This window comes from Mchenga conophoros, linkage group LG9 (genome assembly GCF_057382185.1).
Source record: "Mchenga conophoros isolate Kocher_MC1m ecotype Shallow Benthic linkage group LG9, M_conophoros_male_GT1.1, whole genome shotgun sequence".
Classification (NCBI taxonomy): domain Eukaryota; kingdom Metazoa; phylum Chordata; class Actinopteri; order Cichliformes; family Cichlidae; genus Mchenga; species Mchenga conophoros.
Genome location: NC_140534.1, coordinates 15,285,359 through 15,417,181, shown reverse-complemented (window position 1 = coordinate 15,417,181; position 131,823 = coordinate 15,285,359). Strand labels below are relative to the sequence as shown.

Here is a 131,823-nt window from a genome sequence, read left to right as displayed (position 1 = left end):
ACCAGAAACTCTGGCTGCATGCAGAGGTCAAGTCTCTGCTGAAAGTCAGGGATGCCACATTCTGCAGACTGCAGCCGTTAGGATGTGTGGATAAAGGCATGCCTTGAGAGACAAAACGTCTTGGCTTCATACTGTCTGGACTTCTATTTTTTAACTAAAATAACCAAGTGAATTAACAAAAAACAACTGTGCTCCACATGTTGTGTCAGCAGGATTTAATTTAGGGCAAAGGCTCCACTGCTGATTTCACTGATTAGCACACCCTCAATTAGAAATCTTCTTCAGAGGAATCACCTGCTGAGGTGACGCGCTGAAAACCTACAGACCAAAATGAAAAACAAGTTATTTTTCTGGGTGCTCTCAAGTAAAATGATCATAATTCCATTTTTGCTGAATTAATATTATATATAGTAAATCATGAAGATGGCAAAACCAACAGAAGATTATGTGTATGGGCATTAATTGCATCACAGACTAGGTCATCAGTGATACATACCCTCACACACCTTGAGACTAAGGACTTGTATGCATGCCTGCTCTTCCTAAATTTCATTTCTGCCTTCAATACAATTATTGCACAGACTGGTGCAAAAACTAGCAATGCTTGGCCTGAACTCCTCACTCTGCTATTGGGTCCTGGTCTTCTTAACCAACAGGGTACAGCCTGTCAAAATTAAGACCAGCTCCTCCTCCCCCATCATCTTCAGCACCGGAGCTCCCCAGGGGGCTGTGCCGAGTCTCCTCCTGTTCATTCTGCTGACATGTGACTGCTCAGCAAAACATCAAAGCTGCCATATTGTGAAGTTTGCAGATGTGGTGGGATGCATCATCAGCAATGATGAGTGTGACTGCAGGCAGGAGGTAGAAAGACTGGAGAGCCGTTGCAGGGACAAGAGTCTCTGCATTAATGGTCCACCATCAAGAAAACAAACTATCTTTTCACCTCATATAACTATCCAGAAATATCAATAAAAAAAAACCCCTTGAATCCTTGTACTGCCTGGCTGTGCTATGATAGAAGACTAGCTATCTTTTACAACATCTCTGGAGCTTTGACAGGCTAATATAGTCTATATATGAGAAAATCAGAACTTAAATTATTTACTTTACATAAAATGTGAAGTACATGCCTACATTTTTCTTTGAGCACTTGTATCCTGGGGGGTGACTGGCTCAGAAGAGGTCTATCCTGAGATGCTTTTGGCTACTGGGCACTTATTTTGTTCTGTCACTAGTGGTGGTATTGGACCTTGGTACGCCCCTCTACAACCTCTGGTGCAAGAATCTGTAGTTGCTGCCAAGGCTTGTTCCCAATTGTGTACACCTGACAATGTGTGGATACAGGCATACCCTGGGAGAGACCAGTTCTTGGCTTCATGCTGTCTGGGTTTCTTTTTTTTTAAACTGAGATAACCAAGTGAATTAAAAAAAACCCTCTGGTCTCAGTCTCCACTCTATGGAGTGTGAACTTCTCTCTGTGGAGAATTGTGCTTCCTGTGTAAACACATTTGTACTATTAGACCAGATTTAGAAGAACAATAAATTTACTAAATAAAATGAGGTGTAAAAAGTTGACATTATGTGTAGGTGAGTACATTTCAATGCTGCAGAGACGTGGCCTATATAGATCCGCTACACTGGAACTCATGACCACATGGATGACATTTCATACTTTCTGTCCAATTAGTGCTCAGCAGGGACCTGATGAGAAAATAACTCAATTGCCAGATGCACAGCTCTTCTAAGAATCCTATATATCCTTGGCATTTTGAAAAATCTATTACTGAATCTTGTCAGGAAGTGCCCAGCAGCTGTTTCACGCACACGGATTACACAGGCAAGGTTAACTTTCGCCAGGTCTGGCTTTTTCAAGGAACCTTGAGGGTAAGAAGTTGAGCAGCCATTCCCCCTTGGTGCAGAGTTTCAGAGGTCAGTCATGACAAGCGCTGACACCCTCAGGTGCGGGGAGGAGCTGGCAGGGAAGGGCACGCTTCGGGCTACATCTTCAGAGGAGACAGGTGGAGCGTGAGGGCTGTCATCAGTCCAGGATTACTCGATACATCACAGGAGCTGCCAGCTGTATGTCAGTCACTGACACACTTTCATGGAGATCCAGCCACGTGAGTGAAGAGCAGCTGCCTCAGTCTGCACCCACCTGCAGGCGAGTTTATCTACTGAAAACCATCTGTTGAATTCAAGTCTGGACCTCGATCTAACACACAGACTCAACAATGATGTGTTTTAAATAAATATCAAATGTTATAAGGCGTATCTCATATCTGATATTAAACAAGAAAAATGCTCTTAGATATAGTTTTTCTTAAATAATAGAGATGCAACCGTTTGTCATCAGAGTTTTTCATTATTTAAAACATATTTCTAGCTTAGCCTCCTAGGACCCTGCGTCCACATATTTTGGGTTATTTAGACCAAAATACTCAATTTTGCTCTACAGGGGCCTGATATCCACTTACGAGGACATTATACTGCTACTGTTCTATCAAAATTTTAAACAAATACCCTCATATGTGGCTCTCATTTTTCTTAGAAACAAAAATCAGGTAAAAAAAAAAATCTTTTCAACGGGTCCCAATATGTCCAAATATCAAAGAGAAGTAAAAAATGCATGCACGTGGAAGAATCTTGGGAGGTTAATATGGAGAGGACCCAAATGCATGATACTGCTGTCATGGTTTGGGCAGGCTCTGGGTTTTTGCTCTTACGTACTCGTGGTTATCAAGCCCTCTTTGTTTGCTGCTGTGTTTTGGGTTTCCATTGACTAACTTTGTTTCACCATCAGTCTTGTAGTTTGTTCCAACTCTGTTCCAACCCTGCTGCACTGAGTAAAAATCTGTGTTTACCACCATCACTTTAGGAATCTCCTACCCGTAAGGAGAAGGACTTACTTGAACCTTGCCTACCCATTCTCTGTCGTTGCACCACTCACCTTTCCGGAAGCTCACCTATCCTCCACAAACCCCTCCTGAGCCTCAGTCACTCACACTTACAAATAAGGGTTATACTTGATGTCTACGCTTTACTTTTCCTGCCTTGAGACCTAGATCTCGAGTTTCACACTTGCTCAATATTGAGAACTGGTTGCCTTTCAACAAATCCTTTAAATCTGACTTTGGCACCCTGTGTCTGAATCCAGAGTCCTACTTCAGCCCAAAAACAACAACTGCAAATTGAATTCCAAACAAAAAGCCAGGAAAGATGAAAAACGAGGGACGAGGAAGAACAGACAAGGAGCGGTTGTGGCTCAGGTGGTAGAGTTGCAAGTCTGCAGACTGCAAACCCAGGAAGTGCCCAGGAGGGATGCTACTAAGGTTGGTGGACCATATGTGAAAGTATCGATGGGCAACCCCAAGTTGCCTCCAATCCATTCATGTGTAATTTTGTGAATAAGACTTGTATTTTTTTTCCTAAATTTTAGGAAAAAAAAAAAAAAAAAAAAAAAAAGAATAAGACTTGTAATAGAAAGTGCTTTGCATGCTTAAGGATCATGGCGCCTTGAGAGTTAAACCAATTGCCCAGATGCCTTAATAAATATCTTTAAAGAAACTGCAAAAATCAGAAGGTGTACCACCTGTACCTGAGGTACTGAGCTACTTGTGCCTAGCCTGGCTGCAGTGACTCAACAGGATTGTAGCCTAACCAGCTGTCCGCGTAACAGCTGATGACATTCCACCAGCTGTTCATTTCATAGATAAGGATACACTCTCAGAAAATAAGGTAACTTACTGTAACTTGGGCAATGCTGTTGTGTACTTATTTATACCCATGTGGATGATACCTCATGGAGACTAGTCTTGAATTTCTGGTAATGGTATTATGTGCAGAAATGGACCTGAAATGGTGAAAAATCAACACACCCAGAGAAACATTCAAATCTACTCAATATCTAACCTATTTTACTTTTGTTTTGGCAAATATCTTCTAATACTGTATCTTAACAGTGTCAATAAACATTTGTCAATGGTTTCCTTTACACTGGAAAAAAATATTTACCTTTTCTTTTCATATTATTATTAAAGACATTAAGGTCTGATAAGTAGCTCTAGGGGGTATACATTGTTTTGACTTTCCACACACTGAGAGAGACTCTGTGTAACACACTGGACCTAAAGTTGCTCTTTATTGCAGGCTGGAGCCTTGCATTACATCTCCAGATCCCCTGGGCCGAATGTGAGCGAGGTAAATAAAGCAAAAACGCTGCAAAGTGCATTGTGACAGCTATGGTAACCAAAAAAAAAGAAGCTATATACAGTGGAGTCAATTTACAAATTTAGCCCAAATTGTTAAGTACTCTGAACGGCTTTTTCTTAGATGTTCTCTTTCCTTTTTCTAACAGTACCCTTCATACTGGCTTGTGCCCTCTTTCTGTCTCCCTCAGTGTAACTACAGTCACACAGACAGACTCTCGCCCTCTTACTGACCTTCTGAGACTCCTTTCTCCCAGTGAGAAACATGAAGTAAAGCTTTTCTCCTCACCTCTGACTCTACACCTCTCCAAGAGCAGCCACGCTAAGTCTCCAAAGAAAAATGTGAGGACAGAGGAGCTGGTGCAGACTTCTCTACAAATACTACACTGAAGTTTTCCATTTCAAAGGAGCAATTTTTGACCTTTATTTTTTGTCATAACACAGACTGAACTCTGCTGCCATTAAGGATCTTGCTCAAGGGCAACACAGCGATTTATATGCCTGGATAACTTTGAAAAGTCCAGTCTGAAGCAGGTCTCTATCCGGTTGGTATGTGTCAAGCTGATGTCAGGATGAAGGTGGATTTAGGCGGATGGGAATCTGCAACGTGAGCAAGCATCTTGTCAGGGCACGGTGCATACAGAGCAGCATGATGCATATTCCCAGGATTGCACACATTTGTTTTGAGTTGAGTATGACCTCCTTTAATCCGTCATGCCGCCTCTGCAGCCTCCCCGGTGCATTCATTAAGGCCGAGAAGCATAAACAGATCGATAGCTAAAGAACAGGTAGAAATGGAACCTCAAATCAGGTCAAATGCAGTCACTGCTCACATGTAATTTACACTGGAGATAATCACAAATGTCAAAAACTGAAACTGGATCATCCAGACCAAATAAGATATAGGATAAATATGAATTAGTAAATTAAATGTAAAATTGAGCAGGTTCTTAAGCAGTATACCATAGACGGTATAAAAGATGGATATAGGCATTGTGAAGTCCTCTTATGAAGTCTCAAGATGAATTTTTTCTGCTGTCGCCATCTTGGCTTTTTGAAAGCTGATATGATGGGTGGAACTAATGACTTATTAAATCAGAAATCATTAACACCTCAGGCCCTCCAAGGTTTGGAGGCCTATCTCCACCCACCACCACTTCCCCTGCCGGTGGCGGACTCCCTCAGGTGTCGGTGTGTTGGTGGTTCTTTGTGTCTGGGGGTGGGCGTCCGGGTACACACCGGCTCACTCCTTGGCGGCCGCTTGTCGGGGCCTGGGGCCTGGGGCTCGCTCGGGCCCCTTTGGAGGTGGGGTGCCCCCGGCCTCTCGGCCTGGGGCTCGGTCACTCAGGCACAGCTGGGGGCCGGCGGAGCTCACGGGCGCGTCACTGCAACTCCCCCTGACTTCTGCTCCGCGGCTGCTGGGCGAGCCCTCATCTGGGACTCTCCTCAGCTCTTACTGGAACAGTGGCGCGGCTGCCCCTCTGTTGGTCTTCCTTGGTCTCTTGTGTTCTGGGGGCCTCTGGATGTCTGGAGTTTTGATCTCCTCCATACCCGCTTCACACCCTGGAGGACGGGGCTGTGGCCCCCCCACACTCCCTAGCAGATCATTACATGGAGAAACCTTTGGAATGCAAGCATGCTGATCCACACAGGTATGCACACATGGGTATTCACAGACGCGGACTAAAGCTTTCTTGGCTTTAAGACATGCATGCGCTCAAAGCACACTGTGCGCTGTCTATCTTGCGTGCTGCACAATATCGTTTATTATTTAGTAAATATTGATATCTATGACTAGCTAGTTTATTGTGATGGTGCTTTGTTTTCTCTATTATTATGTTGCTCTTTGTTGTTTGCTGTCTCCTCTGTTTGTTTGTTTTGTTTGTTTTTTTTTTTTTCTCCATACAGGTGACCCAGGAGTTCTTTTTTTTTTTCTCTCTCTCTCTCTTCCCCCCCCTTCTCACCGTCTCTTCTCCCCTTTGGTTTTCTTTCTTTCTCTCCCCCTCTTTCTCTCATTCATTCCCCCTGTCCTATTTATTAAAAAAAAAAAAAAAAAAAAAAAGACAAAGGATGAACTGAAGCTCTGCCATCACGTAATGTCGCATACTGCTGTTTCTGATGTCATTTTAAAAAAAAAAGAAAAAAAAAAAAAAAAAAAAAAAGAAATCATTAGCTAATAGAGAATTCCCTGCATAATCCTCCTTTCTGCCAACAAACTAAATTTATACAATTGACTTCCTGTTTTATCCAATGACCAAAGTGAGTGAGCCCATAAACAAATACTTACACAGGTAAGGACTAAGGGTTGTTTTTACATCGACTACTTTGATTGCTTTGCTGGCCTGTAGTTTTTCCATGTTTGCCTGCGAATACTTGTCAATTTCTAATCCAGCTCTGGTGAAACATGAATAAATGTGACACAAGAGAGAAATTCCAAAGGTTCACCTTTAAAGTTTGTTTCAACATGTGCAATTTTTACTTTGAAGGCAAACCTTCTTGACTTCCAGTTTGTCTCATACTTTTTCAAGTTTTACTAGAGCTTAGAGAGCAGCAAGCAACAAGTCCAACACTTCCATACAAAATGCAACCAGAAATATGCTAGAGGCCAGACCAAGGAGGGAATAAATTTTTTACCTAGTGATAGGTGACTGTCAGATGATTACTGACCTGGTCTTACATTATCCTCATGATTGTCACATGTCCAAAATGGCAGACAAGTTTACTACAATCTTGCAATCTGGTGGCCATTTAAAAGAATGGCGGTTCACTTTTCAAACCATATTTTACACATAATGGTTCAGCTGATCTAAACCGAATACATCCATCATCAATATGTTTCATGACGCCTATACATTAGAAATTTTTAAACCTGATATTAAAAAAAGAACCAACACTGTTTGTTGCTCTACTTTGTTCCACTTAATAGCTTTAAACGTTTAAGCGAACCTTTTTTTGGATAAAAATTGTTATATATATATTTTTAAAGATATTCTTTATAAATCTCTATCAGCCTTTCATCTGATGATGTGTAAACGGTGGTTAAGAAAGAACCACCATCATGACACCAGCTTGTCAAGCCAGCTATTACAACAAAACCTGGCTATGTTAAACTTGCCTCAACATTCATGCACCTTTTATATTTAATTCAGTTCAATTGTATTTATATAGTGCCAAATCACAACAGTTGCCTCAGGACGCTTTATATTAAGTTCAGGGTCCTTCATTAACTGGTGCAAATGTTAACTTGGACTGTTTATCTCCCATCCATCTGTCTTATTAAATGCACATCCAACAGAGGGTTGTGGGGAGGGGCTGGAGAGACAGGGTACACTCTGGACAGATCAGTCTGTCACTGGTTAATTAGCATGCCATTGCTACAAGTCAAAGAATCCCTGATGTTTCATGGCCTCTGATCTCACAGCTAGTGTTTTTTTCCCCGTGTTAAGGCCCCAGTAGGCAGGCTTGAACTAAATGTTTCAGATTAAATAAGTTGAGTGTCTTTGTAGAGGAAGTAGAACACCTGACAGCTAAATCAATGGCAACTAAACCTGATTGGGTGAATATTAAGCACATTCAGCAGGACCAATATATGTGGCTAGTATTTGCTCTACTGGTCCTAAATCCTTCTAATGCTGCTTTAAAGTTTGCAGCCCTGCTTATAACTCAGCATGCTGAAGTGTGTGATAGTGCTAATATCGTCTAGCTAATTTAGCTTTTTTTTAAATCTGCTATACCGTATGCTAATTTAACTTAACATCTGTGTTTTAGCACTTTTCATTTTTGCTTCAGTTATTTTTCCAATGCCTTTTCCAGCTGCACTAAAGCTTTTGCTTTTCTGAGCCAGTTATTTTCAGAACCACTTGGTCCTTTATCTTTAAAGCAATGCATGCCCGCTATTAGTTGTATCTGCTCTCTCCTGTTGTGCCATCAGATCTAAGGATAATTACAGGCTTGTTTCACAGTCTTGAAATTCTTGCCTGTGCTCTGATGTGTCTTTTTAAATGCGGAAACTCGTAAATGCACATTTCCTGCATTCCAGTGGAAAGAGCAGCTCATTTTTGCCCCATTAGGAGAGAAACACAAACACAGATTACAGGTTTTCTATGTTTTACTTTTCCATCTTAAGTATTTATAAAAATGTATCATTTTAGCTGTTTCGTTCTGATGATTCTAGTTATTTTATTAATCCTTTATTTATCCAGGTAAAAAATCTCATTGAGATTAAAAATCTCATTTCCAAGAGAGACCTGGCATCACGGCAACAAAAGTCACATACCACATAGGTATATAACATTTAAAACAAATACAATATCCCATACAAAGATGTGTAAAATATACAATAACAGATCAAATTAAGAATACATTAAAAACAATCACACTGAGTAAAAGAGCTGTTCTCTCGTTCCTTTAAGACAGACTTAAACTCTCCCAAGGTAACCAATTCTGATCATTTCAGTTCCTTCTGCAGATTATTCCAGGAAGCAGGGGCAGCGTATTTAAAAGCCCTTTTCCCCAATTCTGTTCTGATTTTTGGGACAATCAATTGTATGATTTTGTTCGAACGAAGGTTGTATTGGTTGCGGTTTTTACACATATAAACACATAAATAAGATGGAACCAGCCCAAGGAGAGATTTATAGATAAAGATCAACCAATGGGAGAGTCTGCGAATATGCAAAGATGGACATTTAGCAGCAGCATACAAAGAACAATGATGTACACGATTTCCATAGCCAGTAATAAAACATAAAGCACAATGGTACACAGTATCCAACCTCTTTAGGTAGTGGGCAGGTGCATTCATAAAAAGCAGGTCACCATAATCCAATAAAGGTAAAAAGGTTGCACGAATCAAATGTTTTCTCACTTGGAGGGAGAAACAGGATTGGTTTCTAAAAAAGTAACCTAGTTTTAGTTTTAACTTCGACACAAGCCTTTGAATGTGAGTCTTAAATGACAAATTCTGATCTATAATGATCCCTAGATACTTGTAAGATGTGACCATTTCAATTTCAGATCCTTGAATTGTTTTAATCTTAGGAGACGTAGCTAACAACTCTTTGCCATTTGAGAATAACATGAACTTGGATTTCTCTGGATTTAACACCAACTTAAGTTGAGTTAAATGGAACTGAACGACATCAAAGGCAGACTGCCGAAATTGCAGGGTTTGTGCTACTGAAGGGGATGAACAATAAATAATTGTATCATCTGCATAAAGATGAAATGCTGCATTTGACAAATTATCACAAAGGTTGTTTATGTAAAGAGAAAATAGCAATGGTCCTAATATGGAGCCCTGCGGAACTCCTTTGGATACTGGGAGAAAAGAGGAAGAAGACCCAGCAGCACGGACACACTGTTTTCTTGCTAACAAGTAATTTGAAAACCAACTTACAGCATTTACAGATAGACCAATATTGTATCTGCAATGTATTTTTTACATCTGTGCTCCATAACATATAAATGTTAAAGTACTGAGGTTAGTGGCTTATATTAAGCACTTATATTAGACACGTGCTATTTAATGTATGAGCACAAAGTTTATTTTTGTCCATAATAATGTAGGACATTGAATATAAAATAGTTTCTAAACTCATACGTTTTGTAGCAGATTTACTTGAATTTACACAATCCTTCTTATTACACAGTCCTTTTTGGTTAATAAGCATGTTTTCCACATGTAAGCAAACTAAAGACGCTTGTATCCAAACAGCAGGGGCCCTGCAGAAAGAAGTTACCTTCAACTTGTGCTTTTGGATTCGACTCTAAATCTAAAACATGGGCAGGAAGTTATTTTCAGACCGCGGTTTAGTGACGTCAGAGTCGAGGTATTCGATTCCCCACTGGACCTACTTAAGAGAGAAATACACACACATGCACACACCCAAGACTGGGAGCCATTTTGAATAAAAGCTTTCAATAAATTGCATTTTTAAGGACACACACACAGAGGAAGACTGACAGTTGGTAGCGCTGTGGTCAGGTGGTGTAAATGTCAGAGCGGCCCATTCTCAGGCAGTCGGGTCTGATTAGATCAGAGCTGACAGCATGGGCTGACTGTGGGAGCAGGTGTGTCTTTAAAAATACAGTATCTGTGTATGATTGTGTCTCTCAGGAAATGTATGAGGAGAGTGTGTCCACACTGTAATGCTGTGGGGTCTCATACGTATGGAGTAAAATGATTTTAGAGTGTGTATAAAAAACGATGAGGCAGAGACCTGGACGGATGGGCAGATGCAGTTATTTGGTGTGAATGGATTAAATATAAAGGTAAACGTTTCACATCATAATTATCATAAATTTTAAAAAGTCGTTTTATCTTTTGCAACTTAGTATCATATGAAATCAATATCTGGGTTATAAAACCTGCAGGAATAGGCTGGCTAAACCCACTTAAAGTTTGGCAACTTTTCATGCTGAATGTATTTATTTATTTACAAATGTAAGGCAAAGTTTGCGGACGACACAACGGTGGTGGGTCTCATTAGCAACAGGGATGAGACCGACTACAGAAGTGAGGTGAGACGCCTGGCCACGTGGTGTGTTGACAACAATCTCTCTCTGAATGTGGAGAAGACGAAGGAGATTGTTGTGGACTTCAGGAGAATGCACACCCAACATGCTCCTCTGACCATTGGAGAGAGTGAGCAGCACCAAGTTCTTGGGTGTGCACATCACAGAGGATCTCTCCTGGACGTACAACACCACAGCACTGGCCAAGAAATCACAGCAGCGTCTCTTCTTTCTCCGCAAACTAAGAAGAGCAGGAGCACCAGCCCCCATCATGTACACTTTCTACAGAGGCACCATCGAGAGCATCCTGTCGAGCTGCATCACTGTGTGGTTTGGAGCCTGCAATGCGTCCTGTCATAGAACCCTCCAACGCATAGTGAGAGCTGCAGAGAGGATCATTGGTGTCTCTCTCCCCTCCCTCCAGGACATTTACAGCACCCGTCTCACTAAAAAAGCCCTTTGCATAGCGGCTGATCCCACGCACCCAATGCAAAGCTTCTTCAAGCTGCTGCCGTCAGGGAGGAGACTGCGGAGTCTCCAGGCCAGGACCAGCAGACTGAAGGACAGCTTCATCCATCAGGCTGTCAGGAAGCTTAACTCCCTCCCGATTCTGCCCCCTCTCCCCTCTTCTCCTCCATGGTCTCACTGAACTCTGTCACACACACACACACACACATACACACACACACACACACACACACACACACACACACACTCACTGGCCTGCACCAGTTACCAGTCACTTTGTGGAGCATTGGACTGCCACTACCTCATAAGACTTTGTTGTTATGCTATCTCTTATGTACATTACTTAATCTCCATTTGCACTATTTGCCTATTTGCACTACTCTGCCTGGTTTACACTCAATATCATTTACCCTTACCTGAATACTGTATATTGTATATTGTATAGCTTTCTTGTTAATTTGTATTGTATTTATTTAAATTTTTACTTTTTAATTATTTTATTTGCATTTTTTAATCACTCTCTTATATTTAAATGTTCATTGCTATTTCATCTAGGGTTTGAGAGTAACGAAATTTCTATTCTCTGTATGTCCTGTACATGTGGCAGAATTGACAAATAAAGTTGACTTTGACTTTGAAAAAAAAAAAAAAAAAAAAAAGACCCTACAATATTTGAGAAAGAACCCCAACAATCAGTGGATCCCTAATGAGCAGCAAGTGGTGATGGCGGGGAGGAAGAACTCCAGCATAACCAGGCTCAGGGAGGGACGGCTTTCTGCTGCGAGTGTTTGGGCGGTGAGGGGAAGTGCATGGAGCAGATCCTCATGTACAAATGAGAAATATGAGAAATAAGAAACCGGGAAGGAAGCTGGGGCATGAAACTGAGAATAAACTGGAAGAGGTTTGTCATATTCAGATAAATGTCAGATAAATTATCTCCAATGTAAAGTGAAAGTTAACATGTACTTTGAATTAATATCTATAAAGATACTTATTTAAGTTTAAATCAAGGATCTTATTATGGAGAAAATACATGGATGTGCTGCAGATACATCAATCCATCCATATTCATTCATTTTCTGACACTCATCTGTGACCTGGTCCCTTTAAGCAGCAGATGCCCAGACTTCCCTCTCGCCAGCCACCAGCTCTTCTGGGGACACATCAATGTGTTCCCAAGTGAGCTAAGGTACATAATCTTTCCAGTATGTCCTGGGTCTGCCCCTGGGGCTCCTCCCAGTTGAACCTGCTTGAAATACTAACCCAGGAAGTGCCCAGGAGGGATGCTAGTCAGCTCCACTGGCTCCTTTTGATGAGGAACAGTGGTTCAAATGACCAGTCACCTCACCCTCTCTCTAAGGCTGACCTCAGACACCCCTCAGAGGAAACAAAACATAATTCCTGTTGAAATTAACTGCAAACTTGTGGGGGTTTGCTATGAAACTGGTCTGAAGGGAACACTGATAATTACTTTACACATGCTAGTAAATACCAGCAGACACAACTGTGGCTGAGCGATTTTTGGAGGCAAGTTTGAGTAAACTAACCCTTTAAAGTCTGGAACAAGTTGAGAATATTTATGGAGCAGTGTTAAGATCTTTCGAGGGGCCTGAAGTGAGGACAAGCAGACAGACAGGCGGGCTGATGACTCTGACAGTGAGGGATTTAGTGAATATGGCTGGCACAGCGTTTTCCCCACAGCTGATGGATTAGACGAGCCAGAATGGGGCCCGTCTCTTAGCGAGCATGCTTCATTTCAGCAAGGAATGAAAGAAACAAGTTTGGTGTGCGTGTCTGTGTATGTTGTGTGAGGGTGGAGCGATGCAGGTGTTTGCCTGAGTGTACGTGCGAGTGTGTGTTTGCATAATTTTGCTTGTCTGCTTTTATGATTGTGAGCATAAAAAATGCACGGCTTGCAGAAATTGGCTCGCAGGCCTGTGTGATGATGGCACAACAAAAGGTTTCTACAGTCAATACTCCAGTGTAGTCCAATAATTCGCACGGGGCCATGCATCGCTGGGAACTATCTGAATCAATAGGAGCGTCAATAAATTAAAGCGGCGATGGGACAGTTGAGGAAATACATCGCCAAGTGGCAAAAATGTCAGTGAAATGGAGAGAGCGAGTGCTTTGCTCCTCCGCTGGCGCAGACAGAATTAATTTCAGTTTATGCCTCTTTGAACTATCTAAACACACACGAGCATGTGGGTAGGGGGGAGAGCAGACAAATCCAGAAGCATATTCCTGATGTAAAAATATGCTAATGAACATCTCTGCCACCTGCAGCTGAGGTCATCTCCGAACAGCATCGATCCCGCCAGCCTGTTTCACAGCCTGTCTCGAGTGACGGCAAATAATCTGCACTGCAAATCTAATTAAGAAATAATCTAATGGAGGGTGAAGTGTTTCACCAGCGGAAGGATTCACCCTCTTGGGACCGGTCAGGATCGATGTTGTCTTTATTGGGTTTTGCTGAATTCAGGAGATTGATATTGCACCTTTTTTGTTTTGGTACGACGTGGGGAGAAAAATCTATAAAGGATGTCTGGTAAAGATATTAGCCAGATGGCTGTGCCTTTCTATCAGTAGATAATCAACACAGGCTCACACGAGATGGGAAACAAAACCCAGTGGGACATCAGGATGAAGACACTGAAAAAGACAAGAGGCTCCATCTGTGGGCCATTTAGGGCAGAGTGGAAGAGCAGTGATTCTAGCCATTACGGGCACAGTGGGAGTTTACCACTCTGAGTGGAGAAAAAGCTGGACAGTACGTCACGTCAGGAGAGGTTACCTGCAGTTTGATGGACTGAGAGTTGAAGAAGAACATCCAGAAAGAAATAAGTAAGTCCCTGCTGGTGTTCAGTGTATTCAGCCACCGTCCAGTCTGCCATGGTGACTGATTATAGGTTTCCAGCCTGCAAAGAAGAAGGCAACACCTCCCCTGGAAGGGGACATGTTGCCACTAGAGCATCATAGAACTTTTAAGAAGCAAAGTCCACTCTCCAGTGTAGTGAATCAGTGAATGTTTCCACGATGAGCCAAAAATAAAGTGTCACAAAGCAAAATATATGATGTAAAGGACAGGCTGGATGAACCCAAGCTGGAGAAGCAGTTAAGAGGATGGATGGATGGATGGATGCATGGATGGATGGATGCATGGATGGATGGATGCATGGATGGATGGATGGATGCATGGATGGATGGATGCATGGATGGATGGATGCATGGATGGATGGATGGATGCATGGATGGATGGATGCATGGATGGGCAGCGTGACAGGATTTTCAGGATTGTCATTTAAAATAAAGCTTTAACTTAAGCTTTCTGCTCCATTAAACAAGCAAACTTTAAACTTTAAGTAGGGGAAGGGGATGAAAACTATACATGATTTAAGATAAAAACATTAAGAGTACAAACATTAGAATAAATAAAACTAGAGTATAAACTGAAGAGAACGTGAGACTTACATAAACATAACAATTAGGTAGAAACAGTAGGATTATAATTGGTAAATTATTGGCAAATTATCAAACTCCTGCAGGAACGACTCTATCCGAGGATACTGACATCTGTTGTCTTGTTGCTGTCTTCCAAACAGAAGCCTTTTAAATATAAGAAAACAAATTCACATCATCCCTCAAGGTCTGCCTTTGTTTACTTTTTATCTACTGGGTTTCACTGACTGACAATAAACCCGGTGGAAACACTGCTAGTCGGCAGCTAACGAGATTTTCAAAATAGTCCCCACTGATGTTTGCATAACCTTGAAACAATGCCATTACAATGTATAAAAACAAAGGCTTTGTTTTCCAGTCTTTATTTTTCTCATAGCTCTGTTTTTAATCTTGTATCATAGAAAATAGGCATCACTGACTGAATTTGCCAAATCATTTCGTCTATTTTATTATCCCCTGTCGTCATCTAAAGGCAGAGAGGATTGAAAAGATAAAGTATGAACGGTGTGCCACAAAGACCTGAAGCCAGTCGTCGGTTTATACTCCAAACCACAGAGGTCACACTGACACAAGCTATTCAGCTTTTCTGTGGTTTGCAGTAGTGTGTGCGTGCGTGCATGTGCGCGTGCATGTGTGTGTTGCTGGGTTTTTATGCTGGGTTTTTCTTCTGTTCTGACTGAAATATCATCAACTACATCACCAAATGTAACAAGGGCAAGAGAAAATGTAAGAGCTTCAATTAAGAGGTTGCAATAGTCAGTCTGGGCCATGTTCATGAGTTCACAACAGGACTCTATGAAGTCATGTGAAGAACTAAGTACACCCCATGATTCAGTTGCTTGTAGAGCCACCTTTAGCGGCAATAAGTTCAATAACCTGAAGTAATTATTTTCTGTATGACTTCATCAGTCTCTCACATTGCTGTGCAGCAACTTTAGCCTTTACTGGTGTTGGCCAGAGGGGCCGATGGCGCGATATGGCAGCCTCGCTTCTGTCAGTCTGCCCCAGGGCAGCTGTGGCTACAACTGTAGCTGCCTCCACCAGTGTGTGAATGTGAGAGTGAATGAATAGTGGCATTGTAAAGCGCTTTGAGGGCCCAGAAAAGCGCTATGTAAATGCAATCCATTATTATTATTTACCTTGGTATTTACAGTGATGATTTAGTTCATTTCATCCTTTTCTTTCTCAGCCATTCAGTTCTAGATTTGCTGCTGTGCATCCTGCTGCATGATCAGATTTTGGCCAGCCTTCAGCTGTTGGGCAAATGGCCTCACGTTTGACTCTAGAATATTTTTGTATAGAGCCACTCTTTAGCAATTTAACAAAATAATCTGGACCAAATTAAAACACTGATGCCCACTTTCCTCGCTGAAGAACTGTAAAAACTATTAAAAATACTGGAAAAAATGTTTGAGCTTAATTGTTTTGCATTTCAGAAGAATAAAAGATGTTATTGAGTGTCCTTCGTTCACAAGTTTAACTTGCGATTTAAAGTTTGTTGTTTTACTTTTTAATTCAGTATTGATCTTTTCATTCTCAGTATCAAGTTCCTGAGTTGTCATGTACAGACTTCTTGCATTATCTGCTCCAACTTGAAAAATAAATGGCACGGTTACTCTTCTATTTAAACAATGCACCTTTTCTAAGTTTGTTTGAAGAAAGGTGTAAATGTCAGAGACAACTCTGCTTAAATTAGGATTGGTTTTTTACTCCGTGTATGATTCTCTTAACCTTTAACTGAATGTGTTCAGGGGGAGGAAGATTTCCAGCTACATGCATAATTATCACGGCAGAAAAAGGAACGAACTTATTTTAGATCGTCACCCGATACAGTTTACAATTACTGCCAAGTATCCACTTTCTGATCATCTAAGACAGGTAAATTAAAAACTAAAAAACTAACTCCTTGCCATCATCAGCGGCCTCTTCCTGAGGGAAAAAAAATTAATATGTGTAAATGAACCTTTTTCACTCCACTGGTCAGCAACCACAGATCACGTCTACATAGATGACAGATTGCTTTCTCTATTACTTCTCTTTGGGACAGTTTATAAGTGGTGGCAGCAAAAACCAATGTCTTCCCATCAACTGTAACAAAAAAATAATAATAATAACAAAAACATTTGACTGTGTTTTAGTAGATAAAGGTGAATGGCTTGGACGTGAGCTGCGATTTGGGGAAGGTCTTGAAGGGGACTGGTGGCAGCTCCCGGGCCTGGCAGATCCCCGTGCACTAAATAGAAGTGAAGAAGTTAAAGAATTGAAAAGGGTGGCAGGGTGGGGCACGTAAACAAGAACAGCTTGTTGAACATATTTAGATAAGAACTGTAAGGAGCGTGTTTGAAGCCGTGGTCACGCTCCTGAAATTCTGATACTTTATCAATTATTTTTACAGTTTCACACCTATATGAACGTTTTGCATGCTGCCACCAGGATCTGTGGATCCTCCCTCCTTTAACCCATTACACTGCACCTTTCATGCTGTGTTTTTTCTTTATCTTTGATTCATTTATTACTGTATATTGTTTGTGCTTCTCACTTTCTTCCCTGGTTCGGTCCACTTGTCAACCAATCAACATTCGACCGACACTGGAAATAGGTCATTTGCGTCCAGCAATGCACCACTGAGATATTGGAGTACTGCAAGGCAGCACGTTCACAGTTGGTGGAAACCCCTCTGGATACACAGACCAAGCAAAAACCCATATTCCAACAGAATATTATACTAGCACTGAGTGCACGGCTACTCACTGTGGTATTCTTCCAAAAAATAGGTACCTCCACTCAGACAAAATCTCTGCATTGGTGCTTATATAGGAGGATAATAATAATAATAATAATAATAATAATAATAATACACTTAAAAACAAAGAAATCTGAGAGCTTTTTCCAAACTTTTGTCCTGAAGTTTCATCAGTTTTCAGTTTTTAAAAGTGTAGAAACATCTCATCATGATTAATCTGTGAATCTCTGAGCTTCTGTACTGATACGGTACAGAAGGATCGGATCCTGGGAATACTACGGGCTCAGATGGGCTCTCATAATAGGGCCAGCACGGAAAGATCCTAAAGCCTTTCAATAATTAGAGATTAGATATCAAGAAGCTTCACAGCTGTAACTTAAAAATATTTTGTATTTTCAAATGCATTAATTGAATATTAAAAAACGCTGTTGAATAACTTTCTGCACTACTTGAGACCTAACCCGTACATTCTGTGGTAAGAGGGGGTTTTAAATGTTGCATGAGGAATCCGAGTATTTTAAAGAAGCTAAAGTAGTGGGCTGAGTGAAAGCTTTAAACCCATGGCGACCATCTTGTTCTCTTCCCATCTTCATCCCCAATGATGCTGCCAAGATTTACAGAACTTTCCAACTAAAGGGCCACTTAGGCAAGCAGTGCTCTCGGCTGTCTAAACTCCTTAATTAAGCCTTTAGTCTCTTAACAGGCTTCTCTGCGATCCTTGACACCCCTTCTTAATGATAAAAAGACGCTGATGTGTACACAGGCAGACTAGGAAGGAAAAAGAAACACTGTCTTTCAAACCGGTAATTAAGTCAAAGCTGGGAAGTCAACTGGAGAAGTAAAATCGAGGAGAATCGAGCAAGAATCCCGGAGCAATAAAAGAGGAGAGTGTGAAACGGTGTGATTAAGTCCTTGAAGTGTAATTGCTCGGGGGAATCGGGGCATTGTCAGCGTCAGAGAGGGATTTCCAGGAGTGAAGCAGCAGGGAGGGGACAGAGCTCAGGGAGGAAGGAAGTCAATTTGGGCTTCACTTGAAGTGAACAATACTCGTGTTCAAAGAAAAGCATGAGAGCTGAGTGCTCGCCGGTGATAAAACATGCCATCTGTTCATACCCCATCCTTACCTCGTGGGCATCCTCTGAAGAAAATGAGACAAACACACAGGAGCTGGTATTTCCATTAAAACTTGAATCCCTTTTTTTCTTTTTATGGTCCCCCGATGAGCCCTTTGTTAGCCCTCAAACTTTCAGACACGGTTCTGAATTCTGTTCTAAAGTTAGCAGAAGCTCCAAATAACATCATCTCAACTTGTTTTTCAAGGCAGAAGTGCAAAGCTGCTGAGAGTATGCCATCTCTTCAAAGAATGAAAATTGGAAGCAATCCATGGTGTGTTTGGCCATCTGCCCTGATTGTGGGAAAGGTCACAGCGAGAGTATGTCTGAGCAAAAGATTTGCTGTAGACCGCAACATGTCGTTCCCAGAACATTCCGAGGAAACAAAGAAGCAGGAATGACGTGGTGATGGTCATTTCCTGAACAGGAAGCTAAATTAAACTAGATAAACATCGGGGTATTGTGGTTTCTATCTAGATCCATAAGTAATACCGTTTTAGTTCAATGCACAAAATACAACAAAGAGATACCAACTTGAGAAATGCAAGTGCAAAGAAGCTGAAGCGAATGCAGCTTCACTGTGGTTCTTGGTTTTCTTTGGGTTTATATTGACCCCTGGATTTGTGTATTATCTTTTCCTTCGAGTTCAGTGATGTTTTCTTGTTTGGTTATCTCCTGTTTTATTTTGGTAACTTGTATCTTGCATGTTTGGTATGTAGTTCACTTCCCTAGCCTGGTCTTTCCTGATTAGTTTCAGCTGTGTTTCCTCTCTCCTCATTACCTCTTGTGTTTATTATCACAAGTTTCCCTTCACTGACTTCATAGTTTGACTTTGGAAGTCAAAAAAGAAGCGACAGAAAACCAACTAATACCCCAAACATGGCTGTCCACAGGCAAAGAGACCTTATCTTACAGTTTATTGGCACTGGTTTGTTCAATCTTTCTAGCTGCAGATTACGATCCATTCAACAATCAAACAAAGTTTTTATCTTTGTAATGACCCTGAACGCGAGCTCTGTCAGTGCCATCTTAAAATGCATTTTTAAATGTCACCCTAAAAGCCAGATATGACACAGAAATGTTTCTGTAAGTACACAGCTCATCTTTTCAGGGATCACAGTGTCAAGTAGCTCCCAATGAATAATGAAGTCATCTAAAGTGATTCCAAAAAAGAAAAATCTGCAGACCCCAAATCCAGTGTGATTTTTAAAAAGCCTTGGTGTCACGGGTCAGTATATAAAACATTAAAATCATTGAGAAATTATGCAAGCAAAGGTCTTCAGCTGACTCATTTCTTTGCTGGCATTCAAGTAAAAACACTTTGGCTTGATGTTCAATCATTTCCTGAGAGTGGGTGTCATTTTTAATTGAATTTGGAAGGAAATCTGTTCATTACTTTCCCCCCTTCTCTTCCCACTTAAATTACCATATAACTAAACTCTGTCCTGATGGTGGGAGTTAAATTCAGCAGGATAAAGTGACCTCGGGGTCTGCCTCTTCAAAGTTAGCTTTAAAAATAAATATTATTAAATTCAAAGCCCAAAGAAATCTAAAACTGCTCCATTAAGAGCCCTCAATCAAGCCTTCAGTTGGCCAGAAAAAGATGAATTTCATGAGATTGATTGATTCATGAGGCTCTCCTGCATTGTGGATGCTGTCAAAATGCAAATGAGGGGCCATTGTACCCTGAAAAACCCACCAGCCATCAGTTTCTGCTACTACCCCACACAGGCAGACTAATTAACCTGTCATTACCCACACCTGCGCGTGCCAAAGCAACGATCTCATCAGCAACAGAATTGATTTTCTCTCGTCTGTATTTGCCAGCGAAGTGAGGGTCATTTTTCTGAGCCTGTCATTTTTCAATTTGTTTGATCGTCCTCGGCTGGGTCGGGTCAGGTCGGCTGCAGCTTCTCCCGGGTAAAGAAGGAAAGAAAGATCAGATCTGAACTCGCCACAAGACTCTTTTATCAGCAACCAATAAAGAGGAATTCAGCAGAAAAGCCTGCACAGAAATGACCATTAACAGCATTACAATATGTTAAAGTAATTTATAAATGTTGACACAATCGAAATGAACAAATCATATTTAACACACCCAGGATTTCTATTCTATTCTATTCTTATTCTTATTCTAAGAACTGGTCATGCAAAGGTGGTTATCAAATCAGCTAGTCAACCTAGGATTTCCCCATTGAGCTGAGCAGTATCTGACTAATCAGAAGCATGGATGGTTATATCGGCACCAGAGCAGCTGATGTCATGGATTAAGATCAAATTATAATATTAGAAAGTTTTCCACACCATTGTGTGAATGTTTATGAGAAAGAGATGAAAAGTGGTGTACAGGATGGCCAACCACAACGTAGTTAAACCTCATCTGAACTGAGTAAGAGAACCCAGAAGTCAGAACACCAGAAACGATCTGATACCAAAATTCTGTTTGTTTTTCTTTGATATTGTATGTCCCGAGGCGGCAATCATAGCAGGCAGCTTAAAAGTGTTCTAGTGTATCCTAAAGAAGAAAATTGCTTACAAGCTCAGGAAAAACTGCAAACGGTAAAAGTATTTTGGGGTCATGATTTTTATCATTATAAAAAAAAAGACTAAATGAGCAGCAAGGCTTTCACTTAGCCCACCTTCTCCCAAATGTAACAATTAAGTTTAACATCTTTTATGTAATATCTAAAAAATGAAATGTACAGCTCTGGTATGACTTTGGATGTTGTTCTCAACTAAGAGAACAACACGAGGTTAATATGTTGCTGCATGGTTTGGATTACTTGCCTTGAAAAACTCCTGATCCTAAGATGAAATCCTAGTGACTGAAATCCTAGTCAACCGGAGAGCGATCCTTTTCTGAAGTGGCTCAATATTTGGTGTCCAGGACACCACAAGCCAATCCAACTGCTGTTTCTATTAGATAAACTTCCATCACGTAAAAACAACGACAGCCTCAATTAATGCAATAGATGCAAGGCTAGTAATAGGCAGATATACCAATATTATAGCCTATATTATACTATATAATATACTATAGTAATGCCTACAACAATTTCTATTTCTTGCAGCCAGTACAAACAGACCGAGGAATAAAGTAAAAATGGACTTTTATAAACAACACTTAAAATCTCCTCACTGAGGGATTTTCTTCCAGGAATGTGATCTGTTATCTGGGGTTACCATGAAAATGTATCCCATCAAAAACACCTTCATAATCTTGAAAACCTAGGATTAAAACTCAGTCTACTGCGATAACCACAAATCCTTCTTTGTATTGTCAACACTGGATGGTATTTGCAGTTAAATCATCACAAGTAACCCTAAAAGAGCCCCCAAAAGGCTTTGTCTGACAGCCAGGTTAATGTCATGGAACAAGGCGCTGTTTAGCACTTAACATCTATGTGACATATACATGAAATTAAAAAGTATCCCTTACTTGAATAATGAAAATTAATTAGATGTTCACTAGGAGTGTTTAAAGCAGAGTTTCTGCTGGTGCATGCTAACCATCATGCATTGTATTTTGCACTTCAGTCACTCAAAAGTTCACCCGTTATCCTCTGCATGTCTTTTAAAACAAACTTCCAGGCCTAAAACATGCACATGATGTACACCTCTGCTTGGGTAACGCAGAACTTTGTCCCTTAATCCTTTCAAATATTTAAGTTTCCAGTTGCCTGACATACTGTAAGAGTGTTCGCTGAAAAATTGATATTGCTTTTATTCACTCTGTTGCACACTGTCACCCAACACTGCCTCCTATAAATGGGAACCATAACTTTTTTTTCTCTTTCCCCAGTGTGAGGAAGAGAAGTCTCATCTTCTGCCAGGCTTAAACGGATGACAGTCTCGCAAGCTTATGCCAAGAATCCATGATACATCCTCGAGAGCGCTCACATAATACAGTGATACAGGAAAGTAGTCCCTGTGACAGACCTTTAACGCTGTGTGCCAGAGATATGACGAAGCTAGAATTTCTCACTTCTGACTCAGAAAAAATGTAAATGAGCAGCCATCCAGGTGAGGATTAGCAAACTTTACCAAGTTACATTTGGATTTCATCTTCAGTTTAATCCTGGTATGCAGCTTATAGCTGTGTAAAATTGCATTCAGTTTCTGTGTTTACATTTAGGATAAGTTGATTTTTGGCTGAAAAAGCATAAAATCATGTATTCCATTACATAAATGCAGAATTTATTTTTTAAAAACAAGTTTAGGAAGGTAGTTGGACCCTTTAAAAATAACATATTTAGTTGTCACAATGGATGTCTTGTAAGATACTATTTAACAGTCCACTTCAGTTCAGTTTTATATGGCACCAAATCACAGCAATTGGTTCAACACACTTTATAATGTAACTTAAAGACCATACAACCATATAGAGAAAACCCAAACAGTCAATGAAACCCTATGAGCTACAGTTTAACCAAAATGTAACCAAATTTCCCCTTGTGGGTCAATTAAAGGATTGTTCAATTCTATTCTATTCTATTCTATTCTATTCTATCCTAGTTTACCGACAGTGGGAAGGAAAAACCTCAATTTAACAGCAAGAAACCTCCAGCAAAGCCAGGCTCAGGTGCAGGTTTGAGGTGAGCAGCGAAAGTAGTGTAAACAAGCTGGTTTAAAATACAGTATTGTACCATGCTGGGTATGGGGGGTAATTGGTCACAAATTGAGACTACTGGAGCGGGACAAAAATGAGAGGTGGGAAACTGGTTTTCTGTGTTTCTTGTTTCTCTTTTCAAAGGAAGGCACAGTGGTCAAGGGGAGAAAATAAAAGAAACTATTATAAAGGGACAACTTTGGGCCTCAAAAGTCCAAATAAAACAATCTCAGAAAGAACGTCTAAGGTCAGGCCCTTAATTTTACTATTTTAGAGACAGCAATCCAGAAACTAAACTAAATGGATACGTCTTTTGCATTATTTCACAACTCTACTAAGCCATGAAATTTGGCTTGTTCATTCTGCGTAATCTTGCTCAGACAGATCCATACAGTCAGATTTCATTTTGTTCGTGAGTTTGTGGGAAAATGACCTTCCTCCTCTTTTGATCCATGACCACAGTAAAGACTTTTCTGCTGAGTTTATGTTCAAAAGTATAAAATAGTTTTGAGTCTTACTGAATACAACATAATGTTCATTTTGTGAATTGTAGTTTGAATTAAAGGGAGGATAATTCTGAATAAGCTTTAGGGAGAGACATAGCATCCTACTTCTTTATTATATTTTAACTGCTGTAACAGAGTCTTGGCATAAATAAAGTATCTTTCTATGTATTTGGTGTAATAGAAGCAGCTGTATAATCCACTTTGCTTAAAATAGTTCCAGATCCATTTTTATGAAGGCTGCGCAGAGCAGATGTGGAGGGCAAGACATTAAACCCTGGACTCTGGTTGATGTTCAATATTAAAGATGCTGCCCAGTCACTGCTAGCTGAGCTGGCAGCTCATGTACTGAAGATCCTGCACTGGCCTGGGTCTGAGACTGCCCGAGACCATTTCCAAATCTTTCTTCTTCTTTTGGCTGCTTTCTTTAGGGGTCATCACAGCGGATCACCCTGTCTCTAGCACCCTCCTCTGTCACACAATCCTCCTTCACTATATCCATTAATATTCTTTTCTGTGGTCTGTCCCTTTTCCTCATGCCTGGCAGCTCTATCTTCAACATTTTTGTCCAATATATCCATTATCCCTCCTGCACATGTCTGAACCATCTTAGTGCTTCCCTAACTTTGTCCTATCAAATAAAGGCTAAAAAAAATAATAAAAGACCCAGATACTAAACATTTCACCTTTGAAACTCCAGGCGATTTTTATGTTGCATGAAGGGTGAACACAGTCATCTTGGAGATGTTTACACAAAACAAACTGTGTAATACCCTAAATGAGACTCCTGTTGTGATAAATCGTATCTGCCTGGCATTCATCTCAAAAGTTTTTGTTTAATATTGAATTTGGCAGCATTCCTATAAGTGCAAATCCAAGCACCAGTGACTACTGAACGCTCAAGACAATGCTTGCAATTTCAGATGTGCTGCAGGGCGTTTCAGGAATGGTCTCCATGGTGAGACTTAAAAAAAAATTCAGTTGATATTTTACAAAAGTTACATCATGCTGAAAAGGGCAGATGAGGAACGCTGGAAGGGAGACACAGGGAAAACCATCAAGAATCTGGTAAATTTTCCAAAATAAAAGACTCTGATTCAAAACACTTCAAGTGTCATTTGAAACTGTAGAAATTATGTAAAAGAGAAAAAGAACATGTAAAAGACGTGATGTCCACAACCGGTGTGTTTCCAGGGTGACTATAAGTAGGACTCCCATTTAAATTAATTGCATCTGCCTAATGTTCATCATAGAAAATTGTATTGTAGCACAGAGACCTTAATTTTGGTTAAAGAGCAACTTGTGTCATATGTGTACACAGCATCTATCTTATCTGTGGTGCAGAGCAGTTATGCAAATTTACAGAAGCTGTTGGTACGTGATGAATGGGGAAACTTCTTTAAAAAGCTTTAACTTTCTACATAAACAAGATACTGGAAAGATCTTTGAATTTCCATTTTGGCTTCACAGTCTGAATAGCAACAGCCTTCTGCCTGTTTTTCGTGCTGCGTGGGAAGAGTTTATGTGGCATGCCTCTAAATTACAGACCACTTGTATGCATGGGTATAATCAAATTATCGATCTACTGTGGTAAACCACCCTGAGATGCTACCTTGAGACCGTGAGAACATGAACAAGAAGCATCTCCAGAAAACATTACAACGACCATGAAAGTCATTCATTCAAGAATAATGTAATTAGAGATTTAGGAGAGTGGAAATGGATTTGATTTGAAGCAATGGAAAGGTGACAACATTTTATTCTATTCTTAATGTTTCTATTCCTATAGATTGTATAAAACATACTTCTGGAAGTTTTAATCAGTTAGACGATGTTTCTGTTTAAATTAAGGGTATTGAGATATTAGATGTTAGCATGTTTTTCTGGTGCAGAGGACAGGGATCATACCAAGAAACTGGACAATAGGAATTATCAAACCATTATATTGTGGTAAAGGAGTTAACATCTGTACAGACAACTAAAGAGTAATCACACTCCTTAGTTGTATCAGAAAAGGATTTACTTCCGTATTTAAAAAGTGTTTGACTTCTTATTTAACTAAATGGGTTTCCTTGGCGATGACCAAGTTGGTTTTAAGGCAGGTTATTAAACATTAGATCATATGTTTGCTGTACATAATTTAATTAACTTCTATTTGTAGTATAAGATCTGACTGTCTGACACAGATGACACTGTGGTATTGGTGGAGTCAGAAACAGAGCTTGAGAAGACTTTAGATGCAGTAGTGCTGACTGAAAACTAGATCCAAATATTAATACTATGAATTATGAAAATCCCATTTAAATCTAACTCGGGTCAAAGTTGCAAAGATAGAAACAGCTGCCTGTGTACTGTTACTGTTACTTTGAAATATGCATGAGGTAGAAAAGTTGTAGAATTTAAAGAAACAGCACCAAACTGCAAAATTCTGTAAAGAATTATACCCACATCTGGGCGTCTGTAATTTGATATATTCATTTGTTTTCTTTCTGGGGTGTAAATGACCTCCTGCCTTCTCTGTGTATGTTTTCTCTTTTACATCAGAAAGGATCTAATGAGAATAAACAGAACCATTTAAATCTACAGGTTACAGCTCAGTTTTGATTGCACATGACTAATTTTAGTCTAGACACTGTTTTGACTGAAATGCTTCTATGCTTGTTTTCATTTCTGGCTTCATTATGATTTTTTTTAACTCCTTAAATTCTCACAGCGCTGTTTGTGTTGCTCTTCTAGACCACATGTACAAGATAAATATAGCAAACAGGCATGAAAACTGAAACCATTAAGAAAGTCCCTTTATCCTGCATTTTTTCTAATGGCCAGTAGTTCCAGTGGCATGTTCCAAAACGAAGTCTGATTATACAGGAACCAGTGGGAAAATAATCTCCTTTGACCTATGACCTCAATAAACAATTTCGTGATAAATGTACGTGAATTTAAATCTTACTGAATGTAGCATAATATTCATTTTACCAAAAGACATTAGGGTGGTAATAATATGTGAATGACGTGGCACTTGCACACAAGTGTCCTTTGCTTTCTCGGACAGATTTAATAAATTGCATTTTTTGTGAATCCCTATACATTTGTATGCTACCTGAATCCAGCATTTCAATGGAGGACCAGTATAGTCTTGACTGTAAACTGAACTAATACTGCAGAAAATCAATCCAAAGTATTTTGGCTGATGTTTTTCAGCTGTAAAGTCTTCTTCCAGGTCATCCTCCTGCTTTGTCTATTTTTATTATGTGTTTTGGAACTTTTGACTGTAACCAAAGTTATGAATGAAGTTCAAGCTCCACTTTCAGGCCAACAGCTGCCAACCACCAAGTGTAGTTGCCCTATTTTTCCACAACACATGCACCTCCTCTAGCCTGCCTCTTAGTTCCTGTGGGTTAGACAGCTCTTCCTCTCCGGCTGGCTCACTTCTCTTTCTATTAGGATTCATGTCCGAATGATGTCAGATCCATGCGGTTGGCTTCTACTGCTCTCCTGGGTCATGTTGTCATGCATAATGATTGGGATCTAACCTGTGACACTCAAAGTGAGGCACAAATACCCCTGTACAAGAAGTCGAGGTCAGCCAGGTTTCTAGAACATGACTTTAGCAGCAATCCCCAAAAAACTGTGTAAAGCTGCTGTGGAGACAGTCCTAGCTTTATGAAATGCTATTAGTATTTACTCTAGTGGTCAAGAATTAAGCCCCAAGGACTGTTTAATTTCATGGGCTTGTGTAACCTGTTAGAACCATTTAAACTCTACAAAAGTCTCTGTAACTGTGGCCATCATTAGCAGCAGCTGCTGCCTGTAAGAAACAGAGGTGTTTTACTGCAGCAAGGCTGGATGCAGTTGGCCCCTGGGGAGCCTTAATTACCACGGTGCCACTATATCAATAAATAAAAAAAGAAAAGAGGTTCCTGAGGGTAAACAAAAGGGAGTCTGCTCTCCACTGAGTTTACTCAACCATGACATATGGGATTTCAATACATAAAGCAACAGGGAATATGCTTTTGTTTTAAATCTTTTACATGGCTCAATTTCTTTTAATAAAAAAAGTTGATATATCACCAGAAAATAGGTGCAATTGAGGTTTAATTAAAGACAGAGTCCTTGCTTAGATTCAGTGTTTGCTTTAATATTTCACTGAAAACAGCTGCTGCTTGCTTTGTCAGCCATCATCAGAGCTGACACACACAGGAAACTACAACAGGAACTTCACGGCATTGTACAAACACACAGGCACAGAAATGACAAGCCTCCCTCTACACTTCTGTCCTTAAGTTTCTGTTTTTGCTTTGTTTTTTGTTTGTTTGTTTTTTTTAAAGAAAGAAAGAAAACAGGAAGTACAGGGCACATTTTGATTGGAACAGAAATAAAACAATTAACACAGAGAATAAGAAGGAGATTCAGCGATGTGATTTGGTTTCTCTTTCAGTCAGTGGAGGGACTGAAAGAGATGAAATGGTAGTATAATGGGAGGAACAAGACTTTCTTCCAGGTGGATTTCATCCGCTGTCTTTAGCTTACATCACATGAAATGATGGATGGATAAAAGAAAAAGATGGGCTTGTTTTTCATTAACCTGTTTTTCTGCTTTTGAAGTCTTGTTCATGGTGGCCCATTGCTCACTAAACCGTAACATAGATCTTGGCCACACCACAAATTCACATTTTCACAGTTTATATTGGTTTTATTTGGCGTTTTAAATTTATATTCTTCCAGTTTATCACTAAAAATTTATGATTAAAACTAATGTTCTTAGTCTGGATACTGAAACTATTACATACAGACATCACATTTAGAGCTATGAGGTTTGTAGCAAATCAAAAGCTAATGGTCACCAAACACTCAATGGACTGGTGCTGAATCTTATTCATAAGCCTACTACTGGTTCTGGACCATACTACAGGTCTTAGTATGCCATCATCGATGCTTGATATTTATTCAGATTGATGAATACCATGGTATCTCCAGACTCTTTCACGTTTGTCACATGTGCTCAGTGTGAACGAGCTGAATGACGATTGAGGTGAACGGTGCTAGGGTCTGAGCACAGCTCCCTCATAGAGTCTGTTTCAGACTGTTTAGTTAGAAACGTGCGCTTGAGTAAACTTCCTGGAGTAAACAAAAATGCCCCGATGCACAAAACTGGGCCTGCTGCTGGGTTGATGACCTTCTTCAACCCTATCCAACTCATAATTACAGCTCAATGCAAATGTCCACATCACAGATTCATGGATATTGAGGGGCATTACACACATCCCTGGCATCAACAGTGTCAACCAAACAACATCGCTGAAAGAGCAACATGGCATTTTGTGCACTTTGATGTAAAGTTCATCATAAAAGTTGGTAACAGTCCTCTGTTAGCTTGCCTTGTGAAGACTGGTTGTTGTTCCTACACCAACTGCACCAGAAAAAAATGCACATATGTCTTGCTTAAATTTACCCACAGTTCAAAGTGCAATGACGTTAACTATAAGGTTACTGAAAAACAGCAAGTATGGGAGAAGCAACCATGTTTTCCCTTTGTTCACTCTTTAAGACAAAAGCCTATAAGATGTTCCAGTGAGAGAGTTGGTCCTTTAAGTTCTTGGCTCTAAAGAAATTAAAAATAACCTTAGTTTTCAAGGACTCCTCAGACAGGTGAACACTGTGAGAGGTCAGTCCTTGTAGGGCTTAGGGTGGATATTGGTATTAAACCTGCCATTTAAATGGATGGCTGTGCTGTGTGGGAACATCAGCCAAAGATAAGTTGTTTGGCAAAAACTTTCAGCTACAAAAATACTATCTAACTAACACTATTCTAAGTGTGGACTAAGTGTGTAGTACTTGACAACAGGTTGGCAGAGTTGGATATTTTTTTGTTTTTGTCTCTTTTAAGCCCAAAGATTCCACAGATATCTGAGACATAGATACAAAAAAAACTTTAGCAGATATATTTGACCTTATGAAGCATGGCTGAATAAACCCATATGGGTTAAGCTGGTCTTTAAGAGCACATCCTTCACTTGTCCCCTTCAGCATTGCTCTTGTGGATTAAAAGTAGCAGTCATGCCACATTATGGTAATAAAACTGTGCATGACATACTTGTAATGCTTTAAACTGACATTTTGACTCAAGTTCCCAGTAGAAATGCTGTGATTCTACATTAGGCATCGAGATATGGGTGTTTTTAAATGTTAACAGTAATAAGAGCTTTGGGTTGCAAGGTCCATTAGAGGATCTTTTTGATGATTTAAAGGCAATGATGACATTTTAAGAAATGAATAACAATTTATTAATGTTTATTAAGCAATTATCTCCAACTAACAGGCATAAATAAAATCCAACTTTTTTTAATCTTGGAGAAAGCTATCTCCCCAAAACACCACTTAAACCCCAAGTGTTGAGAAATTAGAAAGTTCTTTAGAGCATATAGAACACAGAGTGCTAGGAGCTGGAAATATTTCAACTTTGAGCAACTTCAAAAGGACCTTCAGCGCTGTTTCGTAGCAACCAGCACGACATAAACCATTTCAGCTGAACTTAACTCCATCTATCCCTGCATCTGCAGAACAAAACAGCTGCCCCCTCTGCACCCTGAATGCCTTTTCAGGAGAGTGTCGCAGAGCTGAAAGGCAAAATATCTGAAGCACGTTTGATTTAATCTCTAAATTTATTTACTTTGAACAGTTTGGAATTCTTACTTTGGCGGCAGTCGATAAAATCATGCTGATATGAATCCAACCCAATAAATATTGAGTATAAATCAAATAATATTTCTTCTAGTTTGTTTTTCAGGGTAAAAGTCATTTTATAGTTTAGGTGTCTGAAATAAACCTAGAGTATTATATTAAACATTATTTTTCTCATGTTTATCATTGGTGTGGTGAAACAAATCTGCGCGCCCTGAATAACTCATGTTTATTTAAGCTCAAACACACAAAAAAGGCTAAAATATGTGAAAGAAAAAGGAAATGATCAAAAATGACAATTACAATCATTCTGTACATGATGAGACTGCTGTACAAAAGCGTTTACCCTGTTTATGTGTACTGTACATCTACTGATTTACAGTAAGCAGACAAAATGCTTGCCTCAACATACAAAAGTGGGAATAAAATGAGTCCAGAAATATCCACCTCTGCAGTGAAATATTCAAACGCAGATAAATCAATACAGCCCTCATTAACAGTAACCTTACAGCGGCCTCCCACTCTTGACTTGTTACTCACATACTACATAAACTCGTTGTTTTACAGTTCAGCCCATATACAAAGCAGTTTCAGAATTAAGGGGAAGATGAGAAGGTGGAGGAAGATGGCATGTGGGCTGCTGGCGAAGGCCTGGAGGATCTGGCTTTAGAGGATGAAGTCAGTATGAGGCGGGTCAGGATGAAAAAGCAAATGAACAAATTCAATCACATGAATAAACATCAAAAACATAAAAACTGAAAATAATAAAACAGAAGAATGCTGCAATTTTGAAAACTCAAATTTTTATGAGCTTGTTGGCTTCCTTGCAGAGAATTTGATGAGAGGATCAGCATCACTGTATCTGTCCATTCTCAGCTGGAGCTCAGCTCAAACGGGGAAACCATCTAGCCTTGGTTGCTTTAAAGTTAAAAAATGTGATTTCTTTTTTAATATATCCAAAGTTCTCGAATTACAGAAAAATATTTTCTGATTATTTTTTTGAAGAAGAACAAATGAAAAAAAGAAGAAAAAATATCAATAGAAAATATCAAGCTGTGATTTATTTATTTTTAAACAGGCAGAGATGTAGAAAGCTAGCCAATCAGCTAATTTGAGGGGGAAAAAAAATGTAAAATTTTGAATATTCATTAACTATTAAAATTAAGTTAACTTTAAAGTTAACAAATATACCCTAACAGGTAAGCTCTATATTGGTACGTCTTGATGTTCAAATGTTTTATTTTTTAGAGCTTCATTTTGAAAGCTAACCTGCTAGCTAGTTACACGGACAGAAGAGGAAAGCGTTAGCCTAGCTAACTTCAAAGTGAAGTTCTGATGCTCTAAAGCTAGTGCAACGTGTTTTTCTTGCAAAGATATCCCTTCTCTATAGCTTCAAGACAGATAAGAAGGTGATGCTGAACTTCTCATCCAATTGCCTGAAGCGAAGCTAAATTATTCTTCCAAATGCTCATCATTTTCATTTAAATTAATACCAATTCAAGGTCTTAATTTCTTCATTAAATTGCTTATACCAATTCTCTGTCAATTATGAGTTAATTGGCAATCCTAAGTGACAGCTTTAGATTGTTTTTGTGTGCAAACAACAGGCCAAAGTACAAGAGTATTTATCGTACAGTTATATAAGACAGAAAAACCTGATATATGAGAGGCTGGAACCAATGACAATCAATTCATTTAACATTGTTTATTTCTTAAAGCCCTAATAACACGACTCTGTACTACCTGTGTTTGTATTTCAGCTGGTATGTATGAACATTACAATCCATATTTTTGACAACGCAGCCTTTACTAACTATGTGGAACTATCATCACAGCAACAGTTTGTTCTGCACAGGTTGTGTTTTTGACAAAAAAAAAGAAGAAAAAAGAAAATTGATTTTAGCTCCTCAGAATATTCAGGCTGGAGGAGGCAGAAGAAAATCCTGCACAGTTAATTCCTGCAACATCAGGGAACGGTGAGCGGCCAAGTCCGGACTCCCTGTACTGCAGCACCAGCTGGAGACATCGCACTCGGAGCGGGCATTCATCTAAACAACTCTATGATGATGCATTTCAATAAACCACAGACTAAACGGGCAATCCAACCACAGCGAGTGTGAGTGTCAGCACAGCTTCCAGCCAAAAACAAATCGGCGGGCCAGAAACGTATCTGGAGGGATTCCCAAAGCGTTCTTTCAGGAAAAATGGAAGGAATGGAGAAAGGTGGGTGTTTCAACGCCAGCAGAGTGCTGTCCAATGAGAGGAGAGTGAAGATTTAAATGCATATTTCCATTTCAAGGATTAAAAAAAAACTCCACAACATTAGACCAGTTTGTGGCTCTCCTTCCTGCCCTCTTCTTCTTTATCATCATCATCACTGTCTCTCTACACTGCACTGTAGTTTCCTTTAATGCCCTCGATGTGAGTTTAGTTCCCTCTCCTTAACAGAGTCCCACCCTGAGGAGAGGCAGGGCTGGTGGGAGGGAATCCTGAGGGGGTCCGCAGCGGCCTCCCTCAGCCGCAGGAAATAACAGTGAAGCGTTTGGAGATGCAGGACATGTTGTGCAGCACGATGCCCAGGAGGAAGAGCAGCACACACGCCACCAGGATCACTGTGCACACTCCAGACCATGTGGAGCCCTTTCCTGCTCCTCCCACTGGACCAGTAACCCTCCTCTCTCCCTCACTTCCCTCCAAACCTACACCGTCTAGACCCATAGCCAGACCCAGTGGCTGCTCCTCGGGCACAGTCACCACTGTCACCCCCTTCTGCTGGCTGCCGGGCAAGAAGCGACATCCCAGCTCCCCTGGCAGGCCCAGTGCCCGGTCTTTAGCGATGGGAAGCATGTAGCAGCCATTGCTGGGGAGGCGAATAAAGACAGGCGTGTGCTCAGAGGTGTGAGGGATGGCGATGACGGTGATGATGTCTGGGTCATCCGGGAGGTGAGACACGGACAGGCCCGGGGGGAGCTTGGTGACGCCACGACACCATGGGCAGCGGATCTCTTTCTGGCTGCTACGCATTTGGGTCAAACACACCGAACAGCATGTGTGTCGGCAATCCAGGAGTTTGGGTCGCCGTCGGGGGCTGTAGTAGTTAAAGCAGATCTGACACTCGAGCATCGAATCCTGGGAAAGAGTCTCCATTTCCAGGAAAAAAGGTATTTTCACAAGAGGGAAAACACAATTTAATTGGCTCTAGAAGAAATGCAGGGGGGGAAGCAGAGCTGGTTTCGTTCACGACTTCACAGTGATATTACGGCCCTTTGGGGGCAACATGGCCCTTCATCTGCAACAGAAAGAAAAAAAGGAAAAAAAACAACATCAATAAGAATTCAAGGTTTTGTACGCACATTGCAGAACTATCTACTGAGGATCTCTTCTTTTTGATCTTCATCATTTGATATCAAGAGTCTGCAGCATCAGCAGGAACTACAACACTTCTGACTCTGGAGAGAAAAAGGACACAGTGCAGCTGCTGTTTGCTTAAAGTCTTTTCACCAAAAACTCATCTCTCGGTAGCTTGCTCATCATTGAATACTCAAACATCGGCTCCAATATTTACCATTTCTCTGATGCAGAAAAGTCTTGTTTTTTGTGCCCAAACCCAATCTTTCATGACTGCACCGGTGCTTTTGCCTGCAGTTATTGCGGCTTTTAGAAACCGTGCTGCTGAGCTGAGCGGTGTGTGTTTGACCTTTTGAAACAGCAACTAAAAGGTCAACTGACTCACTTGTTCCCAAGCTTTAATCAGCACAGGAAGTAGGTTAAATTTCCATCAGACACCTCTACAGCTTGACCATCTTTTTTTTATAAAACATCAATTCATTGTTGTAAAATATGAGTGTGCAGGCTGGCTATTTTTACCTGTACAGAAGTTAGAAAGTGGTTACCAGTGATGGTAACATAGGCTGTATATAAAAATGGACATGTCACCTTGATGGTGTCTATTGGTTTGAAGGTTTGGCATTTTGGAGTTCGACATCAAGTGTTTTTTTAATGACAAGTTAGGAGTGGATCTGACTGCGAGAGTGCAGCAGACTCATATTCTAGAAACTTGTCAGTCAAGCATGTAGTGCTTTATCATCTACTTTAAAACTAATAACTGAGAGCATAAACACATGAGACCAGTATTTATAAAAGTTAAGTTGTTGCAAAAGTGGCAAAAAAAATTTGTTCAGAGACTGTCTGCAAAGTGCAACACTAGAAAAACAGATCCTGTTAAACATCAAATTTAGAGACCAGTCCCAGAGTCACACAGGCCTACAGACTGGTCAGTGACTGACTGGTCAGTGACTGGCAATCTGATAGAGACCAATGCAACTGCGATGAGGTTTCCAATGTAGCACCATATTGAGGATTTGCAGACATGTGACCACTAACCACACGATTTGTCTGTAATTTGGGATGTGTGACGTGATAATGTAGAACAAGTGAATAAGGCCCAAGAACTGGAGACTAGACACAACCATATCCATGCAGCCTGTCACCAAGGAAAAATATGTATTTCCCAACTGGCTGGCAAAAGAAAACCTCGTTCTGATTGCTTTGATTTCTAGCGTGTGGCTGCAGACGAAGATTGAGTCACGTTTTTGGCTACAAACACTATTCAGCTACTCTAAGCACTAGTGAAACACACACTTAAAAATTGTATTTGCTTAATTAGTATTTTCAGAGAAACATGAAAGACTGCAAACGACCATGGCAATTAGCCACAGCAAACACTGAGGTTTTTGATGCAATACTTTCTTTGCAAATTTCCCCCAGCAATGTCCAGAATGACTTTTTTCCCTAACAACTACTGGTTACCAGGTAAAACAAGAACCTTTCCCTGATATAATAACAGCAAAGGCAAGAGGCCTTTTTTCTAAACAGTTATATCATGTCATGTTATGACCTAAATGTTAGCATTTAAAATGTATTGATTTAATGTGTATTAAATACAGTAATATGTAATTTATAATGAGTGCTTTGTTGTGCACCTGTATTGAATGGTTTTATGTGACCTTCATAGGGACTATAGGTTTGAAATCGCAGTTTTGCAAAAATCAGACTTTTTGACACTCAAAACTTATTATAATCTCACGGATGAAGTTAAAATATTGCTTTTATATGTGATTAGTGTTGCTAATGATAAGAGCCATCTTTCATGGTGGTTTAACGTCCACATGCCTGTGCTGAATGTGATTATGCGTTGCTCCAATAAGTGGTTATATATCAGCTTACTCTTCAGTTTCTCGGTCAAAGTATTGCAGAACTGTACTGGACTTTTCACTTTTCTTGTTTACAACTTCCTGTCCCATTAATTAAAAATATGTTTAAATATGATTGGCGCCGATGATTTCAGATATCAAAGCAACATCCAACTTCTTCCTAAATGTTCAATGTCTGTTTAATCTATTTAAAAGTATTAATCTGCTGGATCTAATTTTGAGGAGGTTTGACAGCGCCACGTGCCGTTAAAAATTAACAACCTCCTATCTCATAATTGTCTGTAAACCATGCATGCATTGTGGTTCAGCTAATGAGTACCTCCTGTTCTGGATTTTGCATTCATGTTGACAAAACAAATTGGTTTTGTGCAATCTGCTTGCTACTGCAGCAAAAACAAAATCACAGGGAGAATTAACCAAATGCCATCGTTTGCTGCTCTTATTGGACCTTCAAACTGTGCGTCTGCTGCTTTGTATTAGAGGAGCTTTCAGAACTTGCAAAGATGCTGTAAGAGTCATGTCAAATCACTAAATGCAACATGAGTCAGCAAGAGGAACGGATGTGACTTATGCACAGATAAGAGGCCTAGAAGAAGGGAAGGTACAAGCATAGTGGTCAAAATACAACAATGCATCATGAAGGATGAGGAGTCGTGATATGCAACAGACACTCTACACATCAGCCGGCAGTGGACTGCAGAAGAGGCGAGTTCACAAGACTCGTCGTCGGTATCTTTGTTAACCACGGCTAATTCTTTTCTCCTTCAGGCCACAAACTCCATAAACAGTTTCTTCCTCCTCCTGCATAATCACGTCTCTACCGTGTTAATCCATGCGGAAGCTGTGATAGTTTGCTTTTGCAGATGATTAAATCCTGTCAAAATAGCACCAAGGAAACAATGAATACCAAACAGGGCCCTGCCGACTTTATATTTTATTTTCTCGCTGAAATTGTCAAGTGTGAAAATTGCTGAGGAGGGAAGGGTACATCTATCTTTCTCTACGCTGCCATCTCGGCGCCGTCGGCGTCCGTCCGGGCATGACTGTGGGCCGACGTCGAGGACGAAAAGGGTGGGTGGGTGGGGGTCGGCAAAATAAAGTGTTGACAGAAATGGGGAAAAAGGTGACCACTGATTGCCCTGCAACACTGCGCATCTTACACTGTTATCAAAAACAAGATCTTAGGCAATTAAACTCATCCTCTGGCCCTGTGGGGACATTGATGTAGCAGTGACAGATAAGAATGAGTTCACACTAAGCATGCTTGGAGCGCTATATTCAGTCTTCTTTTAGTTTGGTTCACTTGAGTGAAAACAGATGATCACATTCGACCTTGAGTGGCATTAAACAACCACAACAAAAAAAAGGACAGGCTGGTCTGTTTGAAATAATTGCACTGACTGAGTCATCAATATATGCTGTAAGAAAAGCGTAGCCTAAGCACCCTCATGCATAATCACATCCTGCAGCTCTTCCTGGGGGATCCTGCATAGCCAGATGGGAAGCCTAATCCCTCCAGTGTATTCAAGGTTCGCCCTGGGGTTTCCTCCAAATTGCCCTAACCAGAACACCTCCTTAGGGACGCATGCAAGAGGAATCCTGATCAGAGGGCTGAGCCACCTAAACGAACGCTTTCCAGAATAAAGAAGCAACAAAACCCTTCCCTGATTTGCAAGACCGTTAACCTCTTTTCTGAATACTGATTCTATTTAGCTTTAATTTTTAGTCATTCGCCAGTATAGCAATTTGATAGAAGATGGTGAATTCCATGCGCAGATATTTTGAAGGTGAATGTTTTGCACTTTTTTCAGTTTCACTACCACTCAGCAACTAGTCGGCAAGCTTTACATGCAAACAACAGGTGACTGCAGCAATCTGTTAGCGACGTTTTTTGCTGCACACTCTTTACTACTGATTTCACCTAATTGCAGCAAGCAACCATTCACCAACCAGTCAAGGATTGCATTTGATATCCTAGCATGTGGAGGTTACCATGGGGTCACATATTGGTCTGTAAAGCGAGAAAGTGAAACCAAAGCAAAACTAAGAAAAAGGGATACAAAGCAAGCTGGAAAAAGAACAATAACTCTAACACATGAACATGTGATATATATTACATGTAATGTTTTAATTGCAGAGTTCGTGAAAGCATCAGGCTGGGCATTTCAGAGGCTAAAACCCAGAAGGTGATGTATTAATGATCATTTGACTAAATAGTAATATCGCAGCTTTATTAGGCAAGTCCAAGTATGTTGGTACAATGTTGCACTTTCCTTCAGAAAGTTATGATGAGATCTTAAGAGAGTCCTGTCGTGGAGCATCTCTAGTGTCTGTAGTCAGCATCCTCCACTCGGCCGCCCCGCCTCCCTCCCCTGCCTTCAGCACCAGCACCCCCTGAGGCAAAACTCCCTCTCCAGCTGAGTCTGGAGGCTAGACCCTCAATTCCTCCTCCTCCTCCTCACTCTGCACTCCCCAGCTGACCCAGTTTCTCCACACTGAGTCAAAGCTGGGAAAAGGTGCAGAAAATTTCCCCTAGTTCCATGGAAAAGTGAGCAAGAAGAGCAGAGAGAGACTGAGACAGAAACCCGCCCTTGAGGGGGGGGAAAGACAGCCCAGGGTATTACTGAATCCTTCTCCCAAAGATAAGGATTAGCTTTGATCTGACATAAATGCTTTGTGGCTCAATATTCCCATACACCCAGTCGCTCTCCCTCTTTTCTTCCCTCCTGAATGCAAATGCTTTCCTCCTCTGCTTTACATCAGTTCAGGATTTTCACTTTCCAAGTGACTTTTTTGCTCTCCTCCCTTTGGCCTTTTCCTTTCTATGCATTTTGTCAACGCCATTGATGAAAATAAAGCCACATGATATAAAAATACAGCATAGACTTGTAAAATAAGAAAAGTGCACTTTGTTTTAGTTTAATAAAATTGTCAAAAAGACTAATACGATAGCAGGTTTGAATGAATAGCCTGTGCTGTACAGTTGAGTAAGTCATAACCACAAACCCACTCCAAAACCCTGCGACGTAACCTGACATCACTCCCCCTGGAAATTTAACTCTCAGGAAATGTTGCATCGACACAACCTGTAACTATTGTGGTTTTTGAGTCCAGTTCTGGCCAACCACAGTGTGTGTGAAAGGTCAGTGGTTGGTGGTTCCTGCAGTCATTTATACGATCTACAATAAATCATTAGATCTATTAATGCAAACAATGAGCCTTATTTATTGCATTTACACTAAACTTTACTACTTTTCCCTGGTGCCTTTTACTTTTTGCTCACACACTTGTTTAATTTAATAACATAATAATAATTATAAGAATAAAAACATATTCTGACTATAGAAACTTCCACACACTCCCACGCTTCATTAATTTCCTTGTGTTGTTATACTGTGTTTAGACCTTGAAGCCACATTACAGATCCACATATAAACAATGTTTGTGTCTTTTAAGGGTTAGACAGTAACAGACCGCCATGAACTGCTGTAGTAATTATCGACTTCTGGTGTGTTCGTGTTCAGAGTGCAGTTCAAATGTTAATTAAAGCATTCTTTCTGTAGCTGTGTAAGACATGAAGCCTGGGAAGGGCTAAAAAAAAAAAAAAAAATGTAATTTTAATACATAAGTACAAACACTGTTAAGTGCATCTGGTTGCAACAACTAGAAGACTTAGAAGGACATTGGCCCCACTTGGGCTAAGGGGTGACTGCAGTTGGCATCTACCCTGAAGGTTTTGGGTCTAGCCCAGCGGTCCCCAACCTTTTTTGCGCCACGGATTGGTTTATGCCTGACAATATTTTCACAGACCATCTTTTAAGGTATCGCAGATACAACAAAATAAAACCAGTACCGGTACCAAAAAAAGATTTATTTATAACACACAGGAAAAGACACAGGGAAACTGAATTGACTATAAAAATGATTCAAAAAATAATAATAATAATAATAATAATAAAGCTAAAAACCGATAAAAACCCTGAAAACCATCAATTTCACACCCGAGCCTCAACTCTCGCGGCCCGGTACCAAACGACTCAGTCTGTTGGTCTAGCCCAGTCAGGATGTGCGATTTAGCCCTTCTCTTTTTCTCTTTAGTGATAAAAATGTCGTTCTTCAGATTGTGTAGCTAGCTTTAAAGCTTTAAACGAAATTGCAATTGTAACTGCAAGAGTGAGTGTTTCCATGGAAAAAGCAGAGACGAACTGATGTGTGCTCACGCTCGGATCGTTCATCGGAGTGTGGGCATAGTCCAACCGGGGAGTGGGCAGAAGGGGACACTCGGGATTGGATACAGCACAGAGCAACCTCTGTTTGTGACAGAGCGCACAAACTCCTCTTTAAAGTGTTCACAGAGGTCAGCAGAAGGCTCTTTTCCCACAGACCTTTTTGCAACCACAAGTATTGCCCCCTAGTGGTCTTTAACAGAGTGCAGGTTTAACATACTTTGTTAGCTTAACTTTGCAGACCTGAAAGCTTTGTCTATCTTTTACACTGCCTGCAGAATCATTTTTATGTATTATTTGTAAAAAAATTTTAACATTTGTGTGAATAAAGAAAGTAATTAAAGTATTTTTTTAGTTTTAACATGATAGAAGAGAATTGGCTGCAGTTCTGGGAAACAGAAAAAGATTTACAATACCCACACGGGATAAAAGTACACGTGTATCATTATCATTCCCAATGCACTTTATGTACACAACAACCACCACCACGGGGTATTTCTCTGTAAATTATAACTGTCTGCGCATAGTATAATATTTTGCGTACACTACACTAGTTTTCTTATTTATATTTTTTTATATTTTTATTTTTCTAATACATCTCTAATTTTATTCTGTCCCTTGCGGTAATGAGTGAATTTCCCCAGTGTGGGATTAAATAAAGTCAGTGTCTATAATTAGCACAGATTATTTATGTTTTGGATTAATTTTTCAAAATCCATCGCCACCATTTTCCAAAATCTGTCACCATCATCGTCACAATCTGTCATGTCTGGGTTTTAGTTTTTTTGTTGTTGTTCCCTGAAAATGGGGAGGGATGATAATAGAAAATCAGCCACACGGTATCGTTTTTTCAGCCTGTAAGAAAAAAAAAAAAAAAGTCCTTGTCTGCTCTCAAGGAGCGTTGTGAGGCCATGAAATAACAGCAAGGAGCTGGAGGACCAAACGTGGCTGCGACTTAACAATATGATTTATCGATTCAACTGAGCTGTAACCAGGACAACCTGGCTGACCCACTTACTGTCACACCTACATACTGTGGATATGCAACAACGAAATATCCACAAAAGGTCCAACAGGAGCAGCGTTGAACAACAGCAACCTGAGACTGAAGCGCACCTGGAGACGGTTTGTTTGAAGGAAAGTTTACAGTGTGGGAGGAGGGAATGAGGTCCGATTTAGTAACGATGCAGAGTGACCGAGCAGCAGCCTCCGTAGGCCCATCGCGCCTGTGGTCCTCTGGGAGTGACCAACAGAAAACAACCCCTCCCCACGAGGCCTCCGCACACAAACGAGGAGGAGGACAGAAAAAGTGTTCCTTCTCGCAGACAGGAGTTAAAAATAACCACAACAGCCACAGTTCCACATGGCCGACATAATAAAGAAGCTGGAAGCAGCGTTGGGGAGAGCTTTGCTAATCCGGCGGTTTGCACCCGTGAAATGTCAGTGAGCTGATGATGTACAGTGTGAGCTCGAGGGAGACAAAAGAGCAGAAGACAAAGGAAATTCCTGAAAGGGTTGATAGTTTGTTTTGGCATATTTGGTTTTTTTAAAATACTACAGACAAAAAAACTCAGGTGAGGTCAAAACAAAAGCAACACCTCGACCCACAAGAGCCAACAAGATGCTTCAACTAACAAACTGACACACAAACTTAGTGTTCATGTGTCTAAAGGATCCTATGTCACTGCTAACCAGATCTCTTAGGAACTGAAGTGTTCTTCTACACTAACAAAATGACATTTAAAAAAAAAAAAAAAAAAAAAAAAAATTAAATCAATGCTGTCAGCTCAATGTTTTTGTCAGATTTCAACCAGATTTGCCCAGATTGAGGTTGGGAAAAATTAGACCGCAATCAGGAACTGATCTATTTTTAATTTTTCTTTTTACTTTGAAGTTGAGAACAAATAAAACCACAAACATTACTGTCAGGAGGACTGGACACGGGTTCATGTATCTAAAAGTCTAAAAATGAGAAAATTAAAGCACTCACCCGGTACAAGTCGTAATGAAAATCACGACTTGTTAATGTCATATTGAACACAACGGTGTCCAATAAATTGTTGCATTTGGCCGTCATAATCTTTATGAGAACAGCTGATCATGACTTGTGATTTTCTCACATGTCACTGCTTCCAAGAGGCCAGAATTTAAACAATCTGAAAATATCCTCCACACCATTACACCACCATCACCAGCAGCAGCCTGAACTGTTGAAACAAGGCAGGATGGATTCATGCTTCCATGTTACTTAAGCCACATTCTGAGCCTACCATCATGTTACCACTGTGTTGCAGCAGAGACTCAACAGACCAGACAGCGTGTCTTTAATCCTCTGCTGTCCCGTGTGGGTGAGCCTGTTTGAATTATAGACTCAGTTTGCTGTTCTTAGCTGACAGGAGTGCCATCCAGTGTGGTTTTCTGCTGCTGTAGCTTCAAGCTTTGGTTTGTTGTGCATTCATTGATGTTCTTCTGGATACATTGGATGTAATAAATGGTTGTTTGAGCTACTGTTGCCTTCCTATCCGCTCAAAGCAGTCTGGCCATTCTCTGCTGACCTCTGACATCAACACATTTTCACCCAGAGAAACAACACTCACTGGATATTTTCTCTTTTGTGGGTTAAACCTTAGTTGTGTGAGAAAATCCCAGCAGATCAACAGTTGCTGAAATACTCACACCAGTACTTCTCAACCACATCTGCATGCTAAATTGCTGCCAATCACATATTTGCATCAATGAGGAGTTGCCAGTGAATGTAACTCGTCAGTTTAGTCAGAACAATCTGGAAAACCCTGAAAACGTATTTCTGCAGCAGCTTCCTAACAATAAATTTGCTTCTGATCCACCATCATGAACAAACAACTCAAACCAACATCAAAGAGCTGAAGCACCTGCGTTCTCCCCGGCAAACATCTATGAAATGGCAGTGTTGCCTCCAGGGTCACTGCAATAGGTTACTACTGATTAGTGTGAAAATTGGTGTGGAAATCTGTGCTGTGGCCCTGCTACCATTGTTAAAAAACGATCAATTCAACCTGTGAAAAACCAGTTTCATCCAGTTAACCCACTTATTCATCCACAACTGCATCCAGATTTGCTTTTAATAAACACACAGACAGACGCTGATGTAGCTCACTGCTGGAACTCATCGCTCACCTCCACCCCACTTTGCTTTTTTCACCTGTGTCGCCTTCAGTGTCAAATAAACTGACCAGCATAGCTGCAGAGTGCCAACATCACCGCTTTAATGTATTCCGTGACATGACAGACAAATGGGGATGAAGTGTTGGTTTTACTGCAGCTAATCATCACTAATGTATTCCAATTTTTTTAATCTTTCCATCAACATTCATGTTTTCAGCTGCAGGCTCTTTGCAACAACATAAATGTTATAGTGCGAATAAACATGCCAAATCAAACGTGCTCTCCTCTGCTGTGTGTCAGGACTGCAGGCATTGTGCTGAGGCAGCGTTTGCATAAAGCTGCTGTGTCGATTTTCTCTCCCACACATCACGAGTCTGGATGGGTCTCAACACTTCTCCTCCAGAGTACATTTAACTGAAGGTGAAGTGGTCAAGCAGGAGCTGCTGGGGTTAAGGCTCAAGCAGCTGTGTGTGCGCGCGTATGTGCGTGTGTTTTAATCCAAAACTCATCAATTTCGTTAAACTGCAGCCCATTTTTCATACACATTTCATGTTAACTGCACAGGCGAGAAGGGCAAAGAACAGGCTGTCCTTGAGACGTTACATTTTACAGTACATATGTGACTGTGGGCTCAAGAGTAGAGTACAGAATGAGGACCAGTTTTTGATTTTAGTGGGCATGGAGGCCCACTGTGCATAATGGGCACAGTGCAGAGGTTCAAGTGTTAAGGGGGACACACCTGAAAAGTTGTGATGTTCTGTACAGTCCTGTGTGGTATAATTTCATTCATCTTCTTTTGGCTATTCTTTTTAGCGGTCACCACATCTGCCTCCATCTCACCTGTCCTAACAACTGTCTGCATGTCCTCCTTCACTACATCCATAAACCTTTTCTGTGGTCTTTCACTTTTACTCCTGCCAGGAACCTCTATTTTCAACATCCTTTGTTCAATGCATCCACTATCCCTCTTGTGCACTTGTCCAAACTTTTTCCTCTCTAACCTGCTTAACCTGAGCTGATGTGCTTCTTGTTTATCCTGTCCATTCCACTCAATGGAAATCACAATAAAAATCTTATCATCTTCAGTTTGGCCTCCTGTCTTGTCTCCTGTCTCCGAATCTTAGATAAGTCCTGCAAGTAAGTCCTGGTATTATCTTGTAAATGTTCCCTTTCATTCTCTCATTCTTTCATCTCCACCCACTCCACCATGCCGGCACTCTGTTCTTTGCCTCTCTTCTCCACTGTTTCTTGTATGCAAATTTTATCCACTTTACTCTATTTGCTTCTTATACCCGTCTCCCTCTCATTCATACACATGTATTCTTTCAAGCTTCTACTGACACTCAATCCTTTTTTTTCTACAACATACCTCCACCTCTCCAGGCTCTCTTCCACCTGCTCCCCACCCTTACTACAGATCAATATTATCTGTAAACATCATAGTCCACGGAGACTCCCAGCCAGCCTCATCTAGCAGTCTGTCCACCACCACTGCAAACAAAAAAGTGCTCAGATCTGTGATGTAATCCCACCCCCACCTTGAGCCCATCTGTCACTCCTATCACAAACATCACAACTGTCTCGCTGTCCTCATGCACGTCCTGCACCACCCTCGCTTACCTCTCTGCCTCTCCTGGCTTCGTTATGGTGTACCACAGTTCCTCTCTTGGTAGTTTATCATATGCTTTCTCTAAAGCCACAATAACACCATGAAACTTCTTCTGACCTCTCTACACTTCTCCATCAACAACCTCAAAGGAAACATTGCATCAGTAGTGCTGCTCGCTGATCACCTCTCCCCTTAACTTGGCTTCAACAACTCTTTCCCATAGCTTCATGGCATGGCTCATCAGCTTTATTGCTCTGCAGTAGCTACAGCTCTGCATCACCCTTACTCTTGAAAATTGGAATCAGTACTTGTGGGATTTTAGGTTTTGGAGTACTGGTGAACAGAAAAGATAAACTGTGGCTTTTAAAATGTCACGGGCACATTTTATTATTGGTCACTAGTAGCACCGAAAAGAACATTTTTTTTCCTTGTTACACTAAATGATATAAATCATAAACATTCATGCAAAAGAAGAATTAAAAATCTGCAGCTAAGCCTGTTGAACAGACCAAACACAATGACACGCACACTGTCACAAGGCATGATGGGTAATGCCAGCTAGCTGCTGGGTTACTGTGCTGCTTTAAACAGTAAAGACAGATACAGTAAAAGAAAGTAGAGAGGCTGTGTGCTTGACTCAGAAAGGGTAAGGTGAGCCAAAGATAACGAGTTACTGAAGACAGAAGAATTTCTACCCCAGAATTGGGAAGAACGACTCCAAGCTGAGTTTGTTTCTAAGCTTCTCGCTGTGATCAAAGTGCAAACTACTGCTTCCCTAATGCTTCTTTACAACAGCAGCTTAACCAAACCTGAGTCCACATTAGTAATCGTACCGTTTTTCTCTGCGTATTTAAGCATATATTACGTGCACACATTAGCTGACACTGTTGTATCTGCGCGTTTCTTTCTGTGCATCACATATAATGTGATAGTGTTGCACTGTGTATATGTGTGTCAGCAGAGCAGACGGAGCGTCTGAAAGAGGCCTGTGCAGCCGACCACTGCAGGATACATTATGGCAATTTCCAGCTTGAGAAGCCAGAGAGTGTCAGAGCTGGCAGAACTGCTGGATGGATTCCCTCCACCAGCACAGGTCTGCCTGTGCAGCACTGTCCGTCACATCAACTCCCGCAATGCTGGGAGGTTACCTGGTGAGAACTGACTTCATCCAGTACCTCTCTCCAGGTACAAAAACAAAGTCTGAACTTAAAATCAGCTATAAAAGCCAGTGAGAATTTAGACAAAACTAATGTCAGCTGCATTTCAGTTTCAACTGTAGTTTAATTATAAAGCATAACAACAATTCATCCCAGGATGATTTACAGTGACTTACAGAGTCCATTATATTACAGATGGATAATTCAACCTTATAAACTTAAAACTGAAACTTTAAATGTATCGCTTTCTCCAATAAATATAAGACCAGAAAGCACACTTCTACTGAAGCCACAGACTGGTTATGAAGACTTGAGTTGACAATCTTTGCAGTCAACAACATGAAACTGGATGCTTTCCCTGGTTTATTAACTTTTCTGACTACAACAACACAATATGTACATCACGTTTTAATGTATGAGACTATAAACTTGCACACTGACCTTGTAAAAGCCTCAAAAATCTTTTTAGTGAAATAAAAGATCGATTGAGCAGAGGACACAACTGCTGCCGGCCATTAAAAAGAAGCCCAGTTTAAGTCGCTTTCAGGATTGGCTTCACGTTTCAGCCCATGAAGCTTCATCCATCCTTTAAACTGCCTATGACTACAGCATGATGCATCCCTTCAACTTTCACAGAGGTCGCAGTAAGTCCAAAAAACTCCCTCTGGAAAACTAATCAATGTTCCTCTCTGCTCTTTGATGAGAGGCATCTCTATCCTGAGAAAACATGCAATTTTTAAAGCAGAAAAAGGTCATCGCTGCGACTACAGCAGCCGGAGGCTCGATCTACATCTGCAGATTCAAATAAAGATCCAGGAGCTTGGAGATAAAGGCAAGCGCAGCAGCTCTGGCTAAACTTCAAAACAGCACTGACAGTTTTAATTAAGCTAATCTGCTTACAGAAATTATGTAAATGAGGATCACACAAATTATCAACTGTGGGACAATGGCACTGTTATTATTTTATGTTGTTTCCTGGAAGAAAAAAAAGTTTGAATAATATTTCAAAAACAAAGAAAAACTTTCAGAGGTTAATGCAGTCTCCAGATGACTCATAGCTCATAATGTGCTTTTTTCCTCTCATGGCAGAAATCATTTTGTACCATCAGGTCTTCAAATGGAGCACATCTCGCTGCAGAATGAAACACTTCAATTCACTTATTAAATAACGGAGTTCACAGGTGAGGTGATGGCATTTAAGGACAGGCCGTGAGGCTGTGAGAAGACATTTGAGAGAACCAAAAAAAAAAAAAAAAAAAAAAAAACAGAAACCATAATCACAGGTGTATGAAGAAGAGCTTTTCTCTGTCTCTGTGTGTTTTTGCCCTGATTTGTGGGTTTTAAGCCTGACAGGAAGTGGTAAATAAGACTCTCTGGTACCTGAGATAATGCACCTCGACCCCGATCCCTCAGTATGAGCTCATTCGCACATCAGGAAGCAGCACAGCAGGAATTTGTGTGCGTGTTGGTGTAGGTGTTCGTGTGTGCGTCCATTTGCAGCATTTTCACAGCACAAGCTCTAAAAACTCCAAGCTTGAGTGTCTTTTAGAAGCTCGGCAGGAAAACATTCAGGGAAAAAAAAAGAAGAAGAAAAAAAGAACCAGTCGATTAGAGAGTCATCACACGTATCGCCTCCTCTTCAACCTGCACCTTGGCTCGCACATCCATCGACGGCAGCGCTGCCAGCTAACGCTTTCAAGAGTCTGTCAGTCAGTTTGAAGCGCGTTTGGAAACCGTGGCACGTTGTTAGGAGACACGGGTTGTCATATCGTGGATGTTTTGTCAAAGACTCGCTCCGAGGGCGTCGGGGAAACGACCGGCGGTGGGAGAACTGATGAGGTGACAGCGGCATATTTTTAGAGCTGCCCTCAAACCTTTACATGTCACCTTGTCACCATTAACACCTCTATATCGTCGCTGGTGCTTTGACACGTTAATTATGGGCGAACCCAAACAAACGTCGTCTACTCCCACACGCATAAGAAAACCAGAAGAAGGCCTGAGGATTAATTCTGCGTATTTCAGTGTAATTTAATGCTTTGTGACAACTTAATTATTTCACAGAACGTAAACAAATATTTTCTTTTTGTTTTACTCAGCAGTAATTGCTGCAATAAACAAGGTTTACCTTATCACTATGAAGGAAATGGAAATTTTCATTTGGTAGAATAATGACACCAGCAGAGTTTAGACAGGTTTCTTATGATTCTGATTAGAGAAAGACACTAAATTGAAATCTATGGGAGAAATATGTGGCAAAAAAAAAAAAATAGTGGTAAAAGTATTTTGCAGACATGTGACCACTAACCAAATGAAATTACCTTTGGTCATGTGAGAAGAGAATAAAGGCCCAGAGATTAATCCTCAACCAGCAGTTAGCCACCGGTTGTGAGGGGAAAAATTCGCCTGACTGGTTCTGAGTGTTTGCTAAAACTGAGCCACACCAGACCAGTCCGTGATCCTGTGGCAACCAAAACTCACAAGAGAAACATTTATATTCCCAAACTGGTTTTCAAAAGCCTCCCTGTGATTGCGTTGGTTGCTAGCATATTGTTGCAAATGTAGTTGTAGCTTGAATGGAAGTGACTCAGCTGGTAGTTAATGAGATGTTACAGACAAACATGACAAACTACAGGTAACCATAGTTCACCAATTAATGCTTACAGGTACAAGCTTCTTAAAGCCGGTAAGTACGGCAATGTTATGCTCTCCATAACCTTTAATTCATGAACTATAGTTTGACTTTAATGCTTGTTCTCATTAAATGCAGCACTTCCTTCTAAATACTACACAATTTCTGTAGGACAGCAAGTTTTATGGTCAGGTCAAATATAGTCTGTATTTGCAATGTCTGAAATGTCAAATTCACTCTCATACACATCAGCTATCATTTCTAAAAGGGGCAGGATTGTCATGTTGTTCCTTCTGTCTTTTATTCTAAAAGAGAATGAAAGATAAACAAAAGACTAAATATAGTAAAGAGCAGAGCATAAAATTAGTGATTTCAAGTATGTAACTTATGTCTGACATGACCTAATGCAGAGAAAATAAAAGGCAAACCAGAGTCTAACTAGTGTCTTTAGGGTCTCTCGACAGGCAATACAAACTCACCCAGACAGAAGCGGATTCCAACTTATTCCGATCAGTCGTGGTGCCCAAATCACAAATGAATCAGGGCCAAAAGGATCGCTGTTAGGAGAAAAGGACAAAAGACAAACTGTCAGTACTGGCCCCGATTGAAGAGCTGCCTCTATGGAGGCCTGAATAAGTTGAGGGGTTAAAGCCTCAAAAGAGGAGTGAACTGATGATCCACTTCTTTCATATTTTGCTAAAGAATCTCAGGTCAGGCACACCTACAGTTTGAGGGGATCGGCCTCTGATCGCTGAAGAACTGCCAAAAATAACTTATGTCTATTTATGGATTAATAACATCACTGGTTCCAACCCTGGTGTCCCCTCCCCCTGACATGCTCAGATGTCCAGATCACCAAATCTAGACCACAAACTCCTCAATCTGGGCTGAACCCAGCCACACTAAACACAAACTTTATTGTTTTGGTCTCTAACTAAAGCTCAACACCACTGCTGAGTGTTTGAATATGGATTTGCTATCCAATCACTCTTGATCAAGATCTAGAGACATTTAAACTTTTTTTTGAAAAAGGGAGCAATCCACAATGTTAAAACAAGTTTAATCATGGATGGGTACAGCTAAGCATTAATTATTATTAAAATAAAAACAAAATCATGTTTCAAACTCAACTTCAAACACAAATCTCATCTTTCCAGTAAAATAAGAATATATTAGATCATAGGTGTCGGATAAGAAAATGTGAAACTCATCTTTACATTCATTATTAGCACTCAGACATGCCATTATCTGCTGTGTAATGTCCCCGACTCTTTACTAAGAGGCACTCCACAGATCCTGTGTTATCCAACAGCAAGTTCAACCTTCATGCATTAATTTCCTCTCTATAGTAAGCTGCATTTAAATGGTGGATTATTTTCCTTTTCAGAGTAACGCCCGTCCCATTAGCTGCGATCGTGTCAAACCGCCATTAAAGCAAATGCATAATAGCCAGTTTCCATTCAATGAAATCAAGGTTCAACATGCCAATGAAACACAGGAACATCGTTGTGAATTACATGAAAAGCCTCGAGGAGGATTGAGTGGCCTGAGAGGGCGAAGTCGTAGGATGATGGAGTATGTGCTGTTGCCAAGCAATTGGTCCAAAGACAGATGTCAGAAATGAACTGCGTCCTTTACCAATGACAGCTCAGTAATCCATATTGTAAACAGGCATTAAAGTATATCTGATGGTTTGGGAAAATGTGGAAAACATCCCAGTTTTTGTCTTTTCATGCTTTTACTTTCAACACAACATTTATACACGTTTCATTAAAAATAAATAAATAAATAACTTCCTGCCAATCTTACTTCTGAAAAAGCTGTCAGGTTGGGGTTACACGTGTGAACAAGTTGGAATATTTTCTGACACAGGATGAAAAAGAAGCGTGTCCCACTTTGACACTTGCTCGAGGGTTTTTCTGTCTGGCATTGGCAACAACAACAGGTTGTTTTCCCTCCAAGTCCTTGCGGAAACGTGTAATGCGATTTCCAGTTCGGCTCACTTTCCCCTCTTGCTCTCCCCTCAGTAAAATTCAGCATGTGTCGAGTGGGATGGAGGGAAATAACAACAGGAAACTGTGCTCTGAATCCAGCTGTAAAGTGCTGAGAGGACGGTGGTAAATATCACCTTTAATTCCAGTGTTTTAAGGTACTGCAAAAAAAAAAAAAAAGGACTGCAAAATCCTATCTACTGATATGAGCGAACCATGAGTACTGATATGTAAAAGACCCCCCGCTCTTCCATTGGCCATTTTGTTTCTAATTATGATCGCTTAGTCTTTTTTTTTTTTTTTTAATCTCTTTCTAGTCAGTCTTCAAGTGAGGTCTTTTTGTATCTCATTATTTTTGTTTTGCATCTTTGTGGTTGTTCTGCATCTCTTCAGGGCTGGATTGCATCTTTATAGTCATGATTTTCTTTTGTAACATGTTCTTGTTTTGCATCTTTTTATTGTTTCCTTATGTTCCTTTTATTTTTCCATCTTTTTGAGAAAGTTTTGAGGAAGTCTCTTGGAATGGTTTGATTCCTTTTGCAAGTTTGCTTTATATAGTTTACAACTTATGAAAGGGGTTAGTTACCACAATAAGGCAAAGCTTGTACTTTGAAGGCTAACAGGCTGGAGTGAATCTGAAAAGTGCAATCCAAACCAGAAACTGGAAACAGTGGGTAGCTTGTGAGTGTTTGCAGACAAATCAGTGTGTACCATGCAAACTATTGACAACCAAGCCTAAGCGAAACTGTCTAAATCAACTGCGCCAAGGTCAGCAACCACTTGAAAAATGGTTGGAAATGGGAATGCACATATTTTCCTCGGCCCCCAGAGGTTGCCAGGGGGTCACTGCCTAGATGACTAAGGCATTAGTTTGGTGTGCTCTAGTCTCCCATACTTTCAGCCAGAAAGTGAATAAACTCAGATTATAAAATGCAAAGTTAGACACTGTGAGCAACAATGTCACTTTTGGTAGCACACATAACATAACTGGCTTATCAAAGCTCTTAAACTGACAGCCCAACAACTCTCATCTTATCTTAAGACTCCAACCTCAAATGATGTGCACTGGCATCAAGAGAAAATCTTATCAAAGAAGAACCAAAGGCCTTCGTTCCACATTCTGAACCTTAATCACGACTCAAAATTGTTCTTCATAGCAAGTAGGCTCCAGATATGTCAGGGTAAACCTGTCTTTTTGTTTCTGTGTGCTTGAAGATATTTTTCAATAAGCACCAGTCTCAGAAAGCTCTGTTTTCACCACCAATAACATTGACTTTCAGGCAAGATGACGTAACTCTATATTATAATCCTAAATCCTTTGAGTATAAACCAATTAAGACTATTTAATCCTTCTGTTTCAAGTGAAAATTGAAATCTTAAAAACAAGGAAAAGAAGAAACACCAGAACAGAGAGCAGAAATCTTTAAGTAGCAGCTGTGGTGTCTCTGGAAGGACAAAGGAAAGCTGCCTGTGTTGTAAAACTGCAAATGAAACAAAACTCCTCAAACACATTCTACATTAGGGAAAGTAAAGGCTATTGTTTTGAAGGACTATGTGGCCAGTTTATAGATAAAAATGGGAAAAGCAAGTTAAACAGTATTTCATAAATTCGCCGCCTGCTGTGCCACCTGCGAACACAGTTTAGACTTTGAGGAATGGCCGGGATGTTGCCACTCTCCCTCCCCGTTCATCTCTTTTAGTGAGACAGACTGTGTTGAGGCTGAGCACATCTTTGGCACTCAGCCTAGGATAGAAATATTCCACAGAGGCCGATGTCAGCGTGGACACCTTCAGCTGGTGAAAACACAAAGCGAGTCAATACCCTGATTGGCAGGTAGCTCCTGAGTCACAGGTCAGGACAACTACTAATAAATCCATCAGGACGCAGTGCAAACCGATACAGTAACCTCTTAATCTCTTTAACGAGCCTTATCAACAAATAAATGGAAAGATACTGTGTCACCTTTAATCAATGGTAACATTCAGTTCTGTTAGGAAAAGGTGACATTATGGCCTTTTAGACTCATTTTTATTGATAAAAAGTCAATTTTACACATTTGTACTGTTTAATTCACCAAAACTTCTTTTGATTTCTCTAATTTCATCTTCCTTGCAGCCCCGATTTCCCTTTGTCCTCTAACAGCTTTGTTGGGGGCTGTTTAGTTAGTTTAGATTTTATGGCCATTCAGAATAAGAGAAAATGATCAGTGCATATATCTTTACAAAGTACTGTTACTGGAAGTAATGGCTCCAACCTAAGACATCCGATTGTAAATATATCATTGTACTAAGAGAAAGGACTCAAATATAAGACACCGGCAGACCACATAACAAAAGATGAGAATCCATCTGAGGTACGAGAAACAAAAAGGGTGCAAACACCCTGTTGATGCCAGATGTCAAAGGGAAGTGACCAGACTGGGTCAAGCTAACAGGACTGCAACAGTAACTTAAATAACCATTAATTTGAACAAAGGTATGCAGAAGAGCATCTCTGAATGCACAACATGTCAAACGTTGAAGCACAGTTTTAGCACAATGTGGTCCTCTTTTGCTATTACACTAGAGGACCACAGTCTGTTTCCTGTTGGGTGCCTCTCCTCTTGGGAAGAACAGAGGCTACAATTCAAAACTGGACAGCAGAAGACTAGACAAATATTGCATAGTCTGATGAATCTCGATTTTTGCTGCAACACCTGGATGGTAGGGTCATTTTTAAGATAAACAACATGGAAGTATAGATCCATTCCGCCTTGTATCAACACTTCAGGCTGGTGTCGGTGGAGCAGCAGTGTGTTTTCTTGACACTTTAGGTCCCCAGGTACCAACTGAGCATCTTTCAGCTGATAGCTGCTCATAGCAGGATAACACACCATGTCACGCAGCTGGTTTCTAGAACATTACAAAGAATTCAACATACACAAATGGCCTCCATAATCACTAGACCTCAATCCAATGTAGCACCTTGGAATGGAATGGAATGAGATATTTTCATCACAGATGTGCAGCTAATAAATCTGCAAATCTGTGAGAGTATCATGTCAATATGGACCAAAATCTTGGAGGAATACATACAACAGCTTGTTGAATCTATGCAATGAAGAATTAAGAAAGCAAAAAGAGATCAAAATTGGTACTACCAAGGTGTAACAAACAAAGTGGACAGTTACTGTGTTTACAAAGTGCACTAATTAGAGAACAAGACAGATACCAGTGCAAGGAAAGAAATAACAGCACGTGAGAACAGTTAACCAGAGGGAAGACAGAGACAGGAAGTAAAAGAGACAGACAGAAAAGTAACTGCGTAAAGAGAAAGGCAAAGGCACAGACATAGAAAAGACCGAGGGAAGCAAAGAAAAAAAATATATATTCACAATCCCTGAGACCATGACAAGATTGCAGCTGATCTCAATGAGTGGGAAGAACTGAAAGCTGTTCTTTCCACTCATCTACTTTCCAGCAGCATCAAGTGATCCTTGATGTTGCTGTGAAGCCTGCACAGAAAGTCCTGAATCGTGTTTTTGGTGCAACTGATAAGAAGAAGTATCTAAAAGAAAAAACACTATCAGATACTGTCAGGGATGAACTCTGGCACCCTCGCAGTTTATTTGATAGACTAAGGCATACATTGTATCACATTTCTGTAGAAGCGAGCTGCGAAATGAATGCAAGGTTATTACCTTTACATATATGAAATATTAGAACATGTCTGGCCGAGATAACAAGACTTGAGAATATGTTATGATCCCATTAAATCAGCAACCTGTGCCAACCAGAAAGGAAATATATAGTCTTGGTGTTTCCGACCTCAGACAGGGAACTGCGGCTTTGACAACTATTTGCACATCAACACACATCAAGAAAACGAAATGAAAAGAAAAAAACGGCTCAGCCTCGAAGCCTCTCCTTTTTCTGTAGAAGTGAAAACACGGGGCTGGTTTTGAAATAAGAAGCAGTCCTCAGTATGGGGACTGTAAAACAGCTTGCCAGCGCTAAAAAGACTCCTCTCCAGAGGAACCTTGACGTGCATAATTCCCACTTTAAGGGCAGCTTTCATTAGTTTCTGTTGCAGTCAGCCTCCAGAAAATGTCCCCAGATGTTGCCAAATAAAAAGGCTTTGATATTCCTACATGCCTTATCCCTCACTGGCAAGCTCGGCGTGTTTGCTGTGTTTAAAAAGAGCATGGAGTTGATGTGTCGGACAGCTGAGTAGCAACATCAAAGCCCCGCAGCTCTCACATATACAGGTTTGGTTTATACTAACACAGAGGGAAATTTAGAACATATCACTTACGCAATTTTTATACAAGCTAGATTACGAGTCAGATCTCAAACACACTTTTGCTCATTTGGATTACCCCTCGCATCCTATCAGCACTCACTTAAGATAATGGGCCCCGGTGGGGAGGATATAGGATGCACAGTGACTCTGGGAGCTTATGCATGTTAGTGAATGGGCAGGCGAGGCAGATAAAGGGCTTTAGAAAACAGACCAGTGGTGGCAATTTGACAGGATTAAAGCCTGACGGTGTGTTGTTCTCGTGGTGTCAGGTGTTGCTCGTTACACCCGAGCATGTCGGGGAATCGTGGTGTTGATCTGTGAGCATGTCGAGGTCATCTGAAGTCGTGGTTTAATCCTGCACTCTGGCACAAGGCATGGACGGACCCAACAAAGGCTGCGTTGTTTTTTTTGTTTTTTAATTCATGCCAGTAATCAAAAAGGGAGATTTTGACCATTTCTTGGTGGTAAAAATCTTAAAGAATGTGTTTTAGATCAGATCAGGTCTGTGGCTGCCTGTGATTCATTTAAGTACCACTTAATTTGCACAATAACTACCAGAGAGAAACATGTCAGAGTGACTAATGACTGATTGTCAGGATACAGTTGGCAGAGGTGTGTAAACATAATTTAGTGCAAATGCAAGCTTCAGAATGGAGCTGGAAAAAAAATACAGCAGTAATACAAAGACTCTTCTAACAACAACAGTTAGCTAACTAGCTAAAGATTATATGTCATGATGTTGCAGACACAGAGCACTGCTGTATGTTTAAGTATCCTTGGGGGAAGATGCTGAACCCTGAACTGCCCCTGATGAATCAGAGTGTGAGTGTATAAATAGTTGGTTAAAAGCACTTTAAGTTACCAGATATTGTGGGAAAGCACTACACATGTACCAGTCTATGAAATATTAGCACAGGAAAGATGCTAATCTTTGAAATATCAGCAAAGTTCAAGTATCATCGTATGGTAGGAGAGCATGCTGAAAATGGACCAAACTTCTGCCAAGAGCACGTCTGAGATTGATGACTGTATTGTTTTTAGGAGCTGACAGACGAAGCACTGTGGCACGTTTAATAAATGGCAATTTCATCCATTATAGGAGACACTCAGATGTGGACTCTTAAGCAAATGACTGTTCAGGAGATAAAAGGAAATAATGAAAGTCTCTACTGCAGTAAAAAAAATTCTCTAATAGTCTCAGCTGCTTGTTGTATTCTGGCCTAACGGGAGGTTAATCCATCTTGTATTACAATCCTTTGCAATGTAACAGAGAGTGGGGGGTAGTTAGTGGGAAAGACAAAGAACAACACTAGAGGCAGAGAGGCTCGTGTCATTGTCTCTACATCCACATGAGCTGAATGACGCACCTTTGACCTGTACAGACATCACACAGATACGACCGCTGACAAACCCCTGATTACCTCCACCTCCAGCACCACTCTCTCCTGTAGATCACCCCTCTCTTTAAAGCAGTGCAACACACAAGAGCCCCGCAGCTGAGTGAGCTACTATTAAAAAAAAAAAAAGAAAAAAAAAAGGCAAATGTCAAACACAAAACACACAGACACACACAAACACACATATTGCACATTCACAGCTGACACGCTTGACCTTCAGTGGTGTCTCCTGAGGCCAAACATGTGAAAGGCTACCTGTGCACACATGCTTTCAAGGTGCCTTTGATGAAATTGGTTCAGCCTCATAGAGCTCCTTTTGTAAAGCCAATTCTCGGGCTTGGCAGTGGACAACCTGGGGAAACAATTGGTTTCCAGAAAGACCTGCAGCTGACAGAGAGAGCTGTGGCTGTAGTGGTCAACAACATGTAGCTTGTATTAAAGAAACACCTCCATGGTAAGAGAAGCCAGGAGAACAGTCCTTTAGCCTGCAGACGTCAGGTGATATGTAAATATTATGTACAAAGATTTCCCTGTGTTTGAGTGCACCACTTTCTCCTATACACTGTGACATCATTGCAGTGGCTTACACCAAAGAGAAACAGTCACAAACCAGCCTGGATGAGATCCTCTAATTTGTCCTACGTATTCTCTCTTTTTTGGGGGGGGTGCAGAAAAATTTGACCCAGTTCAAAATTTAAAGCGCATTTTGTAATTTTAATTGTAGCCCAGTGTAGTATATAATAACTGTATAAAACAGACATGACCTTGTCTGATACAGTAGTAGATAATGTAGTTCTAATAGAAGTGGAGGAGTTTAAGTATCTCGGGGTCTTGTTCATGAGTGGGTGATTGACAAACGGATGGTTTACAGGAACGGTGGTAAAGAGAGCTGCTGACAATTTACCGGTCAATCTATGTGGTCATAGGGTAGTGATGGATGGATGAGCAGTGTATTCCCTGGCATAGAGCAAGAAGAGGCTGTGAGGTAGACCCAGGGCAAACCAGAAAGATTACGTTTTTCCCATAGACGAGCTGGAGGCAGCTGTTGGTGAGAGGGCGGTCTGGAGTTTTCTGCCAGCTACTGCCGCCATGACCACAACCCAGAAAATCAGTACTAGATGGATGGATGAATGGATGGGTGGATGGATGAACGGATGGGTGAGTGGATGAACGGACGAATTGGTGGATGGATGGGTGGATTGGTGGATGAATGAATGAATGAATGGATGGGTGGGTGAGTGGGTAGATGGGTGAGTGGATGGATGGATGGATGGGTGAGTAGGTGGATGAGTGAGTGGATGGACGGACGGACGGACAGACGGACGAATAGATGGATGATTGAGTGGATGGATGGATGGATGGATGGATGGACGGACGGACGGATAGATGGATGATTGAGTGGATGAATGGATGGATTGGTGGATGAGTGGGTAGATGGGTGAGTGGGAGGTTGAGTGAGTGGATGGATGGATGAGTGAGTGGATGGATGGGTGAGTGGGAGGATGAGTGAGTGGATGGATGGATGGATGGATGGATGGATGGATGGATGGATGGATGGATGGATGGATGATTGAGTGGATGGACATACGGATGGACAGATTTCAGCTGGTCATTTAGTTTATTTTAAGAGTTGACTGAAGAGGATTTGCGACCCAAATGCAATCAGCTGATTAACAAAGCATCAGAAAGTGACTCAATCATTAATTTCGTCCTTTGTAAGATGCACAGACTTCAGAGTGTTTGTGATGTGCTGCTTTTCTTTATCACACTTGCACAGCACACGCTGTTCTCGGACAGCAGCACAGGTGTGGATGGACGCTGGTGAGGAAAATGAGCTACATTAACACCTGCTGAGGCATTCTGCGCAGTAACCTAAATGTTAATGACTCGAGCAGTTGGCAAGAAAATGGACGGGATAACAAGCTCTGACGAGGCCTGTCGAGTTAATCAATGGCCATGACATCCGATGAGACCGTTGCAAAGGACCAGACAAACACACAAAGGTGCAGTCAATGAAGAGCACAATGTCATCTCAGCAAGTGACAGCTCAGCAGCCAGAAGTGAGAAGGAGGAAAACTGTTTTACAGAGTCAATGTCTGATGAAATGCACCACATCCACTCCAAGATTCCTCAAATGGAAGCAGAGTGGAGGGGGGTTTCACAGCAGGAGGATCGGTGTGTTACAGAGCAAATAAATCAGCCACTTGGCATCGAATGTCGTCAGACAGACTGCGGGCATGTTTCAATCAACAGGCCAAGGGACACACTGACAGCATGTGGGGGGGGGGGGGGGGGGGGGGATAAAAAAAAAAAAGAGAGAGAGTACAACGAGCACGAATGAGATATGAGACGCCGGCAAGAAAGACATACATCAAGCTTGAAAACATCACCGGAGGATGAACTGAGTGAAGACAGTCCCACAAGACATGAATATGGGTCATATATATTTCTGGAGCTCATATTCGTAGCCATGTTAACTTGCTGTCACGCACACAGTTAAGCACAAAGTCTCATGAATTCTTTCGTATTCCCTTCATATGAACTCCACTACAAAAATGATCTGAAAGCAACTTTTATGGCAGTATGATATAACATAGCATACATGTTATACTGTAAGCTACAGTGCTTTAATATTAAAGAGCATTTAAGTGTCAATACATGGACAGAGATATGTGAAGCCATTTTAATGCAGTTCAATTAGAGGATTGGAGTGAAGAAGCTACTTCAACACAATTATATTCATAAAAAAAAAGTTTTAAATGGGGGCCTATTATGCTCATTTTTCATTCGTCTTGGACTCTAGAGTAGCTTTGCATGCTTTACAGTCCAAAGAAATCCTATTCCGTCCTTGACATCATATAAAAAATGTAAAAAATAAAATAAAAAAAAATTGTGTGAAGCCAAAGCTTTAGGGATTACATCTACATAGGCTTACCTCATTATTTGAAACTTCAACCATGTTGCAGCAGGCCGTGAAGGCTCAAGCCATGTGACACGAGACTCACTGGAGAGCCAGCTGATGGCATCTCCAGTGTGTCCTCCCTACAGTATCAAAATAGACGAACAGCAAAGGCTTGCTGGTTTCGCAGCGACTAAACTTTTTAACTCTACTGTGGAACATGTTATCAAAATTTGGAAAAATAAAAATAAAAAAAATTCCTAAGAAAATGCATCACCAAATATACCTGTGGAGTCATACCATGTAAAATCTGTGTAGGAAACACTGCATTTCTTTTCACACAGCCAAAAATACAGTCATGTAAGAAAGAAAGACTTCTTCAACAATGTCCTTTGGACAGGCAAGACCAGAGTGAAGATGCTGGGTGATAGTGGACAGCATCACCAACCACATCCTGTCAGTTGAAACACTGCACACCAACTGTCAGCGCTGTGGCTGAGGGGTGATGATTTGGACCCGTTTTGCAGCCACAGGACCCGGACACTTTGCAGTGACTGAGTCAACCAAGAATTGAGGTGTTGCAATGACCCCATCAAAGCCAGATATTAAGCTGGTTTAAATGATGTGACAAGATCTTAAGAGAGCTGTTGAAGGTAGTTCTAACAGCTGTTGAATCGTGGGGTGTAGTTGGTTTTTAGGATTATCACAACTTATTATTGTTACATTTAAATTTGAAAAACTCTTTGTGCGGGAAACACTGCATTTCTTTTCAGGGTTGCAGGCACGCAGTATATTCCATGAGTTTGGACTTGTCAGCTGGTATCTCGGAAAATAGAGCTATTAATGTGATTAACGTTGTAACAAAGTCCACTTTACCACAAAAATAATCTAACAACAAATTAGACGAAAGCATAAGCATTGGGAGTTAAACCCCACTCTCCTGGAGTGGATCCTTGTGGATTATTAATGATGTTTTTCTATCACCTGGTGTTCCCATACTTTAATTGTGAAACTCAAACTGAATGAGCTGAAATCTGTGTAACTGGTTGCTCCAGATGGCATTAAAAGAGAATTAACCATGAGTACTAATGGTGCACTCATGGTTAGCAGCTTGGTGGCCTTAAAAACACAGTTGGCCAACAAAAGATTATTACGGGTGAGCCAGCTTTCTCTGCACTGAGAGGAGATTCACTAAATGCATGACTGAACAGAGTAAATCTACAAAGCCATTTGAATTAGAGAAGGCTGGAAACATCTTTTATTCTTTGCTTCCAGTGTTCGATTTAGTTAGAGCTAATGGGCATAATTTATACATGAAACACCTGCCTGGTCCAGCATGAAGTAAACACAATCAGGGGAGGCCACGTAAGGACATCCGTGGATGCCTCCAGGATTTCAAAAACAGCAAGTCCATCTAAATATTTCCTGAGAGGACTTGAGAATTTATCAGTACCACTTACAGATTCAGTGATTATCAGACCTGCAGCTCACAAAATGAAAACTCCACCTGCACATAGTTAGCAACTGTTTTCCACCTGTGATTTTCTTTGTCAGCAAAGCTGAAAACCATTTATTTTCCCAGAAAATCAAGCAGGAAAGCAAGGAGGTGGTTTGTTTGATCTGTCAGCCGGCTCCTGCTTTCATTCAGGCCACCCGAGGAGTGGACAGATTATCATCGGCAGGAAGCAGAGCAGCAGGATCGGTTCTCAACCTGCCGAGTTTAGGCCTCGAGATGTAGGCAAAGCTTTGCTTTCATCAAATACCTCGCAGAGAAAACCAATCCCAAAAGCTGCAGTCTGCCATAGCAGAACTGAAGAACTTATTACTGCAAAATGGTAAAATTATAAGAAATAATGGCAGCAATTTTAAGATATAACCAGTGTCTAGTAAGAATCATGTAGTTGCATGAGTATGAAGATGCTTTCACAGAGAAACTGAGTTCACGTCTCAAAAAGTTGCACTTTCATTTCAGGCTGAATTGAGACTCATCATGATCTCTGTAGCTGAACTTCACATGCCCGCAGCTCCAGACTCCAGTATGAGTCAACTTTAATGCCCAGAGAAATCCTGCAAGGTGACATCAAGTGCACGTGAACACAGCACGCTTACTTTAGCTGTCCCCGCCAGACTGTGAGGCTTTAAATCAAAGAAAACCACAAGCGTGATGCTCGCACAAACCCAAAACCCTGCCAGCACTCACAACTTCTCAAATCCAACTCATCCTTTCCTGCAAGCAAGAATGTGTTTGTACTGTAACACGTGCCAGATTTTTATTTGGAGGGAACCCATGTTGTTGTAGTTAACAAAAAATGAATGACACATCTCATCAGCCTCATTTTGTGATTAAGGCTGATTAGCTAGTTAGATTTTTCCACAGAAAAACAACACAAAAAGGCAAATTAGCTTTTTGTGCAATCAGTCATTTTTGCAATCATATCAGGTACCAGCATGCAGTTTGTACATAACATATTGACACAATATTGGATAAGAACTTTTAAAAGTGAACTTTTAGCTCTTTGTGCAGCTCATCTCATCTTCTGTCAGAAACGAGCAGTTTTCCTGTCTGTTTCTTCAAATCTCCCTCCCTCAGACTCTTTGGAAATCTACTTTGGGGTGGCCCTCCTGCCTTTACTCTGTGGGTGTGTCATGCTTGCAGCATGGCAGATTATATTACAAAATTCAGCACTTGTTATTCAGACAAGTCTATGCAATGTCCATGTGCTCTGCAAGCGTTGCATCATCTCAGTGCAACTTGCCTGTTTATTAAACTTAAAGTGTTATAATGAAACCAAAATTGAGATTTTTTTTTAATTCTTTTTCGCAGTGAATAAATGTTTTTATTTTATTTATTATTTGTTTATTTTGAGTATCGCCATCACAATTCCCCAACTCTCTGTGAATGGTCCTCATGGCCAGTGATTAATTGAGTGGACAATTTCCATATTAATGATCAAAAAAACTGACCTCACAGCCCTTTGTTCTTTAATTGGGCTGGTTTCAGTCATTCTGCAAATGTACTGTTTATAAGCTTGGGGAAACCTGCAGTCAGCTGAAACTGAAGAAGTCACTTGGATGAGCGACAAAACGTTTCTTCCACTGAAAACGCCCCAATGAACAAAATCAACGTTTTAGGATTTACTTACCTGGATGATTGAGCATGCATCAAGAAAAAGATAATAATGAAAACCAAAGGTACACTTGTAAAACTAATGGGAACCATCACTGAAAGTCAATGAAATAATTGGGAATAAAATAAAATACTTTTTAATATAAAAAGTAGTCCAGTGAAATTAATAGAACCTAAAGGTTACTATGAAATAAGCAGAAACCATCCCTGTTTCTCAAATTTTTTTTAGCATGCTGCATTTCACACATCATAAGTTCACATCTGAAATGCAAAATGTTCATTAACAATTACTAAAAGTTAAAAACACAAGGGCACAAATCTAATTCTACTTAAATAAACTTCACTCACCAGCGTCGTCAGAGTCCTGTGTTTATTTTGTCTGAAAAACAAAGAAACAAAAAAATTCATCTTAGTGTCATTTTTTATATAATCTGCTTCAGGAGCATAAACTGTATATAAAAGACAACATAGCCACCAGGCTGTCACCCTTTGTGTGAGAAGGTAAATTACTATGAATTGCACAGGTACAAAGAACAGACAGGGAAACCTGCAAATTACTGCTAAGTAACAGACCAATAAAATATGAGAATTTCACACATCAAAACTGAAGCACAAACATTTAGGATGGTGTGTATCACACAAACCAACCACAAAATCAGTCAATCCATTAAAAGAGGTCCACAGATTAGTGAGCTGGCAGATACCAGTCAGTCAAATACACCACGTCCCTACCTCCAGCATCAAGATCAGAGTGATCATGAAAAGGGAAAGTATCGAAAAACAGTTTTTTGTAACATGCTTTGTCTAAATGTCCAAATTTTAACCTGGGAGTCTCTGGGGATTCACTCACTTTTGGGGCCAGCCTCAGGTGGCCACTAGAGGAACTGAAATTTCTGGTAGGTTCAGGTCTAATTGCTGCTGCTTGTTCAGGAGGTACACGGCTAACCGTCTGGAAAGCAATTCAGGCTTAAGGCTCACTAATTAGCATGATTTCTTTTTAGTTTTTATAAGCAGTTAATATAATTTTATTAGTGGGATATAACCTTTTCCCAGGTGTAAATGAGTACCGCCCTCCAAATACCACCTCATCTCTTAGAGAATTTAGCAGGTGGATGTCCTTTCCAGCCACTGTGTGGATTAACAGCACCAGCTGCAAAGTGCTGAATGTGAATGCAGTCCCGCTGAGGAAGCAGCTAGCTCGACAGAGATATCAATATGGACACCTGTGGGCCCTCCTGTTGCCATGACCACCAGCAACAGCTGCAGCAGAGTCACTCTATCGTCACCGGCGGCCGGTGGGGGAATCAGCACTTCCTAAACAAATTAGTCTGAGGAAAACTGCTGAGGCCCGAACCCTTTAATTACATCAACCCCAAACCAAATTATACGCAGACTCTGTAATAACTAATGCACATCAAACAAGCCCTCCTCCTCTTCCTCCTATCCCACTCAAGCTTATGTGTGGAACATTTATATCGAGGTGTTCATTCCCAGAGGAGAGACGCAGAGAAATGTCAAGACAAAGGAGACATGGCTTCTCCTCCCTCCCTGGCCTTTTCGCTTCGCGTTCTATCACTCTCTCCATTCTTTTCGCTCCCCTTCCTCATTCATTCTCCGTCTCCTTCTCCCTTTATCCTGTCATCTACATTGTGGGGAGCGTCTTTCGCTCCTTCGAGCTTTGGCTGTGTAAGCAGAGCTGGCGAGATGAGAAGAAGCAGCGCTGTACTCTGAATAGTGAAGCACAATAGGCGAAGAGGTTTTGCAAGGAGAGAATTAAAATTCTGCCACCGGTGGAGCAAAATAAGATGCCACGTGTGTGTCTGTGAGGGGAGGGGTTTAAAATGAAATGAAATGTGTTTTTGATAGAAGAACTTCACTCTCTTGGAAAGAGAGCTTTCAAAAGTGAACAAACACAAGGTTTAGAGGGAATGGAAAATGAGCTAAAGCAGACCAGACACATTTAAGTCCTTTTTCTCATTGGTTTTTTTTTTTTTGGTTTTTTTTTATAAATACAGCTAAATGTGATCTTAAGAAAAGTGCAAGACAGAAAGGAGGGGGGGGGAAATCGTTCATCTTTCAGTCCACACTTCATCCATGTTCTCATGGAGAGCACCAGCTATAAAAAGGCCATTCATAAAAAGGCAGGTAAATACCATCAATCAAAGGATGCATGCAAATTAAGGTCAATGAGCTCCTCATATAATGCAAACATCACACTGAGCTCTTACTACTGGGAGCAGAATATTAATAAGTACATGTATAGTGTACACAGGAAAAACCTGCTCACCAAGGATAATAAGGTCTTTAAGGGATGTTAATATAAAACATGTGGCACCTTCATAATAGTCTCAGGTGACTGCCTAGCTTTAAAAACAGTACATCCTACTATAATGGTTAAGTGGACATGTTGTTATGTAGCGCTTTTCGACTCTACCTGAGCACTCAAAGAACTTTGTACAACATGCCACATTCATCCATTCATCCAAGCACTTTTTTTCTATGTTTAAGTTCTTTTTATCTAACATTTACAAACATTCAGCTTGGGGTTGATTTCTTGCCCAAGAATTATTGGCATGGAGACTGGAGGGAGATCGAACAAATAACCTTCTGATTAGTAGACAAGTTATTCTACTTCCATATAGTCATATCATAATCATCATTGTAGTATATGTATGTATGAATATTTGTGTGTCTGTACCTTATGTCCTCCTTAATTCATGGGAAAACTTGCACAAACATCGTCGTAAATACAGAGATTGATACAGTGAAAAACACTATAAATGTCTCTTATTTTATCTTCTCTTTTTAGGACAACTCTATAGAGTTGTTGTTTTTTGGTTTGTTTTTAATAGCTTATCCATTTCAATACTGGAGTTGTTGCTTGGCTGCTTTCAATGACTAGTCTCCCGACCACAGATAGTATAAAGGTCTTTAAAGTGAAGCTACCAGGGGCCAATAACTGTGGTTGTAAAAGGACTTCGGCCCTATAGATGTTTGTGAGAAAATGGTCCTCAACCCCTAGGTCAGTCAAGTCCATGGTGTCAGTCACCAGGATATACTCCTTATCTAATCACCTCTCATAAAGAAGTGGTAACATCCCTCTTTTTATACTACCTGTGATTCCACTGGAGGCCGTTTTTGGCTGCAATTCTAGTATTTTATGCATCTGTTGCTTAGCTAACTAGGAGATATGTACATGGCAGCATTGAAACTGCAAAACATGTTTAACTGATGTGTGGTGTAGAGATGTGGACATCCATATATTACAGTCTGTTTTACACAATGCTGATTTAACCAATAAAAAGAAAGAAAGTAAAGCACCAAATTCTCTGTTTTAAGTATATTGCAACTTTATTTCAACCGAGATTTTTCAATATTGTGCGATTATAACTTCACTGATTATGCTAACTTTGCAAACTCCACCTGTGTTATAAAGATTTGAACGTTGACATTCTATCAGAGCAAGCAAGGCAGGAAGTGCTTGTGCAGTGGACTCTAAATAAATAGGCCTAAATTAAGTGAAAGAAATCTTCTTTCATCTCAAACAGTATTCTGTCATAAAGCTTCTCTCATCCCTCATCGCATCTATCCTTTAGATCTCTGCCATCTTGTGATTGCAGTTGGATATTGTCTCTGGAAGCAAACTTGATTACAGAACTACTAAAATCTCATGGACTTGTCTGTCTCCATCTCCTATTAATAAAAGCTTGATTGCACATGTGAAGTGTGGATAAACCTCTGGTCTGTGACGGGAGACTGTCGGAGATTAGCATGCTAGCTAAGCCACTGCTGGCTCTGCTTTCACTGCTCTCAGATCAGTTACCTTCTGTGCTTTGTGTGAAACAAAGCTAGCATTGGCAAGTAAACAACTGCTTTCATTTATCGTTGTAACAAATGAGCATTCTCTCACTGACCACCTCGGCCAACTTGTATGACGTAACCAACTTAATAACTTGTTATAATTGTTTGATTAGCAGCTGTGAAACCACTTGGTTGGCCAAAATGTACAAAGTTTAACTTAACATGGTTGTTGTTTTTTTTCTTTTTAAATAAAGTTATCTGTGTTTCTTAGCTCTCATTGCCTTTCTGTAAAAGGTACCACATGCCTCTGAATTGGTTGTCACAAAAAGGTTCCAAAAACTATCTTTCTAGAAAGCTGGTTTTTACATGATTCCTTGTGTATATTTGCCATTCTGACAGATCCAAAGTAAATACATATATTAGCTGCCTGGGATGGCCATTTTGCTGCCTGCATAAGAGGTCACCGTCTGGGGATACTTCCAAGCAGAGGTGGTAAATGCAAAGTTAGCATGAGCCAAAAGAGCCATTTAATGGGAACTACGTCATAGTGTTTATCTTGAAAACATTACGGCAACATGCAGGCACTAAGGCAATCAATTACTGAATTATACCATGCTGTTGCACAATGAATGCAATAAGCCCTCTGGGCTTTTTTCTCATTACCAGGTACACACTGTCCTACACGGGCGAAGCAGGGGAGGCTTTTAATAACATTTAGTATTCAGATTAAACCGTTGTACGCAGCCAAAGCTACGGCTTCCAGGGTTTTGGCTCCAAAGTAGGATCAATTTACAATCCAATTAATTCAAATTGTGTGGAAACATGCTCACAAGGAGGAAAACAATCGGCTGTCCCATTAAGGCAAAGACAAATGAGGGTTTGGAGCCGAAAGAGAAGAGACACCTGATGCATTTGACATGCCTGCTTTCATTATTTGGTTTACTTCCAATACAACAGGCTTTTAAAATAATATATGCATAGTAGGAGTACTTTTTTCCTTTTTACCTAAAAGCCACTGATGGGCTCCAGTTGGATTTGATCTGGATTTGAAGTGCGCTTCAAACACAATGTTCAATTTGTCTGTTAAAAATAAATAAATAATTTATTACAGCTCATCAAAGACTTGCAGCAAATAAACCATGATGTTTCCGAGAAAGCGCAAATGATACGCATCTCTCACAGCAGCAAGAGCAACACTGTCTGAATGTTTAAAAGCTGTACACAAAAAAAGACCACAATATAGATCCACTGCCTTCAAAGCAGCTGGTCAATCATGTTTAGCCACTCTTTCCTGCTCTTTAAATGACTTGTCATCCTGTCTTTCAAACCTGCTGTGAGCCACACACAGCTGCAGATCACCAGCATGACCTTTAGAAAGATTCAGGGAAATTCATTAACGAGCCTTTGATTAAGTCGTTTCACACTGGCAGAGTTTTTCCTTGATGGGAACCTAAATAAATAATATACCACTTCCAGCTGATGTGTCCTTATTAAGCTCAAAATAACACCAACATAGATAACTTAATCAGTGATTTGTGAGCAGATCATCTTAAACTGGTTTCTTGAACATGACAATGAGTTCACTGTTCTCAAATGGCCTCCACAGTTACCAGATCTCAATCCAATAGAGCAGCTTTGGAATGTGGTGCAATGGGAGAGCTTCATCGTGCGTGACTGTGTGACGCTATCATGTATCAAAACCTCCAAGGAACGTTTCCAGCAACTTGTTCAATCTATCCTGTGAAGATTTAAGGCAGCACTCAAGGCAAAAGGGAAGTCCAACAAGGTACTAGCGAGATGCACCTAATGAGGTGGTTGGTGAGTGTATAGATTTACAAAACAGAAAATCATCTTTGAGAAAAAAATAACATGCAAAACCTACAAGCATAGCATTCATATGTTAAAAAAACAACAACAACTTTCTTTCTTTTTTTTACCAATTGCCCAGAGCCGTTCGATATAACGATATATATATCGGATGACGATATAAAGACGTTGACCGTTTGTTTCTTTCATGGTGTCGCAAAATAAACTGTTTACAGCTATATTTTTTCATCGCTTTGACGGTCACTGTAGTAGCTATGTTAATTTCTTAAAGTTCCCCCTTTCTCTTATATTTAAAATAACTACACTACGGACGGACAAACGGCTGTTTTTACGCTTTGTCGTTAGCAACAATGAAGTTAAACCCAGTGTGTGGCTCCGCCTCCGCTTATTTATTTTCCACATAAACCTTTCACAATAAAGCTGAAGATCCTGTTGAGACCCTGTTGAGACAGAAAGACCAGTCAAAACAAATCGAGGACCTTATTCCTAAAGGAGGGGCTATGTATATGTCTTATATTGGTATATGGGATTTTTGTCATATCGCACAGCCCTACAATAGCCACCAAAACCCTTAAAAGGACCTTTTCTACCACCTTAAGCAGTCAACGTTAAAGACTTCCAAAAATGCATACTTGTCTATTTAATTGATTGCGATCTTAACATGTTCATAAAAATGAACGTATTCTGTACACATCTGCAAAAATCTTTGAATCAAAACAACGCTTCAGGATTTTGCTTTTAATCAACTAAAACCTGCATATTTAAATGTATAAAACAAGAAAACTATAACATCTTGACCCACAGCCACACTAAGCTCTATGTTTGTGTGTGTTTAAAGTGGCATAGTGGCATTGTAAAGCGCTTTGGGTGCCTTGAAAAGCACTATATAAATCTAATCCATTATTATTATTATAAAGTGTGTGCATCAAAAGGGTCATTTCATGCTGCTCCACATGCAACCATCAACCTCCCCATCGGCAAGGTGCTGGGCAAAGCCTCGCCACCCACCATCGTGATCCACAGCCACTGAGACGTCTAATGCAGCAGAAGGGAAGGCGGCTGGGCCCAGTTTGTCATTCTGTTTGAGCGCTGACTCAGACTTAAAAACAGGTAGAGGGAAAAAAAGGAAAAGAGGGATTAAAGTCACTGTAGTGCTTCCTGGCAGCAGTAAAGACACATTAGAGGCCAGGTAGATGATTTTTGCGAGATGGAGTAAAAGACGGTGTAGGAATGCTGCTGCAGACTCCCTGGTTTTCACTGCTTTGCTAGTCGTCTTCTGGAGAGCATGTGTGAAATTCTCATAAATGTTCCCTTCCTGTTGTGGACTGCATAAAAAGCAGTACATAATATCAGCATATATGACAGACTAGTCTATTAATACCAAAACCAATCACATGTGTGACATCTAATCTCAGGAATGACTCCTTTCTGGGTGAAAATGAAAGAAAAGAAATAAAAGTTATTCATTTGAACATCCTCTCCACCTCCAACCCTCCACCCATGGCTTGTTTTATGTCCAACAATGATCCGAGGAATGGCTGCCAAGCATATAAATCTGGCTACGAGGACAGGTTCGCTGGCAGAGCTGAACAGAGTGAGCACTGGGGAATCCAAAAACAGTACATCTTTATTACCGTTAAATAGCTGCAGCATAGAAAGACTTGACTCAAAATGTGGAGCAGTGGACTAATGATGAAGGATGGAAGGGAAGGCTGACTGGCATCATCTGGCGCAAAGCTCAGTCACTCATACATGGTGGATTTAAAAATAAAAAATAAAATAAAAAAACTCCAATGAAAACAAATTTTAACATGAAATTTTGAATCATGAAATATTTTATCCCAATATCACACATCACTTGGCAAATCCAGCTGTAAAGCATCAATCTGAACATGTTTGATAGATCTGACTGAGAAACCAAGGACACTAGACACTCGTAGGCTGACAGCCTGTCTGTAACATGGCAAAGCATATCCCGCTTTAAAAACGTGAACATCACGTTGCTTTGGCGTTTACTGAGGCCAGGGATCAGTGGAGCCCAAGGACCATTTTTCCCCAAGATTTCTGTAAACCAAAATAACCTTTTGCAGTGGCTGCACCTGCTAGTCATTAGAAAGAAAGCAGATTTATGGCTCTTCTGGATTGCCCTAACCTTTTAGACCCAGAAGACACATCAAATAGTTACAATACAATAAAATTACATGTGTGATTGTACAATACAAATGTCTAACTTCCCAGAAAAACCACAATAATTTCACATCAAACATACAAAGGCGTCTTTACATCCAATCTAATTAATGATTTGTATAAACCACCTGCCTTAATCAGACAGAAATTTCGCTCCAAACAAGTGTGATCAGGTCAGTATCTTCCAACTAGTGTGTTTACATTAAGCTTTTTTTTTGGTCAGGCTTTTGATCTGGTTACTCGTTTCCATGTAAACATGGCTGCTTTTTGTTTTAAAGCTCGCTAGTCAACTAGATGATTAAATATTGCTAAATACTAGTCAGCTAGATATTCATATTTAATGGATGTTTTACACCAGTAAACTGTTGCTTCTAAGTTTTTATAATGCCATTGGCGACTAACAGAGGGATATCCAACAGAAACAAGCTCCCCTCCATCTTTCTGTGAGAGGAAATTGACAGCGAGTTGGAAAATAAACATAGCAGAAGCATGAACCAGCAAGGATCTGCAGTACTAAAATGATGGAATCAGATTTTTACTGATATTTAAACACTCAGTTGGAACAATGTCTATGTGGAGCAATAGAACGTTAGCCACACTCTGCAAACTGATCTAGGACAGTGTGTTTGCAATGCCACCTACGGCAGAAAGTGCAACACATTTTAGCAACTTGATCTGATTATTAAAGAATGTGACTGATGGTTTCAAAGGGCTCAGAAAAATACACAATATTTGTACAGTCAATCTTTCATCTAGTAGCTGAGCTCAATTTTAGCCATTTCGTGGAGATTAGTTGACTTGTCGATTTTTTTCTCCTGTTTTCATGGGCAGTAAAATACCTGCTGTTGTCTATTAGTCTTTTTTTAAAATCAACTTGGATGTCCAAACTACTTTCTTACAACACTGTCACCACTTTCTCTGCTTGGAAATGGGGTTGTATCAGTGTATAAATGGTATGAAAAGTGTATGCAGATTATAGAAATCTGTTGGTTAAAGAGCAAAATAGGCCAGTGTATTTTTTTTTCTCCACAATACACGATATATATCATGATATGTTCAAATAACCTCCAAAAACAAATGTTATTCTCAACCATATAATGCCCAAAACTGCACTGGCATCCTCATTCAAATCCAAAATTCAATATTTTTTCCTACTTTGAATTAAAAAAAAAAAAAAATCAAAATGAGTTTAAATGTTTTATTTTAACCATTTTGTAACCATCAGCTGCACACAGGGGTTTTCTCAAATTACAATGTTGTCACAGTGCATCTCTTTGTGTGGTCAACACTAGACATTTAACAAAAAAATGTTTAAAGCAACAAAAAGTACACCAAGTAAGAATTTAAGAGACAAAATAGAATAATTCAAAATAAAAACATTTGACATTTTCTTTGGTGTGTGGGAAGTTTAAAGCAGGAGCTTAAAGCGGAGTTTAAAGCATTCTTCATTTTGCAGTGGATGACTTTTCAGGTGGTAGAATAAATTCATGGTACTCTTACCTTTAACAAAAATAGTTTTATGGCATTTCTTGAAAATTATTACATTTTGTTCAACATTCTTCTTGTGAAATCCAAACCACTGCCAGATTATTGATCCAGTGCTGTTTCTATTTGGAACTAGCTCATCTGACTCCTCTTCAGTTAGTCTCATTCCCTCGCTCGTCTGAAAGGGCTGTTGTCGGCATTTCCCCCCCTTATCTGGTAAACACGTGTGGCAGGCAGAACATTTTCCGATTAGGCGGGGGGAGGTAGTGATGCCTTCGCAACATGTGGGATTTAAAAAAAAAAAAAAAAAAAAAAACCCCTCAATGAATTACATGCAGTCCCAAATACATCTAGTAGATACGATATATTGCCCACCCCTAGGCCAGTGTGCACATTTAATAAATCCAATGGTAATTTTACATATGCACTTTTTTGTTTTGCAAGATTTCGATGCACAAGGTCTCCAGGAATAGGGACAGTGTCTCCTACTTTGTCTTACATCAGTTGCCTTTGTATTCATTATGCCCAATTTTACCCTTTCTTATGAAATAATCTGAATTAATGCCAAAAATCACTTTTAAACTGTGCCAACCACCTCTATATTTTTGAGTTAATCTATAGCATTTTGTCTATTAACATTTCTTAAGCCTTACATTGGTAAGCTTGCTGCAAAGAGAGTGAAACATTTAGCATACAGGCTTGACAACATGCCAACAAATCAACATTACAGCTTTTACAGAGCAGCAGGATACAAGAGTTTCTAAAGTTAGAAAGATCCGTGCATTTATGCATTCTGATGAACGAGGACATCGAGGGCAAAATCACTCAGGAGCTAACATTAAACAAGACTGTGAAGGTTACTTTCCTTCACGCTAGACAGGTGAGCTGTCACATGAAGTCACAGTTTATCAGCATCAGTCTTATCCTTTGTTACGGACCGTCCTACTGATCATGACAGCTCTCGAGACACTTTTATTTTACTAAATTCAAACCTGGTTATTAAAGTCAAATATTTTGTAGGTTTAGTATGAATATTTTCTCAGCTTCACAGACACAGCAGATTATTACTCTGCAGGCTCGTCACCATGGCATTAACTTTGAAGTAACTTCCAAAATATGGTACCAGGTATCCTAGTAACAAGGAATGGTTCAAAGCTATGGAACCCAGGACCAAAGAGTTTGGCTGATGCCTCAAGCATAATTAAAAATCAAATGCACGCCCCTGCTGCTCATCTACCTTTTATGTGCCCTTCTTCTAAACTTTCCGTTATCACCTATCTTCTCTTCCTCCTCCCTTTGCACCATCAAGCTGCATGCCTTTTGGGGTTTTGTCCTACGTACAAAAAAGAAAGAGGAAAAAAAAAAAAAAAAAAAAAACTCAATCACGGCAGGAGTGCGTTGTGACTCCTCTACCCTACAGACACAAAACAGCATGCAGCCATTTCCACAGAACGTCCCCCAAAAAGCTCCAAAAGGTTCAAAAGGAGAGGTCACCCTGAAAAAATAAAGCACATTTCCCGGGATAACAACAACATTAACAACTCACCTCCCGGGCCTCAGTTTGCCAGAACCTGGCACAGAATATGAAAAAAAATAAAAAAATAAAAAATACACAGAACAACTGCAGAAGCCTAATTTTTAGCTTCTGTTATGGCTTTCTAATTCAGTCCCCCAGTCAAATAAGATGTGTGTGCAAAGAGATAAAGATAAAGAGAAAAAAATAAACCCTCTGTTTGTTTATTATTTATCTTTTTAGAGCATCTGTAACATCATTTAAGGCACCATATGCTGCTGCTGTTTATATTTCTTCTCTCATGATGCCTTCATGAAGAGCAGCTGTCACAGATTGTGTCACGTCCCCGTAATGAATAACGAAGGCATGCGCGAGGCGTCAAATCGAGGCAGACGGCCCCAGATGTTGGAATAAAAGAAAAGTGGGTCAGGTGTCTAGCTGATGCTGAGCACACGGCTGCGTGACGAGCGAGCCGAGGCTTCAGCCCAACCGGAGAACGGATGGTTGAAATCTGTCAAGCTTTAAATAAAAATGGAAAAACAGGTCACATGACAAGCAGTGGTTACACCTGAGCCGAGCAGGGCATAAACTCGCGAGTCCTTTGGTTGCAGTTCATTAAAAGGTCAAAAAGGTGAGGCGTAGAGTCACGTCGCCTGAACTGCCCAATGAACGACTCCCAGGGGCGTCTTGCCAGCTCTCGATACATCACTCGCTGCACAGTGGAGAGTTGTGCGCTCCAGATTTTTCACAGCTCAACAATGCTTCACAGCCTCATACGTCTCCAATATAAAACATCCATCAATCCTCCAACATCTGCCTCAGACATTGAAATCCCGACGCCATCTCATCATGCAAATCCCAGCATTCAGGACATACGTCTTTCACCGTAAATCGACCATTTACAGTCCAGCCCATCAATCATATCTGGATCATTTCACAAATCGCACAACACACCCTTGTTTTATTAAAGCTCCTCAATTCAGTCCATTAACAATTACCACCGCAAAGTGAGCTTTGCACACTTAAAAACTTAATTACGCATTTATTAACACCTTATTGACATCAGTTCAACCCTTGCGATGGTATCTTGCTTTTAGCCCTTCGCTCTTTTTTTAGCACTACAATGACTGCTCTGCAAAGAACATGTGGATACTTTGCATTTAAATGTAAAAGGGCAAAAAGGAGAAAACAACTACCAAAAAAAAAGAAGAAGTTCTGCATTTTTTGCTGCTGTTACTTTGAAATGCATGACATCTAGTTTGAATAAAATTCAACAGCGGTACACAAAACTCATGGGCTGGTATGTACCTCAATAATATAAAAAGAAGTGCAGAAAAATACTGTGTGGTATAATATTATGTGTGCTGGCTTTAAATCTTGCGTGAGACCACATACTGTACACCAGAGGTCTCAAACTCCAGTCCTCGAGGGCTGTGTCCTAAACATTTCCATGTGTCCTTGTTGCAACACACCTGAATAAAATTAATAGGTCATTAGTAAGACTATAGAACCTGACTGCATGCTTATGTGGCAACCCCTAACTGTACTCAAGTAAATTTAAGGGGGAGGAGTAGAGTTTGAGGCCCCAGCTGTACATAAAAGATGGATGTAGTGACATCACACATGGTGATGTCACCGTTAGCAGGCAAAGTTTCGCTGTGAAGCCTGAAACTGCCTCCATCGCTATCATTTGACCGAGAAACTGAGGAAAACTAGTAAATATTTGCTGAGTTGATCAAACTACAAGACCGAGTAGTCATATTACTATAGACGTCTTTTTGGAATATGAAGTTGCTTTTATATGGTTTTCACTAAAGTGACACTATTGACCTAAAAATAACTGAAGCTCGTGTTCAGAATTACAGACCATATTTTGAATCAGCCCTTGGATGTCTGATTATTATGCAAAGAATCCTTTTTGGCAGATCCCTAATAGTGTCTAATTAAAATGCATTTACAATAATCACCTAAAGCATTTAAACCTAAAGGTTTTGACATGGTTTGGGTTTTACTACAGCTCAGGCCTGTTAAGGCATGGGTGCGATGTCTCTGCTAATCTGCAACATGAATGCCAGCAGTTGATGCATTATAACCAAATAATCAGTAGGTAATAGGTCATTTGGGCCTGACCCCTTTGTCAAATCAGTGAGAAGAAGCCCAGCTTGACTGCTTCTCAGCTGATTAGCAACCCCGCCTACCAAAGTTTGTGACATGCAATGCCACCCACATTATATATAAATGAAGCATTCGCTGCATAATTCCTCAAATAAGCATCTCAAATGCTCACTAGCTCGCTACCTGGGTACACAGAGAAAGGGCAGCAGATATGAATATTTTACTCAGTTACTGCCTGACACTGTGGCTAAATCACTGTGGGAGACCAACTTATTAAAAAAGCATGGCTGAGTAGGTGGACCTGCCACAGGAACTACAAGGGGGGTATTCAAATAGTGAACAAGCACTATAAAAATCACTTTCTGTGGTCACAACATGGCAGCTCCGTAGAAAAAGTCAGCCCAATCGTTAACTCGACAGTTTAGTCATCCAGCGCTTGCCTGATCAAGCCGTGTGGGTCAACGGACCACCATTACACGAACACAAGTGCCAAATTATCTCTTCGCTAATAATTATCTAAACAAAGTGGCTCTCCTTGGCTAACACAATAGAGAAAGCTGATGATGACTTGTTTAATTATGGGCACCCTGCACTTGTCTTAATGGATATATTGTTATCCATTTAACACTTGAGTCAACAACTCCACAATTCATTCTTAGTGACAGTAAGCTGCATTTGAATGCTTTACCTCTCACCATCTTTCTTTCCAACACGTTCTCACTCCCAAAGCGTAACATTTTACGCTAGGTGACAAATCGTCAACATATTTCGTTTTCGGGTACCCAACACGTTCCTAAATGACGACATCGGAAAAAGGAGAACACATGAGAACTGTTTGGACTCAATCTACACATGTTCGTTCATTTTCTTCAAATCGCTTTGGAAAACACTATTTTACATCATTTAACGTCTGGTTAATGTTAGGAATAAGGTTATGGTTATGGTTAGGGATAAGGTTACGGCTGGAACGCCACGGGACGTGACAAAACGTCGCTATGCTACGCCCCAGGAGTGAGAATGGGCTCTTCTTTCACTTTCATTTCCATTACAAAAGAATAAGCACAATGTTCATTGCTTTTCTGTTGTAGAAAAAATGTATTGATTTTTTTTTTTAAAGCTTCTAGATGGATGGGTAATACAGCAGTATGATATCTAGTAAACCCTTTGTTCAAAGAATTCAATGTTGGTTTAAAAAGAAACATCATCAGAAAAAGGTCAAGTACAAGGCCCGGACTTACAATACGTGAAAAAGCAGACAAAGTCCAGGTTAAGATTTTTGCACAGTACTGTACCTTTCACACTCTTCACCTTACCAACAGGAACAACAGCATAAGTTATGGTCTCCAGCTCAGGTTTTTACAGGCTCAAATCTCAACAAGCGAGATTTAGATATCAGATACTTTGTACGCATATTTTTCCTTGCTAGAGTCCAAGACGGAAGTCTACACAACATTCGAGCCGATTAGATGTTGAAGTAGCGTCAGCACAACATTTGTTTTGGAGCCAATTTTCAGCAAAGACTAAATGTAAAGAACCGTCAGCCATCAAACTGCATTTCATACACTGAACTTAATGTTCACAATGGCACGCGCAGAATCCACAGATCCCATTCAGTCCATCTTCTGTCAGTGTCAGAGAGAAACCACAGCTGCACATCCAACTTTTCTTCTTCTCATCGGCTTAATGGATTGTGAAGGCAAGGTAAATGATTCTCCTTGACAACACATGATGCATTAGCCTGCACCATTCGTCACCGTTTACAATGCATCCCGCGAATGGAAATAACTGAATCCATCATTGGCAGAGACACCCACCAAACAACAGGAACACCAGGACAGAATGTGATTGAATCAAATTGGATCCTTTTCAGGAATCCGTGGCCACAGGTACACAGCACTCCTCCAAAGGGAATAAAATTTTAAAAAAAGCATTAAATGGTGTCATTAAGGATGGATGTACGAGTCTCTATGCATGCATGCAAGTCATTTTAGATTACAGCAGCTAAACAAATCGACTGTCAGGCTGCGGGAAGGAGAAACACGGCGGTATCAGCTCACAAGCCTGGTGCAAGCAATCAAATCGTTGATATCAGGAAAGTAAAAACGATAACGGCATTAAAACATACTGATGTGTGCAATTCTCTGAAAGCGTCTCAATTTGTGGTGCTCTAACAATGTCACTTACTTCTCTCATCTTCCCTCTACTGCCACATACCAGCTCATCATTTCTCTCCTCTTTCCTTTTTCTTTTATGCCAAATTAAATTTACCCAAGCAGTGCACCATTCACCATCTCCTCATGCTATTCACTTTTTTTTTTTTTTTTTTTTTTTTTATAACTTGCAGATATGGAAACCTTCCCTCATTACACAAGGTCAACACTGGCACCCCACCGAGTGTCGGGAAGCTCTCAAAAAGAGCTTGAAATTGATTCATCACTGGCGGCTCTCTCAGAGGGGATGGTGTGATGAACTTTATGAGTAGAAACACACAGATGCAGAGTGATTGAGAGCTCGTCCTGAACAGTCAGAGGTAACGGCAAGAGATGAAAACATACAGTAATCTAATACTTAATCATTATATCAAGGTAATGTAGATCATAAAGTACTGCTGAAATCTCAAAAGGGACACTTCAAAATAAGAAATGAAGGAGGAAATGTTTTAATTTTTCTGTCAGAGAATAAAAGTAAAATCATAAAAAGGTGCCAAATACGTTCAAAGCAATCAGTTAAGAGACTAAAAGAAAATTACCTGACACAAATGTTTGTTTAGTTGCAAATTAGGTCCATTAAAAACAGACAGTTAAAGGAATATTTAATGAGTGGGCTCTTAAAATCTTTCTATAACCTTAAAGTTCTCCCTAAACGCTTGTTTGGTACTCAGATCCACATTAAATGAAGCTAATTTGTGGCAGGGGTTTATTTCCCTCTTCTTGTTATGCAAATGTCTCCTGAAAACACTTAATCTTGTTCAGTTTTTTTAATAATAACACAAAAACACAAATGCTTTTTCAGTCATTACATTAATAACATGAAGATGCAGAATGTGCAGTGTGAAAAAGGTATTTACACAATAGCAACTCACACTTTCCAATGAAAACTCACATTCAGGGGGTAAAACATGGATTTCATCATTGTGCCTTTGTAATTTTAATAAAATGTCATAAAACTTCACTCTAGCAGGTTTACAGAGACAGGATGTGATGCACACATGCTCACAAGTGGGGAAGGAAGGCGACTGATGTATCAGAAGAATACAAACCGACTGCCGTCTCAACCTGTAGCTGATGGTCTCTTTTTTTTTTTTTTATCTACCAGATTGAGACACCTGTCAATACTTCCCAGACACGTCATATTTATTATAGTTAGGGAACTTAAAGTTAGTCAACATCATGTGGTTAGCAGTCATATGACTCCAGAATACTGAACAGGAAACCAGTTACTCAGCAAACTTTGTTTGTTGTACTTAAATGTTTGCATCATGGCTGCTGCTATGTGGGTTTTTGGGAGCTAGATGTGCCCATATTTGGACAAGAGGAGCGCCAAGTTATCAGCAAACGCAGCCAACCTGCATTTATCAACTTATAGTTGTAACACACAGAGACGCGGATTAGTAGGATATAAATAAAATACTAGAAATGTACTCGCTAAAACTGAACCACAAACTTACTGGATGTTCTCTACCTCACAGAAAATTATATTACAACTCTTACAAACACTCCATCAGCCAAACACACTGGTTGGCTACAGCTGCCCATGCCCTAAATCAAAGCATCAATCACAATCATTTTTAAGCTTTAACCACTTTTGTATAAATGGGAGTCTACTGGGATTGACTCCAGTGGCCACTAAAGGAACTACAGTTTTTTGCACTTACATAATGACTGCTTTTTTTGGGGGGGGGGCTTGGAGTTTGCAGACTAACTGCACCACACAGCAAACTATATTACTGGTTACATAATTGCAATAAAAACACTTCAAAAGATAGAATACGACAGACATGCTTGATATTCTTACAAACACAGCATCAAGTGGCCCAGATGTTGCACCTTGTCTGCAATAAAACCTTTGAATTAAAACTAAAAATACATGAAATGCAAAATTAGCAAAGTTAATACAGCCGAGAGGCGATGATAGTGAGGGAGAATAGTGGTGCAACGGATCACGGTTGATCCGTAATCCGATCCGATCAATCCGATCACAGCGGAGTGCGATATAATGAGCGGTATGTATTATTGTAGGGTCTACCTTACAATATAAAGCGCCTTGAGGTGACTGTTGTTGTGATTTGGCGCTTTATAAATAAAATTGAATTGAATTGAGTGGTAGATACAAAGCCCTATATTGTACCATTTTTTTTTTTTTAATAATTGCGTGGAATGAGTCTTGAGTTGAATGTTTTTAACAGGCAAAAAATACTTCAATAACTAAAAAAGTAAATGTTAAATTTTTGTGTTTTTTTTTTTGGTTTTTTTTTGCTGATCCAAAAATTGATCCGATCCGTGACTTAAAACCGTGATCCGATCCAATCCATGAGACTTTTGACCCGTTGCACCGCTAAGGGAGAATATGCCAATAGTCATGCATCCACCAAATCAACAGCTTTGGGGCACAACCACAGAGCATCTCGTCCTTGCCAGGCACCCCATCATTTGGTAAGTTATCACAGAATCTGCAACGCTCCAACTTAACACTGCAGTCAGTCTGTCGCTCGCCCACACTGGCTCATCACTGGCAAATCACAACTCAGCCCAGACACCGCCACCCCTCCCCCCGCCCTCACCCCTCACCATGCTGGTTCTTTGCAGCCCCCTGAGGCTAAACACAGTCATCTCTGTTAATACTGAATGTTAAACTGCTGCAGTAAAGTGCTGTATGGAAGAGAGCCAGCAGTCTCCCGGGCTGCTGTGTGAAATTATGTCCCCGACTTCAGGTAGATCCGAAGTAAACAAAATGTCCTTTTCATGGCTCTCGCGTGTGTCTCAACAAGCGTTTCAGTGTTTCCTGCCACTTCCTGTTTTGGTTTGCTGGGCCCATGCTAGATCCAACCACTTCCTCCTCTCAGAGTTATCTTTACACAGAGAGAAACTCATGCTGCAGATAAGGATTGTGAAACTAACACAGAGGAGCAGCCAAAAATTGAAGCACAAGCCTTGATGTACTTCTCCTCAGAAACAAGTGAAAATAAAGCTTGCAGGTGAACAGTCTTCACTTCTATGAAAGGCAGAGCAGCAGAAAACAGGCAACTCAACACAGAGCTCAGGCAGCATAAAGGAAACAAACGGAAAGAACTCAATCAATATGGTAAAACTCCTGACACAAATTACCCACCATCCCGTAAAGGCCGCCTTCTCCCAACAGATGGGAACCAATTAGCCACCTGACTCCCAGAAAACACTTGGGCAGCCGTGTGGAGCCAAGATGCAAATGAAGCAGAGGGAAAGGTGGAAGCGGACCTGCCAACGTCCTGGGAGAGGAGAAATTAATGGAGGAGACAGCGGAAGTGCGCTTTTGGAAAATGGAAAGAGAAAAAAGGAGAGAAATGATGTATGGAGGGAGCACAGAGAGCTGGACTGAAGATCCCCAGAGAGCTAACAGAAACAAGGGGGGAAAATATCTGGTTAAGGAGGATGTTTATTAATATTGCATTAGCATCAGGTTGATATATCAAATGCCTCAAATTTGACCTACCTGTCATATTTAACCAACTCAAAATGAATCTTTGCAAACTCCAACTGTGGCTCACCAATCAGTGTAGGTGCAGAAAAAAAATGCAAAGTAAGTTTGTGATTTATGAGTGTTAAAATTTACACGAGAAGGCAGGGCTGCATAACACTGTGAGCTATACAGGATCAAAGATCAGTTGATGTGCTCATGCCTTTGCTCATGGTTTGATGCGTAGGCAATTTGTTGAATTTTTGTGAATGCACACCTCTTCAACTGTTTGTTAATGCAAATGTCTAATCAACCAATCATGTGGCAGCAATTCAATGCATGGTCAAAATAACCTGTTGAAGAGCAAATTGCGCAGCAGAATATGGAAAAAAAAAATATGTGACTTTGAATGTTGCATGGTTCTTGGTCTGAGTTTTTTCAGAGTCTGCTGATGTACAGGGACGTTCACACAAAACCATCTCCAGAGTTTACAGAGACCGATTTGAAAAAGAGAAAATATCCAGTGAGTGACAGTTCACTGGATGAAAATACCTTACTCATGCTAGAGCTCTGAACATAACAGAAAGCAATGGTAACTCAAATAACACCTCATTATGACCACAGCCTGCAGAAGAGCATCTCTGAGTGCACCTCAAACCTTGAAGCAGATGGGCTACAGCAGCAGAAGACCACTCCTGTCAGCTAAGAAGAATCTGAGGCTGCTGTTCACACAAGTTCATCAAAGTTGGAGAATAGAAAATTGAAATAAACATTGCCTGGTGTGATGAGTCTTGATTTCTGCTCCGACATTCAGATGGTAGCTTCAGGATTTCATATAAACGACATGAAAACATGGATCCATCCTTCCTTGTATGAATGGTTCAGTCTGATCATGGAGGATATTCTCTAGGCACACTCTGGACTCCGCACAAGCTGAGCATCATGACATGATAATGAGTTCACTGTATGACAACCCTCACTTGACCTCCAGTGACCTCCACGGTCACTCATGACCTCAATCCAAAAGAGCATCTTTGGGATGTGGTGGAATGGGGATATCACATCACGGATGTGTAGCAACTGTGCGGCGCTATTCTATCAAATATGAATAAAGAACCTGCGAGGAATCTTTCAGTGAGCATTGGTAAATCTATGCCGTAAATAATTCTGAAGTCAAAAACCCAGCACCGGCAAGCTGTTACAAAAACCTTAACCTGCAGGGTTGAAAAATAATCTCCCCGTTTCAACTGACACTGAATGAACGTGCAACATTTTATGATGTTAAATATCAAACGTCTACCCAAGAGCAGAGAAAGAGACAAGCAGCTGGAATAAGATGCCAGGACGAGTTAAGCTCTCCAGAGGACAGTCTGAAAGCTGTGCATGTTTCTAAGGATCCTTGCCTCAGCAAACTTAAAGGCAGTGTTTACCTTCATTCCCTCTGACTGCTCGCAGAAGGCAGGCAGCTGCTGGATGAAGCCAAGTAAATATTTGTAAGTGTTGGTGATATAAGGCGACATATTCCCCCAGAGATTTAGTCGCACTGGTGCTGAAGTGTGCGACTCTGCATAACCTGGACTTCTAACAAGGACTGCATGGAAATGTAGGGCAGAGATGTTACATTGTTCCCTTGAAAGTCTGTTAAAATCGCTGTGATTTGTTACTAAAAAGAAAGTTGGCTTATAAGGGGGCTGCAACAAGGACCAGAAGAAGACAAATATAGATTAATTTCAACTGTGTGTGTGAAAAGCCACTCTGTGAGAAACAAGGGTGAAAATGCACAGCTGTAAATGAGCAAAGCAAGTCATCTTTAAGGCTTCCCTTTAGTCCAAACTAATATACGTAAAACCTGTCCATATACTTTTGACCATCTAGTATGACCACATAACCAGAGGAGAAAAAAAACACCATTCCATTTGCATTACTTCCTAAGATTTATGAGATTTTCACTCTGTGTGTTTATTTCTCACATACAAAGCACTATAAAATTTTGCACGTCTGGTTCCTTGAATTTTTTTTTCTAAAAAAAGATTAATTGCCAAGCCCCACAGGACCCAGGGCAGCCCACCCTACCCCACCGCAGAGGAAACTGTACCCACCCCAACATTCAATCGTCTCCCAGACTATACAAGACAACAGACACCCAGGTTAAGTTTATTCTCCACCTCTCCTATGTCTCTCCCCCACCTGCAGAGTGGACTCCTGCAAGGATGGAACAACCTCCCCGCCAGTTGAAGAGCCCCCCAGTTAGCCAGATGCACCAGAGGCCCCCTGTGCCAGGGCTGAGCCCCCGTGCACCCACCCGCCCACAACCTCGAAGCACCCCCGAACCCCAAACCCCCACACCTGCCCCGGATCCACTCAGGGGCAGCCAGGCCACCAGGCCAGTAACCTACGTCCACCAGTACAGACCATCCTCCAGCCCCGCTGCACGCAGCCACGAGGAGAACAACCTCTAAGAGCAACCAGAGCCACTAACCAGGTTATGAACACAACCCCCGGGTTAAGCCCTCCAGGGATAACGTCTCTAGGGGTCCTCCAGGCGCCCTAAGCCCGTCCCAACTCCACATCAACCACAGTAGCTAAGGCAGGACAAAACCACGACCCCCTACCCCCGCTAGGTGATGGAGCCGATCAAAGGAGCCCAGAGGGATTGATCTAATGTGGTGGCAGAGGCTATATCGAGACTAATGTGATCTATTAGATGGTTTCTATATTGGCTAGAATTAAGATTATTTTTATTTTTCCAGTTCATGAGGACTGTTTTCTTGGCGATGCATAGGGCAGTAAAAACCATGTGGACTGTATTAGTTTCTGTAGTGACCTCATCCAATTTTCCCAACAAGCATACTAAAGGGGAGGTTGGAATTTTACATTTCAGACACTTTGATAAGTCTTCTCGTGCCAAAACTTCTGCACTGGTGGACAGAACCAAAGAGCGTGGATGTAATTGTCTGGTGTATTGCCTTGACAGTGTGAGCAGTTGTTGGAAGATGTAAAGTCCATCTTGAACATCCGATGACCTGTATAGTGCACTCTATGTAGTGTTTTGTATTGTATTAATTGCAGACTGGGATTTTTAATCAATTTAAAGGTTTTTAAGCATACCTGAGACCAGAAGTTTTGGTCTAAGCTGACTGATAAATCTGCTTCCCACTTTGCAATAGGAAGGGATATTGATTCATCTAATTTAAAAAGTGTTCTGTATATTTTAGATAATAATTTGGGGGATTTAAGAGTAAGAAAATGTGCCGCACTTGGTGGTGTTTGTAATTCAACTTGACTGAGGTTAAATTTCTTTTTTACTATGGATTTAATTTGTTGACATTCTAAAAATCTTTTCTTGTTGATCCCATATTGTGCAACTAGTCTGTCAAATGGAATAAATTCGTTTCCCTCTAATATATGTTCTAAGTATTTAATTCCTTTACAACTCCATTCTGGGAAATTAATCATATTATTGTTTTGTAATATGTCAGGGTTATTCCAGATAGGTGTACGTTTGCATGGGATTAATGAAGACTCCGTTATTTTTAGAAACTCCCACCATGCTGTCAGAGAAAAGCTGATGTTGATGCTTTTAAAGCATTCATGTCTTTTGATGTTTGAGCTAATAAATGGTAGGTCTGAAATCTCTAGATCATTGCATAGTGCTTGTTCAACATCTAGCCAGGGCTCAACTAAGAAGGTATGTTTTAACCATTCTGAGATGAACTGAAGCCTGTTGGCTAAGAAGTATTGGTGAAAATTAGGCAGATCTAATCCTCCCCTATCCTTGGTTCTTTGTAGCGTTTTTAAGCTGATACGCGGGGGTTTATCTTTCCAAAGGAATTTAGAAATATATGAATCCAGAGATCTGAACAAATCTTGTGATGGTTTGTTAGGGCTCATCAAAAATAAGTAATTTATTTTTGGCAAGATCATCATTTTTATAGTGGCGACCCTTCCCATGAGTGATATGGGTAACGATTTCCATCTAGTCAGATCGCCTTCTACTTTCTTTAGAAGTGGGATGTGGTTTAATTTAGTTAAGTCTGAAAGCTTAGGAGAAACATTAATACCTAAATATTTAATATTTCCAGATTGTAGTGGGGCAGAGGAAGAATTATGGAAGGAGCAGTTAATGGGAAGAACTGTAGATTTTGACCAGTTAATTGAATAATCTGAAACTCTTGAAAACCAGTTTATTAGAGTAATTACCTCAGAGAGGTTGGTTTGTGTGTTTTGCAGAAAAAGCAACACATCATCCGCATAGAGACTGATTTTATGTTCTATGTTCTTACATTTTATGCCCTTAATTGTTGTAGCCTGTCTAAATGCTGCTACTAGAGGTTCGATAAAAATTGCAAAAAGTGAAGGGGAGAGTGGTTCCTTGAATTAAGTGATACACCTAAACTGCAGCTCCAGACTTTTGTTCTTTTTGCCTAAAACAAAGACCGCAATGTCTCTGTGAAATACCTCAGCAGCTTTTAAATTACTGCAAGCCCAAATCTGTGAGAGGAGAACATGTACATTTTTTTGGTTTGTTTTTGTTTGGTTTGTTTGGCCAAGCTTGTCAAATCCATCACATTTCAAGTGCAGAGTACAATCAGATTTGTTTTGACTCTCACTGCCAAACTTTCTTTTCAGGCAGGTTGACGGGTTACCACAACTCTTCCCAGTAAACAAGCAACTTATGAATACATGTGGCTTTTGTTTGGAGGAACAACTTCTAATTAGATGGTGTTGACAAAGAAGAAACAAAACTGCAGCAATGTAAAGCTAGTTTGAGCCAATAGATGAAAACTGTGTAACTTGGGGAGATATTTTGTCTTTTAATAATATAAGTGTAAGGTTGTAGCAGGATGACTGCACTGAATGAACTCTTAAAGTTAAACATTTCTCCTGTTGCACTCAGTCTGATATTCTGTCTTTTCTGTACCATGCCTACTTGCTTGCTCTGCAACATCTCCTGATGAGTCACCAACGCCGAACCCTGTTCATTTAAACAGCATTTAATAAACACTGTTAATTCATTTCAATTAATGTCATTAACATTAAATCCTGCCAGTTTGGCAGGTATAACCAGGCAAAAGGCCCTGGGCCTAGCTGCACCAACTGTTTAATAAGCCTGAATTAAGAGAACTTTTGCACACAAAATTAAACCACTCCAACTATTTACGTAAAAACTGCCAGGTAAAAATGTGCTTAACTGAATCAGTTAATGCTAGCTGTTATCTAATAAACATGAACCAACCCAACAATCTACCAAAACTACTGTTATTTCATTAATATTTAATCAAATTAGCATTAGCTCAACAACCTAAAATTAGCTAACACGTGGCCTATTTAGAGTAGCTAATAAAACTAATATATATATATATATATATATATATATATATATATATATATATATATATATATATATATATATATATATATATATATATATATATATATATACATACACATACATACATACATACACCCTGTATAGCAAACCACTGACAAAGCTAACATTTAAGTGCTAACATCTGATCTTTTAAGATAAAGCTAGTTCAAGTGGCTAACTTAGGTTAGCAACTTGCTATTATAGTAACTAATATGTAACTTGTTAGGAGCGAGCCAACTCAACAATCGGATAAATCTAATGCTAGCCTGCAAACATAAGACTTATTTAAAAGTGTGCTAACTCAACCAACTGACATGTGTCACAAGCTAATAGTGATAATAGTAAGCAACACTGCAAACAGACCTGGAGCACTGGTTAGTGGAGTCATGTTTTCAAAGCTTTTTTGCATTCATCCTAGCAATTTGAAACCAGATTGACGAGTGCAGGACAAGAAGCTACGCTCACTGACCTGTCAATGACAAAGTAACCCTCTTCTTAAGAATGCCTTCTGTTCTTCTGCTTTTTTACTCTAATTTGTGACCAAGAATTACAAAATAATCATCACATCATATTAAATAATACGTAAATCCCGTAAAGGAAAGTGGTTAGTCAGGCTCAAGAGGCCTGGGGCTGTTTTCCCATAGATTTCAACAATGGATTAGAAACCAGAGGAGTCACACCCTGCTGGTTATTAGACAATGCAGATTCTTTTCACATCTTTTTTAAATTTAACTTTATATAAAAGGCTACAGTTAACTGTCAACCCTGTGGCCCTTTGAAATGGATCCTTCACTGCCTTACTATGGTGTTCAAACTTCTTGGTATTTTTCAAATAATTAAATTTAGCAGCCAAATTCTCACATTTGGAAGAGCTGACAGACTGTCGCCTGCTGAAAGTGTCTTTTTTTTGTTAAGAAAAGGGGGGGAGGACAGGTTATAAAGCAGTAAACGTTTAATTATTTGCGCAACAGGGAAATAAAACTGTGATAATAGTTCCAGATAATTAAGCTAAAGCCCAAAATTAGGTAGGAGCGCAAACATCCTAAACGCTGCATGAAGTCTGGCAGCTGAAAAAATAAATAAATAAATGACAATGTCATAGGGAAGATTAAGACTGGGTTAGATCAAAGTTTACATTTAGATTAGTGGTAATCACAGTGCACAGTTTCATGAAATGACCCTGTGTCTTCTTGCTGAAAAGGCACAACAAGCGCTGCGTAAAGCACAACATGGATGGCCTGTGGCACAGCTGGGGCGCTTCACTTATTGTAGGTTGTTAAAAACCATTTACAGAATAAAATTCAGGCAGTGTTTGAGGACATCAGCGTTTAAACATGAATTCTCGCAGTCTCAGTAAACACAGCGGGCAGATAAAGCTGAGCAGACCCAATTACCGAAGTGCATACTGGTAAGGGCAGTTTGATGAAGGCGCAGGGATCCTGATAACAACACAAAGGAAGTGCGATAAAGAAACAAAGAGGAAGGTAAATCCGCTCGTACAGGAACTTCTTGTGCTTTTGCAAAAGTGCACACTGCTAAAATACTCATTTTCCTAAAATAAGTACCTAAATAAAGTCACTATCATGCATTCCGTGTTGCGCGAATCTCCGAGCACAATGCGCACGCAAAAGTGAGCAGACAAAGCCAAACAACGGGGATGCTGCTCCTACCTTTGCACGACAAAACAAAGCAATCCTCTCTCTCATGATAACTTGTTTCTTCCGTGTTTCGAACCCCTTAGACCAGGCTTCACTCACCAAATCACCGTTTTAAGAGATAAGAGGAAGAGAGACACGGCGCTTACCTTTTGTTAGTTCCTCTGTCTGCCTGATGTATGACGGCGGATGTCTGCTCTCCACCGCTCCTCTGTAGATTTAAGCAGGGCACCAGCAGCAGCAGCAGAAGAGGTGGTTGCGAAATTGTTGGTACGCGCTTCGGCTTGTTTAGTGGGCGGCGTGGCTCTCCACTGTTTTCATCCCGTGTTTCCAACCAGCCCTCCCACTCCTTGCACTCACGCTGTACTCGCTCAGCCTCCTTCTCAAAGCGGATACGCCCTCTCACTGTCAGGGGAAGACAAAATAATGTGTATAAATAAATACATCACAGGCTGCAGGTATCAGAGTAAAACAGGCTGCGCTGCGATGTGATGCGGGTCCTGCTGCACTCCCGAGCTCCTCTGGGGCTCTAACTGCTCTGCAAAAGGCATGTGCGGTTTTAAAGTGGAAACAGATGCCCGGAGGAGGAGGGGTACAGTCTGTCCTTTTTGACAAGTGCCATTCAGAAAAGCTGGGGTATGTCTACACCCCACGCAACCACCCCCCAGCTCCTTTCATGCCTTATTATATTAATTAATCCGAACCCTAGATACACAAAAACCCACGATGTTTGACCCAGTTTCACCTCTGGTCTCCCATCCAGTCCAGACTTATTTGTGCCCCCTTTTAAGCCCTAACAACCCCCGTGGTTACCCAAGTTCCTTTAACTTGGTTGTCCTACTTTTTAAGTGGCCTCCATTTTACATTTTAAGTGCCTGCCCAGTATCGCCCATTCACGCAGTCATTAATTTCAAGCTAAATCTCCTCCTATATCCATTTCTTCCTAAAGGCTGTTCCCACGTGCATGCCATTTCCATGTATAGCTCCAGCAGGCGGCCTCCTCTAACAACAGGGAAGCTCAGGTCGTTGTCACGCCATATAAGGGCGGCTGTGAAATGTCATAAGTGAGTGAACCTCAACTATAAAAACACTGCCAGCTGTAGTGGCTGACATTCAACTACAAACTATGGATCTACCACCCACCTAAACACTAGGGCTGTTTTGACTGAGCATCCATGATCCCAGGGTTTTGTGGTTCAGATTCTTGTTTGCCATTATGATTTTTTTTTTATTCTTGATTCCTTTTCATGATAATTCTCTTCATGCACTGTAGGTTTTGGTCAAAGTGGTATTTTTAGTTCCCTCAGTGTTTCCCCGCCTGAATCAAATTGTCTGTGTGATCAGTATTTCTCTTTTACTTTCTTCCTGCTTCACTTTGAAAGTTTAGTTTCTTTCCATGTCCTGCTTTAGTTAAAAACACCAGTTCCAAAAAAGGAACAGTTTGCAAATATCATATTTTATTCACAAAATACAACATAGAGAACTTATTAAATGTTTAAACTAAGACATTAAAATATTAGCTTGTTTTGAATTTCATGGCGGTATCAGAACTCATGAATGTTGTAGCAGGGGAAGCAAAGGGTTGGAAATGTAAGTGATACTAAAATAAACAGCTGGAGGAATATTTTGCAACTAATTAGGTTAAATGGGAAGTGGTCAGTTACAGACGGAGTCTAAAAAGAGCATCTTTGAGAGGCAGAGTTTCTCAGAAGTAAAGATGGGCAGAGGTTTACAAAATCAGCAAAACTCCATCTACAAATTGTTGAATCAAGACTTTGAATATCATCCAGAGAGAATATGAAGAAATCTCTGTGTGTAAGGGACAAGGTGGAAAATCAATATTGGATGCTAACAAACACTGCCGTGTTCTCTGCGCCAAAGCCCATTTACGTCTAGCAGCTGTTCAAAATGACCTTCTGTTTTTCAGAAAACTGTACAATTGATATGTACAATTTTTTGAAAATGTATTTTCAGAAAAATTAATCAAATGTGTTCATGAGATTTGCAAATCATCGTATTTGTTTTTAATTACATTTTGTTTTAGTGTCTCCTTGCTTTGAGATTTAACTTCTCTGTCTGAATATCTTCATCACTTTTACTTTTCATTCAGCTACTGCTTCCAATCTAACAATATAGATGTATTAATACAGTCCTGCCTCCATCTTTAGTGCATTGTCTGTTATTTTACCAGCCTGTGCTCCTTGTTTGTTTGTTTTTTGCCACTTCTTCTTCTTCTTTGTGGTTTTAATCAAGGATTGCTCTTTGTGTTTCCTTTTTGGAGTAGGTAGACGGTTCAACTTTATCGCATTCTGTAGATTGGGTCCTCTACATTCTACACCACCACATCATGGGATGTGCCAGCCTGGAAGCCCCACAACTCAAGGACCCAAAGGATTGGCTGCCCTGTCATATTATAGGCAGGATATGTTCACTGCCTGTCCTTCTGATGCCATGTCTACTGGAGCAAGCAAGCTGGAGGCAAGAGCCTGTAAGAAAGTTGGTCTCTGCGGGAGCATAAGGATTCCCAGATCGTGCTGAGGGAGATCGTTTTCTTTTCTAATTGGGAAAGATGAAACATTCTGCAGAAAGCCATGAAGAAACATTCAGAATTGCTTTGTTTCCTGTTGTGACACCTCCACACAAGGCTGCAGTGAGTCAAGCGTGCCTAAAATGCGAGCATTGAATGGTTATGGTTATGCACAAGCAATAACCAATAGATCTGTAATAATCATAGCTTTGGGTGGGTGCTTTTAATATTGTGGCTGATCAGTGTGTTGCAGTTTAAAAGAATAACAAAAGTCTCTTTTAAATAATTGGAGGGAAGGCTGTGGAATTTGGCTTTGAGTTTACTTTCAAGTGATGTCAATTTCATCATTAGACGGTGAGCACAAGGCTCGTGGGGATATCCATATGCCTGCTAGGCTTCTGTGACTGTGCAGATTTGTCCAATAACATTACAGTGCACCAGCTACACATGTATTCTAGGCAGCAGACTTTGTTGTGGACATGGACTGTAAATGATACGATGGCCTGTTCTACTTGTTTGTAATCCACTGAGAGTATAAGCAGAGGCTCAAGTCAGACTTTTTACCCAGAATGTTTGAGTCTCAGTCCAGGTTTATACTTAAGTTTTAGTTTTGCCTTCCCACTTTTATTTTCTGTCACTGTTTGCTTAATTTTATGCAGTAAAACTATTATTATGATTATGGTTTGGATAAGCTCAAATTTCATTGCTTTCTTTCTCCAATGATGATGTTACTGTACCTGTAATTACACCCCCATCTGCACGTCATTTTCTATAAAATCCTTTGTTATCCCCATTTAATACTGATGAGAATGCAAATGACCTATAAATAGGCAAAGGAGTGCATTTTAGTAGCCATACAAATGGAAATGAAAACAACTGGCTTCTTAGCAGGAGCCTGATAGATTAAGCAGTAGGTGGGGGCCCACTGGTCACCAAACACCTCTATTGTTGCTAAACGACCCTGAGGCTAACCTAAACAGCCTAACTGTTGCTGTTGTTTACATATATATATTTGCTGTTTGTTGTATATATATAATTTTGCAGCAGGCGGTTCTGCTCACTAAAGTTGCCTTATTTGAACCAATTGTTACTCAGTCAAATAAAAGCAAAGATGCAGTAAAAACTTTTTTTAATCACAACACAAGGCACTCTAAGAGAGTAAAAGAGGTTTCTATTTAATATAATAGATTGCAGAAGATGAGAATATTGCCATATTCCCTCATAGGAAATTCAAAAACTACCATAATTGTTAAAGTCTGATCCTCTGAGAGTATTATGGGGGTAATATAACCACTTTCTGCCAGTGAAGGAGCTCTGATTTGCTTCAAAAGTGATTTCACCAGCATCAGATTGAACATTAGGATTAAATGTGATGAGTAATTAAAAGTAATGGCAAATGCAGCTCATAAGCGGACAGCTGAGGTAGATGCAGGGAAGTCTCTCAGTTAAATTATTAAAAGGGGGCCTTGGGATGCATTGAAAAAGATCTTAGATATACTGCATGTGTGAATGTGTGTGCTTAAGTTTCTTTGAAGCCACCTGTGATGCAGACCTAAGCCTCGGTCCCTCTAGAGTTCAATGACTGTATTGCTGCAGCCTTTAACACATTTTCTTTAATTATGGAGGATAAGGAGTTTGAATCTGTGATGCATCAAGACTCTGAAATGGCAACCTCCCCCTGGAGTCCACAAATGTCTGACAGAGCTTCGGGCTCCTGGGAAGTTTGGGAACTCTCATGCAAGATTGAGTTAATGAAAACAGATAGGACATCTGAAATGCTAATGCTGACTTTTTGGTGCCTAAATCTGGCTGCAGCCCATGGGACTCACTGGTTCAAATACATGAGTGAGCCTGTGATAGAGACGTGCACTTGTCACGGGAGAGCAAAGCCAAGCATTAGCTTACCCTCACTTAAATGCTGTCCATTCTGCTTTGCACTTACAAACAAAATGCTTGGCAGAAACCAAAAAATTGTCCTCAGGAGACCAACTTATAGAAGAGCGTTCACTTTACTCTGTCAGAGAGCAGTGAAGCTTTACGCTGCCCCAATTTCTTATCCTTTGTTCTACAAAAAATATACGAAGCTTGCTCTCCATTGACATGCACATTCGCTCTGTCCGCCCACATGCAGTTAATTAAAGGAACCACATGCACGGCTCAGCCAGCTTGTCAGACCTGCCAGTCATCAGCGCAGCGTGACAATGATCTGACCATCACTGGCTTAATTGGCATTCGGTAGACACGCTCCCCTCCTTACTGTAGGCTAAATAAACACACAGACAGGCAGGATGCAACCTTCAGTCTTCATCTCTCTTGATCGATAGCCCTGTAGCAGCTCACCGGACACGCGAGCAACCGCTGCGGGAGGATTCCTTAACCTGTAAACTTGGCTTAGAGAAAAACTGCACATGAATAGTGCAAATAAAGCTGGAGAGGCCAACTGAAAAGTTTTGGGAGTTCTTGTCTATTCAGAAAAAGAAATCAAATCACTGGATCAGGTTTAAAAGTTGAGAGCCTCAGCCAGCGCAGGAGACACATGGACAGAAACACATTCAACAAGCAAAGAGAAAAAGCTCTTAAGGTTCCTGGACACTGTCCGTGAGGTTAAACTACCCAGTTTGACTGATAAGATAAGACTGACGTGACTTGACTTGACTAACAGATGACACATCAGATCCCAGTCACAAAGACCTAGAGGCTGGTCTATGATCAACACAAAGTATTAATGGTCGATGGAGGTTGTTGGTGTCGCTAGGTCACAAAGAGGACAGTGCAGGACCAAGAGCCTCCTTTCATTGTTTTGGTCATTTGCACACATTTGCATGGAAGACATCAAGTTGTTAGCGAACACTCGCCAACTATTCTACTCTACTGTGCAAAGTGCAACATAAACAGGAAATAGAGCATTTGGCTTCACAGTAAAACTGTGCATTTTGAAAGATGTTGGTTGCAGTTGTGAGGTACAGTTTTTACTTTGAAAGAGAACCTTTTCCATTTCTGTTGTGCTCTTTTCTCAACTTTTGCAGAAACATCAGCATCTTTGGTGCCAACTACGTGTGATCTGGTTCTTACATAGCACTTTTCTCCTCTGAGCACTCAGTGCTTTATACAACTTGCTTCATTCGTAAAAGCGCTTTTTCTGTGTATGTGCTCTCTAACATTCACACTAAATGGATTAGAAAGCAAATTGGGGTAAGTATCTTGCCCAAGACTATGTGCATGCAGACTGGATCAGCAAGGGATCAAACCACCAACCTTCCAATTAGTAGATGGCCTGCTCTACCTCTGGAGCTACATCCACCTTGTGACTGCTAGCAACCACTCGCCAACTAGTCAGGAAATATACATTTTTTTTCCCTGTAACAGGAGGTTGCAGGGGGTTCTAGGCCCATGTGGCTGAGGCTTATAATATCCATCATACAAGGCTCAGTCTTTCAAGACTTGATTATTAGGAATCAACAGTGATCAAAAACAAGTTTGTAAATGTACAACGGAAACAATGTTGGAATAGTCTAAAGAGAAAACTAGAAAGCATTGCACCAGTCAAACAACGTCTTGCCCTTTACTATCCTAGGTGGGGAAAGAGCACTTTAAGAAGTTTTCATCACAAAATTCTGACAAACTACTCTTGACATCCTAGATTTAGTAATGATTGTTATTGCCCTTGATCATATCTGGTTATGGTCAACACATGGATCCGTTTTTCTTCCTTTTCTTAACTTGTCCTGGCTCTAATATTTCATTGCAGATAAATCATTTTCCCAGTTTAGCTGACATATAATTCCTTCTGGATCACATCCAGAAGCAGCTTTGATTTAAAATAAATGAGGAGAAGCATTTACAAACTACATCAGTGTCAGAAGGAGGAGGTGGGGGTGGATAGTGGGCGTACAAAGCACTCGACTCTCACACCACAAACTCTAGTATGTGGCTTAAAAAAACAAACAAAAAGAACATTTTGGTCAAGAAAAAGAGGTCATTTTCAAACACTGATTTTTCTTTAATAAAAGCAGCTAATTGCCTTTTTCTAACTCGGTTCTACCAGAACCAAAAAGTGCTAGTGCTTGGACATGCAGAGAAGGAAGAGTGCATATATTGGACTGAGTGGTAAATATGGAGCTGCCAGGCAAGAAAATAAGAGGAAGACCACAGAACATTCATGGATGTAGTGAAGTGAAGCAAGATGCAGGGTAGGGGGTTGGTGTGCTAAGTGAGGATGGTAGGAACAGGATGAGATGTAGACAAATGATGTACTGTGGACCCGTAAAAGCAAACAACCAAAAGTGTAGTGTAGTGGATATTGCAATACAAGCTTGGATGCTCGTGTCTTCCCTGAACATATTGAATGACCATATTTGGAAAACATTAACAACATTTCTTAATTATGTTTGCATAAAACGTAATTTAAACCATTTATATCACTCCCGTAAGGCATTTTTTAAAAAGTTTAGTCTCTTATTGTTTTTGTTCAAGTTATTTTTGGCAATATTTTGCAATAGTTTTTCATTTCTGCCACTTTTACTTCAGTTTCAGACAGTTTTACTGCTCTTTGTTCAGTATCTGCACCACCTTCTTTGTGCATACACCAGTTGTCCACCTCCCACTTGCCAGATTATCTTTGCACTTTGTCAAGTTGACCGTTCCAGCTTTAAGTTTCCATTTTTTTCTGTTTATTATTATTAGTTTATTTTCTCATGCATTCCTGCACTATGAAGCAATTCACCTCACCCAAATTATCATTTCCTTATCCAATCAGAAATATTAGTATGTCCATGGACAGCAGCAGAGCAGCTGATTCACATAAGAAACATAAAAATATGATATCAGAAAAATACGGTTGAAGCCATAATATAGGCTGAAAGCAGCACGTGTGTGTGTGCAAGTGTACGTGAGAGTGCACTGAACAAATGTCATACTGTAATTATTATTTCTATAATGTAATATTTAGATGGACACAGGGCTGGTTTAGCTCTTACTCTTTCAGCAGAGGTGTTTAATGGCCTGAAAGCAAGAATTAATCTAGAAATAGAATTCAAACATAGACGTAATCTAGCAATAATAATACTTTTATTTGTAGAGCACTTTTTAAAACATACAGTCACAAAGTGCTTCACAGTCTGATTAAAAACTTCACATTAAGTTTACAGGTTCAACATTCATTCCTGCATACACACTTCTATACACACATGAGCCAAAATAATGGGGGAACAATCAAGAGAAAATTAACCTCTAAAACCGAGTTTTCAACTGTTTTAAAACAAACCACTGAATCAGCCGGCAGTCTATCAGGTAGATCGATTAGACTACGTCAGGCTTCCTCGATCCGTCAGGCTGGTTAGCCTACCTGACGGACTGACGCTTCCAAAGTTTAGCAGCCACAACCTAAAAGCCTGGGATCACCTTTGGTTTTAAAATAGGAGCAGTTAAGAGGCCCTCAGCATGTTTGCTAAAGGCAGGAGCCTGACCATGTGGGACTACATGCAACTTTGATATGAGACAAGAAAACAGATTCTGAATCTAAGAATCATATTTGTTACTGATGCTCATTAGAGAAAGACAAAGACTTCAGACCCTCTTATTGTCAACACACTGATGTCTGAGCATCTTCCAAGACTCGTGATGCTATTTTCCAGAGTATTAATAGGCCAGTAGGCGGTAGGTTTGTCCTTGCACATTTCTTATCTCAAAAACAACCTGCTCTGAACCAGATCTGTAGCATAACTTACACCAGTAAGTGAACCATCATTGTAACAGTGAAAACCCAGAGTTCATCCTAAAAGTTAACCCAAAATTCTGCTTTACAGCGCAATCCTCTGGTTTCCAGTCATTCTGTATCTTTTATCTGCTCTTAAGCCTGGAATAAATATTTGGATTTTACTCTCCCTGCCTCTGGTATGGCTCCTCCTCTCTCTGAAAGCATTACATCAGTGTTAAACATCGTCTGGATTCTGCCACTTCTTTGTGAACGCTTTTCTCTGCATCCTCTCTTTTTTGCAGCTGGATTTCTTTTTAAGCCAGACCTAAGCCAGATCTTAGAAAACTGTCTTGTCCTACAGTATTGACTTTAGAAAAGCAGAGACAATCAAAATGTGGGGCATTGTCTTAATATGTGGGCCAGGAGGACAAGGGCTAAAAATATTGTGCAGTCCTACATAAGGAGGGACATCTGGTTACCCTACACAGCTCTGTTTTAGGGACCTCGCCACTATAAGATAAGAACAGCTGCACCTTGCATAGCTCGAAATATCTGACATTTCCTTCTTGGATGTGCAGAAAAAATCAGATGGCTGGGATTCCTGCTGAACCCTTCCAATATTGATGGAAAGAGCAATAATATTGCAATTGTGTGTTATCGAAGCTGCTGCTAAATTGTCCAGAACTAGCAATCTGGTGTGGTAATTAAGGTTGGATAGAGCAGGGCAGGATCAATTCGGTATTTATCTTAAGAATTATTATCTATTGTGAACATTTCTCCAACCATCAGGCCTTCTCTGAATATCCTTTCCAGTGCTGAAGTGCTGCAGCCTCATCAAGAGCCTCTCCTGAGGACTCATAATGCTACACAAATTATCAGCATCATCTGTGTCAGCAGGATTGTAACTGTCTTATTTATTGGGCTTCAAAAGCTTGAATTCTCAGCTTCTTCCTGTTTCCTCCATTCAAATGTGCATTTTGTGTCTCCCAGTGTTTCTTAGCCATCATCCATGAATACCAAAAACTTAAGGACGGGTCAAATAATTCTTTACAGTCTTTAAAGTCTAAGTCTATACATTTTGCAGAGTGCCTGGGCAGACTGTCAGTGTTCATTGTTGATGGGGAAGCTGCTGCACCTGGTGTAAAGGTGTAGCATCAGTGTAGGAGGAGAAAGAAAGCAGAACTATTCTGCTCTTCTGCTCAGACTCTATTTGTTCATGGTAAACACACCTATTGTTAGTATTTGCTTAGGTGCTACAGTAGTCAGATTTTTGTGCATAAGTATTCCACATTATGCTATGTTGGTTGGTTTTATCGCTGTCTGACTCACATCAACATCATCAACGGTGTTAGATCTGCTTTTTTGCCTTTAAGTCTTAAAACCAATTATAGCTGATAAATGTCAGCGACCACCTCTGTATTGCTTCTGTCTCTCGTTTCTCGTTGTGGTTTTACCGGCTGCTTTTGTTCTGTTCCCTCTTTTGTTATTGTCTGCGTTGTGTTCATTGCTGCTGCTGTCTCTAATTTCTGTTTGTGTACCTCTCGTTCTCCGAGCTTTTCCTGCTTCTTTTAGACTGCCATTCAGATGGATTCGTTTATTTCCAACAAATAAATGAAAAGATAAAAGTGGAAAACCAAGATACATCAGCGAGGTTGGTATAAAAAAAAAACTAAATTACAAACTAAACTTTATACAGGTCATAGTTATAGATACACACACATAACAATAATAATGGACAACGGTAATATCTTAATTACCAGAGTGAGAACTCAATAAAAGAGAAAAGCCAAACAACTTATTTGTATTGTTATATAGTGTATATATTTCTGTTATAAGAGCTATGAAAGGTTTGCTTTTTCTTTTTTAACTTCCCTCAGCGTTCTTCACATACAGCCACTCTACAGCACCACAGTATTCACAGCATCAATAGTCAAAATAACTGTTTGACCTGGTTAAAGTAATTGAAACTTTGAGGCAAGACAAAGATGATTTTCTTCTGGTGAATGGCAACAGGAATACACGATCCTTTCATATTTTCTTCCATGCATTTTTCCTGCTTAGCAGGGTTGTCTACAGCCACTTTAGAATAATCAATTAACGTAAAAAGCTGTGGGAGGAAGCCAAAGTACCTGAAGAGAACAGTGTAATCTTCCTCCTTCTGAGACACAGACTGACTTTGTTTTTGTTTGTTCTCTTTTTTTCTTTTTTAAACTTTGAAATTTTAAATATTACTGAATATTCTCTGTTTTATCCTTAGTTTAACTATTGGTCTTATAACGTTAGATTCTTAGTTGTAGTTATTGTTGCCTCAGGTTTTCCCTCCTGTCTCTGTTAGATGCTTCCCTGTTTAGTTACTTCCTGTTTTATTTTGATAGTCTTTGTTTCTTTTGTCCTATATTTAGTCTTGCTTTCCTGCTCTTGTTACCCCTTATTAGTTTCAGCTGTTTCTCCTCATTGTGTCTGGATATATAAAGCCACGCTTTCCCTTTTTCCTGTCTCAGAGTGTCTGTTTATCATCCCCATGTTTTTTCCCCTCCTGTGCTTCAAGGTTATATTTTTAACTCTGTGGGTTGTTCTCGCCCACTCTTAATACACCGGAAGAACATGCAAACTCCACACAAACGGCACCCAGCCAACCGGTGGATTCAAAATCACAATGATGCCCCTTCCTTAAGTCTAGATGCTTGAAGAATAACCAGGAGAAGAGTGTTTTTAAATTGATGGCGAAGCTAAAACAAATACTTGATTATGCATGATTGACTTATTTATGTGCAGTGAATGGCAGGTACAGAAAAGCTGCAGCTGAGATGAGGAGATGTGATATCCTGAGGCAAAGTTAGAAATCTGTGATTTTTAACAACAGCTTCTGTATAAATGATAGAATATTTAACCAGGTGTTCCTGTGAAGTCTAGATGTTTCTTTTTGGTGTTAATTTATGAGGTTTCGACGGTTTCGTGGTATTGGACGTGGCAGTGCACTCTGTAGATTGAGAAAGCTTTTGGACGATTTTAAGTAGCAAAGACAGAAATATCTGCCTGTATATGTGCTAAAGATATTACAATACAGCACACGTAACATTTTCAAATGAACTTATTTTTATATTTGGATGTGGAGAGTTTGTTTATAGATTTATTTATTTGTGTGTGAGTGTGTTTACTTCCTGTGCTGTTGTTCTATATTTTCTCTCTTTTACCCCAGGAGGGGTCCAACATAAATAACTTAAACTTAGCAACTGGAGGGATGGAGACCACTTATGACAGAGTAACAGTCTTGAATGTTTATTACACAGAATTTATGCTCATCTTCGTCAAACAGCAGCATGAAGCCAAAAGTGATGCACAACGGCTGGCATGTAAAAGAACTTTTTTACTGTGTTTCCAAAACATTTCCAGACTAAAGAGCTTTAAACACCGGATGTGTAGAATGCGCAAATATATTATGCATTAAAAGTATTCACTGTTCACACCGATCGCATAATTTTGCAGGAAAAATTTGTGGCATTTTGATCTTTCAAACCTAGCTTGATTTGTTTTGCGTTTTTCCTCTTCTTTGCATGCAATCGGACCAATCAGACGATTGGATCTGGCAACAAGCATGCTCGCAGATCAAAACACACATCAGTACTGAATGTACAATGATATGGAAATAGTGAAATAATACTATTTTATTTCAGACACACAGCTGGACGCTGCTTCGGATCAATCAGTTTCTCTGCGTCCTCAGATGTGGTCCCAACTCTGCAGACAAGAGCTCAAGCTGCCCCTCTGACATCCTGAAATATGCATGAAAGCGATCGTGATACAGCTTCAGCTCCTGGATGAAACCGTGAAATTCTCCCTGCTGCTGGCATCTCGTGAGAACTGGATGAACCCAGAATCTCAGTTACTGTTTAGAAACACGGTGACCAGCTCATCATTGTGTGTTATTGTTGGGTCTGCGCTTCCACAGGCCTGCTAGTTCAGACTTATTCCCGTTAACAAAGCAAGACAGAACAGCTCAACCGGTTTTCACGTGCTAGCAAGGGAAGGATCTCAGAGCAGCCCTTCTGCCTTTGGTGTCAGACCACTTTGAAGAAGCATCACCCCACAGCAGCCTTTTACTTCTGTGACACACAGTTTACAGCAACACCCATTGTAAAAAACTCCTATGGTGCATCATAAACCCTAAGGCATTGAGTGTACAGTGGGGCAAAAAAGTATTTAGTCAGCCACCGATTGTGCAAGTTCCCCCACTTAAAATGATGACACAGGTCAGTAATTTGCACCAGAGGTACACTTCAACTGTGAGAGACAGAATGTGGAAAAAAAATCCATGAATCCACATGGTAGGATTTGTAAAGAATTTATTCGTAAATTAGGGTGGAAAATAAGTATTTGGTCACCTCAAACAAGGAAAATCTCTGGCTCTCACAGACCTGTAACGTCTTCTGTAAGAAGCTTTTCTGTCCCCCACTCGTTACCTGTATGAATGGCACCTGTTTGAACTCATCATCTGTATAAAAGACACCTGTCCACAGCCTCAAACAGTCAGACTCCAAACTCCGCCATGGCCAAGACCAAAGAGCTTTCGAAGGACACCAGGAAAAGTATTGTAGACCTGCACCAGACTGGGAAGAGTGAATCTACAATAGGCAAGCAGCTTGGTGTGAAAAAATCAACTGTGGGAGCAATCATCAGAAAATGGAAGACATACAAGACCACTGATAATCTCCCTCGATCTGGGGCTCCACGCAAGATCTCATCCCGTGGGGTCAAAATGATCATGAGAACGGTGAGCAAAGATCCCAGAACCACACGGGGGGACCTGGTGAATGACCTGCAGAGAGCTGGGACCAAAGTAACAAAGGTCACCATCAGTAACACACTACAACGGCAGGGAATCAAATCCCGCAGTGCCAGACGTGTTCCGCTGCTGAAGCCAGTGCATGTCCAGGCCCGTCTGAAGTTTGCCAGAGAGCACATGGATGATACAGCAGAGGATTGGGAGAATGTCATGTGGTCAGATGAAACCAAAGTAGAACTTTTTGGTATAAACTCAACTCGTCGTGTTTGGAGGAAGAAGAATACTGAGTTGCATCCCAAGAACACCATACCTACTGTGAAGCATGGGGGTGGAAACATCATGCTATGGGGCTGTTTTTCTGCCAAGGGGACAGGACGACTGATCCGTGTTAAGGACAGAATGAATGGGGCCATGTATCGTGAGATTTTGAGCCAAAACCTCCTTCCATCAGTGAGAACTTTGAAGATGAAACGAGGCTGGGTCTTCCAACATGACAATGATCCAAAACACACCGCCCGGGCAACAAAGGAGTGGCTCCGTAAGAAGCATTTGAAAGTCCTGGAGTGGCCTAGCCAGTCTCCAGACCTCAACCCCATAGAAAATCTGTGGCGGGAGTTGAAAGTCCGTGTTGCTCGGCGACAGCCCCAAAACATCACTGCTCTCGAGAAGATCTGCATGGAGGAATGGGCCAAAATACCAGCTACTGTGTGTGCAAACCTGGTAAAGACCTATAGTAAACGTTTGACCTCTGTTATTGCCAACAAAGGTTATGTTACAAAGTATTGAGTTGTATTTTTGTTATTGACCAAATACTTATTTTCCACCCTGATTTACGAATAAATTCTTTACAAATCCTACCATGTGGATTCATGGATTTTTTTTTTTCACATTCTGTCTCTCACAGTTGAAGTGTACCTCTGGTGCAAATTACTGACGTCTGTCATCATTTTAGGTGGGGGAACTTGCACAATCGGTGGCTGACTAAATACTTTTTTGCCCCACTGTATATGTATCCATGTGTGTGTGTGCATTTAACAATTTGACTCTAACAGTTATCAATTACAAATTTTGAAATTCAGTTTTTTAACAACAAAGTTTTTAAAAAAACAGCACATTTTTGGTGTTTGTGGATGATACACGACAAGCTTGCATTTGAATTTCGTCTAATTTTGTCGCAAAAGCACTCAGTGTGAAAAGGCCTTAACTGTCTTTGTTACCGTAAAGATGTCAAACTGTCTTCGACTAATTGTGGTTTGGTAACAATGCAAAGAGATAAATACTTCTAACTTCGGAGTAAAAGCTCGACTAGGTTTTGAAGAAACTGCAGATCGATCACATTCTGCACTACTCCATCTGGACTGTGGTGAAAGACGGAGTGTGCATTGGTGAAGTCACCAGCATCACTAAAAGCACAGAGCAATGCTGTTAATTTGGAGCACAAAGTTGCACAGTGCATTCGCAGTTAATGCAATGACAACTGACAAACTGACTAAGCTTTGAGAAATGCAAACAGTTCAGCATTAAGATAACAAACAGTAGAAATACCAGCCACTCTGGTTGTTCTTGATTGGCTGTTTTTGTGCATGTTTGGCCTGCTGTTCCCGCGCTGTGACACACATCAGTGTAGCAGCTCAGAGATCCCCAGACTCCACAGAGGGAGATGCAGGAAAAGTTTGAAGAAGAAAACTTTAACTTCTTCTGTTTCCAGCCCCAGTGCATGACTGCCATCTCATATTAATCTCATTTAATTTACATTTCAAAACTTTGTGCATCATGTTTCTGTTTGGCTGTTTAATATATGGTACGTCACTTATTTTATCTACGTCAATCTGGCTCTCTGGTCAGGCTTTCTTCAATAAAATAAATTACTTTCAGTTCTTCCAGAGGACTTGTGCTTGTTGAACTGACTGTTGCAGCTCTTTATGTTTGTACGCCTGCAAAATGAATATGGAAGCGGGTCAGACCTCTCCCCAGTGCTGTTGCACGATGGATAAGGCGTTTCCCACAGCAAGGTACAAGTGTGACAACACAGATATGTCAGCGTGCATCCAGCCAATTGAAAGGGTATCGATGGGCTTAAAAACAAAGCATCCACATTCCTGGAAAATTAGGTCAGCTGCTGCCATCTCTAAACGGGACGGCGGCTGAGATGAAAGACGGAAAGCTTCGGCGGAGATTTTCACCGCTCCTGTCGACTTTTACACCACAAAGAATCAAACACCTGCTGCCACTCCAGGCTATAAATGGAGTAATTTAGGGAAGCATGCAGGCTGATGGCGTGTTTGTGAGAAATTTGCGATATCACAGCAGAGCGCGTGGCTGCTGTGTACTTCCCAAACACAAACCCTTCAAGCTCCCGATGTTTCCTACAAGTAAATTAAGGTGAATCTCCTCCTGGCGGGATCAAACTCTTCAAAGGATGCAACATCCAAACAACAACAACCACCCCCTCCTCTTCTACACCCAGTCCTTCCTCTATTTTCCCTTATTAGCTACATCATGTCTCCTCTGCTTCCATGGGAGCTTCTAATTGCCTATTGTGCTCGCAGCTCGGCTGTCTCTGTGATGTGCTGTGACAAGCCGCATCCTCAGAAAAGTAACTCCTGGTCCTTGTCTCCCACACACATCCCCCCCCACCCCTCTCCCCGCCGTGTGTCTCTTGTAATGTAATGTACATGTCAAGTGGAAGTGTAATGTATGTCGAGTGGAAAGTGAGCATGCACGCGGCGTTCCCAGGACAACCAGTTTGTCAGCTGCTCTCTTTGCCCGTCCAAAGAAGTTTGTTCAGAGTCACAAGCTGCGAGGCCTTCAGATGGAAAGTCTGGGAACGAAGGACGAGGAGACAGAAGCAGCCTTTTTGAATGCCAATGTACAATCATTTCCACTCTGATAGTTTAGCAGCCTAGAAATGATTTCCACGGCAAACCGAGTATAATACTTCACAGATCCCATTCTTTAAAAGTAAAGTAACATTTTTATATTTGGGAAATTGGCTTTCTGCTGGAAAGAACATCTGGATTTAATGGCAGATAAAAGATAAAAGGTGGATGTAGCTGCATTTTCAAGCCACCATAATGTTGTTTTCTTGGCGCATCAGATATCTTGGATCATCTGCACAACACAGCAAGTCGTATTATTAGTCAAATAACCCAGTTAACTCAATTAACTCAATTCCAAAAACGTAGAAGTGGTAGAAAACATGACTGAGATATTTAGTGCAGCACATTGCCACTTGCATTGGCATCCACTTGTAACTCTGATTTTAAGACTTTGTAAGAAAAAATCTTTGTTGACAGATTTTGTAGTATTGCTTCGGTACATCACTGTTGGATTTTAAATCAAACAATCAACATGTGACTGAAGTGCAGACTTTCAGCTTTAATCCCAAAAAAGTGTTTAGGAATTTCAGCCACTTCTGCACACAGTCTCTCATTTTCAGAGGCTCAAATGTAATTTGAAAAGCTGGCATAATTTTAAATATAACGATTGTTTTTAATGAAAAAACCAGTGTGTGAATGTGAGAGTGAATGAATAGTGGTATTGTAAAGCGCTTTGGGTGACTTGAAAAGCGCTATATAAATGCAATCCATTATTATTATTATTATATCATGAGCTGTTTCTCATTTTCTCCATGCTTTTCTTTTCCCATTGTTCTGGTTCAAGTTCATCATAGTTTCATCTGTTCAAATATTGTTATTTATTTATGTGCCAGCTCTTCTCGCTGTGTTCTGATGAAGTCTAATCTGACCTTTCTGTTGTTGAGTGTGTTTCTATTAATGAAACTAATTAAGGCATCTCTTCATGTAGACTTTCACAGTGGGACACCTACATCCTTGAAGCTGTTCTTGACTTTGTTAGATGCTGTGGAGGAGGTTTTCTTAACCTTCTTCTTAAGAATTTACCAGATTTTTGATTTGCCGACTCCTGTTTTTTGCTTTATCTCTCAAAGTTTTTTGATTTTACCTCATTTATAAAATGACAGTAAAACCTCTTAAGTTTAAGCTGGAAGTATGTGTTTCAATCACACCTTGATCGTTTGATTTAAACTGCAAAAATGATGTATTTTCCCAGCAGGTTATTGACACAACTGTATCGTCTCATCAGTGCACATTAACATTAATGACCTTCAATGCATTTGACTGTAATGAGTCTGTGCTGTTATTTGCAGTAGGGTGCTCCACTTAAATTATCCTTTTCAATTAAGAACTTCAAGCCATTACCCTCCCAAAATGATCTCACAGATGAAAACATCTTAAATTATTATTAATGTTGTTGGGTTCTTTATATTTTATGCTTGTTTTATTCAGTGTGCAGTTTTGGTGCTCAATTTTTATTGTTGCTTACATATTTTGGAAGCTTTTGTTGTGGTAATAGTTTTAACTTAATATCTTAGTTTTACACCTGCTCAGGTGACAGACCAATAAAAATCCAGCCATTATTTTTAAAACATATTTTCCGTTGTACATAATTTATTTTTCATGATTTCATTCCTCATTACACTTTTTCTCACCCTTTCCCCATTACGTGTTTGTTCATAAATATTAAATGATGATATATTGGACATGTAGCAAGGTGTAATGGGTCTAATGGGCTCATTTAAAAGTAGATGCAGCATATTACCACACTGTTTAATGTAGATTACGTACTATATTTGTGGCTTTGTTTATATTAAAAGTGGACTTCTGGGCTGAAAATTGGCTCCACTTTGACCCTGATCAGATACATGTGTAGGTTTTTGGCCCTCAAAGATAAAAAATAATTAGTCCTGAGGTGTACATTTTTGAAGATTGTACCCATGAGGGCAGAAATAGATATCCTGCACCTGTGTCCATACACTCAGAGACTCTCATATTTCAAGTTCTGCTGGTAACATCAAAGAGCATGAAAGTCAGCAGCATGACAGAGGCAAAGCAAAAGAAAAAAGAAAAGAAAAGAAAGAAAAGAAAAGAAAAGAAAGAAAAGAGGGCTTGTATGACATCCACAAATCCAGCAGACTGAAATGAAGCTCATACTGTTAAATTAGTGTAATCAGTGAACTTCTCTCATCAGAGGGATCTGCTCCGTCCCCATCTGCTCCCTGCCAACCACTGCAGGGCTTCCTCGGCTGATAGCACCCCACGAGCTTGGCACCAGGTTCAGCCACCGTGATGAGGACATTTACATATTAAGCATTTGGCTGCTGCTGGTATCAAGAGTGATTTACAGTTAGCAGGGCCCGTGGGCCGAGGCTGACCTTGTGTGAATCACTGGTGCTCCTTGTTTTATGATCTAAGCTGTGGCAGAGTGTGCACATTCATGTTGTTATCAGCCGTAGTTTTCTCATAACATCATCAGACTATTTCACAAAGGAGCTAAACAGCCTTGAAAACGGAGCACTTACTGACATGTGTGGCTGAGCTCTGACTAATGCACACCCCCGTTAGATGGGTGAGTTAATAATAACTCTATAATAAAAGCTTAACCTGTGCAGCACACAGTTCCAAAGAGGCGTACAGATCCAGATGCAGTGAAGCCAAAAACACTGGAAAACCAGCTGTGGTTTGTTTTAAACCATAGATTCAGTCAAACTGATGAGCCGAGGAAGTCTGCTCTAAAGCAAATTAAAAATCGTCTCTAGATTTAAAAGAAGAGCATGGAACAGTCAGAATACACCGATCAGATGATAATAAAATTAATAAAACAGATTTTAGAACTTAATTCAGTTCAATTTATGAAGCACCAAATCACAAAAGCAGCTGTTTTAAGGCTCAAAGACTTTAAAATAATCATTCAGAACAGCAGTGACATGCAGCACCAGCTTAGATGTGGGCAGGCTTGTATTTTTTTTTCTCCTTCCCTGTCTTCTCTCTCATGCTTTCTTCCATCTTGTTACTTCCTGCTCTCAGGTGAAGATGTGGGCCACTGCTTCCTCGCAGGTCAGCCTGCAGGTGGAATGGTCTTTTCCTGTGTTTTTTCCTCCCACACCTGTAGTTCATTGACTAATCAGCTCATGATATTTAAAAACCAGCTGGTGCTGCTACACTCCACCATCACGGTGGTAAATAGGCCTCCTTTTTTTTTTTTTTAAACTTTCCAGCTCTCATATGTTTCATCCAGTAATTCTCTGCTCTCATTTGTTCTCCAGTTGTCTGCCCGAAGCCTGTGTTACGCTTCCAAGTTCACTGACCTGCATAACTTCAAGAAGTTTAATGAGCACAGCCAGTTTAACTTGGCTGAGCCAAACAGCCACTGCAACTACAAAACCAAGGACTTACCTGCAGCTCACCTGCCTGCTCTCTATTGAATCTCTTATTTCCTCACTGGAATTCCCCCCGTCTGTCTGCCTGCTGCCCCTCTGAATCACCTATTCAAGAAAACAGCAAGTAAGGCATCAGAATCATATTAAACTTTGCAAGATGATACCAGTTGCCCACTGTTAACATCTACTCTCCTGTTCAGCAGAAACTCCAGCTCTGCTCCAGCTGTGAATACTCCCTCTAGAGTCAAATACTGGCTCTCTGATTACTCATTCCACCTTTACAAATAAACCTTTTCAAACAGTTATCAGTTGTATGTATGAGTGTAGTCTTTGGGTCCATATTGCAGTTAAATGTATGACAACTGTGTTCTGAACTAGCTGGAGCCAGTGAGGACTGAGACACTGATGTGAAAAGTGAGTTAGTAAAAAAGGTGTGTGCTAACAGTTCAAGTTACTGGCTGAAAATGAAAGTTTGCACTGTTTCAAAAGCTGACTTTTAAACATTGCTTAAGATGAAAGAAACAACATTGAATGACCTTTGAGAAATTCGAAATTCAAAACCGAAGAATTAAATTTAAAATATAAAATATATATACAAGTATCCCAAATGTTGTTACACAAAAGCAGCTCAGTTAAATATAATGATAATAAAATAATACAATGCTGGTCAAAAATAAGATTCTTATCACATAGTTTGATGTTACTGATGAGAGTCTTCGTGTAGCCGCTGACCTGCCCAGAGAAGCTGCTGGGACTCAAAATGGTCTGTGTTGGTGAGAGCGTTTAACCAGCTGTCACGGGGAGTGGTGGTAGCATTATGCTCTGAGGCTGTTTTCCACTCAGTGGTGCCGGCTGGTTGAAACTTGAACACAGTCGGGTATTCCAACAGAACAATGATCCGAAACACATATCAGAACTGGTTTTGGAATGGGAACGCCATGACAACGCCTCAGACAAGTTCAAGGAGGTGGTCAGGGAGTGGGAGGTCTGGGCTTCTCTGCTTAGGCTGCTGGCTGGCTGGATGGATGGATGAAGCTTGTTGATGGCTACCAGAATTGTCTGATGGAAGTGTGACTAACCCTGTGTTTATACATTTAACCCTCTGTGTACAGTTAAATGTATAAATAGAGAAAATCCAAGATAAATTCAAACTCATGCACCCAATTCTTGTTTTTTAAAGTCATTTAATACACTGAACAAAAATATAAACGCAACGATTTTTAATTTGCTCCCATTCCCCATGGGATGGACGTAGAGACCTAAAATTCATTCCAGATACACAATATAACCATCCCTCCCAAACAGTGGTCACAAATCAGTCCAAATGTGTGGTAGTGGGCACATCTGCTATATTGAGATAATCCATCCCACCTCACAGGTGTGCCACATCAGGATGCTGATCTGACATCATGAGTAGTGCACAGGTGTACCTCAGACTGCCCACAACAAAAGGCCACCCTGGAATGTGCAGTTTTTTGCGCTATTGGGGGTCTGGGGACCCAGAACCGGTCAGTATCTGGTGTGACCACCATTTGCCTCATGCAGTGCAACACATCGTCGCATGGAGTCTATCAGATTGTCAATTGTGGCCTGTGGAATGTTGGTCCACTCCACTTCAATGGCTGTGCGAGGTTGTTGGATATTCGTGGGAACTGGTACACGCTGTCGTATACGCCGGTCAAGCACATCCCGAACATGCTCAATGGGTGACATGTCCGGTGAGTATGCTGGCCATGCAAGAACTGGGACATTCTCAGCTGCCATCTGCCCTGAACAATGTGAACCATGATTCATCCGTGAAGCGCACACCTCTACAACGTGCCAGACGCCATCGAATGTGAGCATTTGCCCACACAAGTCTGTTACGGCGACGAGCTGGAGTCAGGTCAAGACCCCGATGAGGACGATGGGCATGCAGTTGAGCGTCCCTGAGACGGTTTCTGACAGTTTGTGCAGAAATTGTTTGGTTGTGCAAACCAATTGTTCCAGCAGCTGTCTGGGTGGCTGGTCTCAGACGATCTTGGAGGTGAACCTGCTGGATGTGGAGGTCCTGGGCTGGTGTGGTTACACGAGGTCTGCGGTTGTGAGGCCGGTTGGATGTGCTGCCATATTCTCTGAAACGCCTGTGGAGACGGCTTATGGTTGAGAAATGAACATTCAATGCACGGGCGACAGATCTGGTTGACATTCCTGCTGTCAGCATGCCAATTGCACGCGTCCTCATTGCTTGTGGCATCTGTGGCATTTTGCTGTGAGACAAAACTGCACATTCCAGGGTGGCCTTTTGTTGTGGGCAGTCTGAGATACACCTGTGCACTACTCATGATGTCAGATCAGCATCCTGATGTGGCACACCTGTGAGGTGGGATGGATTATCTCAATATAGCAGATGTGCCCACTACCACACATTTGGACTGATTTGTGACCACTGTTTGGGAGGGATGGTTATATTGTGTATCTGGAATGAATTTTAGGTCTCTACGTCCATCCCATGGGGAATGGGAGCAGTAACAAAGGTGTTGCGTTTATATTTTTGTTCAGTGTATGTATGCTGTGAAATCGTTCCAGCCTGCAAAAAGAACAATTCAAAGAAATCATTAAAAACCCCAAATCCCCATGACATCCATGTAAACTTCAAACGTCCCAACTATACTGTCCACTGCATCATTCACCTGAAGCTGAAGATGAGAAATGGTTGAGGATAAAGAGCATCGTCATACTAAATCGTAACTTTAAAAACGCAACACTTTGATCCTTTATGAGACACTGCCACAGATCATCTTCTGACTGCAAGTGTTACACTTTTTATGCATTTAGTGCTTCGAATTAAAATTTGTTTATTATAAAAATAGAATGAAAATAATAAAATAACCCTTTTTTTTTTTAACTACTGGCACAACACGTTTGAAGCCATAACGTATTATCTTTATTCACACAAACCTTCCAGCAAGCAAACCCTCAACTGCACAAAACAGGCTGAAAAGCGATAAGACATCTGCTGACTCACCCCTCGACTGACCACCTGACTGCTCCATTTTGCTTCACACTCCAGCTGGCTTTACTCCCTTGGCCTTACCTTCCCCTAAGCATTTCCTTCTAAAAAAGATAGACGGGGTATGTTGATGATAATTTACCAATATACCCCACCGCCACCACCTTCTGCTTCGGCTGCTATCATCCAATCAAATCCCCCCTTTCAATCTCAACTCGATGAGGAAGAGATAGGAGTTAAGGTGACCTCGTTCTGAAAGAGGCTGGCAAGGCTGTATAATTGGATACTCTGACATGAGATTGAGTTTATCCCAGGTAAAAAAGGCCCCCACTGACCTGCTTTCCCAGAGTGTTTGCGCAGGGATGGATGTTTGTGAATGAGAGTAATCACTTTACAGAGGATGAGATGGGGCCGCTGCTCCTTGAGCCTCTGAAACAACAATCAGTTTATGCTTGCTGAGAGGAAAAAATGCACCAGAGGTCAACTTTAGTTTGCTGCAAAGCATTTGGCCATTGGTACACTCTAAAAAATATTCGTTGTGTTTGTCGGTAGAACTTAACAAAAAAGCATTTTTCTGCTAAAAAAAAAAAAAAAAGTAAGTTGTCTACATGTACACTTTCAGTGAGTTGACTAATCAATGTTAAAAGTCAGTGCAACACAAAAATTAAAAAACAGCTCCTTAACTTAAATGTTTGAATATAAATAAAATACTTTTGTCATCAATCAACAACAGAAAACATTAAGTTTGTGTAACATGTAAAAATGAGTTTCAACATCCTTCCACAGTGGTATTTAAATAGTTTAAAAGAAATTTCTCTCACACGTTTGGATTTGACACCTTATTACAAGTTTAAACTGCAGTCTGTAGATGTAAATTTTAAAATTCGATTTTGTTCAGTCTTTGTGATTCATCTTTTCAGTGTTGCATTGTAGTGTTTTAGAAAGGTTTTAGCTTGTTAACTCAAAAGCTTCAATAATTCTTTGCATTACAAAAGGTTGCAGTAAATTTCAAAATGCATTGGACTTGCAAAATTTGCAAATTTGAAACATCAAGAAGGAATGAGCTCTGAAAGCATTACAGGCTTAGACATAGCCATGGTGGACTGTTTATGCCTTGCCTGTACTGGGATTGTTACTGCTCATTTAAATGTTCATGGAACGTGTTGAACATGTGCTTCTCATAGGAACCGAAAACACGCTCCTCACTCATTGGATGACTTCAAGCCTGAGCTGAAGGCATTTAAAGCAGGCCAGTGTGTAACAGTTTAAATTGAAGTTACAAAGATTAAATCTTTAATTCTTTTAAAAATATATTTAAAATCAATATTTGGCACAACGCAAGTCACATAAATGTAACAGTTTTGACTTTTCACCTAATAAACTGTAAGTTTAAGTTTTGTTTTGCTTTTTTTTTTTATTCTCCAGAGTTCGGTGGAAATGAAGAGAGAGGTCGCAATCCGTCGCCTGAAGGTGTATCTGAAAGAGAAGGAAGAGGATCTCTTCAGAGAACAGCTGGTAGGTGAATCTCGCATTCTTTTGTTTTATTTTTAAATGGCACATTAAATGGAAACATGTCAGCATTTTAACTACCTACCTGGTAAAAATTCAAAAGTGTTGAAATCATGTGGTATATAGTCCTGTTTCCCCGCTTGCTAATTTCCTAGTTTGTTTGTTTGGTTTTTTACATATTTGTCACACTTAAATGTTTCAAATTGATCAAATTATTTGTAAGCTGTTACGACCTGTCTAGGGCCAGGCAATAACATGAGTGAGGCACTCGCTTCCCCCCCCCCCAAACACCCAAGCAGCCACAAGAAACAAATCCGGTAGATACAAGGTGATTTATTTACAATGTGAAATAAAGGAACCAAAACGGGAGTGTCAACACTTCAGGGTGAGCCAAGGCCAAAACAATAAACAAAACAAATCTACACAAATCCCGCACCCCTGACCTTACCAAAACAAAGTCAAAAATAAAGACAGAGTCTGACCTCCTTAACTAACAGGAGAAAACGGGTGATCAAAAGAAACGGCAGCTCACCCCTACCCACTCCACTTCCACAGCTTTTAAGCGCACTGCAGCCAGCGGCTGCCACAGGAATACTGCTGGGTCATGAGGAGACACGCGAGGACCTCTCCCGCTGTAGCACTCCAGCCTCCTTTTAATGGGCGGGTCCTCCAGCTGGAATCAGTCACGTCGGGGCGGTGTATCCACGCACCAATCGGAGCAGGGCCCTGGCACAGCTAAATTAACATAAAAAGACAACACCTGCACAAACAAACACATGGACATGCAAGTTCGTAACAAAGCTTATAAATGATTATTTAATTTATTAGAGGGGGGTCAGTCCACAGAATATTGTTGCAAATGTGTTGTGGATCATCAGGATGTTTGTTGGCAAACGCGAGGCGAGTGTTTGTGTTCTTTTTGGTCGACATTGGTTTTCGCCTTGAATCTCTCCCATAGATGGTGTTTTTGCCATTGTTGAATCAGGAATCCTGACCTTAACTGAGGCAAGTGAGGCCTGCAGTGCTTAAGATATTGGTCTGTGTTCTTTTCTGCCCCCCTGACATGGAGCTGATATGCTCATGGAGTAATGTTGGTTGGCCAGGAACTCTTGGGGAGGTTCATCACTGTTCCAAGTTTTCTCTATTTGTCGATAATGGCTATCACTAAGGTTCACTGAATGACAGAGCCAGGCTAAGTTGGATGGTTTTTTAACAATGTGGATTATTTTTAGTTTATATATTTGCACAAATTTGTATTTCAAAATGTTTTCATTTTTGTCTGATTAGATTAGAACCCGAATGAATTTTGTGTCCTGAGCTGCATGATTTTGTCATCATTCACATTAATAAGCTTAAATGGACATTATCACTTTTTCCCACGTGCTCAGATGTGACAGTTTGTTTAATTTCTTTATGTAATGATAGAGCTGCTTGGACTGTTGGACAGCAAACAGCTTCTTACTTTAAGGCACTGTAACTAAGACTTTTTGGTAATTATCTTATGTAACACTGATTTTTTTTTTTTAATTCACATAGTTCACAGAAAGACGTGTAACAGCACAACAGTGCTGCTAATAAAACACTAATTTACACCAATTTAAAATCACAGAGGACTGTCTTTTCCTTGTTGGGTGAACTTCTACATCACAGTCTCTGTCATGCTTTAACTCAGAGTGGACACTCAAATTTTACTGTAACATAAGAGTGACACACATGGCTGTCCCTGCCTGAGCCTGAACCAAATCACAGAGCATTATAGGCCTTTAAACTGCAAATATTACATGTTTTCAATTATTTTCTCAACTCTTCTAAGTCATAAATAACTTCATATTTTGTTGTATTCTAGATGTTTCTATTTTATTTATTTACTTTCTCATCAGAACACCCTGTTGCCTCTCTGTTAACAAACAAAGATAAATTACTGTACCTGAGTATGACGTGGGGAATGGGAATCAGCTTGTGCTTCCAATCTCTTCGATTAAGGGGAATTACAGATGAAAGTAACCAGTCTTTGCCTCGTTATTCTTAAGCATTTAAAATGAACCCTTTAATTGTGTCCTTGTAGATTCCACGCTGGCGTTGCCTCTCAGATACATGCTCTCTGATGCAGTTTAAATCAGCAGAATAGCCTGTAGCATTTCTGCCTTTGAAGCCAAGCTGAGATGAATTTCAGGGATTATTGCAGTAAAGGTCTGATCAAACACCGCCCAAGTAAATCTGAGGTGCAAATTAGCACTGGAAAAGCTGGGAAATGTAGCTTCTTCCACATTAAGATAAAAGGTGAATAAAAGAGATTTAACGCATTTTCAGTTTGTAGTTTGTTTTTTTTCTTCAAGTTTGATGCTTTGGAGTGCAGTGTCAACCCTCACACAGAAGTTTACTGGAATCCACCAAAATTGATGAAACAACACATTTTGGTTTGTGTGGGAAGCAAGAAAAAAGTATAGCAAAGCAAAATATATTTCAGATTCTTCAAAGCAGACTCCTGCTTTGATAACAGCTTTGCAAACTCTTCATTTTTCTCAAACAGCTTCTTGAAGTCATCACCTGAAGGAGTTTATGCAAACGCAGGACTTGATAGGTTGATTTTCTCCCTCTCCGTGCTCCAGTTCTTCCCAAACCAACATGTTTGTGGTGCAGCAGAAGATCTTCCAAGATCTTCTTCCAAGATTGTGACAGTTTGACGGTGTGTTTTTGGTTCATTTACCAATAGCGTGGCATGTCGGAATTCTTTCCTGACATTTAAGATGTTAAAGGTTTGGCAGGTTATCCTGTTTGTTTGTTAGAATTAAGGAAAACAATGCAATTTTCATCTCATGGCATCTAACAGGTGCTGTTGGTGCTTATAGGAGTGGTTGGTGGCATCCAAAAAATAAATAAATAAATATATGTGTGTGTATATATATAGATATAGATAAATGAATTCAGGCTGTTGCAAGATGTCCACCTTAAGAGCTAGCTTATTTACATCAAAATTAACTACTGGATCGATTTCCCAAGTTTTAATGTCATTATAACCAAATATAATGACATTAAAATGCAGCTTCATATGAACTGGAAGATACTGAACCCCCTGATTTATATATATATATTATATACATACCTGAAGATTTCTAAAGGTGCTATGGACATGAAATTCTCACAGGATTTTGAGAATAATTCATCCAATCAACACATGCAAAAAAATCAAAGCATAGATGTCCATAAATTAAGTTCTGTGTAATAATGAGAACAGGGAAAAAGTATTGACCAGGCTTACTGACATGTACTTAGTACACGTCAGATTCAGGACACGCCCTGTATGGAGAAACGAGTCCATGCACTGCTCAGGTGTGATTTTGACCCATTCTTCCACACACAGTCTTTAAATCCTGAAGGTTCTGTGGGCCTCTCCTATGAACTCTGAGCTTTACTTCTTGCCAAGGATTTTAAATTGGATTCTGGTCAGGTGATCGGCTCGGCCAATATAGCGGCTTTATTTTTCTTTCTCTGAATCCAATTGCAAGTTTCCTTTGCTGTATTTTTGGGATCACTGTCTTGCTGAAACATTCGCCCTCGTTTCATCTTCATCGTCCTGGTAAATGGCAGAAGATTTGTATGAAGAATGTCTCTGTACATTTTTCCATTCATCCTTCCTTCAATTACATGAAGTGTGCCAGGACTGTATACTGAAAAACAGCCCCACACTATGATGTTCCTACCGCCAAACTTCATTGTCGTTATGGTACTTATGCAGTGCCTTTTGACTTCCAAACATGGTTTATATTGTCTAAATGTTCTTTAAACACACTTCAGCATGCTTTTGTCTTCAGCAATGGAGTCTTGTGTGGTGAGTGTGCATGCAGGCCATGCTGAGTGTGTTACTTATTGTTTTCTTTGAAACAACTGTACCTGCTGATTCCAGGTCTTGCTGGAGCTCTCCACAAGTGCTCCTTGGCTCTTGGACTCTTCTGATAATTCTTTTTACTCCTCTGTCTGGAATCTTACAGGGAACAACTGGTCATGGCCGTTTTATGGTGAAATTCGTTTTTTAATTCATTTTTTGCTCGCTGGAACCTTGAGTAGTTTATAACTCTTCTGCAACGAATACCATCCGTATGTCTTGCAATAAAAAGGTTAGCCAGGTCTTGAAAGAGCTCATTGGTTTTACTCCTCATGGGCTGTTTCCTGTGTGACACCTTGGTAATGAGACACCTTTATATAGGCCAGCTGGGACTGAACCAGCTGATATTAATTTGCACTAAGTGGCAGGATTGCCTTCTAATTACTGACAGATTTCAGCTGCTATCATGACTTTCCATGCCTTTTTGCACCTCCCTTTCTGCACGTGCTCAATACTTTTTCCTCGTGTCGTTTGTCATTATTGCACATAACTGTCAATTTATGGATGTTTCACTAGTTTGGTCCACGTCCTCATCTTAGGATTTGACAGCGTTTTAGTAGGTAAAGGTGAATGCTTGGACATGAACTGAGCTGCGGTTTGGGGAAGGCCTCGAAGGGACTGGCGACGGCTCCCGGGCAGATCCCGATGTACTAAATAGGAGTGAAGAAGTTAAAGACTTGAGAACAAGGAGGGTGGGGCACGTAAACAAGAATGAACAGCTTGCAGAACTGGGGGGAGCCTATATAGATGACAACCGGAAGGAGCGTGTTTGGAGGCGTGGCCCCGCTCCTGACTGAGTTGATACAAACATGTGGTGATAATTTTATGTTAATAGCACCTTCAGAAACACATTTACTTAGAAAACTGGTCATGTGTTCGATACTTATTTTTGCCTGCTCTGTTTCAGTTTGTTTGATTATAGATTATTGTTGAAACAGTCTTCCTATTTAATCCGGCTGGCACAGTTGTTGCCAGAGGTGGGACCAAGTCATTGTTTTGCAAGTCTCAAGTAAGTCTCAAGTCTTTATCCTCAAGTCTCAAGTCAAGTCTCAAGTAATGTCAGGCAAGTCAGAGTCGAGTCTCAAGTCACTGGTGTAAAAGTCCGAGTAAAGTCACAAGTCTGAAATTTTGAATTTCAAGTCCTTTCGAGTCTTTAAAAAAAACGAAAAAAAAAGCATGTTGCAGTTATGCTAAATGTAAATATTAGACCATGTAATTTTTAAATCTGTGTTTTTCTCAACACATGACAAAATAGTGAACTTAGAAAATATACACAAATTGTGAAATTGCACCTCTTTAAAATGCAGCTCAATTAAACCTAGCTCCAAGAATAATTTTCACCGACAGTTCTGAGATAAGCTGCATGTTATTCTTGGATGCGGTTGTAGGACCGGCTTTAAAATCGCATGACAAAAATATCATACACATTAAAAAAAAACTGCATCACCAACGTAGCCTGGACAACATTTGCTAGTTAGATGAAGTCAGCTATCTCATCGTAGCATATTTATATGCATATTTATAATCATACGGTTCTTGGAGTGAGTGCATACACTCGTGAAGTTTAGTAACTTCAGGTCACTGCAACAAGCCCAGGTACAGTTTACCGACGGATGGGTGCAGGACCTTGAAATGCACCGTGTAGAAAGTAAAGACCATCGTACGTATCATAAGTTTACCAGTCTCACAAATTGTCGTCATAAATACACATTCCTTAACCGTTTATTAATAGGACCTTTGAGCTCAATGGTAATTAATTAGTAGTGGAAATAATTTCTGGTAGCATCACAGAAATGTAGCAGTGACAATAATACTGTATGCTGTAATCGTACTGGGCAATTAGTGATACAAAAAAACTGCTTTACCCTGTGAATAAAAGTATATGTTTTTGTCAATGTACCATAATAACAGAAGCGAAACACAATATTGTGTCAGGACAATTCACTATTTATGCACAATAAACAAAGGAGCATAGCGCGACAATTTCTGTTCAGCGCCAGACTTGCTTGTAACCTATATCACCAATTATGTTATGAAAATGACGCATTAACTACAACAGCAGACTGACCTTTGTGTAAATGCTTGGAGCAGACTAACCTGTGAGCTGGAGTGTTCTGGGACGTTATATTTGATCTTTGAATGACTGCAATCCAGGCCACCCGTCGCCTCTTTGTTACTTCGGGAACAATTTCTCTTCAACGACGTAATCCGATAACAACCGATCTCTTTACCCATCGGCTTCCCGTGGCTGTCATGCGACCGGCTATTGCAGTTAATAATACAACAGCTTCTTGACATTTTTGTGTTTCTTTTTATCGCTGTGTGACTGATTTCAATTGAAAGCCTGCGTGCGGTAGTACCTCTTGCCACGAGTTCCCAGAATCCTTTGCGGTTTTACCCCTGAATGACGTCACATTTTCAATCTCTATATAATATGCATGTTAAATTTTATATTTGGGGTGAAATATCAAGTCTTTTCAAGTAAACCGGTTCAAGTCCAATTCAAGTCCCAAGTCATTGGTGTAAAAGTCCAAGTCAAGTCACAAGTCTTAGAACATTTTTTCAAGTCAAGTCTAAAGTCATAAAATTAATGACTCGAGTCTGACTCGAGTCCAAGTCATGTGACTCGAGTCCACACCTCTGGTTGTTGCTGCGTTGGGACTTCTTAGTTGCAGTGCAGCATGTGACAATTAAAAGATAGATATTAGCAGTGACTCATGGTCGAAGTAGCTATTCAATTTGCTCGAATCCTTGAATTGCCCGTTTCTTAATTATATCCCTCCTTCTTCCAAACCTGACAGGAAGTATGTAAAAACAGATGTAAGGTAAAAGTTTGTGAGTGTGAGAATATGCCAACTTCCTGAGGGCTGTTTATGCCAGAGTAAACTCAGTTTGAGCCACCAACAAAGACAAGTAGAAACTGCTTGTTTGTTCATTCATCGGCCAGCACAAGCATTGGTTTCCAAGTATCTGTTGGCGTCCATAAGACTGGCAGAAACATTTTCGACTTCCTGCCTATTCGCACAAAAAACTACATTTCAGAAAAGAAAAAAGCAAACAGAAAAAGAACATCTTCCCCCAGAAAGACTCGAGTTATTGGAGGAGTTGATTGAAAAACAGGATGTTATTTGAGCATGTTCTCATCCCAGCATGTCACGTAATGTGTTGTAGCAATAACAATACCCATGAGAGCCATCCGCCTTGGTTTTATGGAACTTGAAGGTGCATATTAATAGAAAGTATCAGCCAGATACTGATTGTACATTTGCTTGCTGTAGAATTAGGGACTAAAAACCTCATTAGTAATCATTAGTCATTTTCTTAGGGCCACATTTGCCTTTAACTAAAAAAAATTGACTCTGGTCCTCTTTATATGAGCCAGATGTCAGATGTGTTGTGGGATTTAGGCCACATCTGGCCAAAATCAATGGTCTCAACCCATCTCAAGCCCAGCTCCTGACCACATCTGGTCCTCTCAGCATTTCCCAGTACTGAAACTAAGCTGAAAGTAGCAAAGATTAAGGTGGAATATATCTGTTCTCTTGGTATTAGGTTATGTTTAGGCACTAAAAGTCATAATGATCATGATCAGATTTTAAAAAAAGAGTGTTAAAATGATGCCGGTATGCATCACATACAGCTAGAAAATGGCATCTTGGTCATACACCAGCAGCTTGGACATTATATTCTGGGACTAAGTACAGGCGACTTATTTTATCAGAGTTATTATCAGTGAGGAGGTGAAAGCTATACATACTTAATTCACTGACCAGGGCTGTCATATTTAACAGGATGACTTAAATGAGGGAGGACGTTACTGGAGCAATTCATTTTACTGAGGTGGGGTTTTGGGAAAAGTTGTTTCCCTTTTCCTTCTGTAGGTATGATTCCAAAGATGGTTTCCAGACAGGCAGAAATACTGATGTCATGATGCCTGTAATTATGGATCCAAAAGCACAACACAAACTAGAAAAACTGTTTATTTACAGGACAGGACCTGGGACTTCTAAACAGGTGAGAGAAGATCAGGTCAGATTTTTTTAGCAGATTGTGAGGATGGAAGGAGGCAGGCCAGAGGAGTTCAAAGGTGAGGGGGGAGTGGGCAAACAGGTGAGTAATGGGTAGGTATTTCTAACCCCAGCAGGATTAGACCAGCTTGTGAGAGCAGGTGAGTCAAGTTTGCAGAAGTTATCCAAAACCCTTCACTGAGGAACAAAATTCATAGAGGAGTTTCCAGCTGTTTATGGCAATAGCAGTTTTATTTATACAGTACAACACATTTCATTAAAGGTAAACTTAATGTGCTTAACACAGAAGATAAGAGCACCAGGAAATTCACCAGGGAAAAAAGAAAAAGCAAAGTCACAACTGAGGAGGCAACAATCTAGCAGAATGTGGAGGCTTGAGATGGTCTTTAAATACTGCAGGCTTGATGAGCTAATAACAACCAGGTGGGACGGCTGGAGGTACGAAAAGCTGGAGAAAAATCTGCAGAACCAGCCCACTGCTACGCCTGAGAGGCGATAAAGAGTGAGAGGGAGAAAGGAAGGAAAACAAACTCGGGCCTGCCGGGACGGTGACTGCTGGACCACAACAGAGCCCTAACGATTCGCGGAAAAGCCTATCCTTTCATGTGGAGGACGATGATGAGTGTATCAGACATACGTGTTGGAAAATAGGTCTGTGGAAGATCTCTGGTCCCAACAAAACTCACACATTTACACCAGAAACAAGAGTTAAGGATGGAGCGAGAGGAAGAAAAGAAGAACAATGACAAGGGCATGTAATCTAAAAACCACCCCACCTGTCTCAGAGGAATAAATCCCACACAGATCAGGATTAAGACACAATGCTGACAGTATCTGCAGCATGCTGTCCTTTACATGTCATGCAGATTGAGCTTTGTAAGACAGGATGCCCTGATTGTGATAGTGGGACAATCTTCAGATAATAGAGTGCCTGAGGAGCTACATGGAGAGACTCGAGGGGATGACTGTCTCAGCTTGATGGACAACACCAAGAGTCTGGCTGTGGATGTCTTCAAAGAAAAAAAAGCTGTAAATCCACTCGGTTTGTGTTTTTCACTGCATCTCACTCTGCAGACACTGTTAATCTCACGGTGTCGCTCTACTTTCTCACCCAAATTTCCTCTTTCCTGTCCTCCTGCCTGTCTGTCTCACTTTCAGATCTCTGTGTCTAATTAATTCTCGCATATATCTCAGGCTGTGGGTGATCAATGACCTCTCACTAATTTACTTGGCAGCACATACAGTACAAGTCGAGCGCTATCTGGCAGAGCTGCTGGTGGGTACAGTACATGTCAGCAGGCGGCCGTGTGCAAAGTATAAAGTGAACTGGCCTCTGAATATATCGGAGGCTGTATTAACATCTCAGCCTGGAAATGAAGCAGAAATTGAATTTTGAGGCCCACTGCTTCTTATTTCAGAAAACTGACCTTCGGTTCTAATGCTAAGTGGAGATGGATGAATATATTATACACTGTGTACAGAGAACCAGCCCACCAAACAGCTCATATCGTGCAGAGGTTTTTATATGTCAAGGGACCTCAATATAAGAGACAGAAAATTTTAAACCAGACCAATGAGACTGAAAACAAACAAAAAGGTGTAAAACTGATAAAAGGCACAAAAAAATACTACAGAGCAACAACAGATACAAGATAGAGGCGCTTCAGTTTTAATGTTAATTGATGGGAAGTGAAAATATATTATTAGCTTTAAACTTATTATACTGTAATTTTTTATATAACTAGAAAGAGATGCTATATTAGAGCAATATTATTACAGAGACACAAGAAAAACAAATACGCAAAGTAACCACAAAGATGCAAAATGACTAAAAAAGGACACAAAAGGATTCAACACAATAAGAGAGACACTAGGAAAACAAGAAAAACTACCAAAACTATCACAATAACTTTACACAAACACAAAAAAGACTGCAATGATATGCAAAATCACATTTTGAAGACATGCAAAATAACAGTAAAAACACAAAAAATGACATGCATGCTGCACAGAGGAGGAGGAGGACGCATCTATTATAACAGCATGGCTTCGTAGAACTCGCCTGCCTGCAGCTCAGACCTTTCACCAGCTGTAAACATTTGGAGGACCATGAAACAAAATATACAACAAAGAAGACCCAGCGCTGTTGAGCAACTAGAATCCTATCTCAGCCAAGAATGGGTCAACATTCCTCTCCCAGAAGTCCAGCAACTGGTGTCTTCATCTCCCTGATGTTTGTAGACTGTTGTTAAAAGAAGAGAGGCTAAATACATTTTAAAAAATTAATTCAAATACAGTATTTTTAAAAATTAAAAAATAACTTTAAAAAAGTAGAGAGGAGGCCACATGGTCAACATGGCCTTATCCCAGCTTTTTGGAAATTGTAGTCATCAAATTCAAAACCAGACAATGTTTTTTTCTTAAAATTGTGCAGTTTCTACGTCCTTTTTTATGAATAAAATACGGGTTTAGGGGTTTGAAATTCATTGCAATTGTAGAATAACAATAAAAAACAGCTATTAAAAAATGAAATCGCTAAACAGAGATGCAAAACAATCTCAGAGACTCAAAAACATACAGAATAACTAACAAGACATAAAAAAAATGATAGAAAGGCAAAAACACAGTATAAGAACTGCAAAATGACACACAGTCACTACAAATGATCATTACAAGCAGATGCAAAACAATGTGCACAAACAGAAGCAGAATGACCACAAAGACGTGCAAAGCGAGGTCCAAAATATTCATAAAGATTCTAAATAGTTACAAGGAGACAAATAACTATTCAACAGAGCTGCAAGGAGACTGAAAATCCCTACCAGGAGATGCTAAATGTTAGAGGCGTACTTGTGCAGTGTACTAAATGAACTGGCCTCTGAATATCTGGGAGACTGTATTAACACCCCTGTCGCAGCCTTGAAATGAATCAGAAATTGAGTTTTGAGGACGACTGCTTCTTATTTCACAAAACTGACCTTCAGCTTTAATACCGGCAGAAATGGGTGAATACATTATGCACCGTGTATAGAAACAGCCCAGCAAACCGCATCCACCACTGCAGAGTTTTTCCCTCCCGCTGTGTCCAGGGGTCTAATGACCTCGTTATGGAACGATCTCCAGGGAGGAAATTTCATGCATTTTGAGATGAACCAAACCATGACGGTAAATGTGTGCACTTTCACACCTGGACGGCGCCTCTGCCCATCGGCTGCATCTCCTCCCCACCTCTGATTCAAATTCAACTCCACTAATCCATGATAGACACGCAGCAGGGTCTCCAGAAATCAGTGACCGGGTCAGCTGTTTCCTATCCACGAGGGATTATATCAGCCTGCCTCAGGAAAGCAGGAGAAGAAAGGGGGGGAAAAACTCCATATCTTGTGTTAACAGGCTCCAACAAGCAGGCAGGGGATCAAATCTTTGCTCGCTCTCGAGCTTCATTCATCACACTTGCAAGATAAGCTAATTTTACAGGGAAAGTGTTAAATTTAGTGACGATACCATTCATTTTAGCTTCACATCAGAACATCAGCCGAGAGAAGCATCTGTGAGATAAATGAGTCAGGGTTTGAGCATCACAGATTTAATTAGGTTGTGAAAAGTGAGTGTGCGTTATTGCGGAAGCACCAGCACAGTGTGAATCGTTCAAAAACGGCAAAGGAGAGTACAGTAGAAGTTTCTTTTCTCTTAGCAGACAGCATGGTGGAGGCTTTCGCGCCATCTGTGCTTCAGTCTCATCATCTTTGGTGAAAATGTAGCGGCGCTTATCACAGGAGACGCACAAAGAGAGCTCAGCTGAAAGAGGACATTATGGTGTCTGACAGTATAAAGGCTGCAGATCTTAGTGTGTGAGGCTCCCACTGTTTTGTGAGTCTGAGCTGAAGTGTTGGAGAAAAGCGAGTGACAGGTTTGGTTCACGCAGCAGCTTATCTTTACAGTTACTGCCATATGTTTGTTTAGGGATGACGATATTAAATTACAGGACATTTATTAAAGGGGATCTATTCAGTTCATTTCCAAATTCTTATTTTTATATTTTTATATTTGGACTCTACTAGATACACTTAACAGCTTGTGATATTGCATCTTATTGAAATAGCAAAGTCTGCTGATAATTCTCAGTTCCTAATCGGCTCTGTCTTCCTGTGTTGTCACGATTTACCGGATATAAGAAGCAGGAACTGAGCAGGAAGAAACTACCAGTTACTCTGATGGTCAGGAAGGGTCTGTAGAAAGGGAGAGACAGGCAGTGGGGAGTTGGGAAAGAGAGTTAACTCCACCCGAGTTCTTCTGTCGAGAAGGTCATGGTGGCAATGGAGTATGTCAGAGGACATGCTGCGTTCCAGAGTTGGCTGAAATGAACAGTGGAGAGTCAGCACGCAGGTGCATTCCCTGAGAGAGCAGGACTTGTGGAGGAGCTCGAGGCTGTGGTGGTTTGAAGGGTTGTCCAAGAGGCAAGGCAGGAAAGTCTTTTAGGTGAGTTACAATTTTCCAGGAACAGAGTTATAGCAAGGAGCCTGTGACACTGTGAGCACAAGAGAAAAGGAAAGAGACTATTTGCCAACATAGTGAAAGTAACAATCTGGTGGAGATTTGCAGCCACAGCTGGTCCCAACATCCTACAGATGAACAATGGTTTGAAGTGCGAGAGTGTGATTGGAATGAGATGCAAAGCTGCCTCTAATTTTAAGCGGAAGGAGAGAATGGCGGAAAAAAATCCACCAAGCATGAATCAGAACCTGACACCAAACCAACACAAACAGAAAAATAACTGTAGAGATGCTGGAAACACTGATGTGTTTGTTGTGTGTTTGATGTCTTGCCTCTGCTCGCTCCTTTCCACTACAACACTGAGTGAACATCCCCCTAGTCAGGCCTCTGAGCCCCTCTGCCTCACAACCTGATGTAATGTTTTTGGGAGCGCTTCAGTTTCAAGCATTACCCTGATTCCTTGACAAAAATGGGATTTTCCATACAGTTTTTGCAATGAAACTTAGTCGTGTCACTACCATTCTGCAAGTAGTTGGCAAGCAACTGTTGCGGGCTGCATAAACATGACATATGTGTACATTTCATGGGAGGTGGACATCATGTTATGACATACCGTAGGGTTACAAAGGGGTTTGCAGTTACACATATAGGTATCAATCCCCTGTGACACCTCTTAACAATCGGGCTTCAAAATTCACCAGTGAGACATTTACATGTTTTATTTTGTAGGACAAAATGTGAAAATGTCTTTGGGTGATGTTTAGACATTTCTCTGAATTCATTAAAAGATAACTGAAAAAGCTATCATTCCTCCACCTTTCTATGGAGGGAAACTTCATGGCTTTTACATTGCTGTTCGCTGTGTTAATCTTACATTGTTGATCAATGGTGCTTGCTTAATGGGGAACCAATCAGTGTTAAGCTCTGCCTAACAGTTTCTCAGAAATCTTTTTTTTCCTCTCTGTAAATGGCACTAAAAGCAAAGTCCTTCAGGTCCTTCATTTCCTGCCTGCCGCTTCCTGCAGGGAAAAACAAGCTCATGTAGGAGCGATGGGGGGCTTTTTACAGGTCTGTGTGCAGTGGCCTGTTGTCTAATATCCGCCACTAAAATGTTCGACCATGCCAAACATGGAAAAAATTTCAACCAGGCACATTGTCTTCACTGGTGCCATTATCCCTGCCTCTGAGGTTAAGAAATGTTGCAAATATTACATCTTGCTCTTTGGAGGGTTGTTTTCTTGTCATTTTACCTTAAATCAGGTGTTTGTTTGTTTTTCAACAGAAGAGCACCCAAAGTGCACCAGAATATACACATCAAAGAAAACAAGAGATAAAATAGGCTCCAGAAAATTCTGTTTTTCCTGACTCAAATCGTGCTGTGTCACAGTGTAATCAGCTGCTAAACTTTCAGATGAAATGCTACAAGAGGCAGCTGCAGCTTCACAGGTGTGTGTGTGTGTGTGTGTGTGTGTGTGTGTGTGTGTGTGTGTGTGTGTGTGTGTGTGTGTGTGTGTGTTGTTTCTCCGCAGTGCCCCACCTCACTTCCCCACCACATTACATAATCAGGATTATCTCATTCCTCCATCCTGCACGCTATTGTTTGCTATTCCTAACCTATTCTGTAATCCTTTTCTGCAAATGAACGCTCAGCTTCTGATAGCCACATCTGCTGCGTGTTACTGCAAATTAAGGAGGAAAACAACATTCCTCCGAGCTCTTCGAGGGCCCCAGCTACACGTGTTTGCAATCTCCGTCGTCATGAATTTGCTCGTCATTGGCAGTCCCGCTGTGTTTGTTTGGGTAAAATGCCCTGTGCCCAGGCCTGAAAAGCCCCAGATGCCAAGCTGATTACCTCCGGGTGGGGTAGCAGTGCTGCCAAGTGCTCAACTCAGGAAAACAAGTCCATGCTCAGGTATTTATAGTCTTTGAAGCTGAGCTCAAGTGTTCAATAAGTCATACTGTGATCTTAAAGTGGACCTGTTATGCACATGAACACATGACACATGAACAATAACCACATGTTTGTCCCCGCCACTAACACATGACCCTACGCTGTGTCACTGCATCATTTCATGTTTGGCACTGATCACCACCTGCACTCATGTATATATCTTTCTATGTAGCACTCATAATTCTTATTCTCATGTATATATCTCATGTATATCTCATGCACATATCTTTCTTTCTACATAGCACTTTAATTCTTATTGTCTGCACTGAAGCACCGCAGCAATTTCCTAATGTTGTAAACCTCAACATCTGGCAATAAACCCATTCTGATTCTGATTCTGATTCTGATTTCCAGCTCCACATTTCAACTACACTACAGTAGCTTTGCATGAGTCACAGCTTATAATAATCCTTATTTATCTTATGTTGGACTTTAGCGCGGCCCTTCTGTTCATCCTCTGTCTAAAAAGAAGCTGTTTAAGCTCCTCTCCCTGCAAGTCAGTTGTACTAAGAGTGGTTGGGCATGAACAGTCTGCATGTAGGGTATGGACATCCAAGAAATGATTAAGGAGCATGAAAGAAAATTTCTCCTAAGATTTTCATATCATATCTGGAGGATGCCCAGACTACCCTCATCGCAGCATCCCCCAGTTCATCTGGTGGGACGCCAAGACATTCCCAGGCCTTCCCACGGCAGCCCTGACTACCCTGTTCAGCAGGTGACTGTGTGCTTAGATGACAATATTTGGGACATCGCCACTCTCTGACATCATAAAGATTGAGTAGTAGAAAAAAAACTGAAACTGAGTGTTTAGAGCAGCATGAACCCTGATTTTTGCGTCACGAGGATTACTTGCACATACACTGACCTCATTATTTGAAAGCAGTGCATATATGTGACAGAAAATAGGCACAACAGGTCCACTTTAAGTCATGTATATCTTTAATCCAGGGCTGCTGAATGCCTGTCCAGCAGCTGATCATGTCTCTTTATTCACGAGCAGATAATTTATGTCTACTTAATATTCATTTCATGCCTTGAACTGAGTATAATCAGCACTACAGTATTTACTGCTGATAATTACTTCACAAGATGAATGTCCTTTTCTGTGTGTGTGTGTGTGTGTGTGTGTGTGTGTGTGTGTGTGTGTGTGTGTGTGTGTGTGTGTGTGTCCATTTCATCATCATTATTATCCTATAAATATGATTTCTTATCTCCAGCAATTGATGGTAATAGTTTTTCTTAATTACGAGGAAAAAATCATTTAATAAATAATCCTCTTTAGATTTTTACTCTAAAATCGTGTGATCTGATCATCATAAAGATCCCAGTTGTGTCTCCAGTAACATTTTTATGAATAAGTCCTTGTTTTGTTTATTTTGCCTCATAGTTCCAGCATCCGTATCTCAGTAAAGTCATTCCCCCAGCAGTATGTATCTCATCAAGCAGGCCACGAAGAGCTTGAAAACAGCAAAAAGTTTTTCTGCAAAACAAACCATAAAGCACTGTAGTAAAGTTTTAATTTGGAACAATGACAGATATGTGAATGGGTCATTAAAAGCAGATCCTAGTTGAGTTTTCAGAAATACATTATCAGAGTAAAAAGCATGATGAAGACGAATAATTAGGCTGGTTGCAAATAAGCCAAACTATGAAAGTGTGACACTTGGCAACACTGGTGCAATGGTTTCTGTTATTTCACTGATCTAGCAGCTCTGGCAACTCACAAAAAAAAGAATCCAGCAATGTGTCGTTTGCAAGATAGAAAACATGGAAGGAAACAGTGGAAGAGTTTAAATAAGAGTAAAAAGTACTTTTAAAAGTAACTTTGTTAATGATTTACGAGGAGGAATACTGATGGTGGAAACAAGAGTAGCCCCTGCACAGCGTGCATGAATTGAGACTCTGCATCCAGATGATGTCCAGATAGGTTTGTGGTATTTTCTTGAGAACGTCATCATAATGCCTAAGAACTTTCTTGTTTAGATCTAATATCTCTTTTTGAAGATATGACACCTAACATTCATTTTTGGCCTATTTAGCAACATTAAAGCAATTCCTGTATCTGGATCTACTCCAACACTTCAAATCACTTCAAAGTTGGGCCAAGTCACACCTGTTCTCCTGCAAATCTGTCTGCAGTGTTTTAATTAATTTTAACAAACATAATCATCTCTTAAACTGGAGTAATTAAACGTTCTGGACTGCCATGAAGCAACTGTGTCAGTTAAAGAACGATCTGAAAATGGAGGCATCTGCTGCCCAGTACAACAAATCCCAGTATGATTTTCTTCATTAAAGTCTGAAGGTGTGAAACTGGATGTCAAATTATTTCCTCCAGCTAAATTCAGACAAAATTGAAAAGCTTGTCACTGGTTTTCAGCTCGTAGCTCATCTTAGAAATGTTTCAAAAATAAGATCCATTTAATATTTAGAGAAACAGAGACTATTTTACATGATTTTATTTTTTCATGTGAACTGAAAAAATGTCTGTCTGGAAAAGAAATCTTTATTGGTATGACAAGCTCGGTTAAGAAAATTTCACTTGTTAACATTTATCCAGTGTGTATCCTACTGGGTTGGAGAACCATTATACACCCTAGTAAGTTAACATTTTGACTCCCAGATTATAGTTTAGCCAAAAGAGTTATTAGTTTTGTTTGTAACCCGTTTGACGCGCACCTCAAATTTGCCTCAAACCTCCTATTTTAATTTACTCACTGAGGATCACCCTAACACTCATTTTTAAGTTAATTTCTCAAAGGTTTTGAGATAAGACCCTGAAATTTTTACAGTCTTTTAAGTTATCGGGGCTTCTACACTTCTAACCAGAGTAAAGATGGGACCACAGCAGTCCTGCTTTAGTGGTTTAACTCTGGCTCCCAGTATGTTTTAGAATTGATTTTATTGACTACTTTTCATCTCCTTGCTGTCAGCTTACCACCCTGGCAGAGAATGATGACTCAGGCTGATCCTTAAGTAGTGGTGAGAGATGATGAGATAAGAAATAGATGCATTGGTAGAAGAAGGGAAACCAGGTGGCTCAAGAACCTGCCGACCATCAAAGAGGGAGAGGGGGCGGAACCTTGACCCTCCCTAAACCATGACAATAAATAAATTAATGTTCAGTAAATTTTCACCTCTAACCACATACTTGTTTTCAAATAAATGATAAATGGACTGATTCTTATATAGCACTTTTCTACTATCCCAGAGTGCTCAAAGCGCTCTATACAGCTATACAGCATGCCACATTCACTGTCTTCTTTGCACTTACTAACTACCACTTACACTCCGATGGATGCATTGGAGAGCAACTTGGGGTTAATATCCTGCCCGAGGATATTTGGCATGCAGACTAGGGGGAGTCAGGGATCGAACCACCCACCTGCCGATCAGTAGATGACTTGCTCTACCTCCTGAGCTACAGCCACCAAATGAAAGCTTTGCACTTGAAGGCCTCAAGTATATACTGTGTATGTAGAAACTAGATATCCATCCCTTATTTATTCCAGCATCTTTGCACTCATAAATATGCAAGACGTGTTGTTTTGTGTCATGTTGTCAGTATTTTCTGTTGTCTACTCTGTTACGTGCACTGAGAGCGAAGAAATAGCTGAAGTCAAGATCCTTGTATGTGTACACATTTTTTTCTACAGATTCTCACATTTTGCAGCATATTTACGTCATAATTCTGATTCTAGTGCCAGAAAAAAGGGAACTCTTTAACCTACCGTTGTCACAAGGGCTCGAAGACCAGTACCAGCACTGAAACCAAGCGCAGTAACCCTGAGCACAGGCAGCAAGAAAGTTTTACCAATGTTTATTGAAATATCACAAGGTAATACTTGGCGGTGGCTAAACAACTAGGCACAGAATGCACAGTGGCCTGGTGTGTGTGGCGTGATAACGTGGGCGTGGGAAAAATAGGGGAAACAGGACTAGGAGGAGCAACTGGACCGTGACTGGGATGTTAATGGTCCCACTGGGGAAACGGGATTAGAACAGAAGTCAAAGGTGAGCTTTGGAGAAGATGAGTATGGCTGTATTTCCATCTTACTTGCAGGAGGCGTGAAGGAAGCATCGAGGGGGAGGCGGCGTGAGTCCGGGTGAGTTAGGTGGTGTGAGATGGCTGACCTGAGTTCTGTTGGTTCCTAGGGAGTGTGATGGCAGGAGGGCAGACAGGTGAGGAACAGAGAGATTCCCAAAGAGAAGGTACGTTATCCAGGGGTATTAAGAGGTTCCAGAAGCCAATGGAGCAGCTGACGAACAGGCGGAGATGAAACGCCAGCGTAGGGCTTAAATCTCCCCAGCCTGATTGCTTCAGTTAGCTCCATGTGAGTGAGGCTGTCGCAGACGTGGCAGCCCTGTCCAGGAGCGGACACCAAGGACACTCGGGAACCTGGTGGAAATTTCCAGCCAATCACCCAGATCATGACAACCATTGACGTCTCATCAGGTTTGCTGTAGCTTCAAACTCAGGACTGTGGATTTGCTTGAATTCGGTGTATTTTTGTGAGTTTAATATGTATTTAAATATGGATATAACTTCCAGGTCCAATTAAAGCAGCTGGGATTTCTCCCCTGAATTCACAGAAAACTGCAGCTGTATAGAGGTCAGAGCCACAGCTCTATGGAAAATTGTTTAAACCACTGAAAAATGTATTTGTTCACTTATTTTTTTCCACTTATTTTTAACACTCTCCTGTTTCACCAATGCGATAGTAGTGCGATTGCTATGAGATCGGATACAAACAGCCAGCTACCACTGGGTAGTGTCATAGTGGCTACTTTCATCTTTTAAAGACAGTCTTTATTTTAAGGTTCAAAAACTCTTGCTCTACTACAGGAGGAATAAAACACACATTCATTAGACCTCAGGGGTGCACACAATAAATATGGATGAATGAAATGCTCCCCGTGCACCTTGCAGCAAGACTGTTTCATCAGCTACTTTTCCAAAGAGGCCGAGAATGAGCTTTCAGTCTTCTGAGCCTTTAATCTGACATGAGCGAGGAGTGCAAAGGAGCCGCAATGGCCACATTAATGGGAAATATGATCTTTTAAGTCCAGTCTGGACCCAGAAGGTGATGTAATCACACTTCCAGCAGTTTGCATTATCGCATAACAAGCTTTAGAAACGGCAGAGGTAATCAGCTGCACTTTGACCCTCTCGCTTTGTCGTGACACCATCAATATCGCCCTGCTCCATTAAACGCTCCTCTCACTTCCTGTAAAACCTGGATCGTTGTGGGGGTTCACTGCCACTGGCTGCTCCACGAGGTGCACTTTGTAAACACGGGTCGTTCGTCAGTTGAAAGACATTAAGTGTAAAAGCCTGGGGTATTAAGACCGCCGAGCATTGGCTGATCTATCTGCCGTCATGTCGGTGGAGAAATGCTGAGCCTGCAGCGACGGGGCGCCTGGGCTCGCTCTCAGGACCTGTGCGGTTAACAAGTGGACATGCTGAACTTTGCAGCTTCTGCTTCCCTTTGGGCTCAGCCGATATTGTAAACCACACTCCTTATCGCAGAAGCCAATATCCGGCAAGGCCACACTTCATTGTCGTTTATGCTGCAGAGAAGTGGCAGGAGGGATTTTTCACTGCTGTTCTGATGCTCTCTGCTGCTCTGAGGGTCACAGCTCCTTAAGCTACGAGCAGCAATATCCCAAAGAGCAGGGGGTGCTAAAAACAGGAACTCTTGACATTTCCGAGAGCAGCCGAGCATCACCTGCTTTTCAATCTGACCTTCTCAACAAACACTGCATCGTCTAAAACAAGGAGTGGTTTTCTAATCCTCATTTCCCTGCAGTTTCACACTGTGAAGACACGAACTCCTCCAGAGAAAAAGGAATCTGATGCAATGATTGCAGTGTACAGTACGAGATTAACATAAAGGCTTTCTGTTGATGAAAGTGTGCCATTCATACGAGCCACTTTGTGTCCTTCAGATATCACAGCTGGAGAAATAATTGTTTTTTGCTAAAAATCCACTCCACTTGTGGAAAAAGCTCATTTGAAAAACTGCAAATGCGGCAAATTAAGTAACCTCAGAAGTATCCTTGATTTGCTCTTTATTCACACTGTCTTCCAGCCATGAAACTCACAGCTGCAAATGATGGTTAGCAAGCAGCTGAATTAAG

The 131,823-nt window shown here is 40.6% G+C and overlaps 1 protein-coding gene across 1 annotated transcript; it reads right to left on the bottom strand.

Annotated features, from left to right (window-relative positions):
• Positions 1–27,732: 27,732 nt before the first annotated feature.
• Positions 27,733–88,090, bottom strand: LOC146567082 (E3 ubiquitin-protein ligase RNF152-like). Its single transcript, XM_085286685.1, has 4 exons — positions 87,729–88,090; positions 62,322–62,352; positions 48,757–48,834; positions 27,733–33,585 (listed from the first exon to the last, which is right to left on the bottom strand). Exon 4 carries the CDS (start codon positions 33,441–33,443, stop codon positions 32,811–32,813), a length of 633 nt encoding a protein of 210 aa, XP_085142811.1. The 5' UTR covers positions 33,444–33,585; positions 48,757–48,834; positions 62,322–62,352; positions 87,729–88,090; the 3' UTR covers positions 27,733–32,810.
• Positions 88,091–131,823: the final 43,733 nt, after the last annotated feature.

Bases quoted from the DNA above. Each gene is read 5' to 3' on its own strand.
- LOC146567082 (XM_085286685.1), bottom strand. From the start codon at position 33,443: ATGGAGACTCTTTCCCAGGATTCGATGCTCGAGTGTCAGATCTGCTTT.